Genomic DNA, 144,179 nt, shown 5'->3' with positions numbered 1-144,179 from the left:
AAATATTGTAATATATACAGGACTGTCTCAGAAAATTAGAATATTGTGATAAAGTTCTTTATTTTCTGTAATGCAATTAAAAAAACAAAAATGTCATACATTCTGGATTCATTACAAATCAACTGAAATATTGCAAGCCTTTTATTATTTTAATATTGCTGATTATGGCATACAGCTTAAGAAAACTCAAAAATCCTATCTCAAAAAATTAGAATAGTTCCTCAGACCAAGTAAAAAAAAAAGATTTATAACAGCAAAACACAATCAAACATTTGAAAATGTCCATTAATGCACTCAGTACTTGGTTGGGAATCCTTTTGCACGGATTACTGCATCAATGCGGCGTGGCATGGAGGCAATCAGCCTGTGGCATTGCTGAGGTGTTATGGATGCCCAGGATGCTTCAATAGCGGCCTTTAGCTCATTAGCATTGTTGGGTCTGGTGTCTTTCAGCTTCTTCTTCACAATACCCCACATATTCTCTATGGGGTTCAGGTCAGGGGAATTTGCAGGCCAATCGAGGACAGTAATGCCATGGTCAGTACACCAGTTACTGGTGGTTTTGGCACTGTGGGCAGGTGCCAGATCATGCTGGAAAATGAATTCCTCATCTCCATAGAGCTTTTCAGCAGACGGAAGCATGTAGTGCCCTAAAATCTCTTGGTACACAGCTGCATTTACTCTGGGCTTGATGAAACACAGTGGACCAACACCAGCAGCTGACATGGCTCCCCAAACCATCGCTGACTGTGGGAACTTCACACTGGATTTCAAGCAACTTGGATTTTGCTCCTCTCCAGCCTTTCTCCAGACTCTGGCGCCTTGACTTCCAAATGAAATACAAAACTTGCTTTCGTCTGAAAAGAGGACTTTGGACCACTGTGCAACTGTCCAGTGCTTCTTTTCCTTAGCCCAAGTCAGACGCCTCTTCCGTTGTCTTGAGTTCAGAAGTGGCTTGACCATGGGAATACGGCTATTGTAGCCCATTTCCCGGACACGTCTGTGAACAGTGACTTTTGATACCTGGACTCCAGCTTCAGTCCACTGTCTTTGAAGCTCCCCCAAATTCTGGAAGCGACTCTTCTTCACAATGCTGTTAAGGCTGCTGTCATCTCTCTTGGTTGTGCAGCGTTTCCTGCCACATTTCCCCCTTCCAACAGACTTTTTGTGGATGTGCTTTGAAACTGCACTCTGTGAACAGCTTGCTCTTTGAGAAATTTCTTTTTGTGTCTTACCCTCCTGATGGAGGGTGTCAATGACGGTCCTCTGGACAGCAGTCAGATCAGCAGTCTTCCCCATACTTGTGATTTAGTTTACTGAACCAAGCTGAGTGTTTTTCAAGGCTCAGGAAACCCTTGCAGGTGTTTCGAGTTAATTAGACGATTCAAGTGATTCGTTGAACACCCTACTAGTATACTTTTTCATGATATTCTAATATTTAGAGATAGGATATTTGAGTTTTCTTAAGCTGTATGCCATAATCAGCAATATTAAAATAATAAAAGGCTTGCAATATTTCAGTTGATTTGTAATGAATCCAGAATGTATGACATTTTTGTTTTTTTAATTGCATTACAGAAAATAAAGAACTTTATCACAACATTCTAATTTTCTGAGACAGTCCTGTACATGCCACATTTAAACATTTCCATCAACCTAGTGTAAAAAAGGGGATACAGAGAAAAACAAATGTAGGATATAAGTACAACTTATAAAAATGCATAAAGAAGGTCATTTGTTATGGGGCTTAAGTAACATTCTGAAAACTGCTATAAAAACCTTGGATTCTGTGTGCATTCCAGGACTGCACCATCCGGTCAAGTCCAATTTTGGCTACCTGACAGGTAAGAGTGGACACACAATATCGTGTGATGTTGTTTTCGAGGTTTAGTTCCTCCTGGTCAACTAAGTGGTTGAGTGCGCCTTTCAGAGGGTAGTTTACCCTGTTGTTTACCTCTGGCCACATCCTTTCTATAATATGATTCTGTAATTTAAAGTAAATAAAAATGAGAAGAGTCAAATGTAGAGAGCACATTGTAATTTCCCATTGTTCATTTCCCAATTTCTTTCCAAATTTCCGGCTTTGTATTTTATCCATTTCCTGTTGTATCCAGTTCAAAGGTACTGTGTATCTCTCCTATTTCATAGGAAAAAGCTAGCAGTCCCCTAGAGAAGTTTAGTGAACGCCATGGGTCTATTGACAGCTTTATCAGCTAGCAGTTGGGTGAATAATGGAATGAGATCAGAAATATTTTATTTGTCTCGCCACAGGGTAATTTACATGATTACAGCAGATAAAGTGAGGAATAAAAGACAAAAATGGCTATGTGGGGATTGTCCACAGTATTGAGTATGTCAGTCGCTTTGGATAAAAGCGTCTAACAAGTAACATGTAATGTAATGTATGAACACGTTGATCGCAATTCAGATAAAAAAACAACTCGCCTGTTTTGACTTTGTTTGCATGTATGGCTGTCTGCCTGTGTTATTCCGGTAGTCTGCCAATTTCTCCTGCATGAAAAAAGTCAAGTAGAATTATTTTCCATGGTCTACTCGGATTTGGTCCCACATTCCATATCGTAGGACAGCACTCCTGCAAAACAGCAATACAAAAGTCTTATGACATGTAACAGAATTTCATGTTTGTTGTTACAACCTAAGCATTGCTAAAGCGAATTTGTACGCAGTTAACATTTTGATCTCATCAATCAATTACCAAGTAACGTACAATATACAGTGGTTACCTGTCAGTAGTTTTCGATTTACAATATTTTTCCCAAATAAAACTGTTCAAATAAAGCTACATTTAGCCATTGTGTTTTTAGTTAGCTAAACGTTTACTAAATTATTTACTGTCTGCTGTTTGTAACCTTTTTATTATATTATTATAACAGAAACAGGGCACTGAAACTTACTGGTAAACCTCTTGATATATGGTCAGGTTGTTTTTCACTGGCATGGTGGAGTGGCTTACAATGTTGCTGGAGAATCCGTCCACGGCAAGGACGTGGGTCACCCCATACATCACCAGTTTCTCGTTTTGGTCAATGTGCAATTTGTGACCCATGTACTCTGCACTGTATGGCACTGGATTTAAATTCCTTAATCTCTGAGGAATTAAACACAATGTTATTGTTCTCACAATATGTTCACAGCAATGTACAATACAGGAACATCTAGATGTTTTTAATAATACCTACACGATACCGATCTGCATGATATGGCTGGTTAGTTTCTCTGAGGACACGGCCAACACGCCCCTCTGATGCTCAGATTCCTTTTGAGGCCAGGTAACCAGTCATCATTTTTCTTCCATATGTTGGTCCAGTCTGAATTTGTAAACACAAAACAAAAACTAAATAGGACCAAGGTACGTTTTAACTGTTTGTTTTTTAGTTCTAATTGAAACCAAAAAAAAACAGAATAGTTATCTCATTATTATTTACACAATTATGTCCAAAGTTATTAGTGAGTATTTCTGTCACATCATTGTTAAGCCTCAACTCAGCTCCTACGTCTCAAAGAAAACCCATAATTCAGGGCTCGTTACATTTGTTTGTATTGTGAGAATAATCAATATACATATTACACCGGAACTTTAGTCCACTGATGTATTGTTCCCCCACGGACAAATATCGGGGGTAGTAGCTTCCGGAACCGGAAGTTGCATTGTTTTTAGCATTCACAGTAGGATGTAGCATATCAAGCAGCATTAGTGAAGAGATGGATAAAAACGCGTGTAGTTACATACTAAACACACCGTCTCCAACTGCCACTCATCGATGCTAACATATCAACTGTTACTATATGGTTAACTATCATGTATATAGCTATTTAAATGCTTATGAATGGATGTTTAGCTACATCAATAGAGGGCAACGGAATATGACGCCGCCAACCAATGGGAGAAGACTGGAAGTACCAGAGTTTATAATCGGAGCTGAAACGTTTATACGGCCCCTCTCCCGTCGCAGCCTCAGAGGAACGTCATGTTTACTATAATTAAAACCCTGTCAATTTTACAAGAAGTTTCTTGGATTCTTTCTGGCCATTGACTCCTCCCAGCATTCCGAAGCCCAACAGTAGGCTATAGAGTCGTGCAGTGACACGTCCTAAAATCATAAATCTTTCGATTCGATTTATGATTATAAAATTATAAAAGTAGGGTAGACATGTGGAGATTATCCGACTGAACAAACCGTGATCCGTCTCTTAAATTTGTGTCAACCGCAGACATTATTTCGAGCTATTTTCCAAAATCCTATGGCGAAATTGCATAGCTTTTTTGTCGAGGGAACCAGAAGGAACTTACTTCCAGGTTTTAGGACGCTTCACTACACCACTCTATTACTATGAAGTAATAAGTACAGTACTTGAGTAAATTTACGTAATTACTTTACATCACTGAATTAAGCCATAGGCCTACCTCACCTCAACAGCTGCTTTAGCAACCTCTACTTCCAGTTGGGAATCGTGCACTCGCTCTCTGCCTATACCATTTTGGGTACAAAAGCGACGGATATTTGTTTGGGAGAACCCTTTTGTTAAGCCACATTCATACTGGAGATGATCGGATATATTTTGATCAGTATAACCATCTTTTATCATACTTTGTATAACTTCTCTGTAGGCTAACAAACTGGACTCCATTATTATTAATAAGGAGGGTGACTATATTTCCCGCGGTCAAACTTTCCTGTCATGCGCACAGCAGTCCTGGTGTAAATTGATGGTACATTTACGGCACCATGCCGTAAATGCACCCTGTGTAATGCACACATTACCGCCAAGAACGACTTGTCGGACACGGCGATAGCAATATATTGTTAACAATAAACACGGAGATGGAGTCATACTTTCTTTTCAGAGGCAGCCAGCGAGTTACTCTTAAAATAGACGACATGCGCGTCGACAGAATCAGCCGCATTTTTCAGGTATTTTTAAGAGATTCGTGATTAATTATTGATTGAACAGGCACATGGTGTGTTAAGGTGTAACAAGCTAACCTTGTTTCAATAGCAATAAAGCTACGAGTCGTCTGGACGAGAGTCAGTTAATCATTCAATTTAAAAACAAAACAATATTTAGATATCACATTGTAAATGGGGAAGGATATTATTAGGATGTTATCGGATGTTATCCTTAATTTGGTGCACAAAATAGACATGGCATGAAAAGATGTGAAAAGATTCAATGATCATTATTTTATATGAACTGTTTTGCACAAATAACTGCATAACTATAATTGAACTTTGCAGAAGCGAAGCAAGAAGAAACTTCAATAACTTAAAAACAGCATTTACTTGGTGACAGCCCTGAGACAATTTAGTCGTACAGTCCAGCAAGACATTTATTTATAAACTATATCAGTGCATTTAGATTGATACTGAGGTCTGATATAGGCATACAAATAATCTTGAGGATTAACTACTAACTGCATGTTTTTTTAATACAATTAATAAACCACTACCACCATTGAAGAAACGACACAAAGGAAGAAATTATGCAAGGAAACACATGGAAAGACAAAGAACAATGTAGTGATTGTTTAAAAGGAAATTGTGAAATATATATAACCTGTTATTTTCTTTTAGGTCAATGCAGGTAGCCTTTTCATCACTGATGCCGCCAACGTTGCAGTTTTTCCATTGGATAGTGGGTGTTTCTGCTCCCTGGACCTCTCTGATCACGGTCATTATGAGGTTCATAGGGAAAAACCTGGGGAGACTCAAAGGATCCAGACAGAGCCAGCTGAGTAACGGCCGTTTGCTTTTCGTCATAGTCAGCCAAATATCTACTGTAAACATGAGTCAGTTGACTAGATCAATTAGCACCCCTCGGTCATTTCAAAGGTAATGAGAGGCCCATTTCATACGTTGGCATGCTTTAGAATGTTACGTTTTAGTCCATGTTGCTAACTAAATGTGTGTCACTGTTCTTTTTGCATTACAGGTCAATACATGTGTCAGAAATAATGGATGGAAAGATTTTTTCCACAAGGGTGGTCATGATCAGATTTGTTGAATCAGAGGCAAGCGTTCCACTGATCACAGGAGAAGTGAATATGGCCATCGGAGACAGTGAGGAGTACATCCTTACAGACACCGTTGGGAATGAAATCGTTGAGTCTGAAGGGACAATTGGTAAATATAATTATTCTATATTTCATTTTCATTTGTGCAAAAGATAAGGGTCTGAAAGTGCTATCAGTACAACAATGTGCCCCTTTTAACATTTGATTTTCACGTGTCTTTACTCTTTATTTCTCTCATAAAGGGTCTTTGTACTGGAAGCCGAATGCAAGAAAGATCCATGCTGTTGAGAGCTCTGCTTTCAGGCAATGGCGTCGAAGAGGCTCAAGAAGCAGGTGTGGTTGAATAACAAAACTGATTTTGTCTGGAGAAGGTTTGAACTGATCTATCAATAGGGATAATAATGTAATGTGTAAAGAAGGGCTAGCACTCAAACTGAAGGGTCACGATATGCAGCATTTCACTTTATTTTACTCGCTAACAACAGACTGGCAAAACCCTCTCATTATTTGAAAAAGGCTGCTTTCTGGCCATTTAGCATTTTTGCAGCTCAAGGGCTATATACGTTTGCCATCTGGGGCAGACATGCATAAGCATGGGCTTCACTGTAGCACACCTCAGTACTCTGTGGGTCAGCACATGGTATGAAGAGTCACAGTCAACATCCGTTCTACAATCAGCATTTATAAACAATATCCTTTAAATGTAATTTCAAGAAATGAAATGTTTCCACATGCTCTTGTTTATTTAGCATCATCTAATTTGCCATGGAATACATAACTTTCTTTAATCTCTAATAAAATGAAGAAAAAATCTTAAATGACTGCTAATACTTAAACTATTTTCAAAATGTGACAAAAACAGAAATGAGCTATCTGAAGTCCACACACTGAGCAACAAGGTGGAGGAACTGCTGGATGCATCCCACGGCCTGGAAGAAGTCACCAGGAAGATTTCTGACATAGTGGCAGCCAGCCAGGACTTGGTAGTACCAAGGCCAGAAGTCAAACAGGCATTTAGCTGTTTGATCTGCAGAGGTATTGTTTTCATCTTCTCTTTGAATAATGCTCAGTGTAACAAACAGTATTTAAAAAATAAAACGTATAGGTGCCGGATTTTCATATTATTCTAAGTTAATCTTTTCAAATCTATTTCTGAACAGTATCTTTCTCAGTTTGAGTGCATGCTTCAGAAATACAGTCCATGACATCAATCAGTAACTATCAGCATATCTTTAAAAACCTCTCTTTTTTCTTTTTAAAGACACAATGACTGGACCCATGTTTTCCTCCTGCTGCCGAAGCATCGTGGGATGCAGGCTCTGTGTGGAGGAGTGGAGGATAACATCTCCCCAATGCCTTAAGTGCAGGGATCAGGAGCCAGTGTATACCCAGGATGATGGACTGTCTGCAGCACTGGATGCTTTAAGGGCCCTACCCTAAAGTGGACAGCAGTTCAGTCGTTTATTGTTAAGTTTATTGTTTATTGTTAAGTGGTGTGTGTTCAAATTCCAGGTTCCATGATATTATCACACAGAAAATTATTGTTGTAGTTTTCTTTAGCTGTATGACTAATTGTTCATCTGCAATGTTTAATAAATGGAAAATAGTTTGAATGTGTGTCCATGGTATGTTTAATTATGTTTCTAAACACAGGCAAATAGCTGCATACGTAAGGCAATACAATCAAACACTATTATTTTATCATCCACGCACCAACAGAACATTTGGAAATCAACCATTAATCAGAGGTTGTCGAAGTACTCAGGTCTTGTACTTGAGTAAAAGTAGAAGTACTCAGGTCTTGTACTTGAGTAAAAGTAGAAGTACTCAGATCTTGTACTAGAGTAAAATTAGAAGTACTCAGATCTTGTACTTGAGTAAAAGTAGAAGTACTGAGATCTTGTACTTGAGTAAAAGTAGAAGTACTCAGATCTTGTACTTCAGTAAAAGTAGAAGTACTCAGATCTTGTACTTGAGTAAAAGTAGAAGTACTCAGATCTTGTACTTGAGTAAAAGTAGAAGTACTCAGGTCTTGTACTTGAGTAGAAGTAATCAGATATTGTACTTGAGTAAAAGTAGAAGTACTCAGATCTTGTACTTGAGTAAAAGTAGAAGTACTCAGATCTTGTACTTCAGTAAAAGTAGAAGTACTCAGATCTTGTACTTGAGTAAAAGTAGAAGTACTCAGATGTTGTACTTGAGTGAAAGTAGAAGTACTCAGGTCTTGTACTTGAGTAAAAGTAGAAGTACTCAGATCTTGTACTTGAGTAAAAGTAAAGTACTCAGATCTTGTACTTGAGTAAAAGTAGAAGTACCAGAGTGTAGGAATACTCTGTTACAGTAAAAGTCCTGCATTCAAAATGTTCAGCTAGTTTGAATGACTTTGTATACTGCAGGGTAGCTTGTGAATTTACTCCAGGTGGAACTAAAGTCTGATTTAACACTTGATTATAATTCACTTAATTAATCAAAATCTGTAAAGTTACTAAAGGTTTTAAATACATGTAGTGGAGTAAAAGTGGCTACGCTTTAAACTCTAAAATATAGTTACAGAAAGACAGACAGACAGACATCGAGATAGAAAGACATCGAGACAGACATATACATAGAAAGACAGACATACGGACAGACTTGTATTTGTATGTATGAATATAATAATATACGTATATTTGTAACGCAGTCTAAAGGCAAAGACGTAGAACCTTTATTTTGAAGAGTACAACGCAAGCATAGGGCACCCTAGCCAATCAGAAGCAAGGAGGGGCTGGAGACACACCCACTTATGGAAACGAAACATTGAGTGGTATACTTGTTTTAACAGTAAGAACAGAAAAACGAAAAAACGAGCTGAATTTCCGTTTTTTCATTTTGGGGCAAAATTGAAAAACAAAAAAAAGACCCGTTTCTGCTTTTTTGTTGTTGTTTCAATTAGAACGAAAAAACAAACAGTTAAAACGTACCTTCGTCCAGAAGTGTGTTAGCAAAGATGATGAACCTACCTAAGTACAGCGCACACATGGGGCAAACTAGCCAATCAGAAGCAAGGGTGCCCTGGAGACGCACCCACCTATGGAAACGAAACATTGAGTGGTATACTAGTTTTAACAGTAAGAACTAAATTGGGGAAAAATTAAAAAACAAAAAAACTTTTGTCTTTTTCAATTATACAAAAAAAACAGGTTGTTAAAACGTACCTTCGTCGCCAGAGTACCATTAAATGTCTTCAATATGAAATATTGTATTTACACTGTGCATATCTTTGATATTCATCTTGTTCACACAGTGGATACATGTTACTTTATAGGGCTCCTTGTTGTTTCTGAGGTAACAGAGATTTTCTTCTTTGTTTTGTCTTTGAGCACACACTTATTTTCAATAAAATAATATGAACAATATAGATAAAACACTGTAGTCCTATGTGCCCAAATATAGTTAGATTCAGTTTTTCTCAATAAGTGTGTCGCTGAAGTCTAACAAATGTGATGAACATATTTACCTTCTCAGAGTTTCTTTATTTATTATTTAAGTCTTCAAATCATGTTTTATTTACATCGAGGTTTGCTGTGTACAGAACGTTGCATGTGCATCAAAAAGCTTTGCTCTATTTAACCCTTGGATGCACGAGTGACTGGACCTTACACTCTTCCATAAGTGGGTAAAAAAGGACCTGTATTAGAATAATACGTGTTTTTATGCCGTTTTTGTCATTTTGGTTAAGAAAAATCACTTGTATAATATTTAGTATTATATGTTGGTTCACACTAGAAATATTTTATATTTAATTTGTAACTCTTTATAAAAAAAAAATACATTTTGAAAAAAAACATAATTCCATAGAAAATGCAAGCGGGTCATTTTTGACCCACTTATGGAAGCTTGGGGTAGTAATACAAAAACTACAATTTCATAACATTTAAATTTAAAATTTGAATGGCATGGTATCCAAAACATGTTTTTTGAGGAATAGCTGGAATATGAAATGATAAAAAAAGGTAATTACAAAGATACTTCAAGAATATCACCTCGCCGGGTCAAAAAAGACCCACTTATGGAAGCTTGGGGTAGTAATACGAAAACTACAATTTCTTAAAATGTAAATTTGAATGGCATGATATCCAAAATATGTTTTTGGAGGAATAGTTGGAATATGAATTGATAAAAAAATGTAATTACAAAGATACTCTAAGAAAACCACCTCACCGGGACAAAAAAGACCCACTTATGCATCTAAGGGTTAACTACTATGCATGAACCTGTAAACTGTTGCATTTTCGAGTTTGATAATGCAATTACATTTATTTATTAGCATTAGCTAAATCAATGCAACATCAATACAAACATTCATCTTAAAATAAACACACACACACCAATCAGATGAGTCTCTGAAACAAACTGACGAGGTAGGGGGACAGTTCGCCTTTACCGCTCAATCTTCTCACTCTTCCAAGGCTGCTGCTCAGTATAGTCGGTTCTACACACACAAAGAAAAATAGTCAGATTGTGAAAAAGTCTATAGGAAAATAATCTTACTTCTCTCATGATTTATTACTTCAGGAAATATTTAAAGGTCCCATGACATGGCCATTTCTACTGATCATAATTCCATTGTTGAGGTCTACTAGAATAGATTTACATTGTTCAATGTTCCAAAATCACATTGGTTTCTCATACAGCATCTCTGTATAGTATGTGTATTCACTCTCTCAGAGAGTGAGCCCACTGTGTTCCTATTGGTCAGCTCGCCCACTCACCATCACCACCGTTACAGCGGAACATCAGTGATTATGTGTTACAATGGCGTTAGCAACCAGAAAATGACACCAGTAATGACAAACAGATGAGAATGCTGCTTGGGGTCTGGGTGCCGTGTTGGTGGGACGTTGCGGAGCTCGCTGTTGCGCCCTTTGAGCGGACATTGTGAGCTGGATTACTTGTGTCGTTTCCTGGTTGCTGCGTGGGGTCTGCGAGAGGTTGTTTGTGTGCTCAGGCTGAGTTCAGGCTGAGAAATACAGCGATAGACAATAGAATTGTAAGCTAAAAATGTAAATCGATCAAATAAAATCATATCCATTGTATTTAAGTGGGATAAGTCTGTTGGGACTAAATTAGATATAAATGAGGTAAAACACTATTATTACCCCAGATAGATGTTCTAATCCTACTATTGTTGCAGCGGGCCTTCACACAAACACACGTGAAATATTGGTTGATGGCAACGTTTACATTTTAAAAAGTGTTGTTTTAAGATCATCTTACCTGTCGTGATCGTCTTCTTGCTGTGAAGAAAACAAAGGATAATACTTTTTGAAGATATCAACAGTGGTGGAAAGAACATATTTTCATGAAGTATGAATAGCCCGTCCTGCATTCATGTTTAAGCAAGTACAACGGTATACAGAATGGTCCTTTTCAGAGTACATATCACATTGATGGAATACATTTATTGATGCGTTTATGTGCTTATCACCTCGCCGCTAATAAAGGTAAGGCGGAGCTAATTTCAATGACTTTGTCTGAGGGACCCCACACTCACCTAAGTGCAGGTAACACAGCAGCACACACAGGGTGAGCAGCAGCGAGATGACAATGTAAAGCATCCAGCCGGTTGGCTCTGAGTAGAGAATAGAAAACCATCATGACCTTTATATAAATGTCTATATACAGTCTAAAGCTGTCAGACTTTACAACCACCATGGCCCCTGGTAGATCCCACACACATATAACAACAAAGAATATAACACTCCTGTTGTCCAATACTACTATGTGCAATATATATACAGTATATCTACTGTAAAAAGCTGTGCAATTTATATTATCACCTTTTATACTTTCACCTGGCTGCTATATCGCTAAACTGTTATTAGGCGCGTTCACGTTCGCATACTTTTCCCACTTTAGTTCAGATATAGTTCCGAAATGTTGCGTTCACACCAAAACAATCCGGCACTAAAATTAGTGCATGAGAACCTTTTAAACCAGTTTTGGAGAAAAATGTTCCTATTTCTGATTGCCTGGGCAGATTACAAACCACAGCCCGTAAAACTCCCAAAAAGTTTTGTGAAGCAGCCATTTTATTATCCTCGCATTAGCATTATTAGCGTTAGCATAACGCAGAGAGACTAACTTATGGCAACAGAAAATAAAACATGGGAGCGGTGGAGATGAGGAGGAGTCGGCGTTCTGGCGATTTACTCGGAAGGCTTCTACTGAAGCCAGTCCCCAACTGCGGGGACTTCCGGCCGGGGACTTCGGGTGGCAGTATACGCCGTGAAGTTGTTTGCGGCCTGTCAGTAAACCCAAAGCAAAGGAGAAGAAGTGACATCAGTGGCTTCATTTGCCTAATCCTCCCCCAGGGACTTATTCCGGTGTGAACGCGATCTGTACTTAGTTCATGAGAACTCTTTAGTTCTCATGAACTAAGTTCTGATGAATCTTTGCGGGAAAAGTACTGCGGTGTGAATGCAGTACTTGGTACTGGATGTGTATTTTGTAAATTGTGTAATTTCTAGTTTTTTTAACCTCAAAAAAATGTTTTATGCATGCTTCTTAAGAAATATTAAACTGTCTTTGGCTTTTTGTTGTAACAATTGTACATTTCCCCTTTGTGGGACGAATAAAGGTATTCTGATTCTGATAAACATGACGTTAGGGTCAGATATGCTTCTCTGCTGCTATTCAGTGGTAGCTCACAAAACTGCAGTGTAATAGGTGTTGCTAGTGTGTTATGACCCAACGAGGGCTGCTACATTATGGCAAAAGTCAAACAAAATATTATTTTGGTCAATATTGACACATTGAAAAAATTGACCATATTGCTCATTGACTATAATGTGGATTTTCTTGAAATACATATACATATATACACATACATAATTTTTTGGATGCACTGGATTAATAACACAACAACAAATTGTGTGATTAAAACAGAATGTGGCACAATAATCGTTTTATCCGGATTGTCTTATTTCATAATCAATATCACATTACAAATAAACCTAATAAGCTTATTAACCCAGCCCTCCTCCACTCACCCTCCACAGTCAGGGTGAAGCTCTTTTTGATGGGCACCCTCAGGGACTTATGGGATACTCTGCATGTGAACTCCCTTCCTGAGTGCTTGAGTGCAGCCTGCAGGTAGAAGAAGGCCGTCAGCGAGTACGTCTTGTCGTTGTTGTGTTTGTGGCTGGACAGCAGAACGTTCTGGAGCTTCTCTGGGAGAGGAGCGCCCACTCTCTGTCCCGCCACCGCCGGGTCCTGCATGTACCACCCGATCTCCACATCCAGAGGGTAGTAACTGTCTGCCTCACATGTCACCCTCTGCTCCCCGCCCTCCACCAGCGTCAGAGTGGGTCCAACGTTGAGGGAGACCTTGGGAGCCTCTGAGGAGAGAATAAAGTCAGATCATTTCAGCAAAAGCGTTCCATTATGAGTTTGACTCCAGCTGCCAAACTGGTGTGCAAAAGCAAGTATGTTTTAGGTGATACAGTTACTTCAATAGAGTGGTGCAGGGATGACGTGATTTTATAGGCCTACTCGACGGTTAGTATCACAAGGGCTCCTTTGACAAAAAGCAATGGGATATCCCTATTGGATTTTGGTGTATTGCATAAAATAAGATCTGAGGCTAATGCACGTTTATGATAGTTAATACATTTTGTTTAGCAGAATAATCTCCATATATTAACACCACTTTGTGATTTTTGAAGCATAAAGCAATCGCCATCTATTGATTCGTGTTCACCAACATGATTTTCCCCTTTTTTTTGTGTCACGCAGAAAGATTTATTTTAAAAGCAATGTATTTCTATTGGTAGTATGTTTCGTGCCTGCAGCACGTCTTTTTGTCCATTCGGGTCTTGGAAGACCGGAAGCTGTGGGGTTTATAAAAACATGTTCTTACTCAATATCAAGCCACGATTATTGTTTTTATTTTAAATCGCATGATGTCAGACTTTTTTTGTCGTCTGTGAAGAAAAGAAATGGGGCTCAGACCCTTCCTTCTAATTTGTTATTATTTTCTAAATAACACACAGTTATTTACTCACCAATAACACACAATTATCCTTGTTTTTATTTATTTGTTTGATTCCATAATCTCTGGCTTTTTTGGTGTCTGTCAGGAACTGAATTTCAAAATAAAAATAACCGGAAACAGACGTAGGACATTTCGAGCATCATTGCGATAGACAGCTGTCACTGAACTGATTACCCAGGATCCTCAGCTATGGTTTAAGCTCGCTGATTGGATGTTTTAGCCGCAATGCATGTAGGAATATGGTGTTAATGCAATATGAAATCCGAAAAACTTGTTTTTTTAAAGAAAATAATACAGAGTGTTCTTGCTTGTCTCTTTGAAAGTCATCACATAACGGCATTGTAATACACGGTTCAGTTGCATTACATATTACAGATCTGACGTAGTTCTTTATTTATAGAGCCCTGATGAGAAGACTTCTAGACAAACTTGATCAACTGCCACCGAAACTGAATACTTGACGTGGATCATAAATATATCAACAATTAAACAACATCTTCAATTTCTCTTCACACAATACGTCTCCTTGCAGTATCAACACTAATTCGGCTGACTTTTACATTTGATCTAATTCATAGATAGCTTATATTTACACCAAAACGGTGCACAGCTGATATAAAAGGACTTGTAGTTTTTAAAGATATTACTGATTTTCTTTGAATATAAGAATGTAAATACTGAGTCTGAAATAGTATAGCAATATGCTATAACATTATGTGAAAACATGAATAAAACTACACATCTTCAGATGTTGTACATACATAAGTGTCCTACACTAATAATTCAAAGTTATTATGGCTGTGTGTTGTGTGCACCGCCTAGTGGTTAAAGCACATTATTGAATTATTGTTTTTATGTGTTATATTTGATGAAAAAAATATTAAGAGTACATACTTTCATAGGGGGAAAGTAGAAGGTCAATGATAGAAATATAGAATATAAAAAATCAAGAAGATACTGTAAGTGATTTCTACAATAAAACAGTTTAGTGCACGATGTACAAAGATATTAATATGAGGATGTGCAAAACAGAAAAACGAATTAAGCTTTATTAACACATTAAATAATACTTTAGATTAAGGTCTTCTTTTAAATAAGAAAAAAGCTTTGGGGGTATCTACAGATAAATATTAAGCCTGACAAAGTACTTAACGCCTAATATATTGCTTTCCTGCAATGTTAACTATGTTGAAGCACTTATTTTAACTGATATTATACACATTAATTATACTCTTATGTATGTAGATAGTATAAGAAATTTGCAGAATATGACAGTTTAATGGCGGAGGTATACACACATATTGATAGATGTCTTGTAATGCACTGTTGAGGAACCTCAGCTGCGACCCAAGTTTTTCATTCATTGCATAACTACACCATAGTTGTGTATATGATATGTCAATAAACCTTAGAAAATAGCCATTATATACAGTCTTTAATTAATTATTAGTTGAGAATAACGAATAATGAATGTACTTTATTACTCGTTTCCATTCATGTCATTCGCAGATAAATGTTTAGTCCTCTCAAGCACCAACTATCAAATATCTCTCCTGATTGTTGGCACTTGACAATCACCTTTCCTGAATTTTACTCAGGTGTGACTAAAGTCTGATTTAAGGTTTTTTTATATTTCACATCATTAATCAGAATCTGCAAAGTAACTAAAGTAAATGTAGTGGAGTAAAAATACCAGGTTAACCTCTGAATTGTAGTGGAGTAGAATTACAAAGTAACAATGAGCTGTCATGTGGGTATATATTAATGCTGTGCATTATGAACAAAAGCAATTTTAACCCATTTATTAATTATAGGTTTTACATTTGATAACACCAATGTGTTTAAATACTGGCAACTTCTAATTGTGGGAAAAACGAAAACGTTCAGTAGAGACGTCCCATAGAACATTTTGCGAAACACAATAGCCAGATTCCAGTTTTGGATAGTCTGGCGTGGTTTCGTTCCATTTCACACAGCCGTTTAACGCTCGGCGTAACCTTGGCGCACTGCCACTCCAACATCCAATCCCAGAGCTTGAAGATTAATCACGGGAACAGTAGTCCTAAACGATAGCTGGGGATTATGGGTAGTGTAGTGTCTTCGGCCATCCTAAACTCAGAAATGTTTTTCGGATTTCATATCGCATTAACACCATATCCCTACATGCATTGCGGCTAAAACATCCAATCAGCGAGCTTAAACCATAGCTGAGGATCTTGGGTAATCAGTTCAGTGGCTGCGTATCGCAATGATGCTCGCTGTTTCCGGTTATTTTTATTTTGAAATTCAGTTCCTGACGGACGCCAAAAAAGCCAGAGATTATGGAATCAAACAAATAAATAAAAACAAGGATAACTGGGTGTTATTGGTGAGTAAATAACAGTGTGTTATTTAGAAAATAATAACAAATTAGAAGGAAAAATATATTAATAAAAATACAGATTTCAGTATTCTGAGGCTCTGAGCCCCATTTCTTTTCCTCACAGACGACAAAAAAAGTCCAACATTATACGATTTAAAATAAAAACAATAATCGTAGCTTGATATTGAGTAAGAACCTGTTTTTATGAACCACACAGCTTCCGGTCTTCCAAGACCCGAACGGACAAAAAGACGTGCTGCAGGCACGAAACACACTAACAATAGAAATACATTGCTTAAAATCGTTCTGTGTGACACGAAAAAAAAGGGGGAAATCGTGTTGGTGAACACGAATCAATAGATTAAATGTCATGACTATAACACGAAATGCCGTGAGACTGGGTTGGCTATTCACAAACTAGTGTACATCAGGGTCGCATGGCTGCACATCACCACCGCTAAGCTAAAGGAGGACTCGGGTCAGCGTGATGATGTTTAGTAGTCTCTTTTAGTCACTGATTAGCAACCGCCGTTTTCAAGACACATAGCTTTCAATATTCATGAGTTGAGTATTTTATTTTCTGAAGTATTTTATGTTTTAGAACATAACTGGAAAATATTGCAAGCTAGCCTTATCAGACCCTCCAGAAAAACGCAGGCAAAAATCCTTGAATATGCGATAAAACATGCAGAGTTTTTATGTGATTTTATGCGGTGAAATTGCGGGAAGTTGCGAAATATGCGGAAAGTTGCGAAATATGCTAAATATGCGGGGGAAAAGAATAACAATTTTTTTAAATATTGGGCTGTCGTATTTCTTCTCTCTCACACACAACCTGCCACTAACGTTGAACCCCTTTACTATTCAATTAAACACATTCAATGTTTATTTATTGTAAAAGCAATTGGGCTATTTTAATCTCACACACACCCCCCCCCCACACACACACACACACACACACACTTCTCCGCCTCATTCTGTTTTCATTTACTCGTTCGTTATCTGACCAGCTTCAATCTTGTAGGCTACTCACTTCGTTTCTTGTAGCCCTCGAAAGGGTTTTGGAGGTTGATGCCTCGGTGAACGTGAGTTGATTGGCTTTCTTGTCCGCAGCAGCAGAAAGCATTTTCGAATGTTTGAATGAATCAAAGTGGGTCGCCAGCGTCAATTTTCTCTTATGCTCCAACACACAGTTGCACGGGGTGCAGAATAGTTTCCCCCCACTTTTTGCCCGGTCTTTAGTAGAAATGTTCGTCGGTAAATGGATTAGATTTTTTCATCTTGGTGTTTTCTATATCGTGTGAGCTCCACACGTTCACTCTATACAGTGTTGTTTACATTCTGTGATGCGCGAGCTGATGACGTCACGTCAAGACGAGTTAACTTTTTTTTCTTCTCAACTTTGTGTGGAAAAATGCGGGGATTATGCAGCCTTTTGATAAATATGCGGCCTTTTAAAAATCTGCGCCATTTTGCCGATTATGCGGTAAATTCTGCGATCGCAGAATCTCGTTTTTCTGGAGGGTCTACCTTATGTGATGTTTCTAACTACAAAGTAACACAATAAAAACGTTGACTTCGAGAGAATAAATCACACAAAAAAAGTGAAGCACTTGGTGGCCGCTACCAACGACATGGATTGGAATCATTGAATCATCATTGGAATCAATTTTAAAAGAATGCTGGCAAGTTGCAAGTTTTCTTATTTGTGAAATAGATACTCTTTAACTATGAAAGATTCTTCACATTTATCCTTTTTTGTCATACAGAAAAACAGACCTTCATTTTATAACTCACATTATTAATAGCCCAGAAATGGCAGTCTGGTCTGATCCTCTCTTTGACTCTTCCTTACCTTCGATTTGCAGAACAATATCCATACTGACGAACAGTAGAAGCACGGACACTGAACAGATGTACGTCCCTTCACTGCTCAACTTGGTGAAGGGTAGGGTATAGGAAGCGTCCCCGTCTGCCAGGCTCCTATGTAGGACCCCGGACCCCTTGCTCTGTGCTAAGCGGCTGCTGTGACTGAAGAGGCTGGTTCTCTCTCCACGCTGCTGCAGGAGCCACTCCACATCGAAGTTTGGTCCATGGTGGTCGACAGCAAACTGGCAGTGGAGCTTCTGTTTGGAGCCCAGGCTTGCTCTCACTGATGGAGTTAGTGTTTTCATTACCATGGCAGCTATGGACACGGAAGAGACAAGACACAGGCACACAGAGACACACTTAGTTCTTAAGCATGAAAACTGGCCAGCATTACATTTCAACATGGAATTGAACTGACGTTAAATTAGAAGTTAAAAGTCTTATTTCTTGCATATCTTAAAGGTGACGAAATAATCGAAAAACAAAGACAATTTTTTATGATTTTGAGTAAATGGGGTCAACGTTTCACAGCAACAAAACGTTATCAAACCATCCATTTACAAACCGTCAGAAACTCATGCAGTATCATCACAGTCTCATATGCTCAGTAGGCTACTACCCAAACACATGCGTTTTCACTGAAACCTTGCTATTCAAAACACAACAGTACTGATCTTGGAGTTCACTGCAAGAGTGTTTCAGAGTAATTATGATTTTGTTAATTTCGGCCCCCATTCACTTCCACTCACAGGACTTTTTCTCTGATTGTGGATTGTCTTTTACAGCGAAGACTTGCAATAAGAACAACATTTCCCTCAGGATTTGAAGGTAACAATAATAATTCATATCTGTGTTTTGTGCCTCTACTTTGACATGTTTACATGCTTTAATGTTCAGAAAGCTCTTGATTTTTCTCATTCTGCCTGTGCTGCAACACCTTTTTTCACCCTCTGTCTGAAACCAGAGCCCAGCATCCTCTGATTGGTTAGCTTGCATGCTCTGTTGCGATTGGTCAACCGCTTAACCCTCCTGTTGTCTGAGGATCAAATCTGACCGATTTACAAATTTCATCAATCATAACTTTTTTGTTTTACGTTTGATTGCATTAAGGCTTTATGATATCCTTCACAGAAGACATTTGAACATATACAATTGCTGATCACCACTTTCATTGAATTTTGGATGATTTAGTCAACTTTGTAACACCCATGGTGTTCCCGCTCAAAAATGACCGCCATAAAGAAAAGGAATTAGTAACCATCCGGATCAGATAAAACACACGCACACGCACACGCACACACGCACGCACGCACGCACGCACGCACGCACACACACACACACACACACACACACACACACACACACAAAGCGCACACACACAAAGCGCACACACAGACAAGATGTGCCCCCCCCCCCCTTATGTGCCCAATCCCCCCATGTGAATCACACATGGCAGGCACTCACAAACACACACAACAATTTGAAACATTTCCCGCTCTTATGTGCCCATCCCCCCACATGGATCACACCTGGCTCACGCAATACATGTTCTATTCTTTGTATATTTACTGCAGTTTTTCATACCAGTAGTCTGATACAATATTTACAGTTTGAAAGGATATTAAATGAAATTTGGTGATGATGAATGGTTTTTGTGTTAATGTAATTAACCCAAAGTAAAGGGGGGGAAGCGAAGACAATCGGAGGGTTAAAGAGGTCCCTTGCCTTAGCTTATCACGTACAATGTGTGAGTGCTAGCCAATATAAATGTTGCGGTAAAGTTTTTCTTTAACTGTGTGAAAACTTTTGAGTGGTTGCTAACATGACGTTTCGAGCAGATCTCATAAGATCAGTGGCGTTTTTATATGTACAAAAGTGGTGGGGCACAAAAAACTTAGATGTCTATAAGCTTCTGCAGTGAGGTTCATGGCTGGCACTGGCTCTGACTCTTCAGGTTTACAAATATTATATTTTGACCTAAATCAAAATATGATATTATTTTCAAAAGCTTTTTTAGTCTGATGCTTTGATTAATTTTAAACAGACAGTTCAACAAAAGGATACCCAAAAAATTGTATTTTATCATTTAAATATTTAATTGTTCTCTCTTAGTAAGATCCCATTTTCAATAAAATTGTGGTCTTACCTTGACTTGAAGATAAAGTCCATTTGCCTATCCTTCTGGACAAAAATCTCTATTACTTTTTTGTAAAAGTCCTCCTTATCTTCTTGTTTCAAAAGTCTATCATAAATCTAATCGATAGATTTAAAAGTAGGGTAGACATGTGGATATTATCCGGCTGAACAAAACGTGCATTTATCTAACAGGTACGTTTCCCACAGATCTTATTTTGAGCTATTTTCTAAAATCCTATGGAGAAATCTCATTGCTTTTTTGTGGAGGGAACCCATGTGCAGCTTACTTCTGGGTTTTAGGACGCGCCACTGCACCTCTCTCCTCTTCACACACTGCACTTTTCGCGGCACACGTACTTACAGCCAATCAGCTCTGAATGATGTGAGATGATGTATGGTGGGGATGGCAGCTCAGTGCCCCTATGGTCATTATTTTTTTGCCACAAACATTAAATAGGAAAATACTCTGAGCATGCGCAGTGTAGTTTTTACAGTCACCATCACTTTGTGAGAGGGAGGGGCATGATCGGGTTTTGTCCCACATGGCTCTAAACAGCTCAATAGCCACACACTCTAGTCTGTAGACACTAATTAGAAGAACACAGACTAAAACAGCAATGTACATACGAATCAGATGATTAAACATGATCTTAAAATATATGTTATATATTGTTTTATTTATTTTTTGCATTTTTTTGTAATCATTATTTGTAATACTTTCTGCTGACACTAGGTGGGGATGTGCCCCTAATGACCAGTCGCCACTGCATAAGATCCATGAGAGTGTCCTATAAACATCATTACCATGATGACGACCTTGATGAATAAAGTTGTACCAAAACTTTCACTTGTGAATTTTTAATACAATTTTGCATCCCAAAATTATTGAATAGAAAGACATGTGTTGAGTGTTACTTGTTGTGACGAGCATCTCTCTGTCCCCGATGGGAGTCCAGCTGTTGTAGTCCTGCTGTCCCGGGGCTGCTGTGTCCGATGGGTGTCTGAGGAAGCCTGTGATTCTGAATAGGCCGTTGATGTGTTTCAGGGTGAAGGTGAACCAGTGGTTGTACTCCCGGGCCCCCAGCGCCGGCCAGCGAACATGGATGCCCGCTGTGCTGTACCTACGCAGCTCACACTCCAACTGCTCCGCCTCCACTCCCTCCAAGTATCGCCGCAGGTCCAATTTAGAGACTACAACACAAAAGATTACATTAGAAAACAATAGATTTGAGTCTGTAACTCAATAGGCTAAAGGTCTTACCAGTAATCAGGAAAGTGATTCCATGTGGATTAACAGCAGCATCTCCTATTTGACCAAACTGCAGCAGGGCCTCTCTGTGGATGAGCTGAGTCTCCGTGTGACCCTCTTCATTCTTAAACACATGTTCATCAGTGAACTGACAGGGCAGCCATGACACCTGATGGACACACTGCACACCTGAGAGACACAGAGGGAGTCAGTGTAGTTTACAAAGATATAATACAGTATAATGTAGTGGTATAAGGCTTGGGGAGTAAGGAAGTTCATGTAACAGGATTTATGAATCAGGAAACGAAAAAAGGTCACTATTCCCTTAAAGTTACATAAGTAAAAGACGTAATCAGATTACTGTTACATTTAAAACAATTGGGGATTATTAGCAAGACTACAAGGTTACAATACATTTTTTAAATGAAGAAACAACATCTCATTTTTTAGACTTCACGAGAACAACACCAAGAGGCACACGTCTCGATAGAGCCTATTGTATTAAACAAAAACAAAGCATTTCCTATTTGCTAAGGTTTTTATTTATGCCTTTTAAACTGTAGTATGTGTTCATGTGTTTGATTGTTTGTCTATAGCCTGAATTTGTTGGAGGAAAGCTTTAAAGAATCGCTGTGCAGAGGGAAAAAAATGTAAACAAAGTATCTTGGTTTCTTCCTTTTTAAGTTGACATTGTTCTGTTGTCTTACATAATACATTTTTTTTCTTTTCTCATCTTTATTTGCATTGCATTAGATATTAAGGTAATCCAAAAATATGTTTTATTGTGATCTTTAGAATAGGGTAGGCTACAGATTCCTTTCCAGAATTTTGAGTAGTAGGCCTATATTGCAGAATAACAAAGTTAAATACAGCGTAGTATAATATAGGATTCTGAAAATGGTGCCTTTTGCATAGAATATTACAGTACACTTTAGTTAGTGTTTAAAATCGTATACACATTATTTAATTATAGTACATTATACAAAATAATAAACTATAATGAAGAGTAGTATAGTGTAGCACAGTAGTATAACACATTTAAGTATAGTACAGTGTTGAACAGTAGAGTGCAAAAAAGTACAATTTGTGCAATTAACCATTACGATACAAATTCAGAACAGACAAAAAGTATTATTCACTTGGGCTAAACAATTTGATATACGTCAACTCTTTTTTTTCTGGGGTCTAAAAGTCAGATATATCTAGAAGTTAAAATGCAAGCTGAGTAATTTTTCTACATTTAACTGAAATGTGCTCACCACCTCCCAGGATGCAAATTGCTCTCACCTGAAACAACGGCCTGTTAACAGGTTTAACCAGGGATTTTTTGTCTTTGCAGTCCAAAGCATCCAAACTAAAGTTCAATATTGAAAGCTTGAAATTAGGTTTAACCTTAGCAGAATTTATTTACAACAATTCGCAACAACAGAGTTCAACAGAAGAACGCTTTTAAAGCTATACTCGTTTTTTAGGCAGTGAAAAAGTCAGATTTATCCAGAAGTCCAAATATACTTGTTGTAGAGTACATCATAGGAGAGTATAGTAGAGTAGAAGAGTGTATAGCACAGTTTAGTTTACTGATAGTATTATATATATAGTATTGTGTAATATAGTCAAATACAATAGTAGGCTACAGTGCAGTACTTAGGAGTAGTAACTTCATTGATGATTTATGGGCTAATTCACAAGCCAAAATATGTACAAAAGCTAAAGAAAATAACTTACCTGCACCAAGATACAAGAAACTAAGTATTTTTAAGATGAAATACATGATCATCTATTGGTAGAACTATATACTTGCTGCTCGAGCCCAACAACGACTTCTCTACGGTTGAAAATTGACTTTCACTTTCATTTCACTGGGAATATTTCTTGTTTTGCCTGCCTCTTAGACGTCACGTGATTGAATGTCACTGAGAAGACATTTTCTGATGTTTAAGTGGGTGCATTTATGTTGAAGACACACATAAATCGCTAACGTCCATATTACAGCTAATTCTGCTATGACTTATTATTATTGATCAGGTTTCGTTTTTACACCGCGCCACACTTGCAGTACCGGCCTCCTCCTGCGATGTCGCTGTGAAGATGTCTGAACTCTGCGGGTCCCTCTTTATGTCATCACACGTTGATGTGACCAGCGGAAGCGCTTGATACAAAACAGTTGACATGCTTCAAAAATCGTGTGAAAAACGAATTATATTAGCAGACTTTATCTGTTTGTTATGCTCTACTCCGGTATAATGTGCAGAACTGGTGGTTTTGTGAAATAAATACTGACCGCCTGTTGTGGTACAGCTCATAAATAGGCATTGAAATACCGAACTAAATTAGCACAATAGCTAACCTGCTAACTAACTTCGGCAGTTATGGCATTGATGGACAAAGGTAATGTACACCTTTTGTACAATATAGACATACACAAATGTATTACATATTGTAAATGTGACACTGCAGTTTATTCAAAGTCTTTAAAGCTTCACTCATTATCATCATATGAAACGCAATGTGCAGAAAATAAAGGGAAATACAGTATGTTCTTTCAGAAAATTGTCTTACATTTTGCTATTAATAATGCGACATATGCAAAGCCTAATTGCAAATATTTTAAAAATAAATGGTTAATCATTTAATATAAACATCTTCCAACGCCTTCCAAAATATGTTAAGAAATATTTTATCATGTTCTATATTTTGATAGAAGTTATCTTTAACATGTATTGTTCTACATAAGAAATGCAATATTTGAATAATGGATTAGCCAAATTACAGATAATTAAGTAAGGGTTAATGTTATTGACCCTATCCCTTTTCTAGTATAATAATGCAGCTGCTTTAATTTGTCATTTGATATTAAACTGAATATCTTTGGATAATTAAGATCAAACGCTAAACAATAATAAAATCCATGCAGCTAGCTTGGGCTCTTATTTGTTGGTCAAACACTTAACTGAGACCAGATTATCTTCCTTCTGGGAGCTAACATCCAGTGTCAGAATTGGATGTGTACTGTTGAAAGATTGTATTTTTTAATTAGTATTGACGCTTGCTTTCTTGTGCTTTCAGATTCTGCGGTTCTTCAGGGTGCTTTCGTCCTGGCTGATAAACTGTCTCTCCCCTCTTCCCTGTCCTCCCTTCAGAAGGCTGACTGGAGCAGGGTGGGCCATCTGGTCCTGGAAGCAGTGAGGGAAATCTGTGGACAGGAAGAACTCGGTGTTCACCTCCCTGCAGCAGCTGTGAGCTGTATAAAGAAATTAGTTTGTGCTGTTTGGCTGAAGGTGTTCTGCAGGGAGGCTGTAACGGACGTAGAGCTGTCCTGGAGGGAGAACCCTTTCTTCCCCCTCCAGAACGGCCTCCCCGAAGTCAACTATGTTGTCCTGCTGGAAGTGGTGAGGGCGTTAGCAGCTGCTCCGATATTTTCCCGTTTCCTCTTGCATCTTCCCCAGTCTCAGATCGCTACTGAGCTTGAAAGGTTGGTGCAACACGTGAGGAGCGGCCCTACTAGAGAGGAAGATGTTCGATTTCTCCTGGAGGTATGGTGGGAACTGTGGAAAGAGCAACATGAGCAGAAAGAGGAAGGAGAGGATAGCATAGAGAAAATGTTTGCCGGACAGTTTGCTCGGCTCTCGTCTAAATCTTCCAGTCTTTCCCCTCAGGCTGCCAAGAGGCTCAAGCTAGACGCTTCAGATCTACCTGCATCACCGCCAACCGCTGATGTCGTAAACATCCTCCTTCATGCACTTAAAGACATAAAAGATAAGATATCTACAACAGATCTCTGCCTCCAGGCTCTTTCCATTGCTCTAGATACTCTTTACACGGCATTCCTAATAGACGGAGCGGTCGGACTTCCTGCGATAGAGAAGATGCATATCCTGTCAAAAGTGGTCCGCATCAGAGAACAGAATGGCGAGAAACTGACTCCTGAACTTTTAAAGGAGGCTCTGAGAGACCTACATGCGTCTCGCACACCATCTCAGTTTGAACCCACCGGGATAAAGCTTGGTGAAGCCTCGAAGATTATAACAGATCTGTCTCAGTTCTGGCAAAGCAATGGGCTCCTGGGCACCTCTGAATCTAGCGGCTCAGCATTTAAACTAGAACAAAGTGTCCAGAGAGTCCTGACGGCTCTACAGGAAGCCGAAGCGCCTGAAACTACGAATGAAATAGACCTTCAGAAGTCTGAGAAAAACAGTCTCAGAGGTTTCCTGGAGTCACTATCTTTCTCTGCCGCAGAGAGCACCCCTGAGCTGAACGCCCGGGTTACAGCAGTCATCATCAAACACCGTCTGGACGACTACCAGACCTTCGCAGAGTTATTTGCCAGTGAGAAGAGTTGGGCCGCCCAAGATGAGCTCTGGTTCGACTGCCTGGAGAAGAACCAGGCAGCCTTCCAGCGGCAGGAAACGCTGATCAATCTGACCTCCACCATCATGAGTAAACTCCACAGCGAGGGCTCCAACGTGAGCCAGTGCAGGAAGCTGATGAAAGTGGTCGTGGACATTTTCTCAGCACTTTCACTAGAAGACAAGAACAAAGCGTTGGCTGCCATGCTGAGACTGTCCAGCCGGGGCTTCTTTGGCGTCTCCGTCCCCTCCGCGGTGACCGTCGCGTTCGAACAGGAGCTTAACATGGCCTTCAACTGCATCATCCAAGGGAGGGGCGGAGCGTCAGCAGCAGCGTCGCAGGCCAATCTTAACACAGCAGTGTCTTTGGTAGCGAGAGTCGTGTTCCAGAACCCTGAAGCCGGTTTGAGGTCTTGTTGTCATTCCGCTGTGTTCAATAAAGGTGCTTTCACTCTGATGGCCAAGATCCTGCAGCAGCTGCCAGGACTCAGAGGACCGAGGGGAAGAGAAGATGAACTACAAAACGATGAAGACGCAAGCAAAAAGGCAGAAGAAGAAGAAGACAATCAGAGTGGTAGCGCTCTGCTCTGCAGGTGTCTACAGGAGATGACGAAGACCAAATCGTTGTCAGCCAATGAGAGAGAGCAGCTGCTCAAGTTTCTGGGTCTGCTGATGATGCCTGTCATGGCCGCTGAGGGAGAAGAAGAAAAGATGGAAAGCTTTTTGACACCTCAGGAGGTCGTGAATGTCTTCGTCCTGCCTAACCTCTCCACCACAGGTGAGAGTTTTGTCCTATTTATAATGCTTTTAAACAAATCTGTTTTCCAGGGTTAGGGTTAATCATAGTGTAAGAATCTTTAAAACAATATACTTTTTTGTACATGAATGAGCAAATTCAACAAATCCACTCCCAGCCCCGTCCCCTTTCTTAAACCTCAACATTGACACAAAAAACAACACTTAAGATTGTTGAGGTATACTAGAATAGATTTATATTGTGCAATTTTCCAAACTCAAATTGGTTTCTCATACAGCATCTCTGTATATTCACTCTCTGTCCTAAACGGTTTGTTGGATCCCCCCGCATAGACAGGTCTTTTCTGTGTTAGAGTTTTATTCGCTACAGGGTGTACTTTGAGGGTTTGTGACTCTGCAGACCGTTTACATGCAGAAAAACCTTCATAACACACAAGGGGACGGGTAATAACCAGAAAAGCATGACATGGGACCTTTAACACATGTAGTTGTTTGACCCATTGCTAATGTAATCTTTATCTTTCCTCCAGGTCACCGCTGCTTCGACATAGAGCTGAGTCTGCAGCTCCTGCACACGGCTCTGTCTGTGGACGCTCCCGTCTCTCCTCACTGGGTGTTGGGCTGCTCTCCCTTCCCCCTCCTCTATGTCCTCGCCCAGCTGCTAAACCAGACTCTCAGGTTTGTAAGATGCGTGCACTCATTTCAATGGGAGCGTTACAAGGTTTAATTCTTGGACCACTGTTGTTGAGCATATATATATTAATGATAATGGTCATATACATTCATATTAGCTCTCAGTAATGCTACACAAAGTGGCTCAATGATCTCAGTGACTGTGAAAACGATGGTATATTTCATAGGGTTGCGCCGATATATCAGTAAGGGACGCCGTATGCTGCAGGACTTTTGCCCTGTATAGCGAATGTTTTCAGGATCGGTTAATGAAGTCCAACATTCAATGTTCCTAGGTGGCCGTTGTTTATATTTGTGACTTTGTTATACTGCTGCTACTCCTGTTCACTTCCAGAAACACAATACGCTCACTCACTCACTCTCTCTCTCTCGCTCGCTCCACACATGCACGCGCGACACAAGTATCCCTATATAATCTTTTTTTTGATCTGAATGTTATGCATGGTTCTTGTTTAAAAGATACCTAATAACTTTCTATATAATATTTGATTTTGATATATCTCCATCCTCTGCTAGGTGCTGGGATCAGACAGCAGAGGGCGCTGTGCATCGCTGGTCCATGGACACCAAGGAGCTGCTGGAGGCTTTGCTGACCCGGCTGGGGCGGCTGGTGGGGGCAGAGGTGGCAGCGTCCCCCAGCAGCTGGTCCAGAGCTCTGTTCTGGCTCTACCACAAGATGGAGAGACTGGACTGGACCATTCGCTTCCACCTCAAGCCCGTCTGGAAGGATCACTTCAAAAACGAGGTTCCTGCCTCTCTGCTGACTGTGTGTGATCTGCCGGAGCAGGTAAGATGATCTGTCTCTATGTGCATGCTGCTTCACCCAATGACAGCTTGTCTCTATCTTTTCTTGGTCACTCTACGTTAAGGCTTCTGGGACTGGTTGACCATACAGTATATGACCTTCTGTGGATATTTCTGTATCCTATTGAGTGGTGCTGAAGCGAGTAGTAATAATAATCTAAATTAAATCGGCCTCAGTCCAGTCAGAATTTCAATTTTCTTTTATTATTAATGCTGTAAATGCCACAGTTTTCCTGATTAAAAAAAACTGAGATTTATTAATGATTAGCAAAAACATAATACAGCAGCAATAGTGGAAACCAGGAAAACGGCATGTATTGACCCCAAAGGGCAAAAACGTCTCAATCTGGTGAAAAACTTTACAAAACTGCAATCTAAAAGATAGGGCTCTGGAGTGAAACCAGATCAAATAGAATGGCCGCTTCAATTGGGACATTTGTATCTTCCACGGTCACTGTACTTTAGCTACAGTTTGTTTTTGAGTTATCCTTGGAGCCGATCGTCCATTAAAATGCATATGCATTGTAACATTGTTATGCTGCTGGTGATCCCCATTTTTTTTAAAAAGTAGAATATATAAAAAAATGTTTTAACTGTAAGGGAAAACAATAACTTTTTTTTGTATCCTCATTACGTAATCCTGTTCCATGTATCGGTTACTCCCCAAGCCATTGAGGCACAAGGGTTCACACCAATGAGGTTTTGCTTGAATCAAGATCTCCAGTAACATTTGTATTGCAAAAATCTTTACACGATAAACTGAGGAAACTTTGTTCTTGGAGACTCAGCAGACCAGCTAGCAGAGTCAATAATTAATGAAAGTAACTGCGGTGGCAGCTGAAATGTGAAATTTGTACTGCTAAAGGGGATAACATCATTTTTTCAGTTCTGCCATGCTTTATTCCTGCTGATAACATCTGACCCCCCCCCCCCCGTAGGAGTGGTCCGGGGTGGATCTGCCTCAGTACGGACAGGGCACCGGGCTGCTGGCCTGGATGGAGTGCTGCTGTGCGTCAGACTCCCTGAGGACCACCATGCTCTCCTGCCTCTCACTGGACCAGCGGCGGGCCGACCACGTGGGCATGTTCAGTAAAGGACTGCTGGTGGCCGTGACCCAGACGCTGCCCTGGTGCTCCGTCAGCCAGTGGGGACGGCTGCTGGGGGTCCTGAGGGAGCTCATCACCTCGGCCCGCCTCTACGTCCCCTTCTCGCTGGAGTACGTGGAGTACCTGCCCCTTCTGGACCTGAGGAGGTTCTCCTGCGAGCTGCGCCTGTCCGTCCTCCTGCTCCGGGTCCTGCAGCTGCTCTGTGGGTCCAGCTGCTCTGACTGGCTGTCTGCTGAGGGGTGGGGGCACGTCGGCAGGTTATACGCCCACGCCGTGAGGGAGGTGATGAACTCAGTCAGAGCCAAGCTGCCCCTTCCTGCCTCGGCTCCTCTGACCATCTCCACGCATCCTAAAATGTCCAAATCCCCGCTGAAGTCCAAAGAGTCCCACATGGAGGAGGAGGGGGAGACAGCTCCCTGCCAAGAGGTCCTCTTTGTCCTCAGCCAGCTCTTCTGCCATGTGCAGCACATCCAGGTAAGAGTTACACACAGCTGCCACGGAGAAGTCTGGATTCTGATTGGCTGGGAGGTTGAGCTAAAGATCAAAGAGCTAGGGTTTATGAGCGTTGCCCCCACCACAGATGTCTTTTTTTAGAAGGTTGAAAACCACAAATATCTAAATGTATAGCTGTTTGTCTACAACTTTTAGAGAGTTTAAATAACTGTTACTAAACAAATATTTGACGTTTGATGCAAGTAGATGATATTATAACTGTTAAAGTTACCAAAAGTAACAGTCAATATGTGACCCACTCTATCAAAAATAGTTGGATGTTAAAGCAGCTCATTCTGAGATGGATTTATGTTTCCAACCTAGTGGTTGATTTCAAACAAACCCATTTTTGGGTGTCAGAATATGATACTGTTATAGCCATATTCGGACCATATATTTTATATCCACAAAATACATGTTAGTGTTAAATTAAAGGTGACCTATCATGCAAAATGCACCTTTGTACGTCTTTTATACATGAATGTGTCCCCGGTGTTCCATGGAACTCACCAAGTGTCAGAAAACACAACCCTCTCTATTTTCCTCCATACCCAAATCTCTAAAAAAGGGGCTGCGACGGATCTGATCACTTCTGTGACGTCACGGCTATTGGGCCAACTCCACCAATCAGGAGGAGACAGCCACGGACATTGCCGTTCGAAAGCGCTGGATACGCTGTAGAACATATGCCAGGCCTGTAGATGGTGCTGTTCTCGCAGAACCAGCCCATGAAAAGACAGTGTTAAATTGAGCGAAATGAGGAATGGCTAAAATGCATGATCTGTTTGGTATTTTGAAAAATAAAAAGTATAAATATGCCTTATATAGGTATGGTCCTACACTATATTATTCAAATATAGCATGATAGGTCCACTTTAAATCAAGTAAAAGGTATGATATTAACCTCTGAAATGTAGTGGAGTACTATAAAGTAGCTTTAGATGGAAATACTGAAGTAGTACAAATATGTCAAAAACATTCTGAAGAACAATACCTAATATTTACCTAGTTACTTTCTAATTAACTAATTTATCTGAAGATCAGGATATAATTGGAAAGCTAAGAATCTCCTCTCTGTGTAGTAACATTCACTTAAAATGTGTTTCGTGTCGATGTGACTGACTTCTGTGACTCATGCCCCTTTCACACCAACGCGTTTTCAGCTCCGGCTCGGAGCTGGAGCCTGAAAAGTATCGGTTTTTCCTGTTCACACCACAGCGGCGCCGCCTCTTAGCTCCGGAATCCGGTTCACTCCAAAAAATTGTCGGTCTAGAGGCAAGAGCTTCGGAGCTAAGAGGCGGCGTCGCTTACGTCGAGGCGTGCAATAAAATAAACCCACCTGAACATGGGTCGACTGAAGAGTCTCGTCATGCCTGCCTACAAGCAGTAGTGCTGAGCAAAGTGACTAGAAGGCAACCACACACTTATAAAAAAAAAAACACACTTTATAAAGTCAGGCAACACTAACCAGGCTTCGTGGGATTCTGTTTATTTTCACCTTACTTTGACCATCCGTTTGCTGTTATTGATCATTGTGGAGAGAGGCAGAGGTTTTAGCAGCTATCGGATGGAATCAATACATGGGCTGCACAGGTTATCATGTCCGACTATCACAAGTAGAATCATAATGAAAAATACGCCGGTAAAAGGTGCCTGTAGAAAACAGTTTATGCCACAATAGGATAGCAATAGCGAGTAGTCAGTTTAGCTTCGGTTGCTATGCTAACATCACCCATTTTAACTTTCATAACAGCGCTGTGATGCCAAACAGCGTTAATTCAGACTGACACACACTCACTTAAGGGGAACTGGGGATATGTATCAGCTGCTTGTGTGACAGTCAGACAGTGAATACTTTAGAGCGGCCGCTGCAGTGTGAGCTAACCGGGAGCTAACGGGTGAATAAACTCCCGTGGAAGAGCAGCCAGCACTGCAGCGGTCGGTAAATGCCGCTGAAACAAATGAATAAACAATGAACAACGGCACTCTGGAGAAAAGCATAAGGTTGGAGAAGTCGTTATTTAACTTAATCTGGCTTCGTGTGATTAAAAGCAACACGATCATCGACCCGACGCAGTCCCCCATTGTTGTTGTGAGCGCCGTAACGCCGTTGGGGAGCAAATCAGCGACGTCATGACGCAGCAGCAGCAGCAGCACCAGTCAGGCTCTGGGCGGTGTGAACAAAGCGGGAGCAGAAAAGGGAAACCGGAGCTGAACCAGAAAAGCTCTAGCTCGGAGCTAGAAAGGGAAAAGCGCTGGTGTGAAAGCCGCATGAGAGGTAGTACTCCTGTAATGTTTCTAAATATGACTGAAAGTCTCATTGGCCCTCCTCTTCCAGGTGATGATGCCAGGAGGCAAGTGCGAGCCACTGTTTCTGTGCAGCCTGGAGATCCTCAGCCACTACGAGGCCATCATGGCGGCGTTCCCTCACAGCAGCAGCTCTCTGGAGAGCGACAACACCCGCCACTTCTTCTCCACCATCACTGACAACCTGCAGAGCCAGGAGATGAAGGCGGTGCTGCAGCAGAAGATCGCTCAGCTGGTGTCAGCGGCAGCTTGACAAACCGAGCTCCTGTGAAATAATGATGTCATACACTGCATTTATGAGGGTGATGGGAAAGGAGTTTGAGAGAATAAAAGATATTTCACAGCAAATGTCTCTTTGTGCTGCGCCTCTCTCAAACTGTAAAGGGTTCTTGAAGATGTTGAGGCTCCGATATTTACATTAAATGATGTAACTAATGTTAGATCAACTGTTCTACCTGGTGCTCCCTGTCTTTAGGACATGTATACGTTAGTACTCTCAACCACAGAATTAGCAAAACATATTTTATCAAGTAAAGACTTTGTTTTATTGGTACAAAAGTATTCTCTGCAAACAGTAAAGCTACAGTAATAACACATCATTTAAGGTCGTTTCTCAAGTACATACAGCAGTCAAATAAATCATTTCCAGTTATAAAGCTACCTTATGCTGTAGTGCATGATGATTGAACATTGGAGCCAGTCATTGAAAGTCATACATTTAAAGAAAAAAAAGTATAATTGAGAAAGTGATAATATTCCAGAATAATCTCGAAGAAAAGTTGGTGAGTGTTTAGAAACAGCATTTCAGAAATAGAAATATTATTCATACTATATAGAATTTAATGAAAAATAGTAATTAAGTATTACTAACTACCTAATAAGTTATTGCTAGGTATATTTCAAATTCTTCCATTTTAACTCAGATCAAATATTACCTTAAATATATTAGAAAAAAAAGGAAATTCTCAAAATATTATAACTTAAATCTCAAACTATTACTTTTTTCCGCATGATAGTAACACTTTCTCCAAGAAAGATCACATTCCTGAATATATTAGATTTTTATAATAGATCACTTTTCATTCCTCCTTAATGGCTTTGTCCTATCTTTAGCCTCAGTCCGTCTTCCGCCCGGTTCTGCCCGCCCCTTGGCTCAGTCTCAGGTACAGTCTCTTAGCTTTCCTCAGCAGCAGGATGAACCAGTAGACCTGAGGAGCCAGGATGGCCAGGTTACCCACGTTGCAGTGCAGCGGCAGATGGAAGGCCACTCTGTGCAGGGGAACCCCAAACTGCCGGCCGTACATCCAGTACATGAAGGGGAAGAGCAGGATCCGACAGGTGAAGAAGCTCCAGAGGATGATGACGCCGTTGATCCGGTGCAGCCTGGTGTCATCGAGGCCCAGCTGAAGATCAGGGGACAAGAATGAATTCCCTATGGAAGAGCTGAATAGCTTTTATCTAACACTCTTTACAATTAACATATCATTCACTACTAGGGGTGCACCGAATGGGAAATTCTTGGCCGAAACCGATACCGAAAATAGGAAACAGTTGGCCGAAAATGATTAATAGATATATATTATGTATACATTTTTTACCAATGTTGTTCCGCTACTTGATTATGGAAAAAGACATGATTATGACAAAACTTAACTTAAATAATAATCACTATTATGGGTTCATAAAACATTTATTCAGCACTTTTGAATGCATACAGTACATTAATTCCAAGTCAAGTGCATTTTCTCTGTAGGATAACTACAACAAAGTGCATTCAGAACAAAGCCAAGGTGCTTTAAAACTGCATAAACATCTAGGCCAGTAGGCCTACAACAAAATAGTGTAAATAAAGGCCAGGCCTTCAACAACAACAAATGCACCTATACGTTTGGTAACCTAACGTGTTGTTGTGATGACGTAATCAAAACGCGGCGACAAGCACGGCGCGCAACAATGCTCGCGGCTGGCTCACAGCCAACATGTCTGCCGCTTGGAGATATTTCAAAATATCAGAGAAAGAGGGGCGGATTGCGATATGTAAAACGTGTTCAGCTGACATTTCTCGAGGGGGTGTAACTTCAAAGACTTTCACCACTTCGGGATTACTCCACCACTTGAAATCAAAACACCCGGACAAATATGCGGAGTATGATCAACGTAACACTGTTCTCTGACATTCGGTGATAAAGGTTTTAATTCAATTCAAAACCTTTATTTATTCAGGTGAAAACCCATTGATATCATTGACCTCTTTTTCAATGGTGACCTGCTGCAAGTAGGTTCCAACATGAATACAAACATTACAGAAAAACAAAGAGGACATCATATGGCATATTTACATTGACTACAGTTTGTATAGCTAGTAGCATTTACAGATACCAACAGTTTCCGATTGGATAGCATCTATCCTTGCTTTAAAAACATGTAATGGAACCAAGCTGCTCAACTTCCATTCCTTTTGCAGACTGTTCCAAATTAGCGGAGCTGCGCATCTAAAAGCTGTATTCCCTAAGACAGTCCTAGCAGTTGGCACATTTAATACAACCACAGCATTCGATCTCAGGCAGTAGCCATTTACAATACGCCGTGAGATCAGGGAGCAGATGTAGGATGGAAGTTTCCCTAACATTGCTTTGTAAATAAAAAGATACCAGTGATTGAGCCGCCGTACAGTTAGTGAAAGCAAACCTGCCCTTGCATACAGGGTACAATGATGGGTTAATGCTTTACAGTTTGTCACAAATCTCAGTGCACTGTGATAGGCGGCATCTAACTTGATCAGGTAATTGGCCGGTGCATTCATATAAAACAGATCACCATAGTCCAGCACAGGTAAAAAGGTCACAGTGACTAGCCTTTTCCTGGCCTCAAGTGAGAAACAGGACTTGTTTCTGTAAAAGAAACCTAGCCTAACCCTCAGTTTTTTTTTAGCAGGTTATTGACATGCAATTTAAAAGAGAGACAGTCATCAAGCCAGATACCAAGGTATTTGTAACAGGTTACCACTTCAAGTTTTTTCCCTTGCGTAGTTACAATATCTAAAACAGGCTCTGGTGTCTTTTTAGCTTTTGAAAAGAGCATTATCTTGGTTTTATCCACATTTAAAAGAAGCTTTAGTTCAGAGAGCTGAGTCTGAACAGTGTTAAAAACAGCCTGTAATTTAACAACCGCCTCCTTAATAGAGGTACCTGCACAATACATCACGGTATCATCCGCATACAAATGTAAAGTAGCTTCATCCACATTATCACCTAAGCTATTGATATATATGGAGAATAAAAGTGGACCTAAAACAGAACCTTGTAGTACACCATTAGAAATGTTTAACCACTCAGAAGACAGCCCATCAAAATGAACACATTGGGACCTTTCAGAGAGGTAGTTCACAAACCACCCCACTGCATGGCTGGATATGCCAATACTGAGTAGCCTCTGCTTTAAGATGCGATGATCAACGGTGTCAAACGCTTTGGAAAGGTCAATAAACAGAGCTGCACAACTCTGCTTATTATCTAAAATACTAGTAACGTCATTCACCACTTTCATTGTCGCAATGATGGTGCTATGTTTCTTTCTGAAGCCTGACTGATGTTTAGACAGGATATCATTTTTACATAAAAACTCCTTTACTTGCTCACTCACTAGTCCTTCGAGCACTTTAGCCAGAACTGACAATTTAGAGATTGGCCTATAGTTATTTAAAATAGTTGCCTCCCCTCCTTTCAGTAAAGGCAAGACATAAGCAGACTTCCATACTTTTGGAATTGTATTTGTGCTGAGGGAGAGGTTAAAAAGAGAAGTAAGAGATGGAGCAATACAATCTGCAGCTATCTTTAAAAAGAAGGGTTCTACATTGTCTGGGCCAGTCGGTTTCCTAGGATCTAACTTGGATAATGCTTCATGAACAACACCAACAGTAAAAGGAGTAAAACTGAAAGGGTTTTCCAGACCACATTGTTCAGAGTCAGGGATTGGAGTGTTCACAGAAGCAGAAGCAAAGTCAGTGACAGAATCAAACAGAGAGCCACAAAACACAAAATGCTTATTAAGGCAATTTAGCATAGTAGCCCTGTCTGATATAATGCCAGATACTGTGGTGAGGCACGGAGGTAGCTCATTTGGGATATCATCAGAGGAAATCGATTTTATGGCTTTCCAAAATTTCCTAGGATTATTTAGGTTTTCGGTGGCAAAGAGGTACACAGGTTTTTAAAATCCTCTGACACAGAAGTTAACCAGTCCCAATTAAAATCACCACGCAGCACTATTTCCTTGTAGGCAAGTTGAGATAAAAGTTTTGCCAATAAAGATAAAGAGTCCTTGACAGCTGAGGGGGGTCTGTAGCAGCCCACCACCATGAGCTGTTGACCCTTTGTTACTTCGATATTCACGGCTAAAAATTCTAGTTGTTTACTAATAGATTTGGAAACCATTTTGGTTACACAAAACTTATTTTTCACATAAATGGCAACGCCACCACCTTTTTTAGGACGGTTGGAACGATATACACTATAACCATTTATGTAAATGTCAGAGGCCAAAATTGATTTATCTAGACACCTTTCTGATAAGACAATGACATCAGCATCAGTTGAGCTCGCCCAAATACGGACGAAATCTAATTTAGGTAACAGACTGCGCACATTTAAGTGAATTAATCCCAACCCAGACCTAGAAATAAAATCAGCAGGACTACTGCTACTACTGGGTGAACCAGGGTTTGGTTGCACATTCCCTGATAGTAACAATAATAAAAATACCAAGCACCTTTTTCTCTTAACCAAAACACATACATTGTCAACTGTTTTAGAGTCACCAGCAAACTCCGCGAAAGTGAGATTAGAGTTCAAAAAACTGTTCTGAAGAACCATCATAGCAGGCAAGTGAGAAAGACAAACATTTGTCGAAATGAATGTCCGCGACAAGGCAACCAGTAATTGTTTGTGTAACACATCCGAAACCGTACAGGGGATGTCCACTGCGGGCAGTAGAACAGACCTGAATCCAGTAGACTTCTCAGGATGACTAGCGATCTTCTCATTGTCCAACACAGTCAATAGGTACAGCAGAATCACGATATGGGCCATTTTTCCGGTCCAGCACACAGTATCCGCGATGTTCCTGGGGAAAAATCCACGTCAGGACAGCAGCAAGGAAAAGACGAGACAGCAGTGTGGCAGCGCTCCGGTTTCTCCACGGTATCCCCAGATCAGGCCTCCGCACCAGCAGAAACAGCCGTGGCAGATCCTCCCCCTTACAGCAGCGACAGGTTAACCATTTTCGGCCGATAATTTTCGGTGGCCGAATATTTGGTGCATCCCTAGTCACTACAGATGGTAGCAAGCCATCATGCAGGGTGTTGATCTGCGCGTTTGGAGCTATTTGGGGTTCAAGGTTTTGCCCACTTCAACAGGTGGATATATAAGACTATGAAAAATACGCAACTAGAAAGAATACAAATCCCAGAGTCGCGTAAGCGATGTCACAATTGTTTTCCTCCACTAAGAGATAGCTAAAATCAGCGCCATATAGATATCCTGTTAAGCCCCAAGGTCCCCCTCGGCGGGTCCTTTTTTTTTTTCTTCACGACACTGTGTCTCAGGGGATCTTAATATTTAAGAACCTATTAATGTGTTATACCAGATTAACAGGAATAATCTCAGCTAACTGACGATACAAACCATTTTTACCAAAACAAAACACAAGTCTCATAAGAAGCATCTAAATGACCCCTGAGCGAAAAATGCTAACATACTTTGGCACAGAACTCAAAAATAAAAGATACCCTTATTACTTATCGTAGCTGCACATACAAAATATCCGATTAAAGCTGAGGTTCCACAGATTATTTAGGTATATATATCATCACTGAGTGATCCGAACTCGCAACATGGGAAGCAAACAAAGACATCACAACACGTACCTCTACGGAGCTGTCAATCTAATCAAAAGACTTGTTCAATGGCATTAAAACGAGAAAAAACGCAGCTGAATCGGTTAATCCATAGGTTGATAATTTTTCTGTGTCATATTTTTTTCAATTTATAATCCATAATTCCATTTTTATGTAAAAATCGAAGAGTAAAAGTTAGCTGCTAATGGTAGCCACTAGAGTTATCGCAGCTTCCGGTCTTGGCTATAGAGTGACGAAGTCACGCCCATCTACTTCCGGTCCATGGGACCTTATTTCGGAAAAATTATGCATTGAAGTCAAGGACCCTTGTCAATTAACTACAGGGGTCCCTCAGGGCTCTGTTCTTGGTCCCCTCCTCTTCTCCTTGTACACAAACTCGCTCGGATCAGTCATTAGCCCACATGGTTTGTCATACCACTGCTACGCTGACGACACCCAATTAATTCTGTCCTTTCCCCGCTCAGAGACCCAGGTCGTCGCACGCATCTCTGCTTGTCTAGCTGACATCTCTCAGTGGATGTCTGCTCACCACCTCAAGCTCAACAAGACTGAACTGCTTTTCCTTCCGGGAAAAGATTGTCCCACTCTTGATCTAACAATCAACATCTACACCTCTATTGTTTCCCCGACTCAGACTGCAAGGAATCTAGGTGTGACCCTAGATAATAAACTGTCCTTCACTGCAAACATAGCTGCTACAACCCGCTGCTGCAGATACACTCTTTACAACATCAGGAGAATACGTCCCCAGCTGACCCATAAAGCGCCGCAGGTTCTGGTCCAGACTCTTGTCATCTCACGCCTAGACTACTGCAACTCCCTCCTGGCTGGTCTGCCTGCATGTGCCATCTGACCTCTGCAGCTCATCCAGAATGCAGCTGCTCGTCTGGTCTTCAACTTTCCTAAATTCTCCCACACCACGCCGCTCCTCCGCTCCCTTGAATGGCTTCCAGTAACTGCTAGAATCCACTTCAAGACAATGGTACTTGCGTACCATGCTGCGAATGGATCTGGCCCTTCCTACATCCAGGACATGGTTAAACCGTGCACCCCAGCACGTAAACTCCGCTCTGCATCAGCCAAACAGCTCGATGCACCCGCACTGCGAGGGGGACCCAAGTTCCCATCTACAAAAACACGTGGGTTTGCTATCCTGGCTCCAAAATGGTGGAATGAGCTCCCCATTGACATCAGGACAGCAGAAAGCTTACGCATCTTCCGGCGCAGACTGAAAACTCATCTCTTTCGACTCCACTTCGAGCGATAGAACTATTAACAAAGCACTTATATACTAATAAAGGACTGGCTTATCTAAAGCCAGTTGAGTAGCACTTGAAATGTTTTAGCTCTATGAAACCTAATGTACTTATATGATTCTGTTTTCTTCAAGTTTGTATTTTGTTGGTCGAACGCACTTATTGTAAGTCGCTTTGGATAAAAGCGTCAGCTAAATGCAATGTAATGTAAAATGAAGAGAGAAAACGTATCTTTCGATCCCGTTTGAATTGTGCCATGAATTACACATATGATGTTTGTAAATCTTAACAAATCATTTCCATGTCAAAAAAGTCACAGTTTGTCGTAAAACTGTTGAAATATAAGACTATGAAAAATACGCAACTAGAAAGACTACAAATCCCAGAGTCGCGTCAGTGATGTCATAACTGTTTTCCTCCACTAAGAGATAGCTAAGATCAGATAGAATATATCTATCTATATGGCGCTGGCTAAGATAAGATAACTTTAACAATATGCCTGTGTGCTTAGTACCAGGTTGTTATCATACCAGCAATGGGTCTTGCTCGTTCTTTCGCTGCCCGTCTGATGAAAGGACCAGGAGTGGCTGGATCAAGTTAGCTACCTAGCTAGTAGCTAGCACGTTAGTTAGCATTACAGCCTTGTCAATGTTGTCCCCCTCCTGCCATTTTGCCACAGAGTTTCTGCTGCTCCTGGACTGTCTCAATCTCACACAGCATGTTGATGTCCCCACACACGCCAAGGGCCATACGCTGGACCTGGTCATCACAAACTCCGCCCCCATCAGCAATCTGCTAGTGTATGACCTGGGGGTGTCTGACCACAAGACCATCTCTTTGGAGCTGTTTTTCCAGTCTCCACTCAGCAAGCCCAAACGCCAATTCCGCTTCAGGAACCTGAGGATCATCAACCCGGACATCATGACCCTGGACCTCCAGCATATTTCCTCCGCCAACTTCTCATCAGTAAATGAGTCAGTGGCATATTACAACCAGTCCCTTAACAGTCTTCTTGATCTACACGCCCCCCTCAAAACCAGGATGGTCACCTTCTCGCGCTCAGCCCCATGGTACACCGGCGAGCTGCGGAGAATGAAGACAGCTGGGCGTGTCCTTGAGCGGCGGCTCAAGGCCTCAGGACTCACTGTTCACCTGTTAGCCTATCGTGAACACCAGAAGGCCTACGCACAGTCCCTCAGAGATGCACGATCCCAGTACTACTCCATCATCATCAACAACAGTACTGGAAACTCCAAGCAACTCTTCTCCACAATAAACCACCTCCTCAAACCCCAAAGTCCTCTACACTCCGACTCCACTGAGAAGCAGTGTAGAAACTTCGCCGCCTTCTTCAAAAATAAAGTTGACACCATCCGCTCCATCCTCTCTAGCCCCTCCAGTTCCAACTGCTGACCCACAGCCTGGGACAACCCAGCCTCTTCGCTGTTTCACGGTCATCTCTCAGCAAGAGGTTGAGGGCATCGTTAGGAGGATGAAGCCCTCCACCTGTGTCCTGGACCCCCTTCCGTCAGCTCTGGTGAAATCGTACATCTGCACCCTGAGCCCCATGATCACTAAGATCTCAAACCTCTCTCTCCAGTCTGGCCATGTCCCCTCTGCCCTAAAAACCGCTGTCATCAAACCTAGTCTTAAAAAACCCTCCCTTGACGCGGGAGTCCTGGCCAACTATAGACCCATTTCCAACCTTCCATTTCTGTCAAAGGTGCTGGAAAAAATAGTTGCTGCTCAGCTCCAGGACCACCTAAACTCCAACAACCTATTTGAGAAGTTCCAGTCTGGTTTCCGCTCAGGCCACAGCACAGAAACTGCCCTGGTCAGAGTCACCAACGACCTGCTGATGACGGCTGATGCTGGCTCTCCCTCTCTCCTCATCCTCCTTGATCTCACTGCAGCTTTCGACACCGTCGATCACGGCATCCTCCTCCATCGTCTGCACTCCACCATCGGACTCTCTGACTCTCCCCTTGACTGGTTCACATCATACCTCACCGGGAGAACAGAGTACGTCTCCTTGGGTGAGGCAGAGTCGGGTACCCACAACGTCACCTGTGGTGTCCCTCAAGGATCAGTTCTCGGCCCCACCCTTTTCACACTCTATATGCTCCCCCTTGGCTCTATCATCAGCCGACATGGAGTATCATTCCATTGTTACGCTGATGACACCCAATTGTACCTCAGGATCAACCCTACCTCCTCTGCAGCCCTGCCTTCACCCACACTCACTACCTGCCTGGAGGAGATACAGGCGTGGATGAAGCTAAACTTCCTGAAACTCAACAGCTCCAAGACCGAAGCCATTATAGTTGGCACCCCACATCAGGTTCGGTCATCCACCATCACGACCATCACCTTCTCCGGCCAGGACATTACCCTCTCCTCAACAGTCACCAACTTGGGTGTGAAAATGGACGCCCATCTGACCTTTGAGGCCCACATTAAACAGCTGTGCAAAAACTCCTTCTATCACCTCAGGAACATCGCCAAACTCCGCCCCTCACTCACTCTGTTTGACGCGGAAAAGCTAGTCCACGCCTTTGTCTCCTCAAGGCTGGACTACTGCAATGCACTCCTCATCGGGATCCCGAAGAAATTTATCCAGAGGCTCCAGTACATCCAGAACAGCGCTGCTAGGATCCTGATGAGGGTGCGCAAATATGATCATATCACCCCCATCCTGAAATCACTACACTGGCTCCCCGTGGAATTGAGGATCGAATTCAAGGTCTCCGTCCTCACACACCAGTGTATCTATGGAACAGCCCCTCCATACCTCAAGGAACTCCTCACCCCCCTTACCTCCGTGCGGACCACCCGCTCCAGCAACTCAAACCTCCTCAAACCCCCGAGGACTAAGCTCCGTACCATGGGAGACCGGGCCTTCTGCTCGGCTGCCCCCAGTCTGTGGAACGCTCTCCCCGACCACATGAGAGCATCACAGACCGTAGAGGTTTTTAAAAAAGGCCTCAAAACCCACCTCTTCAATAGAGCCTTTCCCTAGACCTTTTATTTATTTACTATCACCCTTTTATCTTATTTTATTCTTTTTACTTATTTATTTTTATTTATTGCTTTTTATTATTTTTACGATGTTAGCACTTCGGGATTTGAATGCAAATATGAAGTGCTTTATAAATTAAAGCCATTATTATTATTATTATTATTAGCCTTAACATGAAGTAACATTAAGTAACCCAACATGTTAAACAGTAAGAGTAGTAGTCATATTTCGTGAACCCTTTGAAGAGTACTGTCACACCGGTGTGATCATTCTATAATACACAATTTAAGCCCTGGGGAGAAATGCTAACGCTAGCATCGGCGATCGCCGACCTTTTCTACTTCATGCTATCTGCACAAATGGTTGACATTAAACATTAAAAAGACCAGGCAGTTCAAAGAGAATCAAAGGAAGGCAGGCAGGCAGCTTTGCATGACATTCTTCTGGACGTGTTTCATTGTGGTGATAGTGAGGGTAGTCAATCGTTTTGTTGACAAGACAATAGTGACGGCCATCTTGGTGACGTGTGTTGTTGTGAGAGTCTGCGAGACCAGAGATGTAGTTCATTAAGCGTTTCACACAAACAAATGTGTTACTTCACAGTTTTTGGAAAAAAATATTTTTTTTGACTTGCAAAATTATCTTTTAAATTGACAAACATCATATGTGTAATTTGTGGCACAATTCAAACGGGATCGAAAGATAATCTTTCTCTCTCCATTGACTTCAATACATAATTTTTTCGAAATAAGGTCCCATGGAGCTTCCCCGGAAGGGCAGGGACTTCGCCACTCCATAGGAGAACAGCAGGGTGAGCGGAAACTCCACCTCCTCCTTTTCTACCTCACACAACTGCCAGTTTTGGCACTAAAGTCGATTCAGTAATGGGAAATGTGCAAACAGGAAATGACGCTTCAAAATGTGTGTGCAATACTTAGATGGGGCAAAATAATTGGTATGGAAGCCCAATTTCTTTATGATGGATAAAGAGAAAGAAATAAAAACAGCGGTTACTAACAAGTGAATAAATAAACGACTAAACATCATCGCGCCGAACATTAGCCGCCTTTAGCTTAGCGGTGCTGATGCACAAACATGAGACTATGATCTATAGCAGGGGTGCCCAACCTTTTTTGAACCGAGAGCTACTTTTAAAGTTGCCAGTCTGCCGAGATCTACCAGTCTAAATAGAGAGGCGTAGCCATTACTGACAGCCTACTACCAGGTAAATACACACTTCTACTTGTATAAAACTGACCTTTGTACGATGAATACTTCATAAAATACTGCATATCCTTTATCTTACCTCTTTCTAATCTACACACATTCAAGTATTTAACTGAAGTTAAACAACAGTGTTTTTGATACAGAGTTGGAGTTTATTCACAAGTCACATACTACAGTTGGTAATGTTTTCAAGAAACATTGAACAGTGCTGCCACATATGACACAGGAAAAAATAAAAGACTGAACCCTTTTTTTGCCATTATATTCAAATAGTGTTGCTACAAAAGTATAAATTAGGCTTACTAATAAGACAACTCAGATCTGAAGCTACACAGGAATCTGCTGCCATAGTGCAATAAAAAAGACAAAATTAATAGAATCAAACTCTTTTTTTGTTGCATTTTAGTAGATTATAAAAATAAATGCCTTTAAAATAGGATGCAAACAACACTAGTTTCTTAACCTGAATTGATAATAGACTATAATCAATTTAAACAGAACAGATCTTAATGCTTGCATTCTTATACCATTTTGTACAATAATTATAATGAATAAGTTTAAACAAACTAAAACTTACAGCTGATTAATAACGGTATCTAACTTGAGTTTTTATTATTGAAATGCTACTGTTATTTTTACTGTCCCCAAAAAGCGTGTCGGCAGCCTCCAGGAATGCTTCTTTCACAACTTCGCCGTCTTTGAAAGACTTCATGTGTTTCGCAAGAACGTGACTGGCACGATAAGATGCTATGGTAGCAGCCTTGCTCTTGTTGTTGGGCCTGGTGAAAATGGACTGCTGTGCATTTAGCTGCCCTTTCAGGTCCCTCCCCTTTTGGGAGCGTAGGGCAGAATTAGGAGGGAATTCCGTCTCGTAGCGTTTGTGCACTGTTTTGAAATGCCGCTACTAAATTACCCTTCTTCGATAAAGCCACGCTCACATTGCAGGTGAGATAGATGGACTTTGGAATAGTTAAAACAATAATCATCCTCCCACTCGGAGTGAAAATGATACATGTTGGGCTTTTTTGCTTCTGCCATTTTGCGGTCTTGTGTGTTGAGCAATGTTCAACTTTTGAAGCTTCTGAAGCTTTCGGTGGAAGCGTCAGCCAATCAAATCATATGCCAGTACGAGCTCTAGCCAATCAAACCGCTGCTTGTGTGTCAGGGGCGGGAGATTCATGTAATTGGTTGTTGGTCGAGCTTCAGACACGCCCGCCGGCAAGCTTTTTTTGAAGCTGTAGTGTGGACGGGCCGTCACTCCTGTTGCCGGACAACGTCAGCGCACTGCGCACCAGCCACGCCCCGACACATGGGGTCACGCCGGCCAATCACAAAGCTTTGATGCGTTCAAGCGCATTATTCTGGCACAGGAAGATTATGTTATAGGACATTAACGATAAAACAGAGTATTGTTGTTCTATTTTTAGACACATCTCGCGATCGACTGGAAATCTCCCCGCGATCTATAGTTTGATTGTAGAAATACTGCTAAATATGGCTAAAATGTTTGGAGGTCTAAATAGTTTACCTGGATGAGAATCTTTCCGACAGAGACGAAAGGTGTGCTGAACTCTGTGGTGAACAAGCAGCCGATGAAGAAATCCCCCAGTCCCCTCCTGAAGAACTGCAGATCAGATGAGACACAGGAATCAGTGTTTGTACCAAACTGGTCAAACACACTACGTCAGGGATTCCTCCTGCAGACTCACCAGAGTGATGGGCATAAAAATGAGTAGCAGCGCCAGGTGATGGAGGACCAACATCCTGTCCTTGCTGAGGAAGGCCTTCACCGTCTGAAGAGAGTGGCCGCTCAATGAGCTGGAATGACCTCTGAGCCTCTGAGTGTGGTAGTGGCTCAGATACATGGCGAAGATGTCACAGGCCATATAGGGAGCTCCAAACAAAACAAACCAGTTGACCAGCCAGTGACTGCATGGTGACACAGAGAGCATCTGCACTTAAATAACAGTGTTATGCAAACCTTAAATCTAACATAAAAAGACACAGACCAACTTGATTTTGTTTGGCGACAAAAACCCATACTGGTTAAATTATTTTAATTGCAGCAGTGTAAATGATATTAATGGTGATACAAACTGCATTTAAAAAATATATTGAAATCATATTAATTCAAACATGACTCTCCTACCTGTCAGTCATGACGTCATTGCAGGATGCCACCACTGTGACTCCAGCTGCAGTAGCCAGAGATGCATGGATGGCAGAAACCAGCCTGAAGAAACATTTAAAATAATAAATTCTACTTTTCTAGTCTTATGCAGAAAAAAAGAAACAGCAAACACATGGCTTGGGGACAATTACACTACACTCCATTGAAATACATGCGAATTTAATAGATTTCTTGCTTTTTGGCAAAATGCATACATAGGCCTAAGTAAAAATGTATTTAGTACTTATTCCTTTCTGAGGTTGAATGTGATATATTCGGCCAACATAATACACACATAAGACCGAATAATTGCGAAAATTCTAACTTGTCATACGGTTCATAACAACATGTGTAGCCTGTGTATTGTAAGAAAAGTATGATTATTTTAAATCCGTGCCGAATTCACAAGCTCTTTATATAAACTAATAACAAACAGTTAGTAAATCTCCATAACGCATTTTATATTGATAGATAAGCAAAAACTCATTAAATTGGCACATGTCTTAATGGAGTTCGGTGTGTGTGCTGACCTCTCACTGACGCAAACTACGTCGGCTTCACTCCAGTGTGTGAACGTGTCTCTCAGTCCTTTCCTGAAGCTAAAGAAAAGTCCTGGAAACACGACAGCTCCGCAAAGCAAGGCGATCAACATGATCTCAGCCGAGTTCTTCCTCTTCCTGTAGCCGCCGACTTCGAATGATTGGATTCAGGATGGCCCAATCCCAAACCACGCCATACACCCTACCCCTACACACTCGCAGCTCAACGAGGCTCCCCCTTGTCAGATGGAGAGAGTAAATACAGCGGCAAGCTTTGGGACAAACTCTCCCCCTCTCCGGCAGAAACAGGAAATGCCGTAACTGTATGTAACAACGGTTTCAAATCAGCATCTCTTTAGAAAAAACATTAAAAATGAATAACTAAAATAAAACTCCAAACATCTTTAATTGTGTTACTTTTCTGTAAAGCTATTTTGGTTTTAAACCTGATTTTTATAAGCTTCTTAGTTTTTGCAACAATCTGTAAATATACACAACTTTATAATAAAATGCACACATTTACCTTTTTCTAGACTAAATAGGTATACGATCCTAAGTAAAGAACAAATATAAGGTTATCATGAGGTTGTTAAACATCGCAATTTATCAGTGGATGTTTGCATGAACTACATGACGGACACACACAGCGTTGAGTCTGGTCAGGTAGGGCAGCACATATCTACAGTATGGGGCAGCAGGTGAAGTCAGCACCGACTGCCCGACGACTAACTGCGGTCAAGGTTTATATACAGTCTATGGGTCAAGCCAGCCTCCACTTCGGAAAACAGAGTCAAGCCAGCATCCGCGTTGTTTTGCGGTGCGCGAATATCCTATGCATTACGGTAGCAGCCTCGAAAAACTGCCTTCAAAATAAAAGTGCTTACTCGGTCAATAACAATTATACCAAACATATTAAAATATTTACTATATAGGCCTAATGTGATCAATAATAATGTAAGAAAAACTACGTATAACTACCACATTATAACTGAGTGAATGTAAATGTATGTTTTGAAACTAAAGAGTTTCAAAATAAAAGACCTTTGAAGTCTCATATATATCCCTCTGTTTTTAGATGAGAATAAAAAAAAAACTCTCCAGTATCAAAGACTCACCTCACTCCAGGGTGATAGCATGACACCCCATCTAGTCACTCAGAAAAAATCAGGACATTCTGATGTAGAGTTTCAAAATAAAAGACCTTTGACATCTCTTTTATGAGCTATCATCCCTCTGTTTTTAGATGAGAATAAAACAAAAACTGTCCAGTATCAAAGACTCATTTCACTTCAGGGTGATAGCAGGAAACCCCATCTAGTCACTCAGAAAAAATCAGGAAATTCTGATGTAGAGTTTCAAAATAAAAGACCTTTGACATCTCTTTTATGAGCTATCATCCCTCTGTTTTTATATGAGAATAAAACTAAAACTCTCCAGTATCAAAGACTCATTTCACTCCAGGGTGATAGCAGGACACCCCATCTAGTCACTCAGAAAAAATCAGGACATTCTGATGTAGAGTTTCAAAATAAAAGACCTTTGAAATCTCATATAGGAGCTATCATCCCTCTGTTTTTAGATAAGAATAAAACAAAAAATCTCCAGTATCAAAGACTCATTTCACTCCAGGGTGATAGCAGGACACCCCATCTAGTCACTCAGGGAGAATCAGGACAATCTGATGTAGAGTTTCAAAATAAAATACATTTGAAATCTCATATATGAGCTATCATCCCTCTGTTTTTAGATGAGAATGAAACAAAAACTGTCCAGTATCAAAGACTCATCTCACTCCAGGGTGATAGCAGGATACCCCATCTAGCCACTCAGGGAGAATCAGGACATTCTGATGTAGAGTTTCAAAATAAAAGACCTTTGAAGTGTCATATATAGAGCAACATATATTTTGTTGTGTCGAAGGCTTTATCTCCTCAATGCAGGTGTTAAAGGATGTTGATGGGAACGGTGATAATGATGGTGACAGTGAGGATGCATGTGAGATAGGGTCTGTCTTTATATATAGCTGCGTGTCATCAGTGTAGCAATTGAATGATATTCTATGCTGGCTGATGACACGGCCAAGGGGCAGAGTGTACAGGGTGAACAGAGTGGGCCCGAGGACCGACCCCTTGAGGGACACCACAGGTGACAGGGTGTGTCTGGGACCTCGCACCTCCCAAGGAGACGTACTCTGTTCTTCCAGACAGGTAGGACTGGAACCAGCTCAGGGCGGAGTCAGAGAGTCCGATGGTGTGTTCGAGGCTCTGAAGGAGGATGTTATGGCCGACAATGTCGAATCATGCAGTCAGATCCAGGAGGGTGAAGAGAGATGGGGAACCAGGTTCAGCTGCCATCGACAGGTCGTTTGTGACCCTGACCAGAGCTGTTTCAATGCTGTGGGTGGAACGGAAACCGGACTGGAATTTTTCGAAGAGGCCGTTTAATTGGAGATGGAAACGACATGTCTAACTGTCTACCAGCATGTCATGCACCCTTGTGGCACAACAAGTAGTTTGTACAGAATAGGAAAGACAACATCATTCACCAAACTCAAGACCCATCTCAGTGCGCTCAAAGATCTGGCCCATTTTGGACTCTCTGCTAGCTTGGAAGAGTCTTTGCCAGTCGCAAGAGAATTTGCGCTTCTGCTATATGGAAAAAAGGAAATTGGACTGATGTACACAAACTTGGATGAACTGAGGTTCATAATTGCATCAACAACAGATGCAGCCTCGGAAAATCTGCCGCCAACAGGGGATGCATTTCAACAACATGTAAAGAGCAATGTTTCAGACAGCGATATGGTGTCACAGCCCGAACCCAAACCCTTGTTATGGAGTCCTGTTGGCAGGGGGTGGATTGTCAGAGATGGGGCCATTCAACCAGTGCTATTTATAAAACCCCCAGCACCTACAGAACAGGGTTTCCGCTAGGATTTTTTCTCGCCAGTCAAACGTCCGGACAGAATTTATTTTACCGGACACATTTGAAACTTACCGGTCATGTTTCAATAATAAGAATAATAAGAATTGTGTAGCAGAGTTTCCGTTAGCAGGTAATTACCGGACTATGACCGGATATGCTGATTTTTAAAACTCAGTTAATGGGAGTCATTTGTATACACAAGTTATTGAGCCGTTTCCGCTCTACATCCTGAACTCCTCCCTTCGATGCAATGCACTTCCGTTTTGGCGGACTGGGTTTGTTTTGCTAGCTAGCTCCGTTGTGCCGACAAAGCACTGATATCGCAGAGACAAAGAGGATATAACAATTACAACATGAAGAAAAGTGGTTCGGGAACTACGTGTGCGGTAGTTGGTTGCAATCACTCGAGAAAGCACCTGAACGAGTGGTTAGATAGAGAGTGCTACGACCACAAACCAGCACCCAGCACCCAGCCATGTTGTTCATTAAATACAGATAAACACAACAAATACTGCATGCATTGTATTTTTTAATATTATATATGAATATTTTCATAGTGATGTAATTGTGTGGGCTGCTTTTATATTTTAATTTGTAATACCTGTTAGGATTAAACATGTGATCTTTCTTGTTGAAGCCATTTCTTTAGTTTCCTCTCAACAATTAATTAATTCAGTGTTATTTATGTACAGTATGAGCTTAATATGAATGATGAACTGTGTTAAAAGAAATTGTAGCACTCTAAGGAACATATGAAATGCAATAATGCAATAACAGTGCAATAATGAAATTAAATTACATCAAACTTTATTTTCACTCAAACAGTACAGGCACATATGATATATTGCACAGCATAAAGAGATCATGTAAATTGTGCATTATGTAAACAACAGACAACTGTTGGCTCCTGTGGGCATGACCTAAATAAGGCAGTTTATTTTGGTTTTAAAATGCTGAGATATTTACTGCAGAACTGTAACCTTCCCTCAACAAAATCGTCAACAATTTTCGGGAGCATGTGGGCAAAGTAGAATGTGCGCAGCCTTATGATATGCCTTCAGACTGTCCATTGCTTTTCCATCTATTGCCATGGATTGAACGAAGTAGGAGCAAATTTTGCTGTACGTTATGCTGGGCCACGTCGTCATGTTATCCTCCCAGTTTTGCACTGAATTCGGGTGGGGGAGAGTAACGCCATCTCCAGTCAAAGAAGTAGAATCGTGTTCCCAAGCTAGCATCACTGTTAGCATCGAAATCGCTGTGTTTACACCAGTGCCCGTCTGACTGTTTACACCGGTTTACACCGACAGACGCTGTGCAAAAGACTTCCGGCGGAAATGAAGTGCATTTGTGTAGGGTTATGGCGCTACCCGTGGTTTGGCGCGTAAACTTGTCTATATTGCTTCAGTTTATAATCGTAACAGATCGAAAAATTCAGATTCATTTTTCAATAAATGATTCCACAAACAACAAACAACATAATTATTACATTCAAATAAACTACTTGTAGTAGATGAAGTACATTATTCAAAAGTTTAAATTAACTTTGAATAATAACACGGGAGAAACGGATCCTCTCTTTTCCTCTCTCCCTCTCTCCTGACAGCCCGTCAGTTTATCATGCAGCGCGCTAAACAGTGGGCGGCGCTTCAGGTGATTATGCAGCAGCTGATCTGATCTATCTCTCGCGTCCGGTTACACTTCACTCGCGTTTATGTCCATATCGATCAGATCCAGCTCTCCTGATCGGCCTTTATAGAGAGCACAGATCAAACTATTAAGAGTGAACATTGGCCGATAATGATCGGCGGCCAATCGATCGGAGCATCGGACATTTTGACCGGCAGGTTTTGAATTTACCGGTTTTTATTAAATGTTACCAGCTAAAAACCGGTAATTACCGGCTAACGGAAACCCTGCTACAGAAGTGAGAGACATTACTCACTTGTATTGCAAAGTCTAGAGAGAGTGGAAAGTGCCAGTGCCTCTCAGTTGGCCTTCCCTTGACGGAGTTCTGCACCTGCTGTGCAGAATGTCAAAATGTGTCCCCTAACGTTTGTGAGGAACCTTACATTTAACATTATATTCTAGTATCTATATACTTGACCTCTCACAAAATTATTTGATGAATTATAGACTGTACTTTGAATTAAGGTTAAAGTTTCAATAAAACCTGTACTATTTACACCTATGTTTTAGAGGCTTGCAATTTAGAACTAATACATTTTATTGTATTGGGTTACTCTTATTCTGACTATTTGGTGATGTAGTTCAGCCACCTGGTATTTCCCTCTCCAAATATAATGACCATCAGAGTAAGCATTCTTAACTTATAGGCTATTGTGCCACTTATCCCCCATTCGGAATGTGACTGTATCAGAGAAGAGGTAGGCCTATGTCTAAAGAAATCTCATTTGCAATAGAACTGTACCAGATATGTCCATACAACTACCGGTTAGTGTTCAATAGCACCCTAGACAATTCAGTAATGGTATATATTTTTTAGGGATTTCTGCTTTTCTGATAAATGAGAGAAAAGTGATTGAGTCCTATGTTCCTCTCACCAAAAAGTACAATTTCCGTCTAAACTAAAGCTAAGTTTACAGGACTATAATTCAGTATTTCTTTAATTAAATAATTGTCTGACTATTTGTGGATGTAGGACAGCCACCTGGTTCATACCTCAGCAAATCTGTTATGGGCTTTTTTGTCACCTTTCCCATATTCGGCCTGGTCTAATTTGGCTCTTTTTCAGGGATTGGGGTAGTTCTAAAGAACAACCAACATTTTTTTATTTCCCCCAAAATAAAATTTGACAACAATCAATTTCATTAATGGGAGACCCTAAAGATAAGAACAATCATTGTTCTCATTTGTTCTACCTCGGGTAGGGGTATGTCAAAATCGGAGGGCCCTTCCCGCTAGACTATTAGCCTACATACGTGTGTTGTACCATTTTTCAACAACCAACAAAGTCAGGCTCTAAGAAAAGAAGAGAAAGGAGAGAAAGACAAGAGAGAGGGACTAAAGGGCGACAGTATGTCACCCAGTTTTTCACAAGAAAAGGTGGGTGTGGTCCATGAGTGGTGGAAATTAGTCTGTTAGCTAATGTTTTTTTGTTTACTAAGCTGACATTAAGTAGGCCTACTGTTAATATCTTTACAGAAAATTCAGAGGTTTTTCATTTCACTGCTCTTTTAGCTGACATTTAAAGGTATGGTAGGTAATTCACTTCAGAAACACTTTTTGTTATATTGGAATGCTCTTAACATCCCGATAGCAATGAATATATTAAATGCTTTGACAATAAATACATACAAAAATGTAATCTGTGGAAGCCGCGGCGCTGCAAAAAGCACGACCAATCATCTGAGTCGGCCCAGCTAAAATTACTGGATGGCCTACCTGCGTGTCAGCCTTCCATCTGTGCACAAACTTATCTCGTGCCCTCATTGGTCATGTGCACGTTTGTGTGTGTTGGAGGAGGGGCTCTGTAAGGAAGTCTGAAGGAAGGGGCAGATTTTTTTCGGTTGTGTATTTTCAAATTCTAGCGCACTCGAGCTGGTTTCTCCATTCTTACCTCCTTACCTTTAATAAATGCAGGCACATTTTTAGCGACTATTAATACTAAATCAGTTGTCCCTCCCCTCTGAAGGGAGACTGGAATACAAAATATACATATATAACAAAAAGCTAACATCTAATTTAAATTATACATTTCAAACACAGTATTTTCCCACATATGATATAAAACAAAAAACTGCTTTTAGTGTATTTAGGATGATGGACAGTTTGAAGCATTGAGTGATCAGTCTGTATTAGTTAAACAAAATGTTAATCACCAACATTTTGGTTATGATATTAATACTAATGTTATTATATTAAAGCAGGGGTGGGGAACCTCCGGCCCCCGGGCCGTATACGGACCGCTAGACCAGTGGTCACCAACCTTTTTAAGCCCAAGATCACCGACCTCGGCCTAGGTGAAAGGCGAGATCTACCTATTGCAGAATTGAGTGAAAAAGACGGCCCAGACAGTGCTTCCAATTTGAGGCCTTTTATATCGGCTAATGGCATCTGAATTACTGTTACAATGAAGGCTCCATATTCAGCTCACGGCACATAGGCAGGGGTAAAGTGCTATTGGGGGGCGGACCTCACCTTCTCAAGGGGGGTCCGGGGGATGCTCCCCCTGGAAGATTTTTTTTTAAATATTGAAGTTGAAAGCATCAATCTGGTGCACTTTGAGAGCAACATGAAGAGTTCTATGGATACCTCTCTCAACACCCAGATGAAACACAACTGTAAACAGATTTTCTTTTTCGTTATGGATATTTTACAAATCACATTAAACTGTATTCTTGTTTTACTGCCATATAGTAGGCTATTTCATACCTGTTTTTCATTTATTCTCTTATTGTTTGTATAACTATGATGATCATATGAAGGTGTGCCGCCGAAATAATCTTTTGAATAATTTGTGACAAAACCGTTCTAAACACTCAGAGTCCTTTAGCTCACCTGAGCCCCTCAGTCTGACAGGAGAGGACTCTCCTCCAGCTTGTTGTGGAAACAGCTCCTTATGTCCGTTAGTGCAGCTAGCTAACCAGATGCTAACATCACGGTCCCCGCTAGCACCGGTCCCTCTCTCTCCCTCACTCCCTCTTTCCCTAACTCCCTCTCTCCCTCTCTATCACACTAAATGCGCTATCGCCACACACACACAGAGCCGAGCTTGAATGACACAAGCACACGTGTATTTCCATGCAACTCTCTGATTGGTCTGGTGTCTTGCCTCTGTTGCGTTCACTGAACACGGGAAATTACAGTCCTGCCGTCGTCTCTTGTGTCATGATGAGGTTCACGCAAAGCACGGTTAATGTATTATATTATTGGGGTGTCTCAAATATACGTCAATCAAGTGGCACCTGCTAACGGGGTGGTGGATGATAGGTTTACATCTAAAAACGTATTTTTCAAACATTATTATTTTAATTTTCTTTTTCTTTCTTTTGTTACTTTTTTTTAAACGGTCCGCGATCTACCCGCACCACACTTGCGATCGACCGGTCGATCGCGATCGACTGGTTGGCGACCACTGCGCTAGACCATTTGGTACGGTCCTCGAGGTAATTTATAAACAAAGTGGCCTGTGGTGGTGGGGCCCAATGTGATATATTTCCATGGGGCCCAAAATCCCTGGCGGCGCCTCTGCTATCACCCTGGAGTGAGATGAGTCTTTGATACTGGACAGTTTTTTTTTTATTCTCATCTAAAAACAGAGGGATGATAGCTCATATATGAGATTTCAAAGGTCTTTTATTTTGAAACTCTACATCAGATTGTCCTGATTCTCCCTGAGTGACTAGATGGGGTGTCCTGCTATCACCCTGGAGTGAAATGAGTCTTTGATACTGGACAGTTTTTGTTTTATTCTCATCTAAAAACAGAGGGATGATAGCTCATATATGAGATTTCAAAGGGTCTTTTATTTTGAAACTCTACATCAGATTGTCCTGATTCTCCCTGAGTGACTAGATGGGGTGTCCTGCTATCACCCTGGAGTGAGATGAGTCTTTGATACTGGACAGTCTTTTTTTTATTCTCATCTAAAAACAGAGGGATGATAGCTCATATATGAGACTTCAAAGGTCTTTTATTTTGAAACTCTACATCAGATTGTCCTGATTCTCCCTGAGTGACTAGATGGGGTGTCCTGCTATCACCCTGGAGTGAAATGAGTCTTTGATACTGGACAGTTTTTTTTTAATTCTCATCTAAAAACAGAGGGATGATAGCTCATATATGAGATTTCAAAGGTCTTTTATTTTGAAACTCTACATCAGATTGTCCTGATTCTCCCTGAGTGACTAGATGGGGTGTCCTGCTATCACCCTGGAGTGAAATGAGTCTTTGATACTGGACAGTTTTTGTTTTATTCTCATCTAAAAACAGAGGGATGATAGCTCATATATGAGATTTCAAAGGGTCTTTTATTTTTGAAACTCTACATCAGATTGTCCTGATTCTCCCTGAGTGACTAGATGGGGTGTCCTGCTATCACCCTGGAGTGAGATGAGTCTTTGATACTGGACAGTCTTTTTTTTATTCTCATCTAAAAACAGAGGGATGATAGCTCATATATGAGACTTCAAAGGTCTTTTATTTTGAAACTCTACATCAGATTGTCCTGATTCTCCCTGAGTGGCTAGATGGGGTGTCCTGCTATCACCCTGGAGTGAAATTAGTCTTTGATACTGGACAGTTTTTTTTTAATTCTCATCTAAAAACAGAGGGATGATAGCTCATATATGAGATTTCAAAGGTCTTTTATTTTGAAACTCTACATCAGATTGTCCTGATTCTCCCTGAGTGACTAGATGGGGTGTCCTGCTATCACCCTGGAGTGAAATGAGTCTTTGATACTGGACAGTTTTTGTTTTATTCTCATCTAAAAACAGAGGGATGATAGCTCATATATGAGATTTCAAAGGGTCTTTTATTTTGAAACTCTACATCAGATTGTCCTGATTCTCCCTGAGTGACTAGATGGGGTGTCCTGCTATCACCCTGGAGTGAGATGAGTCTTTGATACTGGACAGTTTTTTTTTTATTCTCATCTAAAAACAGAGGGATGATAGCTCATATATGAGACTTCAAAGGTCTTTTATTTTGAAACTCTACATCAGATTGTCCTGATTCTCCCTGAGTGACTAGATGGGGTGTCCTGCTATCACCCTGGAGTGAAATGAGTCTTTGATACTGGACAGTTTTTTTTTTATTCTCATCTAAAAACAGAGGGATGATAGCTCATATATGAGATTTCAAAGGTCTTTTATTTTGAAACTCTACATCAGATTGTCCTGATTCTCCCTGAGTGACTAGATGGGGTGTCCTGCTATCACCCTGGAGTGAAATGAGTCTTTGATACTGGACAGTTTTTGTTTTATTCTTATCTAAAAACAGAGGGATGATAGCTCATATATGAGATTTCAAAGGGTCTTTTATTTTGAAACTCTACATCAGATTGTCCTGATTCTCCCTGAGTGACTAGATGGGGTGTCCTGCTATCACCCTGGAGTGAAATGAGTCTTTGATACTGGACAGTTTTTGTTTTATTCTCATCTAAAAACAGAGGGATGATAGCTCATATATGAGATTTCAAAGGGTCTTTTATTTTGAAACTCTACATCAGATTGTCCTGATTCTCCCTGAGTGACTAGATGGGGTGTCCTGCTATCACCCTGGAGTGAGATGAGTCTTTGATACTGGACAGTCTTTTTTTATTCTCATCTAAAAACAGAGGGATGATAGCTCATATATGAGACTTCAAAGGTCTTTTATTTTGAAACTCTACATCAGATTGTCCTGATTCTCCCTGAGTGACTAGATGGGGTGTCCTGCTATCACCCTGGAGTGAAATGAGTCTTTGATACTGGACAGTCTTTTTTTAATTCTCATCTAAAAACAGAGGGATGATAGCTCATATATGAGATTTCAAAGGTCTTTTATTTTGAAACTCTACATCAGATTGTCCTGATTCTCCCTGAGTGACTAGATGGGGTGTCCTGCTATCACCCTGGAGTGAAATGAGTCTTTGATACTGGACAGTTTTTGTTTTATTCTCATCTAAAAACAGAGGGATGATAGCTCATATATGAGATTTCAAAGGGTCTTTTATTTTGAAACTCTACATCAGATTGTCCTGATTCTCCCTGAGTGACTAGATGGGGTGTCCTGCTATCACCCTGGAGTGAGATGAGTCTTTGATACTGGACAGTTTTTTTTTTATTCTCATCTAAAAACAGAGGGATGATAGCTCATATATGAGACTTCAAAGGTCTTTTGTTTTGAAACTCTACATCAGATTGTCCTGATTCTCCCTGAGTGACTAGATGGGGTGTCCTGCTATCACCCTGGAGTGAGATGAGTCTTTGATACTGGACAGTCTTTTTTTTATTCTCATCTAAAAACAGAGGGATGATAGCTCATATATGAGACTTCAAAGGTCTTTTATTTTGAAACTCTACATCAGATTGTCCTGATTCTCCCTGAGTGACTAGATGGGGTGTCCTGCTATCACCCTGGAGTGAAATGAGTCTTTGATACTGGACAGTTTTTTTTTAATTCTCATCTAAAAACAGAGGGATGATAGCTCATATATGAGATTTCAAAGGTCTTTTATTTTGAAACTCTACATCAGATTGTCCTGATTCTCCCTGAGTGACTAGATGGGGTGTCCTGCTATCACCCTGGAGTGAAATGAGTCTTTGATACTGGACAGTTTTTGTTTTATTCTCATCTAAAAACAGAGGGATGATAGCTCATATATGAGATTTCAAAGGGTCTTTTATTTTTGAAACTCTACATCAGATTGTCCTGATTCTCCCTGAGTGACTAGATGGGGTGTCCTGCTATCACCCTGGAGTGAGATGAGTCTTTGATACTGGACAGTCTTTTTTTTATTCTCATCTAAAAACAGAGGGATGATAGCTCATATATGAGACTTCAAAGGTCTTTTATTTTGAAACTCTACATCAGATTGTCCTGATTCTCCCTGAGTGGCTAGATGGGGTGTCCTGCTATCACCCTGGAGTGAAATTAGTCTTTGATACTGGACAGTTTTTTTAAAATTCTCATCTAAAAACAGAGGGATGATAGCTCATATATGAGATTTCAAAGGTCTTTTATTTTGAAACTCTACATCAGATTGTCCTGATTCTCCCTGAGTGACTAGATGGGGTGTCCTGCTATCACCCTGGAGTGAAATGAGTCTTTGATACTGGACAGTTTTTGTTTTATTCTCATCTAAAAACAGAGGGATGATAGCTCATATATGAGATTTCAAAGGGTCTTTTATTTTGAAACTCTACATCAGATTGTCCTGATTCTCCCTGAGTGACTAGATGGGGTGTCCTGCTATCACCCTGGAGTGAGATGAGTCTTTGATACTGGACAGTTTTTTTTTTATTCTCATCTAAAAACAGAGGGATGATAGCTCATATATGAGACTTCAAAGGTCTTTTATTTTGAAACTCTACATCAGATTGTCCTGATTCTCCCTGAGTGACTAGATGGGGTGTCCTGCTATCACCCTGGAGTGAAATGAGTCTTTGATACTGGACAGTTTTTTTTTTATTCTCATCTAAAAACAGAGGGATGATAGCTCATATATGAGATTTCAAAGGTCTTTTATTTTGAAACTCTACATCAGATTGTCCTGATTCTCCCTGAGTGACTAGATGGGGTGTCCTGCTATCACCCTGGAGTGAAATGAGTCTTTGATACTGGACAGTTTTTGTTTTATTCTCATCTAAAAACAGAGGGATGATAGCTCATATATGAGATTTCAAAGGGTCTTTTATTTTGAAACTCTACATCAGATTGTCCTGATTCTCCCTGAGTGACTAGATGGGGTGTCCTGCTATCACCCTGGAGTGAGATGAGTCTTTGATACTGGACAGTCTTTTTTTATTCTCATCTAAAAACAGAGGGATGATAGCTCATATATGAGACTTCAAAGGTCTTTTATTTTGAAACTCTACATCAGATTGTCCTGATTCTCCCTGAGTGACTAGATGGGGTGTCCTGCTATCACCCTGGAGTGAAATGAGTCTTTGATACTGGACAGTCTTTTTTTAATTCTCATCTAAAAACAGAGGGATGATAGCTCATATATGAGATTTCAAAGGTCTTTTATTTTGAAACTCTACATCAGATTGTCCTGATTCTCCCTGAGTGACTAGATGGGGTGTCCTGCTATCACCCTGGAGTGAAATGAGTCTTTGATACTGGACAGTTTTTGTTTTATTCTCATCTAAAAACAGAGGGATGATAGCTCATATATGAGATTTCAAAGGGTCTTTTATTTTGAAACTCTACATCAGATTGTCCTGATTCTCCCTGAGTGACTAGATGGGGTGTCCTGCTATCACCCTGGAGTGAGATGAGTCTTTGATACTGGACAGTTTTTTTTTTATTCTCATCTAAAAACAGAGGGATGATAGCTCATATATGAGACTTCAAAGGTCTTTTATTTTGAAACTCTACATCAGATTGTCCTGATTCTCCCTGAGTGACTAGATGGGGTGTCCTGCTATCACCCTGGAGTGAAATGAGTCTTTGATACTGGACAGTTTTTTTTTTATTCTCATCTAAAAACAGAGGGATGATAGCTCATATATGAGATTTCAAAGGTCTTTTATTTTGAAACTCTACATCAGATTGTCCTGATTCTCCCTGAGTGACTAGATGGGGTGTCCTGCTATCACCCTGGAGTGAAATGAGTCTTTGATACTGGACAGTTTTTGTTTTATTCTTATCTAAAAACAGAGGGATGATAGCTCATATATGAGATTTCAAAGGTCTTTTATTTTGAAACTCTACATCAGATTGTCCTGATTCTCCCTGAGTGACTAGATGGGGTGTCCTGCTATCACCCTGGAGTGAGATGAGTCTTTGATACTGGACAGTTTTTTTTTTATTCTCATCTAAAAACAGAGGGATGATAGCTCATATATGAGACTTCAAAGGTCTTTTATTTTGAAACTCTACATCAGATTGTCCTGATTCTCCCTGAGTGACTAGATGGGGTGTCCTGTAGGGATGTGCATCTCCATCACTGAGGCCGATGCGATGCGCATCTCGATACGTTACCACGATACGATACATTAACGATACCTTTGAAACACCAGGCGATGCGATACGATACGATTCACCCCTGTTGCGATACAGTTCGATACGATTTGATTCAACATTATGCGATTCGGGGCGATACGATGCGATTCAACACGATGCAAAAATAATGATACTTCAATATGGTACGACAGAGGATTTTTGTTTTATTCCTTATATGCAGCAAATCATACATTAACAAAAAAGTGCTTTACATATTTGGTACTGCACATCCCATCATGCCGTTTATTTTTTTACCTTTAAAAGCTCTCCAGAGTACAATTGTATAACACCTCACAGTTAAACAATGTAAGGATGCATTGCTCATGATTAACAATGTGCAAATAACAGCTACCATAGAGCAATGCCCATACAGCTGCCAGCCTGATGTGCTTAACACTCAGAGGCTAACACACCAGTGAGCAGAAAGCATTGGTTTCTATCTGAACAATAAAGAAAACAAATAACCTTTCACAAACAGGTATTTCATAACTGCTTACAGTAAGGAAGACATTTAAATTATTATTGGCCGTCACAGGCTGCTGTAAGCTAAACACCTCTCTCTGACAGAACACCTCACTGAGTGATTTAACTCATATGTCTCACTTTCAGGTTTCTCTTTTCAGCCGCAGACCCCATGTCGCCTCTTTATGTGCGTCGCTAAGTTCCTCGTACTACTTGTGTACTTTAAAGCGGCTCGGCATCGTTAACAATTTGCGAGTGATTTTTCAAGTTGACCGTCTGTAGTAATAGTGCCGCGCACATATACCATCAGGACGTTACTGATGGGGTGCGGCTGCGGAGTGATACTGTGTGTATGCAAGTCCGCATCTAGGACGGATCTATGTATCATGGCTGTAGACCTGTTAAGTAATAAAGATACCTCATACAAAGGTCTACGGATACCTTATTACTCTCCATGACCTGCGGTCAACTATATAGCATAAATGACTATTACACCGTCTTTCTTGAACAATCCGAAGTGTTGCCAAACGTTTGATTTGTAGGTATTTTTCGCTGCGCTGTGTTTCTCTTTCTCCTCAACTTCCGTGTGTGTTGATAACTGAGACTCTCGTTCTCCGTAGTGGCGAAGCAAATATCAAAGATCGTCTCTGCTGAACGTTGACAAGATAAGGGGATTTTATATGAATGAATCGGTTTTTTACCGATGCAAAGACGCTACGTAATCGATGCATCGCGAGTTCAACCCAAACTGTAGCCGATGTGCACTCTTTCAACCGGTGCACTCGCATCTTGAACGTTTATGCCGGTGCACCGATGCGAATCGGTGAATCTTAACATCTCTAGTGTCCTGCTATCACCCTGGAGTGAAATGAGTCTTTGATACTGGAAAGTTTTTGTTTTATTCTCATCTAAAAACAGAGGGATGATAGCTCATACAATAGAGATTTCAAAGGTATTTTATTTTGAAACTCCTTAAGTTTTACATTCACTCATTTATAATGTGGTAGTAATACGTAGTTTGTTTTAAATATTTATTGATCACATGATATAGTAGACATTTCTTAATTTAATATGTTTGGTATGTTATTTTGGTGTGTTTGTTATTGACCGAGTAAGTGCTTTTATTTTGAAGGCAGTGTTTCCAGGACTCCGTAATGCATAGGATATTCGCGCACCGCAATATCACGTGAGGGCTGGCTTGACTAGGTTTTCCCGAGTGGAGGCTGGCTTGACCGCAGTGACGACTACCAAAGGTAACTCTGCATGAAGTTTAAATTGAGTTTGGATCATACCTTTATTCTGATATGCACACATGATGTACAGTATATACATGTAATATGAAAAAATAAAAGTATAAATTACATTAATATAAATAATATGATTCTGTGATTCTCCAATCAGACCTGTAGCCTATGTATTTATACAGGTTTAAACACTTCAAAATGACACATTAAATACAAATAAAAACTCTGGGCACTTTGCCTGTATGAAACTGAAATAAGCTGGGGAATATTATGGGATCTCATTTTCATCAATGTGATGGAGGAACAAAGGATTCTGTAATTCACTGAAATAAACTCTCTAAAATAATGACAAATATCTTATATGGATTCCCATTGGATTTCGTTATATTGCAGAAAATATGCTGTTTGGCTAACACATCTTTATAATATTTACAAAGTTTTGTTCAGCAGGATAATCTTTACATATTGTGCTTTTTAAAATGTAAATGCAGATGCCAGAAGTTTAAAGCTAACGCTAGGCTAACTGCATCACAATTGCACCCATGCTAAGCTTAAGACAGATTTGTGTCGGCGTTTAGTCGTTTATTTAGTCACTTGTTTGCAAATGTCATTTTTATCATACAAGACATTTTGGGAAATTCACGATTTGGGTATTTACCAACATATTTTATGTCGTAAAAACAAAGTATTAAAATATCTTCAGCTTGTGTTAACCACAGACCTTATTTCAGGCATTTAACGAAAAACCCATTCAAAAAAAGGTCTGATTCAAGACAAGGGAACTGGAAGTTGTAAAATGCTAACTAATTTCCAGGTTTTAGGACTCGTTCTTGCACCACTAACTATTTAGCTCTAGTTGCTCCACCATGTGCAGTAGCTGCTGTACTTGAGTCCGGTCTCCTGTATTTGTGCGAAACACTTGGTGCCTTTGTCCACATCTGCCCAGCAGCCACTGCAGAGGCTCTCCACTCTGCTCGATGTGATTCTCCACTGTCTTTCCTCTCAGCTCCTCTCCGTAGGTGAACAACACCACAGTGCTTCTCCACACATCCTGCCCCAAAAGGCTGAGGTGCATCTCCACCGCTCTCCTGTCTTTCTCTCTGAAGGAGCCCACCGGTACAGCCAGAATGAACATGACTTTGCTCCACACGGGGCAAAGGGAAAGGCTTCGACTGATCTCCGTCCTGACCTGCTTGGAATTGGCCAGACCGAACAGGCTCCACCCGGGGGAGTCCACCACGATCACAGGCCCCCCCGATACTTCCCCATGGCGTACAGAGCACCTGGTGGTCTTTGTGTCGGTCTGAAACTCCTCACTGTCCAGGATCACGTTGCCTGCTGAGCTCTTTCCTGACTTGCTCCTTCCCAGCAGGATGAGGGCAAGAGCAGGTTTGAAACCAGCTGACCCTGCTGGGAGTCCTGCAATGACATAGTGCAGCGATTTTTACATTTCAAATATTTGTTCCTTTCAGATCAAGGGCTGAATTAGAAATGTCTCAGATGAGACACATTCAGAAACAAGTATGCGAACACTGCAACTCTTTATATTTTTCTCGGTAGAGTTCACAAAAAGTTAGCGTTAGATAATGCATATCCATATTTTAAATTATATACAATTCCAGAAAACTTATTTTACGCCTCAATGTTATGATTTAGAGGGGTTTCATGGTGATATTTATTATCTAGAATGATTTCCCTCCCCTAGTCTGTTGCAAAAGGTATGACCTTACCTTAACACATCTGTAAATACAGTGTTTCTTACAAATTAGTTAGCCACTTTTGTAGCGCATACTGTATCCTATAATTATCATTAATAACCTGATTTATTTCACTATCATGTTCAAACAGGTGAATATTATTAACACACTTTTTGTCGTGATACAAAGAGATGATTTAAAAAGAAGATAACAAAATGTCAGTGTGAAAAAACATTTAACTCATATGTCAACAAATTTAAACGAAAACGCTGAGCCTGGCTTACCTCTGGGTATTAGTTGTAGTTGTTTGGAGGCCATCTGCTTTCTTTGCCATGGCCTCCCATCATGCATATCATGCATGACTCTCATTTCTATGTCTTCTTGTCTTCCTTGCGACCTCCTCACCTCCCTTAAGCTCACTTCTCGTCTGAGCTGGGTGTACATCCTGTCCTGGACTCCTCTGGGACGCTTGTTCGCCTCTATCATCTTCTGGATCTTCTGAAACAGCTCTGCCACCTGAGCCTCTGAGGCCCCAGGCTGGTTGCTCAGAACCTGGTACCTGTTCCCACATCGCTCCAGCAGCCAACGAAGAGTTTGACCTTGGCGCCTAACGTGCTCCTTGATAGGGAGGCCTCCTGCAGAAGAGATCACCTCATTGGTTGAGTCAAACATCAATGGACAGAGCCAAAGGACCATCACTTTAGTTATGAAGGAAAGTCTACAGCCTAATGCTAAAGTCAGCAAGACACAATGAAAATGATGTTTAGCAGGTATTATGGTAACCATCTTACTTTGTGTTGGTATGCTAACATTTGCTAATTAGCCCAAGCGCACAGAGTACAGCTTAGCCTGATGGCTAAGTTTTGCAGTATTTGGTTCAAAACGAGGACATTTTGACTGGATTATGGCATTTTTATTCATCCTGAGATGAATATCGCAAATATCTAAACCAAATGTATAGTCAATCTATCCAAAAATCAAGACATTTAAGGTTATTTTTAGCTAATAAAAAGACAATAGCTGTTGGGTTCCAACATTGTATTTTGGCCAATATGTTCCGCCTTTTTTACTTTCAACAAGGACCTTTAAATGCATGGACCAAAGCCTGATCAAACACGATTCGTTAATACTACTCAGATTACAAACAGAAACCAAAAAGCTTCCATTACCTAAACCTTGATCCGTTGCATTACATATTTTGCATTCATATGCAGAGATCTGTTTTAAAAGATTAGGGGCCACCAAAGTCAATAAACATCTGAATCCAGTTTCAATCCAATCAATGATATTGTTGCAATATTTCGATCTGAAATGTTCATAAAAGGTCAAAATGATTTATGTATACCCTCACCCCCTGGTTTCTGATCAACTCTTTTGACAGCAGAAACTCTGCATATCTTCGGTTGAAAACTGAAAACGCATCTAGTTCGATTGTACCTTGGCAATTCAATTATTGCTGGCGAAAGAAAAACCACAAAGTACTTGTTGAGTTTATTTAGGCTTGTAACTAATTCACCAGCACTTACTATGGTATGGTCTTGCATGAAGTGAATATATCTGCATTTTCCTTGTAGTTCAGAGTTTGCATCTTTACAGTTTTTGCCCTTATTGTAAGTCGCTTTGGATATAAGCATCAGCTAAATGAAATGCAATGTAATAAAATGGGATAGGATTAGGGTTGTTGTTCTTTCAAGTTTTATGAAAACCATGACAGTAATTTTTTGCTACTCTTGCTGACAAACAAACCTCCTTGGTAGAGGTGTTTAACTGGAAACTTTCTATCTGACTTTTATTCACTGGCGAGTTAAGTGTGCGTCAATTACGTCAATATAGCGGGTCCTCAGTGACTCTGTCACATGAACAGTGAGCATTATGTCATATAAAATGTTAATTAGTTTACCTAGCAGGTCTCCATGAGTGAAGAGGACCATAGCTTGCTGCCAGATGGGGGTTTGGAGCAGTCTGAGCTGGGCCTCCATGGCCCTCCACTCCTCCGGGCCAAAGGTGGAGGTGGTGGGCAGCACCAGCAGGATGACATGGGGCTCTGGCTGGCAGAGGGACACGCCTCTGCACAGATCCTGGGACACCCTGTCTTGAGTGGTGCAGCTGGTCAGCCACCCTGGGGTGTCCACTACTGTCACCTGATTGATCAAATGAAGTGAGTGAAGAGGAGATTTTGAGGTAAAATGAGTCAATCAAAGCTGTAAAATTGTATATTTACTTGTATTCCAAAGACGTTTCCAGTTTCTTTGGAGCTATGAGTTGTTTTTTTGCGAAAGGCAGGTTTCCCAAGGATGATGTTTCCTGCTGAGCTCTTCCCACTTTGTTTCTCACCCAGTAACAAAACCACCAGCTGGGACAGGCTTGACTCTGGGCCTGAAAAGTTAAGGATCCCCTGATCATACACATAATCTATCCCATCATCTTTCTTACATTTCTTTAGAGTGACTCACCCCAAGAGGCTGCCATGTCAAGTTTTCTGTTTTCTATAATCCACAGTCACAGTGTGTGTCAAGCTACAGTCTGAAATGTCTCTCCACAATCCTTTCTTCACAAGTGATTCCAGCTCTGCATTTACTTGTTGTTCTGTGGAAAAGCATTAGGGTTGGAGCAGCCAGCCCACACGATTACTTAATGTGTGTGAGTTTCAAAGTTCACCAAAGAGAAGTTCCTGAGAAGTGGCTTTGGTAATAAAATGACTCACACATAAACAGAGGCTTTACAACACTACACACACATGTAATCTCAAAGGTGAGACAGACACACTTAAACAAATGATATGACTTTAACAGTAATGTTATATTACGCCAAGAGAAGCTTTCATGTACTTGAGAGCTTGATTTCCTGGAGGCAAACACGTCCAATTCGATTGAAAAGTCTCGTGTTTCCTCAATGTTATGTGACCAAGTGACCCCAAATTAATGTGGCATTGTAACCTACTCTGAAGACAAAGACACACCTCTTTAATTTGATTTGTGTGTGTTTTATTCTTGAAATTATTATTTTTTATCAAGAATTCAAAAATGTTCAAATAGAAAAGTCAAATAGTTTCAATGAAATTTGACCTAGCATGGAATTCTATTCCTGACAAGCAGTACAAACCGTTTTGAATTGGATTTCAGTGTTTCTTTTTATGTTCTATGAATATTTATTGAACATTCCCAGCTTTTTTAAAATAGCTTCCATGTGCTATGACCAAGTCACTACACGTTTATGCAGCATTGTTATACTATGCTGCATGTGTAGGACACACCCTTTTTAATAGAATGTAAGTGTTTTTATCTTTTTGAAAATTCAGCCTTTTTTCTTTTGAAGTACATTTTTTCTCAATAGCTTCCATGTCATATGACCAAGTGACATCAAATCAATACATCATTGCAACACTCTGTTGTAAAGTTGCAATATCACTCCGGAAAAGCAGGACACACCTTTTTATTTTGCACTATATAATATATGGATTTTCTAAATGAATTTTAGTGTTTTACATTTTTTATATGAATATTTTATTGAGAATTCAGTTAAATTGTTTTGATTGAAGAGTCTTGTTTTTTCAAAAGCTTCCATTTGAGCAAAAGACTCCAAACTAATTCAGCATTGTAATACTATATGCTGGACAAGTAGGACACAACTCTTTTAATAGGATTATACTGTTTTTCACTTTTATTTGAATATTTTATTGAAAATTGAGCATTTCTCTTGAAGTGTTGCTTTTTCTATAGCTTCCATGTCATGTGAACAATTGACTCCAAATCAATGCAGCTGAGGAGGTAACATGTCTTTTAATAGCATTTTTCAAAAATATATTTTATATTTTATATGAATATTTGTTGAAAATTCAGCTTTTTTGTTAAGAAAATTCTTATTTCTTTCCAATAGCTTCATTAATTGATCAATGCTTATGACCGGTTCAAACTTGTGTCATGTCATCAAAACAGTCGATTGTCATTGATTGATTTGAACATTTTTATACATTTCAAAGAAGACCCCCCCTCATGACCCCTTAGATTTAGCTGACTCGTCAATTTGGGGGTTCTGCCCTAGGGTGGGATAACAGTCTTATTTTTTTGCAATCACAATTTTTTCTTTCTAGTCCTCGTTCCTGTGCAAGTGCTTATCTCTAACAGTCACCATGTGTGAGCTAAATCGGCTGAATCTCCATCATAGAAGCTAAAAAGAGACAAACACTCCAAGTAAAACCACTTCTTTTTTTTAAACTTTTATTCATTCATACATATATATGTGTATATATGAATATATATACATATATATATTACTGTTAAAAAGTGTGACTCATCACATTATCACCTGTAAGCATAAATAATCATTTTTTCTCTCTCTTGAAACCTGGGAAATAAACCAACTGAAACAGTTATGGGTCATTTTCAGCACCATTGAATAGTACATTCTCTATTTTGCATCAGGATATAAAAATATACAGATATAGTGTTTTTCTTCTTCTTCTTTAAAACATTCTTTCCGTGTTGTTCAATGGCATGAAACAAGAGAGGAAGAAAAGACCTCATGCTGACAATGAGGATTGTTAGCGTGGTTATCGTCTATATTACTAATCCTTAGCAGATCCGTACTCCACTGTCCTTTCATCCGCTCACAGCACTTTCAAAACATCAGTAGCAGCCACACGTGGGAGAAAAGAAAAGAAAACACACGTTTGGAGGGTCGTCCTCTGAAACATGTCACGCTCACAGTGCCATCGGCCTCCCAGCCACCGTAGGAGAAATAGCGAGAGGTGGATGTCGGGCGGAGACGGTGGGAGTGTGTTGGTGTCGGGGGAAGGGAAGGCCGTGAACATCGAGCGGGCCGGGGGGGCTGCAGGCGCCTGCAACCACCAGCAGTCCTGTTACTATCACTCTCCACAGTCCAAAGTGTGGGTGCTCCTGATGATGCTCCCCCCCAAAAAAAAACATTCAAAACAAAATTCAAAGCAAAAAGGTCAAAATTGCAACAAGTGAGTGTTAATGGTTCGAGGCAAACGAGAAGAGAGAGAAGCGAAGGCGCGGTCAGGATGCTCGCAGTGCATAGAGAGGGACAGCTTTACTGGAAGGTCGTCAGATGGGATTATTGCCCTTTGTCAACCTTGCACACGCACACACACACACACGCACACGCACACGCACACGCACACGCACACGCACACGCACCTCCACCCAGAACACGAGAGTGGAGACGGTGAGAGAGAAAGCAGGGCTGGTGGATCAGTGGTTTCCAGAGGGTTCCTCTCTCTGGCCTCCAGGCTGGTGGGGATGTGTGTGTGTGTGTGTGTGTGTGTGTGTGTGTGTGTGTGTGTGTGTGTGTGTGTGTGTGTGTGTGTGTGTGTGTGTGTGTGTGTGTGTGTGTGTGTGTGTGTGTGTGTGTGTGTGTGTGTGTGTGTGTGTGTGTGTGTGCGTGTGCGTGTGCGTGTGCGTGTGTGTGATATGTCCCAACACAAGTCCAAAATAGGCTCAGCTCCACCAGCTCTCTTTATTTTCCCCATCAGCCTGTCCGTCGGTCAGAGAGGTGTTGTGGCCCGTCGTCTTCCAGGAGGCTTCACATCCGCGAGGAGGAGGCCAGCTCGTAGAACAAGACGTAGGCGTCGCTGCTGCGCACTTGGCTGGAGGACATTGGCGTTACTCTGGGGAGGAAGAGAGGGGAAAAGGTTTAATGGTGAGAAAAAAGCACTTCATTAGATTTTTTAAAACCGGCTTCTCATTATCCTTTGGTTGATGTAAACAGTAACTGTATTGTATCCATGTCAGGGAACATAAAGATACATTTTGTGATCCGGCCGCCATGTTGAAAACCGTTTAGTCAAAATGAAGATTTGGTCACTAGGCAGAGCACAACCTTCTAGTTGTACAGCTCAAGCTGATAGCTGTAGAACAAGAGGGTCTTCCAAACCAATCTGATCCAACAAATGGGCTTTTTGGTCTTTGTTATGATAGTTTCCGTCCAAGAGACACGGACTAAAACTGCTTTTCTAAAAAGTTGAATATTTTCAACTTGAAATCACTCGGAGCAGTCACACAAAGCCAAAACGCTCAGAATCAAAGAGGCTGGGCGCTGCGCTCTTTGGTCGCATGAGATGTTATGTGCTCTGTTTTCATTGGAATCAATTACAAATGTGTACCTTAGGCAGGAAGAGAATCTTCATCTATATTTGGTTAGCGCTGACAGCCGGACAGTTTGGTGACAGCTCACCAGCAGTGACTGACGTTGCACTACCGACTCCTCCATTGGTTTTTCTTCAAGATTTAAAGTTTTAAGAAGCTCATTTTATATATGTTATTCAAGCATTTAAAGCTAGATGATTATTATTATTAAACAGTAACTTAGAGAGTTCAGTTGACAATATAAAAAAACAGAATTACCCTTTAGTTGTCATTTATGAGTAAGAATACATTTGAGCAGGTTTAGTTTATTTGTTTACATTATGGGTTTGTTGAGTCATGAAAAATGACCATAATAAACTATATATTAGTAAAAATGTAGCATGCTTTAATGCTTCAAAAACATAATGCCAGTTTGTGTACATTTCCATATTTTAAGTCACCTTTAAATGGTCATTAATGCCCTAAGGTGTTTCTCTGCACATACTTGGTGCATGTTTTTATCCTGATGAGAGCACATTAGTAGAACCTACCTGGAGTCATTAAAGGTGTACCATTCTCCCGAGTTGGGGTTGCGACAGTAGGCTGTGTAGTGGCCGCCCATAGTGGTGCCTGAGTGGTTGGAAACTGCGTACAGGTTGTACACTGCATTGACTGAAACGGGACAAAAACACACTTAAAGCCAGCACTTCTTTCATAAGGACACAATTGAAAGGGCACAGTTTCTCACCCCATTACTATTAGATATTATTTTAGATTGAATATCGGCTGGGATGCTAAACATAGATCAGATATCTGGAATGGTAGATGGGTACTTACGGCAGTTTTCCGAGGCAAACTCCCGCAGGTCGAGATCCTTCATGGGGAAGTTAACAAAGGTGGACAGTTTGCTGGTTCTGCGGGCCTCAGAGAAGCGTTTCAGGTCTGAGCGGGAGGGGAGTCAAGGAACAAACTGCTCTGTGTGAACCTTTCAGTACGCTCCGACAACACTTTGTACAACTGTGCAGAAGCTCTGTTACTGGATGGAGTCAAATATCTACACTCGTCATCAACATTTGGTTAGTGGATGTGAGTGCAGTCTACAGACGTTCTACCAAAACTTTAAAAACATGACCCGTCAGAGCTGTTTCAAACAACTGGTGTGCTTTTGCAATGTCAAGGCAGCAGGTTCAATAGATCGACGGCATATTAAGGTCATTGTAGGTTAAACAATTATGCAGCAAGATAGGCAATATTCAGAAAAAAACTGTTGTGATTTAGTTATGTGAATTTGCAAGAAAAATCTAACAAATATAAAAAAAAAGGTGTATTCTCTGAGATTAAAGTGGTCCAAAAAAAGTCAATTGCAATAGTTCTTTATTAAGTCATCCTTTGAAGATTTTCTTCTTCTTGTGAATTTGACACTTTTATCGCAAAGAATATCTATTTTTCTCTTGATGTTTTCTCGAAAAATGTTACCCCTCCCATATCAAGAAAATTGCCACAAATGTAGCAAATCACAGTCACATAGTATTTGATCTGATTGCTCATCCTGCTGACGGTGATTGCACTACACTCATCATCAGAATGTATAACTTTGTACTACAGTGTTGCCATAGATGACACACTAACACAGGGATGGGCAACTTGGATGGTGGTGGGGGCCACATAATGTATGTACTGGCCACCGGGGGGCCGCAGATTCACTTGGAACACACACACACAAATTCCATGTGTTGTATGTAATTATTAACAAATATACTAAGTCTGACATGTTCATTGACTTTTTACAATCTTTCAGGGAACATCCTCTAATAAGCTCACTAAACAAATATCAGTTCACAGAAATGTTATTTAATGTTTGTATTGAACAGGTTATTAAACAGTGGAATAAAACTATTTTAAACTATTGGAAAGCACGGAAAATGTGTGTGCATAGAGATTAACCATTAAGATGACATAAACATGAAGTCATGAACACTAACCCAGACATTAGTTGTCTAACTTGAACCGAAGACACTTGTAGCCTGTCTCTGCTGACGCACAATAAGGGGAGTGTCAACACAGACACCTGTCAACCCGCACTCTGCTGTTCCTCAGCGCCACTCCCCCTCCCTCCCGCTGAAATTATGAATGAAAAGCGTAGTAATCATAGATAACACGGCAGGGTCCGTGACAGTTTGTTTTCATCTGATTTCAAATAAACAAAGTCTTGGTTTTTAGAATATTAAACTTGTTTCGCCAAATTTAGATGATAAATACAACTTTGAAGCTTGTGAAGGCATAATTACAAGAGGCAACTTAACGTCACAGCAGACATAACAACAGCCGGTGTTTTTTGTGAGTGTTTGAAAAAAGATGAATTACGTTGTTTATAAATTAATCTGAGGGCCGCAAAAAGAGGAGGCGGGGGCTGCCATTTGCCCATCCCCGCACTAACATCCTGATACTTTCCCATCTATATGCTCACTGCAAACATCACATTACATCAGCATCTATGAGACATGTACCAGCCACTACTGAGGAAAGGATACGCAGCACTAAGATCTTGGGGAACTTCTGTATTGTGAACTTCTTAGTACATCTTCTCCTGGCTTTACACCTGTAGCACGTCTGTGGAGAGGAAATACAGTTTGATTTCAGGACATGGAGCAGACTTGGGGAGTAATGGATTACAGGTGACAGGATAAAAAAAGGTAACTCTATTCCCTTACAGTTACATTTCTATAATACTAGCATGATGACAATTCAAGATAAAGTGGCTATGTGGACACAGGCCCTACATATGCTGAGTCATGTTCTAGCACTGAGGAGTCATCACCGCTCCGATGGTTCTTACCGGCTTCTCGTCTCCGTCCAGGACGTCTTCTTTGGTGAAGAGCCGCATGCAGTCCATCAGGCTCACCTCACCGTAGCCCTTCTGAGCACAAACATAGATGCATTCACATTAGCATGCACACACACACACACACACACACACACACACACACACACACACACACACACACACACACACACACACACACACACACACACACACACACACACACACACACACACACACACACACACACACACACACACACACACACACACACACACACACACACACACACACACACACACAGCACAAACAGAGACAGGGGGAAAACCAAAAAGCTCATGTTTAGAGCTGTGGGAAGATATTTGTGATTGCTTTAAACCATCGTGCAATATCAATATTGTAATATAAGAATAGATATATTGTTACATTTAATATATCATAATTGTGTACCCTGGTTTTCAAGGCTGCATTATAGAGATATTATGTTATTTTCTGAATTTAACAGACTTTAGCTGTTCTATTATTTAGCTCAGACAACTTAGTCTTTATGACCACATTAATGCAGATTATAAATCTAATTCTTATTGTTTAAATATGTTGTAAAAGCATCAATGCTCAACCCTACTATAGAGTGGTGCAGTGATGACGTATTTTTGTCACCACCCGGAAAGTAAGCCTCGCAATGTTTCCCTCGACAAAAAGCAATGGGATTTCTCCACTGGATTTCGCTATATTGCAGAAAATAAGTTCCGTGGCAAACACACATTATGATATTCAACAACTTTTGTTCAGCAGGACAATCTCGACTAATAACCCAATTTATTGATTTTTCAAGCGTAAATGCAATCACCAAAATATAATACGCTAATGCTAGGCTATAAACAATCTACATCACATTCACATGGCTGCCCATTGCCTCCGCTAAGCTAAAGGCGGCTAATGTTTGGTTTGCTGACGTTTAGCAGGTTGTTTAGCCACTTGTTAGCAACCGCCGTTTTTATGACACATAAAAGCTTCGGACATTCATATAGGGAGTATCCACTGGCGTATTTAATGTCGTAGAATATCTCTTAAGCTTTTGTTAACCACATACCTAATTTCAAGCTTCTAACCACAAATATGTTGACTTTGAGAAGAGGGAATCGGCAGTGGTAAAATGCAAAGTGTTTTTCCTGGTTTAAGACTTGTTTCTGCACCACTAAATGATGGTGATTTGATTTTCTTCATAGTGCCCAGCTCTAACTAACAAGAAGTACAAAGAAAGGTCACCTCTGCGCTACCTATTGTGCTGACATGTGTCTGCTGACCTTCTGGGGCTTGTTATGTAAGGCTCACCAGTGTATGTGTATGTGTATGTGTGTGTGTGTTTCCTAACCTTGGCGATAGGTAGAGAGAGATCCCAGAAGGGGTCAAAGACGGTGGAGCAGAACCCGCAGTGGCTGCAGGTTAGAGAGCTCTTCAGCTGCCCCACGAACACGTCTGCAGAGATAAAAGCAAAAAACACGACGCTGATCACTGGCTGAACACATCTGGCATGAAAAACAGTGACAAAAGATGTATGTTTTATTTGGCTTTTCTGTTCTTCTTCATGCCGACACAAAACAAAAAACGAATATTACAAATATAGAAGAGATTGAATGTACACACTTATACATTAAAATGGATGCTGATGCTTTTCTACTTACCGACTATCTTACTGTCTTCTCTCTCCAGATATTTGCTCCACATCTTCTTCCCTTTCTCTTCGTCCCTGAACATGGAGCACAGGAGTCTGTTAGAGAACTGGATGAGTGCAGAGTCATTGAGAAGATGGCCAAGAGAGTCAGAAACACACTGATCAGCTGTTCTTATTCAGAAAAGGAGTTAATAAGGAAATGGGTCAGAGCAGAAAACAGACACTACTAAGGGACCTGACCTACTTTATCACAGCTTCCCCCTGGGACATGATTTCAAGCTGGAAATGGATCTGCATTTTGTTTGATAGTAAGGCACTGGGTTTTGTTCTGAGGGTAGTACACAGAGATGGACCCTTAAACATGGCGTTAGATAACTGATAATCACATCTAACAAGAGTCGGAGCGTTACTCTGACTTGGGAGCCACAGAGGAAACAACTCAACAACCCAGGAGGTGAAGTGTCCCATGAGTCCTCATTGAGAGCGTAAGGAAGAATCTTAATGATGCCTCTGTCTAATCCCTGTTTACAAACTGTATACTATCATGGGCGGTGATGATCCAATGGACCCCTTGGCAAAGACACGCAAGAGACCCCACCCCTTCTACTACAGAGGCTTTGATGTTGTTTAGCCTTTTTGTTGTCTTTTTGTGTCTCTTCGTAGTCGTTTCATGTCTTTACATTGTCGTTTTGAAGTCAGCTGGAGCTCCAAAAACTACAAGCAAGTCTGTTTTTGTTTGTCTTTTTTTTTTTTTAACGTGGAACAGGGTTGGCTTTAGAGATCCTAATTAACTTTAAAGTTCACTTGACACTGGGTTCAAATCAGCTGTTGTTACATTTTGTAGTAATTTCTCTTTGTGGACGTTACGCATATATCTGCACTACTTAATACTGTAAAATCAATGTTCTAAGATAACAACGTACTATATATACTTGTACTATTACTACCGCTATCTGGCAGCTACTTCATAACTTTCTACTTGTACCACTTACATTTTATAATGCTGTCACTTATCTTTTCTGCCGTGAATATGCACTTATTTCATTTGAATTTAATTACTTATTAATATTAACTGTCACTGTGATGTAACAATGTACATGTCCACTCTGTGGGATGATTAGAGGAGTTCTGATGTCATGTTGTGTATCTTTTTAGGAGTGAAAGATCTTTTTCTTGTTTTGTTGTACCTTTTGTTGGTGTAATTTTGTGTCTATTTGGTTGTTTGGCTCCTTTTCATAGTCATTGTGACTCTCCTTGTGTTTTCTTGCAGCTGTTTTACATCAGAAGAGTTTTGCCTTTTTTGTAGTGAATTTGTGTTTCTATGTAGTAATTTGTAAACGAAAAAGACATTCAGGTGAAGGCCAGGGGGACAGAGGACTTACGGCAGGTGGTCAAAGTCCTCCACCGAGCCTCTCGGCCTGACAGTGACCCTGTTGACCTCGTTGTGCAGACCGTCCAGGAGGAAACGCAGGAACTCCTGAGCATCCTGTTGGCTGCAGGACACAAACACTCAGTCAGAATTGTAAAGCTGATTTTACTGTCATATCTCTAGACTCTTGTAGTTATGTGATTATGAGACAGAGGGAGGTGCTTCTAAAAGATTTACAAAAACAAACATTGTTAAGAGTGAAGGGTGTAACAAAGCTTACTTGTATCCGACAAATCTGGGAGCATATCTCTGGATCTGCGTTTTGAATTCTGACGGGCTGACGGCCTCGCTGCTGGACGACGTCCACATTGTCTGTAACAGCTTGGCAAATTCTGCAACAACACAAACACTCATTTGAGAATCCGCCGAGCGTGTGAGTCATTTGACTCACACGCTCGGCGGATTCTACATAACAGTGTATTCATGTCAAGTTAACAGCTCCATTGTTTTATTTAGTAAAAGTTTAAAAAAGGTAACTAAACCAAAAATGTCCGGACTATTGAAATATTGATCATCACATCTACCTTTTTATTATAAATGCAATTGCAAGAATGAAAGAGTACATAACTCCTATAGTGTGTATGTATATTGTGTTTTACCAGCTGTTCATATTAGCTTTGTGTTAAATAGGCATTGTTGAAAGTGCATTCAAGCTTTTTCCAAACATTCAAGACAGTGCAAACCTTGCTAAAAGGCCAAGGAAAATATTGTCACAGCCTACAAATGATGACATAGAAGCAGATCTACTGCAGAGGTAAAGAGGTAATGAGTGTGAGGTCTGTGGGAGGTTCTGGTTCCAGCCTCTAGGGGGCCTATGTGACTTGTCTCTCACCTTCCATGAGGGCGGTGTTGGTGCGGCTGTTGTTGTTAAGGTCTCTGCGGTGCGAGTTGTGCAGGCAGTAGTCCCGCAGGCTGTGTGTGTTGCTGAGACACTGCAGGATACTGTTCATGAAACACTGCAAGGACAAACAGCGAACAGTGAGATTGCATGACTGATAACATCACGTTCTATTCAATAATGATACTTACACATTTATGTACAAAATGATGGCAAAAACCCACCAGTATTCTTACAATCTAGTTTCGAACAATAACATATATTTACTGATTTAAATGTTATCCATAGCTGAATCAAGCAAGTTAAAGAGGACATGCTAATTTTCAGGTTAAAATTTGTATTTTGTGCCTGTTTTGAGACATGTCTCTGTGCTTTAATTAGACCCTCTAGAAAAACGCGGGCTAAAATCCTTGATTATGCGGGCTAAAATCCTTGATTATGCGATTAAACATGCGGGGTTTTAATGTGATTTTATGCGGTGAAATTGCGGGAAGTTGCGAAATATGCGGAAAGTTGTGAAAAATAATAGATTTTTTTTAAAATATTGGGCTGTCTTATTTATTCTCTCTCACACAAAACCTTCCACTAATGTTAAACCCCTTTCCTATTCAATTAAACACATTCAATGTTTATTTATTGTAAAAGCAATGGGGCTATTTTAATCACACTCTCTCTCACTCACACACACACACACACACACACACACACACACACACACACACACACACACACACACACACACACACACACACACACACACACACACACACACACACACACACACACACACACACACACACACACACACACACACACACACACACACACACACACACACACACACTTCTCCGCCTCATTTTGTTTTCATTTACTCTTATCTGCAGCTTCAATCTTGTAGGCTACTCACTTCGTTTCTTGTAGCCCTCGAAAGGGTTTTGGAGGTTGATGCCTCGGTGAACGTGAGTTGTTTGGCTTTCTTGTCCGCAGCAGCAGAAAGCATTTTCAAATGTTTGAATGAATCAAAGTGGGTCATCACCGTTGACTTTCTCTAAGACGTATGCTCCAACACACAGTTGCACGGGGTGCAGAATAGTTTCCCCCGACTTTGGTGAAAGACATCAGGGTACTGCTTTGCCCGGTCTTTAGCAGAAATGTTCGTCGTGTGAGTTCCACACGTTCACTCTACGGTGTTGTTTACCTTCTGTGATGCGCAAGCTGATGACGTCACATCATCATCATCACTATTTCACGTCAAGACGAGTTAACTTTTTTTCCCCCTCAACTTTGTGTGGAAAAATACGGGGAATATTTTGAAAATCTGCGCCATTTTGCTGATTATGCGTTAAACTCTGCGATCGCAGGATCGCGTTTTTCTGGAGGGTCTAATTAATGTTCAGAAAGCTCTTTATTTTTCTCATACTGCCTGTGCTGCAGCACCTCTTTTCATCCTCTGTCTGAAACCAGAGCCCAGTCTGCTCTGATTGGTTAGCTGGCCGGCTCTGTTCTGATTGGTCAACCACCTAAAGTTTTCCCACCCCACACATAAAATGTGTTGGAGCTCTAGCCAATAGAAGCGTGAGTGTTACAAAGTGATGTCACTATATTACGGTAGTAAAAAGGACTCCAATGACAGCGTTTCAGTGTCAATGAGCGTTTCAGGGAGTGTGTGGGAGAGACACTCCCTCTGGAGGGAACACTGGGATTTTAGCCTTTGCAGACCCTTTACATGCAACAAGCCTATACACACTACAGGGAAGGGAAAACCCCAAAAAAACATAAATAGCCTAACCACTTTTTTACAGAAGGTAAGATGAGGAGATTGATACCACTCTAATATACCCTAAAAAGTAATGTACCCTAAGTATGAAGCTTTTAGCCACCCGGGATTAGCTTAGTTTAGCTTAGTAAAATGGGAAAACAATTGCAGACAATTTGCAGTCTTTAAAGTCGAAGAAATAGTCCTTTATAACACCAGAATAAAAATGGCTTTAAAAAAGGCGCTGCTTTTCCACCTTGGTTTATTCATAACAGAGAGAGTCCACCCATAAATCAAACCTACATCTTTTTCATCCTACCTGTAGCGACTGCTCGGTGATACAGTATAGTATATATAGTACAAATACAGGGATTACAGTGTATATTTCTACAGGCTTTATTTCCAACACTCCTACCAAAACTATTCAAATTGATAAATATCACTACAGGTAAGCGGATGTATTTTTTTGATGTTGGGGTACACTATCCCTTTAAGCTACGCTAACCATCTGTTGTCTCCCATATCATGTAAACAACACAGGGATTTCTTTAAAGACAAAGTGAAAGAAGGGTCAGCCCGGTGCAGTTTGAGCAGATCAAGAGACACAGAGTCCTCCCTGGTCCAGCGTTCAGAGTGCTCTGATTAGGTTACCACACACACACACACACACACACACACACACACACACACACACACACACACACACACACACACACACACACACACACACACACACACACACACACACACACACACACACACACACACACACACACACACACACACACACACACACACACACACACACACACACACACACACACACACACACACACACACACACACACACACACACACACACACACACACACACACACACACACACACACACACACACACACACATTTATTTTAAGAGCTGTCCTTCTGCCTGTTGCCTGGTAGATAGAAACTCTGGACCACCCCTCCTGTGTGGATTCAACAAACTGCACTCAGTGTAACACCATCCGGATGAGGAGGAGGAGGTGGTGTGTGAAGAATGAGCTGTTTGGCTCCACACACATTTTCAGACTTAGATGTGGTACGAGTGTACTTACTGTGTTTCCTAGGTTCTTTAATCCTACCAGGCCTTGGGCACTCTTTGAATTCTGAAAGACAAAAACACAGAATATACAGGTGAAAATCTATCTCATAATGTTACTACATGACAACTAGATTTATGTATTTAAATTCACACAAGAAGAAATAAAGGGTCGTCTACCCAAAACGCATTTTCTTGCCATTTTTAAACAGTGAACATTTTTAAATATGAGAGTCTGGTTTTCATTCCAGAAGACATGTGTACAGTAAGATTAAAGAGCCTAAAATATTTGATGTAGGATTGGTTTGAACTTGAATTTCCTGTCTTGTACTTATGTTTACGTCTGTGCCTTCACAGTTTTATCTTGAATTGATCAGTCACAAAAATCTCTGATAAATACTTTGAATACTTTTTATTCTCTTCTCCTTTGCTACAGTACGGTTTTAGCTCCAGGTTTAATACATTTTGGGAACTATTTCTATTGACCTGTGACTGGAGTGTCTACCTGACAAATGTATTAAGTAATAACTATATTTATGATTAGCCGAAGAGGAAGAATAAGTTAGAAACAACATTTAAACACTTAAAAAGTAGTAAAGAGTAAGCTAGTACAGTAAAGTACATTCCGTCATCAACAAGGCCTGAGTCCCCCACTGACACTGACCCCCTCAAAAGGCACTATGCATCACATTAATGCACATCATGGGAGCCAATCTGGTTCATTTAAATAATTTAAACCCTGCAAAGAAACACATTTCTGTCCTAGGCCCCCTCATTTTAAATAGGCAGGGCTCACCAATTCCAACAATGCACACATTTGTATTTTCCATGTATTTTATCATATTTTGCTCTACTTAGTTTTTTGTGCTTTTATTTTGAAGGCAGCTTTTAGCACAGAGTGATTTGGGCTCGGGCATTTAGGTATTTATTGACAGGTGGAAGTGGGATTGGTGCGCCAGAATGGGCAAGTGTTTTTTTTACCAGGGAAAGAAACTAGGAATGCCACAAGAAAAGGAACAAAGAGTAGGATTGGTTAAACACGTTATACTGTTGGATTATTGGATCATTGGAATAAACTGCACAAAAGGAACTTCTTGCTTGGACATTGGATCATTTCCCAGCGTTATCGCTATCTGGTGCCTCAGTGGAACTTATACTGTGAAGTTCATTTTCTGTTTGATTTCTTTATGATTTAGCCGCTACAGTCCTTTTCTTACAATTTCATTTCTTAATTTGTCTGTATGCACTATACACACTAAACCAAATTCCTTGTAAACTATCTTGGCAATAAACCGGTTTCTGATCAGCTGTTGTACTTTATACCCCCAGCAAGCCAGACATGTGACAAGGAGATGATCTGTATACCCTCCACAGTTGCATTTTGTGTTGGTCTGGGAGTAACAGTAGGAGGTTTTTAATGAGCATTATCTTGAAAAAGGAACTTGTTTTTGTTATCTCTTAGTCAGATTCTCTTATGGTAGATATCATGGAATCAGTGCACCTTAAGGATTTTCTACTCTGCAGCTTTCAAATTCTCAGCTTAAGACATCATGAAATCTAGACATTTAAACTCAGCCAAACACAACCGAGGCAAAGCTTATAATCATGATCTTAGAATGGTACCAGAGTGCTTTTCTGAACTTATGTCATCACTTGCTGCAGCTCGACTTCATGACATAAGTTGAGTAGTTATATAATTGCGTAGCTAGAGGAAGAACTAACAAAGAATGCGGGGGTGGAGAAGGAATAAACTTGTGACTCGACTGAGGAGCAGAAGCAGCTTACAATAACGCTTCAGAAAGCCAAATGGAATTCATTTCTCATGGCTGAATCATACCTCAGCAAAAGAAGTGTCACGTTTTTCTGCTATTGTGACATTTCATTAGCTGTTCAAGAGTTTTCATTGTGGCATGATACAGTACGTATGAGAAAACCAAAAGCTCATTTGACCAGCTTCTATTTTCTGTATGAAAACAATCTGACTGGAGGCCAAGCAGAGAAACTAACAGTGTGGTAACGTGAGCTTGTATTTTCTAGGCAGAGACCAACTGTGCAGGGCCGGCAGCCTAACACCAGTCACCTGATCTCACAGGCACTGGAAATCTATCTTACCCACAAGGCCCCTCCTCCCATTACCCTCACCTGCAGTGAAGCTCGAGCGCAATATCTGTAAGAACTATTTATCAAGACCAGCATGAGGTGACCAGAGGTGAGACCACAGAAAAGGCTAAAAGGGCTGTTCTGTAGTTTGAGGGTAAGAGAGTGAAAGCTTCAATGGTCAAAAGATCATTTCAATTGAGGCTTGAAATTTAAAAAGAAAAGACACTCAATAGAGCCCCTAAAGCAACAATGCTTTAACTGTTCGCTCAAATCAATCAGCGAGTGTAAATATGTATATATGTATAACAAGTGATAGTAGCTTGTTCCTTACCTTGAGACCAATTTTATATCTAACAAGAGAATCAGTTAAGAACTTTCAACTAAAGCTGCCTTCACATGATACATGGTTAAAGCGTTTCTGTGCTGACGTTGCTGTTGTGTTTCTATGGAGAAAGTGCTGCTCAAAATGTTCACAGAGCACAGCGATGAAAGTTCAAATTATTTCATCTTTGACCTCTGTTAGCGCTGACCTTTCAACGCGCAACCAAACAGATAGCCAGCACGGGAGGTTATAGAATTAAAACTTAACTATTTTCACCACAGGGCTCTGAAAACCCTGGATGTGACCTGACCTGACAACCTCACAGGAACGACCACTCTCTGTACAATGGATGACCTCGCTGACCCAGAAAAGTAGTCCTCCTTAACACCATAAAGAAAGGTATCGGCAGACTTGTAGTGTCAGAATGTGTTATATGAGCGTTCGAGAAATGACTGGAAGTGTCTCATAATCCTTAGATCGCTGCTGTGCATCAACATAAGAAGGACATAATGCTGCATACACACTATTACTTTTTCGCTTAAAATGCAACGCTTATTCTAGAGTCCAGCAACTTGCGTTTTCAAACCCCTAAAAGTCAAGCTTATGAAATCCCTTTTATTAAAAAACTCCATTATTGCGTTTCAGTACAGTACACGTCACTTGTTAGACGCTTTTATCCAAAGAGACTTACATACATTGAATACTGTGGGCGATCCGCACAAAAACTGAGACTTACTGAATAAAATGGCTCAAGCTAGTTGGGGATGTAAGATAAGATAAGAGGTACTTTGTTGATCCCAAATTAGGAAACTTAACTACCGGTAGTTGTTTCCAAAGAAAGGCTTTGCCCTAAACCCTGCAGTTAGCAAATGGCAAATATGTGTCATGTGAATGCAGCTTTAAGCCTATTTCATTTCTGTCATTTCAGATTATGGTTAACATATGCACAAGGGTTTAATAATACAGTATTAATGAAGAAGGTATTCATTTCTTTCTCTTACTTTTAGTTTTTTGAGACTTTTTGTGTATTGCACTGCTTTTGCAATGTGGTTTATAGAAAATGCCGCTTCAGCTCCAAAAGTCTGCATTTTAGCTCAATCAAATATGTGCAACTAGTACCAGGATGCTGCTGTGCATTTGCAACATTAGGGTGGCAATTCACCCTATATCGGAGCTTTAAGATGGCAGTTTGTCACTTTCCAGACCCAGAGGGAACCGCTTTGTTTAGAGAAAAAACACTTATTATGACAGCAGAAATCAGTCAGTAGTCCCGTCTTTAGCTATGCTTTTTGCCTTCTCGAGGTTCATGTGATCGGAAAAATGTCAGTCTGTTTATTAGTGACGTGAGCCTGGAGCTTATCAAGTTATGAGCACTGTTACAGGAAGGGCTTTTTACTATTACATAAATACCCTCTGCCATCTGTCTCTTATTCAGGAGGAAAGAGTCAGCATGTGGAGGGGGAACATCTACAGTTTAATTAACTGTGGCTTATCTAAATCCTCCGCTCTGTAAAGTCCACTGTAATGAAAAGAGCACTTTATAGCCACGACCGTATATCACTTGAACACACACTTCCTGAAGGAATCCGGTTCGACAGGAAGCAGGAAGGATTCTCTCTGGTCACCTCACTTTTTATTTCATTAGAGAGACACAACAGCTCGTTATCACTGTTCCACTGTTGGAATGTGACAGTCTGACTGTGCCGCACTCTGCTGAGTAATGCCACGGCCGGTTCCCAAAAATAGCAGCTTTGCTTTTATTAACGCCCGCTTGTCCCCTCGCCATTGGCTGATACTTCGGCTGGCCCTGGAGACGTCACGAGGATGAAACGACGTCCCGGCTCTGTCTCCGTAGCAACGCTATTCTTATTTTTTTTTACAGGAAAGGAAAGCTAGAGGACATGGTGACATCACGTTGACAAGACTAAGTGTGTGTGACTCAGTGTGTGAGGAACGACTTGGAGCAGATGTGACTGTTATACTGGAATCATGACATTACTTCTGCGGCTGAAGGGATTTGATTTTGAGGATACGGGTTATCGTACTACATAATCTAGCAATAGCTAGGGATAAGCATTGTTTATATTGTAAGGAAATGGCACTAAATTATTATCTGTCATGTAAAATTGGACTCATTTCTTTCTTATCCGATCCTACTACCATAATTAATTTGATAGACACTGCGTACAATGCACTTATAGTCGTCGTTTCTAAGCGGTGTGTCGAACCGGATTATTTAATGTGTGTGTGTGTGTGTGTGTGTGTGTGTGTGTGTGTGTGTGTGTGTGTGTGTGTGTGTGTGTGTGTGTGTGTGTGTGTGTGTGTGTAAGACAATCCATCCCGGCCTCCCGCTATGATCCCAGGCTGTAGCATGACTGTAATGACAGCTCATTGTGTTACGCACATACTGCCGTGATTCTTCAACATAAGCAGTTTAAACCAGCACATAGTGGGATTAAAGTCATGCTCTAACAGAAAAGCTGGGTAACATTTTTCAGGGTATTAGAGAAGAGGATAAAATGAAGCAACGCAATGTACAGAGGTTCACCATTGCAAAAATAAATTCAACACGTTTAAAATAAAAAAATGTAAAATATTTATTCGGATTGGATTTCGGTATATTGCCGAAAATAAGATCCGATGCCAACACACATTTATGATAACTTATCACGTTTGGCCACACGTCACCACCACTTGCCAAAGGTGGTCTCGTGTCGGCGTTTTGTAGTAAATGTACGTGTTAGCATAGCAACCAGAAGCTTGTGATATTCACGGTGTTATGTATTTACTGACTTACTTTATGTCGTTGGACAAAACGTAAAAAATCTTACAAGCCTGTGTTAACTACAGACCTTATTTCAGGTTTTATCCCAAAAAACGTTCAGAAAACCATTGATTCTGAGACGAGGGGGACCGCATATGGTAGTGTCTTTTCCGGGTTATAACACTCATTCCTGCACCCACAATGTGGACATGAATATTCAATGATATAGAGAAATATCAAAGATCTTTAGCCAGCTTTCTGAACGGCTCTTTCATTCATTTAATATATAACACTAAGAAATATAAATCGTGTATATCACATCATGCTATTGATACACCTTGGACAATACTGTAAAAATAATCCCGCGCCTCTTGAATAATTGTATATGTTCGGTTATGGTAACGGTTTCTCTCTCGACCTACACACTTTTATTTTATTATTTATTTAATCAAATACATATTTTATTATTATTGTCAGGATAGTATTGTTTTGGTTAATTATTTTAGCCACAATCCTTCTGTATGGAGAATCTGATATTGTAACAGCCGTATCATATAGCCATAATATGCAATTACTGTATAGTGTAAAAAATAAATGTCTGTGCATCTCTGTGGGGTATTTACCAACATAATAATGTATTACCTCACTCCCTTATATAACACACTCACCCAGTTCATCTGTCTCATTTTCTTTTGCAATAAATTAAATAAAGCAAAGTGAAGTACACAATTTATGTTTCAAAGTAAAAGACTATGGGAGAGACACATACAATTGTCACAAGAGGAAACATTCATACACTGTATATATTCCCAGTCCTTCCATGTGAGTGGACTGATACGTACTGTATACAAAAGAGGCAGCCCAGGGGGATAACTTTGCATAAATGCTCTATTCACAAATGTCAGAACAGAAGCGAGCTACTTCAGAAACCCTACTCCTCGAGCGCTAGGAAGCATGTGGTATGGCGAGGCCACTTTAAAAAGCATTCCCCTGGCCGGTTTGAGCTGCTTCCTATAAAGCCGGGGAATAAGAGACGGAGGAAATGTCCTTTCGGCATTTAACCAGCGTGGGGGGAGTCAAATCTGGCCATCCACTGTGCTCATTTAATTCCAAGATGTGAGACTGAGGGACTGAGGGGTGGAGGATGGTGGTGCTGCAGAAGAAATGGGTCAAAGCAAGGTGAGGATGAAGCAAGGAATGAGCTCTTACTACGGCTTTACTTTCCAGAAGACACTACAAACTACAATGAGAAAAAGAGAGATGCTGCTTTTTTGCTCCTTAGATAAACATCTTACCACTGCCAATGAGCTTTGGCACTGAGCAGGAAGAGGAAACTGCCCGGATTCAGTGCATGCACTACCAGAAAAGCCAGTGTTAAATGTTTCAGTCTATTAAACAGCTCAAAGAAATATGGCAATGCGCCAACAAAGGAAAGGAAGAAGAAAGCTGCACCTTACACGGATAGAGAAAACCTGCTTTGCGAATATTTCAAGAGTATATATAGAATATAAAAAGGGTTTTTCTTGGTTATAAGAAAACCCAACAATGTCCTTGATTGCAACTTAGCCAGAAATGTTTCAGCAGGTGTGTCTGAAAGACCAAATCCGATTACAAAAAACAACATTGTGAAGTATAAGTTAAAGGGGCCCTATTATGCACAGAGAAACACAGGGATGTTAGCCTTTGCCGACCATTTACATGCACAACATCTTATATACAGTAAGACACTAAAAGAAAGGGAAAACCCTAAGCATAATAGGGCCTCTTTAGAAAGGTCATGTGGACTAAACCTCCCTGTTTTTTCAAGAAGCATTTCCTAACACATGCACTGGAAATCTACACCTTCTGAAGAATGGAGATGGTGTGGGAAAATAACAAGCTCAGAGCACAAGTGATGATATAGCTTAATGGAATCCCAGAAGGGGTGCTTTCAACAACCTATAAATGAGTGCTCAGCATTCTGATGATCTCTGTACCACCTGCTATTGAGCTTACTCCTCATAGTGTATAAGAACAAACATGTACAGTCTTTTCTTTCAAACAGTCTGTTTGCTAGTCATTAATAGAGTTTGAGTCATGTATGCTAAGCAATACTGATGCATTTTGGTTTGAGACATAAATAAATAAATTGGTGTTGTTTGTTATTTTTTGAAACACCATTATTCATCATCTGTTTGGTTATTTTTTATGTTTCTTTTTTTTTTTTAAAGGTCCCATGTCATGGTTTTCCGGTTATTACCCGTCCCCTTGTGTGTTATGAAGGTTGTTATGCATGTAAACGGTCTGCAAAGTCACAAACCCTCAAAGTACACCCTGTAGCGAGTAAAACTCTAACATAGAAAAGATCTGTCTATGCTGCCCCAGAACGCCTCGTTGGAGATTTTTATTTTTCCATTTTTTTCTTCCGGGGCCTATTGACGTCACTACGTCCAAATGGACCAATTGGCACACAGCTATAGGACAATAGGCACAGCCTCTGCCAGGGTGGACTCCCGAGCAGCTCAGGAGTCCGCCCAACGAGGCTCCCGGATCGGACAGTGTGAGGTGGATTTCCCGCTGTGTTTCCCTGGATGCTGGATATAGACCAAGTGCCGTGCCGGTGAGAGAGACCCCACGGAGCTCAGGCTGAGCTCCGTGGTGTCTCGCAGACCCCACGACACCAGTAATCCCCCTCACACTGTCCGCTCCTCGAGCCCCATAGGGCGGGCCAGCGAGCCCCGCAACATCCTGCCAACAAGGCACCCAGACCCCACGCAGCATTCTCATCTGTTCGTCATTACTGGTGTCATTTTCTTGTTGCTAACACCATTGTAACAGTTAATCACTGATGATCTGCTGTAATGGTGGTGGACTCATCAGAACAGAGTGGGCGAGCTGACCAATCAGAGCACACTGGGCTCATAGAATGCTGTATGAGAAACCAATGTTAGTTTGGAACATTGAACTATGTACATCTATTCTAGTAGACCTCAACAATGGAATTATGTTCAGTAGAAATGGGATATTTAAGAAATGAAACTTTATAACATGCTGAAATACCCTTGATTATTCAATCCCCCAGTCAATGAATGAAAACAAATTATAAGAAATATTCATTTGTTTTCACTTTCATTTTTTAAGTGACATTAGAATATAGATCAAATCATCCATTATGATGTATATATGCCATTATATCTATGCATGTATAGTGTGAAATAGTGCAATTAAAGGAAAACTATTTAGAAACAGTTATAAAAAAGAATTGTCAAAAATATTGATAAGAAAACATAATATGCATGCATATCAACGACAGCTGAAAGAGCTCAATGGAAAACAATGCTAATATCTCATCACAGTATTAGCAATACTGCAATAATAAGCCTCTTACAACATAGCAATAACCATAACCCCCCCACTATTGCTGCTGTCCGTGTGTAACTGGGGCTGTAAAGTAAACCTAACACTACCGGCAGCAGGATTCCTGGGTCCACCTGGCAGCGCACGATGCCAACTGCTGATTGGATGCCATACCAGCGCGAGAGAGTGAACAGCAGAACAGCCTGTTCTGACCTGTCTCTCTATTTGGCAGACCATCATAAATAACCTCTCTCCTGCTCTCACCTCAGCTACTGGCGAGTTTCTCCCATGTGAGCTGGAGTGACACTACTTTGTGTGAGCATGCTGGCACACACACTCTGGCACTTGATAGGGAAAGAGAGATTTCTTTCTCCCTTCTACAGAGCACACAGAGGGAAAAAGTCAAGTCATCTGAGCTCGTTGAGACATCGTGCGGTGACGTGGAACCACAGCTCAACTCTCCGGAACATGCCAATACACACATACAAACAAGTAAACAGTGAGATCTTCTTACGAAAAGGAATGGTCTTTCTGAAAAACACGAATAAATGTAGCTTATGAACTGGGTCCTAGGTTGCATTTGATTGGCTCAAAGCCTGAATAGTGCAACTTCGTGGAGCAATATCCAAAAATTGCTAAGGTGACTCGAAGTGTATTTTAAATGTACACCTTTAAAAAGTTTATATTTGGGGTTTTGGAAGAGAATTTTGCCCAAATAATGAATATAATTATTCTGTTTGATATTTCTATTTTAAAGTGCAAACCTCTCACATGTATATTGTTTCTAAATCAGGGTTCCTGTAGGTTTCGCCAACTCAAATTTAAGACTTTTTAAGACCACTTTGAATAGAATTTAAGACCTATTTCACGGTAGGAAAGTATGAAGGAAAATTGCTATGAAAGAAGAAATACGTTCCATAATTACTTTCAAAGTAAATGTATTCACGTTCAACATAAGAACGATGACTGAACATAACAGCACAGGCACACAGAACTGTGTTAGCGTGTTTTAATAATAATATAATAATAATAATATAATCTGTGGCACGCTTACACTAATTGCGCCGCATAAGCGCATTATAGTGCCCCCTCATAACTGCATGAACCCGTATGGAATAATACAACTCAGACTGGCTTACCTGTACGTCAATCAAGTGGCAAATGCCATAGTAAGAATGGATGATTGGCTAACTTAAAAAAAATGCCAATGCCATGCGATCTACCCACACTACCTTTGCGATCGACCGGTCGAATTCCAAAAGGGATCCTAATAAATGTATTTTTGTCACACCATATTTTATTTTATTTATTATACATTTTTTGTAGTTTTTTGTGAGTCATGTTTGAAAAAAAAATAGCAGTAAGAAGAAGCTTTTCACACTTGTGTTAACCAATATCCAAAATGTTCTACCGTTTTATATTTATATTCTAAAGTATTTGCGAAACGTCAACATTCTAAAGATGTTCACCGCTATCACATGTATGTTTTTGTTTCTAAATGTACTGTCAACCTAAATATTCCTAAAGGGATCCTTTTAATATCATTATGTTTTTGTGTTCTGAATGAAAATTGTCCCCAAATAATAATGAAATGTATAAGTGTAAGTATTCACAAAAGTTGTGTATATATTAGTTTCTAAATATATCTGTACTGTACTGTGATTTGAATCCCTTAAAACATCCTATTAATGGACAGATATCCAAAATAAGCTAAAGTCTACTCGCATTAATTTAAAATGACTTTTAAACATTACATTAGCAGTTTTGGATGAACATTTTCCCCAAATAATAAATGTAATTATTCTGTTTCATATTCATATTTTTAAATACTTACTATGTTCAATTGTCACCTGTCATTTCCTTTTGTCATATGTTATTTTATTCTATTTATATATTTATTTTCCTTTATGTGAGTTTACACTGTCATTATATTGTTGTGTTTGTTATGTATGTATTATGCATTTTTTGTTGTTGCTTTTGTTAAAAGAAATGTGGCAGTGAGAAGAGGCTTTTCACACAGCGTCTATACCCAGCAGGTATCAACTTAAAGTCAAACATTGATTGGATAACATGCCACCGATGCATGTGGAAAAATAATGTATTGGCTTCTTACATAACCGGCCTGTTCCTGTTCACACATCTCCAATGGTAAGTGTTTCTCCAGCAGGAAAATAATTCCCCCTCAATGGTAGCAAAGTGAACTACTAGCTAACAGACAGCGTTTACATTCTGCTGCAGCCTGCATGGGCCTCTGTGTCTCACAGAGCACTGCACTGAAAGATCACACCATATGCCCAACAAGAACACAGACAATAACCAAATGTGTAACACAGAGCCAACCCATTATAGGTAACATTGTATATACTGTAAATACCACACATGATATCCTCATGTGAAATATCTACTGCCAAGTTACTCCCATTGAAGACAGTGCACATTTTGAATGAAATCTGTACACGAGCTAGAATTCAAAATAATATACATCATTCCAATGTTTAAACCTCAAAAACAGGTTTAAAAAAAATTGGGATATATGAACACTTCATCTTATTTAAAGTAATTAATTTGGTTTATACGGCATTGGCAGGATAGGCAATAAGAGTTTGTAACATTTAAGTTCAGGATTATTATCATTATAAACCAACTTGTCAGACGTTTATGATCTTTTTGCACACATGAATTTGCTTCACCTGTCATGGATATAGTTGTTTCTATATGTATTGGTACTGTGATTATTTGAATTCATGAAGGGAATCATATTAATTTGATTTTTGTCACACATTATTATTATTTAATTATTATATTGTTGTGTTTGTTATGTATGAGTGTTCTTTTCTTATTGTTATTTTGCTTATTATGTATAATTTCCAGTGTAATTTAACATATTCAACATCATAATGTTGAAAATAGGGGCAGAAATTATTAAGCTAATTATGAAATTGGACTCAAGCTGACTTTACCCAAAACACCAACCAGAAAAAGCAGAGATAACTAATATGTAATTGCAATAATCACTTGTTTATAACGAAATACCTATACTTGCTGTCCTTGTATTGATACACAATTGCATTTCCTTGCCATGCTTGCAGAGGTCTGCAGTGAGGTAGAAGTAAAGGACGTTTGATGAGCAACAGAAAAGGGAAGGACGGGATACGAGGAGCAGGTGGACGCTGACAACAACACGGAAAGCGTGCCAAGCTGCCAGCCCGGCACTAAAGTGTATTCTAATGTGATTTCTCCTTGCATAATATAAGCTGGAACACAGCAGCTCCACACCACGCTGTAACCTAGGTGCATACACACAAACACACACAATTGCACTAGCGAGGCTCTAATGTTCACGAAACTAAAAGCCTTTTCTTCTTCTCCTACTCATACTAGAACAGCTTGTAGCCTAGGCTATTTAATGAAACTTTACCAAACACTTCATTTTAACCTTGATAAATCCACACATGGTTTGGACAGTAACGGCAGCTGTAAGGCAAAGAATACATAATTTAGGAGAGTGAGTCTCATGCAAAGCACCAGACCCATTTTAGTACACATTTAAGGTGAGGATATCGGTTTATTGCCAGAATAATATATAGGCAAATAGCTTTTCATTACGTTAAACATTCCAGTGTTGCAGGATCTAATTCAGCGTAAAAATCCACATTAAAATCTGTGCTATCGGGCTACTAGTCTACCTGGTTTATTGGAGAAAATATAATGCCCTGTATGAATCAAAAATTATATTAAAAAGGGTTTTCTGATTTTAAAATAATAACTCAAGGAAATCATTTTATACCTACGACCCGTGGAGATATTAGAGATTGGAAATTCCAAAACCTACAAGCTTAGTGCAAAACTTCAATAACTACTTATAATTAAAAGTATTGCAATGCTAGCTTTTTTGTCTTGAGGCTGAACTGGCTTGCACAGAAATGCTTTTTGATACTTTTTTAGTGTACTCAGAATTGTCTATATATGTGGCTGTGTCCATATGGCAACCGCCAGAGGCAACATACAGATGCCCTACATATTCCAGTGCTTAAAGAAAGCCCCGTCAAAATGGGTTATTTCTTAATGTATTTCCATTAAAGAGTTGCAGTGAAATACATAAGAGCAGTATAGTAAGAGCAGCTGTAGGTTATGAGGGGGATTAAATGGTCGTTATGTAACCGTTGACCTGACAGTGCAGGCCTACTGATCCTGGTACAGCGGAATACAGCGGCTTAAAAGACCGGCTTACCCTCACAGATGACTCACTCAAACATTAAACCGAGACTCTCACTAGATATGTGACATCATAAGAGAAAAAACACCTGTGTTCTATTCAGAATTATTATCTCTGCCTGCGATACATTTTGAACTCTTCCACAGGATATGCAGTCAATTATTTTTCACATTTTGTCCAAGCAGACTTTCCAAGCATTTCCCTTTAAACTGTATAAAGCCATTGTTTAACAGTATGTTTAACGTGTTACCACCGACTGCGAGTATTTAAGTGACATACGATAGTTGGAATGGGACAACCGGTATACGTAGCCTATTATTGAATAAGTACTATTCTTTGTATATCATATATGCCTCATTTCATAGTTATTTTCCTGCCAATTCACATTTAGCTCTGCCCATTAAGACAACATGCGATAAACCTTATGTCCTGATTTTTGAATGGGGTTTGGTGAGACAGAGCCGGGATAACGGAGCGTAGCACAAACTCTTACCTTGGCTTGGTTAATGAGGAGCCCTACGAAAGTGGACACCAGCATCGAGCCGGACATGCTGCCTTTTCTCCGCATCTCCTGCTTCAGAAAGGGGAAAGCTGCAGCCGGCGGCTCTTCAGGTACGGTCACCGTGTATGACTGTAGCATGCTCGGCATGCTGGCGGAGGAAAGAAGCCAACGACCCGGTGCGAGTTATGCAGGCGGAGGAGAAGGTTTCCTGCTCCTCGGTTTGTGTTCAGCCCTTTTCTATAGCAATACGTTTCACTACGTTTCCCTTGGTCTCTGTCATTCATTCATTCATTCAGTCATGTAACAGCAGCAACCTCACAAATCACGCCGAATAGAGGACCTGTAGGTTTCCCTTTAAATTATACTACTACTATATAGAACGAAAACACCTAAAAAACACACGAATACTGACTGCAGTATTAGCCTACGCAGGTGTCAGCAAATAAGTAGCAATAATGCATATTGTGTGCCGATTCCGTTTTACAAGAATAAAGCTCCGCCCCTTTTGGCTCGCGGAAAAGTCAGCCTACAACAAACGTCAGCGGCGCCTCCAGCCGGGCTGCCTACGTCACAGTCCATCCTCCTCCACGCTGTTGGAACAACCTGAAGGTCTAATACTGTGTGGTCCAAGGAGACTACTCATCTCCGATAGGATCATGTCCGAAAACTAACCTCTATAGTCCTGGCCATGATCACTGTATATGCTATCAATGTGAAAGCATGGTAAACACAACACGTCACACAGCTGAAAACACAGGGCTGTGATTTACTACAATCTGATCCAGTGGTTCTAAAATTAGATTGTTCAGACCTAAAAAGGATCTTTAATGAGGTTCCGGTGATTCACCAGCAGCTCAGAGAACAAGGGGTTTAGTCGACACTGTCACAATAAGAGGTTGATGAAGGATGTCTGATGCAAATCTGCATTAAACCAGCAAACATAACCCAAGTATTGGCAGTCAAAAGTCAAAATAAACATCCTGCATGAGGATTTGTTGGCCATTTGTGTTGAAATGTGTACTAGTTTGCACCGAAAAGTGTGAATAATATTTAAAAATAATGTTAATATATATAACGTACACTAATTCACCATTGGCTTTAGGTCATATGGCATTCTTTAGGAGTTGGAGTGTTTTTATAATATGACCATTTTTTTAATATAAAATAACAATATAAAACTGTGTAAGGGCCTTAACGCAGAGATCCCTACAATTTTCAATGTTGCACTCAGAAATGACAAATTATGAATAATAATAAGATTTATGAAAATCTCAGGGCAACAAACTCATGTGTTTTTCACTTAATCGGGATATTGAGAAATAATACCTGTATTGAATCTTTATTTTTTAGGCCAAGTGACATGTTTAATTGTGTACACAATTATAAAGAAACAGTATTTATATCTGTTTTTAGTGAATTATTGTTATTGTGGCATTTTAAACGGTCCAATGTAGTAGTTAAGGAAACGTTAGGTGAAGCATGTTAGAGTACTGCTGGTGGTTACACAAGGCAATACAAGCACCTGATGACCTTTAAGAGTCTCTATGACAGATTCAAAACTGCTGGATGGTCGAGACATTTTTTACAGTTTCAGAAGTGATGGAGTAAGACTTAGTAAATAAGAAAGTCAACAGAATGTGCTGTGCCTCCCTTACCACTCATAAGCAGTCTAGTTCAGGGTCACCAACATTCCCAACAGAAATGATACTTTCTTTCATGAAAGTCAGCCCTCTGTTGCCTTTAAATACTAGATTAATCTCTGTACAGTCTGTAGCGAAAGGATTGAAATGCACAGTGTTTACAGGGTGGGCAATTTTAGCTGGAAGGCTGTGTGGAGTGAAGGGAGTGCAACTGCAGCAATCTCATGACCCAGGCTCGAGCGTGTGTACACAACAAACAGCCAAGGAGCACATTCCATCACCAGTGTGTGTGAGCGAGTGTGTGTCTTAATCCTTGAGGTGGAAAACTACAAAGTGAGCGACGGGGGCAGTGAGTTAATGTTTGTGTTGTGATATCTGATACAAAGAGCTAAGCGGTATTAAAACGGGACATAAGCAGTCTCTGGGCAATGTTGCGTAGGAGAAGTCAGACTGTAATTACCTAGGGATTGCTGCACTATTCCTTAAGCTACATTTGGAACATTAGAATGAAACTCTATTCAGTCATGTTTAACTGTAACCTGGTTGTAAATGTTTCTTAGCAGAGCAACTTAAACCGTTCACTGTTGTTTATAGCCATTCTAAGCCCCTATTCTACATTCCTACAAGGGGCATAGCATTCCTTAACCAACACTGAGGAGAATTGCTCACATTGCGTAATTTGCAGTAAATGGAACATTTCAGGAGAGCATGTAGGAGGGTTCCAGAACAGAACAAAGTCTTCAGTTCAGTGGCTGGATATCAGGTAGTACTAACAGTCCAGGGTGTTTCTTACACCTCATTAATATTACAAATACTGGAAACATTTGAAATAGATTTTCCTTGTGCGGTGCAAGATCAAAGGAAGGAGGGTTTTTATGCTGTGCAAGCTGTAAAGCCCCCTGAGACGCATGTTTTGGTGATATTGGGCTATATGAATAAAGTTTGATTCAATGATTGGTAGATATGCAGAATAAAGCAATTTCATTGAGGTATAACTACTTCAAGGTTAGATCATTATTTGTATTTAGTGTTTGTCACTCAAAATGTGTACTAGGAGATGTAAAAGTGTATTATAATTTCAAATGTCACAGTTTCTGGCTATGATAAATGGTGTAATCTTGGCAATTGTTTAGAGAAAACATAACTTTTCCATTCTACCTAGTGACAATCACTAGGCAGATGAAACCGCTGTTAGTGTTCAAAGTAACTTTTGAGTTTTCCCGAGCATCGGCACACACTTGTACTTTTCCCTCTTTAGTAATGCACCCATTGACTGTGGTGGTGAAGGGGGAAGCAGATCCACAAAGCAAAGCTCTTTAACCTTATGAGCTTTGGGAAGTGACCCAAAGCTCCCAACGTAGTCATAAGCTTTCGGCTAGACTCATCGTGCACGACTTGATGAGGGTTTCTGCCATTTGGAAAACTCAGTATACGTCAGGAGGTTTGGCCCTAATTATATGGTCCACTAATCTCCAAAAACTATATTAAATTATGTTTCCTAGCAAGCTTAGAATTATTTGGAGATCTCCAAGAATGGGGCACAAAGGACTGTTGGGCCGCTTCTAGAAAATTGATGTATAGATATAATTGGCTTCAAAGCATCATTGCTCTGTTTTTGAAAAATAATATTGTAATACTGAATTCTGTTCTGTTCTTCTTGCACTATTTGTTATTGTTTTATGTGTTCTATACATTTATGTTACATTGTTTAAGGAGGAGCCTGGGACTTTTCATTTGCCATAACTACACTGTGTGCAAATGACACAATAAAGCCTTTGAATCTTGAATAGTAATGTTAAAATCATTGCCCTGAAAGATATGCCACACACTGACCGTCAAACACAATCAAGTCAATTCATAATAACGTATGAATGAATAACGAAGTCACAAAAAAACCGGCCCCTATATTTGACAAAGAGCAACCATGACCTTTCCGACTAAGGTGGGGAACCAACAGTCGGACTAAATATTATTGACTCGACAATAAGATTGACGAAATGAAAGAAATGAATGAGATGCTCGAAGGTGGAACGAGAGGAAAACGTGATACTGAAATACTGCATACAAGGTAACAAGGCGTGCTAACAAAGGTATGCCAAAAACAGATACATATAATGATATGCTAAGTAAAGCCATAAACATGTGTTTGTTGTTTTGTATGTGTCCTGGTCTATTTGAATATCATGCATGAGAAACAGGCAGAACAAGAATAATAGTCATGTCAGACAGCTTGCCATCAGAAACATGGCACACCATAAACAGGAGGATGAGGCACCAGCAGCTGCTATTTGTGTTATATGTTCCTGTTGTTAGCTTCTGAAAATGGGTTAACCTTGTTTTGCAAAACCTATTTTAGGAGAGCATACGTGACTTTAAACATTACAAAACAACAACAACAACAACAACAACAACAACAACAACAACAACAACTGTAGTTGGGCTACAGTGCAACAGTTTTGGTTTGCCATTAGATGTAGTTAACTCATCGTCGTATTATTTAAATTGTTTTTTTTGCCTTTAACTTATTTCAACACCTGTAAAAAAAAGAAAAGAAAACAGAGCTGAAAATGAAACTTCACTGAGCCAGGAAGTGGTTCAGGGATATATATATATACATACATACAGCTTTAACGCGCCATATGGTGAAATGATGATATTTAATTTGGCATTAGTCTTTGATCTACACTCCTAGAAATATAAAACCCCAAAACATATATTTGTTTATAAGTGCATCTTCAATTGAGGATTTGCTTAATAATTGCTAATATCTGCAACAGTAAACAGTAAGAATGGATGGCAACTACGTCACTATACACACTCATTATTCAATAAATAATTAAATATATTGTACATCATATGTTTTATTTTGCACAAATAAATAATATTTCTTAAAGAAATGTGAACTCTACTGAGTGAAAAGCAATTTTTATGCAACTTTATTGTTAATTGATTAGTCTTTAAGTCTTTTTTAAGATAAAATTGAGAAGATTCCCTAGTTTAAGCCAATCAAAGTTGAGTATTCTTTAGTCTTTTATGATATCAAACATAAAATCCTCGTCACCATAGGTTTATTTTCTGAAATAGCAATCAATTACTGTAAATGTCAGTTGTGAGAATGTTTGATAGTTGCAGAACTAATGCTGGGCACCATTCCGCTGTGTTGCCTGAGGATGGCTGACCTACAATGACATGGTGCGAGGTCACTGAGTGGTCAAGTTGTCATTTCGACTCTCATCTGTCACAAAATCTTTCCTGACATTTTCCCCCAAAGTGTGTCACACATACCATACTCTTGCTTTGTATGCAAGATCTGCTGACTGCGAGCTTTGTAAATAGAGTGGATGTGTATGGGGGTTATTCCCTATCTTTATTCAAGAGCGTGGTATTTAAATTTGAGAGCATACTTTATTGATTTCTTTCCCTCAAACCCTGTCCTCGCACTCAAATAGTGCCTGCTTGCACTTAGATTTGCTCTGCTTCTGCTCAAACTGTACGCTTGCACTTAGATATATTGCTGGTTACATATTTTTTCTGCTCTCAGATTTATTCTGTGCGCGCTCGAAACTTTTGTGCAACAATCCTGTCAAAATCCCTCAACCAATAGGAGGCCAGGGGGGTACACTACGAAGCAGGATTTTCGCTTAGCTGGCTAACTTCAGGGAAAACTCCGGCTTTCTGTTCTTACGAAGCTGGTTCTCTTTTTAGCAGGCTAGATCTCCATGGTAACTTATGCTGAGCGGCTAACCTGCCCCGGAGCAGGTTAGGTTGCAGGCTAAGAGATCAACTCAGTGAAAGCACTGCCTAGTGACCAATCAGAGCTCCATGTGCGGAGTTTAAAGTGATCAAGTCACATTACAGGAGAAAGGAAATACAGAAAAACTGCCGTTGCAGGAAAGACGGCCGGCAAAAATCAACTGACTGTGAACATGAACATTAATAGAATATCACCTCCCATCTTCAGAGCAATCTGACTATTATAACATTAGCGTTAAGAAAGCTTACTTAAATATCTGCCACAACATTTAACCGGATCAAAGTAACAGTACAGTCCGCGGCATATCACATCATAATGTATCATATATTTCCTTATCAGAGTCAGCTGAGCCGTATCTGGCCACGCAACACACAATCACATACTGTATGTAGAAGTATTATTTTAAACAACACATTAAGTTGACGAAACACTCGAGTCAAATGTAATTAAAGTCAGATCGTGTCTTAGACGGGGCAGTGATATCATAAACCTGTTAATGTACGCATTCAAACAATTGTTCTTTTACCAGCTGTATTCACCTTGCAGGTGCAGCTATGTGGCTTTGATCCTGGATAAAGTGTTTAAGTCATGGATGTTTAAAGTTTAACGTCTTCATATTTGTTTAATTATATAGTTGACTTTTCATTCAGGAAGTATGACGCGCTGCGCTGTCAGTACGCTTGTCCATGTTTGTGATTGGTCGAATGCTCCGAACTAGATAGGGCACGGCTGGCTTGAGCGATCCACTTGATAACCCTTGTCGTAGTACCGTTTAGCGAGAGCGCGTATGTTTTGGATTAGGCCAACCGGCTAACTCAAACATATCCAGGTTAGGTTGAACCAGTTTCGTAGTACAGGCCCCAGGTGTCCTTGCGGGTGCGTTTGCTTTACTTATTACAGCGTCCCGTAAGGGCGGTTACTCTTTGGTTTATAAACTCCCGCCCTCCACGGCTTTATAACATAACATGTACTTCACTGTACAACTTTTTTTGGGGGGGAGGGTAAGCACAGTTAGTATATGTTTATAAAACGGACAAGTCAAATCAAGCAATCTGATGTTTCTTAGCCGTGATATAATGAGCGTATATCCAGGGAGTAATTGTAGTCAGTATCCCTCCGCGTCTGAAAACCGTTACAACTGTTACATTACGTCCGTCACGGAACTAACTAACTAACAAAGCTTAAGATGGAAACATTAACTTATTAACATGTCGTTAACTTCGACGTCCGGGGTGGCCTTACTATGGAGGAGTGGATTGAGAAGTGCCTATTTCTAGAGAAAAAAAGCACCTAAACGACGACATACGCTAGCTTTTATTGTTGTTGCATAGACGATTTTATTTTATTCCCGGGCTGATTTTTATACCCAGTCCGCCACTGAACGTAGCTATTATGTCATACATGCCAACCTTTCCAAATCCAAATGGGGACAATTCTGTTTTAATGTAGTTTGACCATTGTAACTGCTGGGCAGACATATAGGCTCCTGATAAAATAGGGGTTCTAACTAATTACCTCAAATAAACTCACTAATTAATGAAACCAGTTCAATACGCATTATTCTTATAATTCTTTATGAGTGCAGTAACGGTAAGGTATTTAATTCTTTATTTAGAATTCCATAACTTAATAACAGAGATGGTCAAACTGAAATGGAGACATGGCAGAAATCCTACAATGAAGCGGGGCAGTGAAGTGTTCTCCGTGAGAGGGCAATCAAGAAAAGAGAGTGAGCGGCCCCGTTGAGGGAGTTTACGGAGCAGATGAAAAGACACAGAAAGACAGAAGCACACTAACAGGTATATTTAGGTCCCCTGGTTTGTCCCCTATACTCTAACGCCAGACAGGCATTTAGTGTGATCACCATAGCCATATGAATCCGGACTCGGAGGGATTTCCTTTGCTTCCAGCTGTCAGATTGTAAACAAAGTCACGTGACTGGGGGCAGATGACAGCGCTGACAAGTTGTGTTTTTATCGCAGTGAGACGCTAGAATACTAATTGTGGGCTTATCATGTTGATTCGGCCACAATAGAAAACAAAAAAAACTCTCGCTCTCTCCAGGGGGGCAGGTCAGACAAAAATGGCAAATGGGCCGTTGCCCGGGCAACATTAGCCCGTACCTGTGCACGTCCCCGGTCGCCAACAAGTGTTTTCGAGACACTGATATTTACGGGGAAATCCTGTAGGACTCAAATGCCTCGTCGGGGGTAACGCTGCCTTTCCCGCAGCGTTACCCCGGTCTGCACGTTGTTTCTCTTTCAGAAACACAGAGGACTGTTTGTATGATGCGATCATAGACACGCTGCAAACGGTGTCCGCCAAAAGTCGAGTCCAGTGTCTATGGAGTGTCATTTTTATTTGTTATAGTTTGGGAAGATTGAAAATCGGTAGGGAAAGCCAGCTAAGTCGGTAGGCGGTAGAAACATGTCAAAAGCGGTAGACTACCGCCCAAATCGGTAGGGTTGGCAGGTATGTTATGTAAGGTATATACTAACTGTGCTCCCCCCACCCCCCCAAAAAGTTTTAAATCAAACAAGTGCAGTACATGCTATGTTATAAAGCCGTGGAGGGCGGGAGTTTATAAACCAAAGAGTAACCGCCCTTACGGGACACTGTAATAAGTAAAGCGAACGCACCCGCAAGGATACCTGTCCTCCTATTGGTTAAGGGATTTTGAAGGGATTGTTGCACAAAAGTTTCGAGCACGCTCAGAATAAATCTGAGAGCAGAAAAAATATGTAAGCAGCAATATATCTGAGTGCAAGCAGTTTGAGCAGAAGCAGAGCAAATCTAAGTGCAAGCAGGCACTATTTGAGTGCGAGGACAGGGTCTGAGGGAAATAAATCAATAATGTATGCTCTCAAATTTGAATACCACGCTCTTGAATAAAGATAGGGAATAACCCCTATAGATGTGCTCGGGCCGTCGTACCATTAGAGCTCCAACAATCAGTGAAGAAGCCCTGCACTGTGCGAAAGGGGGATTAAAGGGAGTGAGCTAACAGGGGACTGGGGTTAATTAACAGGACAAACAGCCCAGCTTGGGACATCCAGTTAAAGCTACTCAGTCTGTGCTCCATGGATAGGTGTTGATTACCTGATGAATTTCATAAGAATAGACATCTAGCTTAAACTTGTCCCCATTTGGATTTTGGTATATTGCAGAAAAAAAGCTTTGTGGCCAACACGTGTTAATGATACTTCACACGTTTGTAATAGAAGATTTAACCGTTAATTTAACCGTTTGTAAAATAAGTCAGGTAACATTACTTTTATATTGCATTTAGATTTACTGAAGCCTTCCGAGTAAATCGCCAGAACGCCGAAACCTCCTCATCACTCCACCGCTCCCATGTTTTTTTTGTGTTGCCATAAACTAGTCTCTGTTCGTTGCTAATGCTAATAATGCTAATGCCAGCAAATACAATGGCGGCTTCACAAAACTTGAGTTTTAATTCGCCCAGCCAATCGAAATTGGTACTTTTTTCTCCCCAGGATAGTACCACCTCTCTAGCAGGCACTAAAAATGGGGGTAAAAGTTCTCGGAACTAAGTACTCTTTTTGGTGCGAACGCAAAATTCCAGGCACTATCGGAACTAAATGGGAAAAGTACTGGTAAAAGTACTCCGGTGTGAACTCGCCTGTGTTTCACAGTTTATAGCTGCAGGCTCAAAAATGTGCTTTTTTTTGCATGCAACAATGCATGATTTCATTCAGCGTTTGTTTTAGAAGAAATCTATTTCTGAATGCAGACTAGTGGAATGGATGAGGAAATGTACGGCGGGGTTTATTTGGTCAAGTTTACCTCATAACAGCAGGACAAGTAAGTTAATATAGTTCCATATGCTCGAGTCATTCGAGTGCGTACAGCAGTTTGTGTAAGTCCTGAGAGTAACAACACACCACACGAGGCCAAAATCATCCAACGCTTTACTAACTAATTATGCAACATTTTCAGATGGTTGTTTCATTTAAAGCACACCAAAGGTAAACTTGCACAGGTGAATCTAATTAATTATGCTGATTAAATCGTTTCTCAGGAGTGGCTGTGTAAGGACATTTGAATTAGTGCATTTATTTCATTATTTCAATAAAGAGTTATCCGCAAATTCTCACTAAGGGGATGCTGGAACAACCTAACATTTTGCATTTTTCCTTGAAAAAGTACTCAAAAGAACTGATTATAAAAGGATTTGCTTGATTCAATGCCTCCTGATGCAATGCATGATTATTAACTACTTGTTTGTATTGCACTTTGTATTGTATTGAGTGCTTCTTTGATTGACAGAAATATAATTCTTTACTATTTTTGATAACCCAGTAATCTTTTAAATAATTGTTCATGCAGAATTGTCAGAAAATATGCAGCCTCTTAAATATCGAGATTATATTCTTTTCTCTGTTTCACATAATATTAAAGGGAATACATTTGGCTTTTAGACATTCAAAGGCATCACTTTGGACATTTTTCACTAGTTTTGGACTTAATAGGTAATAAATATGATCATGAGTTCGCCCCTTCTCACCCTCTGTCTGAAACCAGAGCCCAGTCTTCTCTGATTTGTTAGCTGGCCAGCTCTTTTGTAATCGAGCAACCACTTAAAGATGTTCTGCCCCTTAGCCTATCACGTACAATGTGTTGGAGCGCTAGCTAGCCAATAGAAGCGCAAATGTTACATAGTGATGTCATTTTTGCTTTATTCGATAACAGGAAGGACTCAGCTTTGATACATTGGGTCCATGATTAGCCAGGTAAACTAACGGGCCATACCAATTCAGTTCTTTGTTAAGATTATTTTATTTTAGCAACCAACCCTGAAATAAGGCTTGGTTAGCGGAAGCTTGGGCTCATCACTTCAATCTGCTACACATCAACATACTTAAGGAGAGGCAACCAATAACAACTGCACTACAGTATGAATAGTAAGTGCATCTGATCAATAAATGGTACTTAGAACAAACCCAAATTCTCTTCTCCACTCATTTTAGCTTCCACTCTCCCCTGCTCTATACCCCGCCCCGCCCCCCCCCCTCCTCCTCCTCCTCCTCCTCCTCATCCTCCTTCTCCACTCATGTAAGCGGTGATCTGGACTTATCCTGAGAGGAAGTGGGTCAGTTGTGCTTTCTGACCTGCCTAGAGGAATCTGGGTCATTAATACAAAGCTCAGATATGAGGCTAGTGGCCTACAGACCCAGCCAATCATAGCCTAGCAGCTCCATCTCACAGGTGTCATCTTTCTAGTTGCTGGGGATCAGATGCGTCTCATAAACGTGGAAACTACTACTGTAAAAACCTCTAAAAACTCAAACTAAAGCATTGTGATGAACTATAAATATACTTAAGCTAAAGGCAGATAAACAAACAATAGCAAACAAATTCTGAAAAAACTGAAATCTGAATAAAATGAAAAAGAAAATTCATTCAATATTTTATATTATTATAGCCTTGTAGAGAAAATGGAATCAGCAAGCTTCGGACGTATTGGTAACGGATTAAAGTTAACAGTGTTAGGTAATCTGTAACTGTATTCCCTAACAGTTACATTAAAAGAAGACATAATCAGATTACTTTTGCATTTCTATAAATTAGGGATTACTAGCAGGATTACAATGTGACGAAAAAACTCAAAAGAGCATATTGTTTCTTGTAAAAGGATCAGATTTGATTCCTTCTCTGTAAGCTGTACTGTTCTATAGCCTAATATTTTAAGTGTGAATCTATACGCCTGCTGCCTGAATCTGATTTATGGTTTTCACTTTCTTTGCTGAAAATGAACCAATGTGTGTGAGCTGTATGTGTGTATTAAACTAAAAAGAAGCATTTTCTGTAAGCTCGGATTTTATTTCTGTTTTTTTTAACTGTAGTTTGTGCTCATGTGTTTCATTGTTGGTGTATAGGCTACTGCCTTAATATGTTTAATGAAAGGCAGGTTTTCCTATCAATTATAGCATGTTTGATCTTGTGTTCTCCTTTTCTAAGGTCACGTTGTTCTTTTTTGTGTGTTTATTTGGTTAAATTGGATATTGAGGTAATCCAATAGTAACAGAAAGTAATCAGGTTACTTTTATATTATGATACTCAGATTACATTTAGGTTATTGTAACAGATTTCATTTGTAAAGTAACCCTCTAAACTTGGGCATTAGAGACATGTCAGGTTATTATATCAGGACTTCAAATGCTTTACATTTGAACAATAGTGCCCCCATTTGGTCAAATCCAGTACTCTCGGAAGCCTTAAACATTGATGGGCTTTACAAAGTGTGTTAAACTAAAGAAAAGGACCCAGAGTGCCCAGCTACGGCTACATTCGGCCTTACTCAACCCTTTGATACTGATCCAATCTGCAGCATTGAACCCCAATCAAATGAACAACCTTCAAGCCAGCATGAGCACCAAGAACATTCTCTCACCGTGGAGTCCCTGGTTGGGGAGTCGGACACCCTGTTGCTGCTCGGCTCCCATGATGAAGAGCTGTATGCTCTGCTGCTGCTGCTGCTGCTGCTGCTGAAGGCCTCCTGGGTGGAGCTCCGCGAGAGGGCCTCCTGAGTAGAGCTCCGCGACAGGCCTGAGTAGCCGATACGGGAGCTCGCACCATACGAGTTGGCCACATCGGTGGCCCGACTGCGGTAGCTCCGCAGGGCACTGCTGGAAGAAGACGGGCTGGAGGATGAGGAGGAGGCATCACTGAGGCCTAGAGAGGCCAGGTCCCTGCTCAAGTCAGTCTGGGAGACAGATTTCCGTCGATTGAGTGAGATGCTGGAGGCCGACGGTGAAGAGAGGTAGCTGGACTGGGCCGAGGAAGAAGAGTAAGAGTTGTAGCCGGTGTACGCTGACCCCCCGCTCAGACCCGACCCGCCGTAGCTCTTGATGGGGGTTCTGCTGAGGCTCTCGCTCCGGCGGCTGCTGAGGCTGCTGCTCCCAAGAATGTCAGTACGTGGGATGGTGCGACCCCGGTCAGGTTCTGAGGAGGTGCTGTAGTTGCGGCTGCGGGCGGCCGAGCTGCTCAGATAGCTGGAGGAGGAGGGGTAACCTGAGGAGGAGGTGGAGATGGGGGACTTGTAGGTGGAGGAAGAGGAGATGGGAGACTTGTAGGTGGAGGAAGAGGAGATGGGAGACTTGTAGGTGGAGGAAGAGGAGATAGGAGACTTGTAGGAGGACCGGTCGCTGTAGGAGCTAAGGCCTGGGGTCAGGGAGGAGCCGTAGGAGCTGTAGTGGCTGCTGTAGGAAGGGCCAGTGTAGCGCTTGGCGGTGGAGGAGACGCGGGACATGCTGCTGCTGCTGCTGGTTTCTCAGCCACAGGGAGGGAGAGCCTCTGGAAGACTGCATCGACTGCAGCCACAGCAAAGACACACAAGTATTAGTTCATCAGCAACAATCAGATCAATACTTACACTACAGCAACATTTATCCTTGCTTCACTAAGCATTAAACGGGCTTCAAAGATAGAATGACTCACGAGTGTGCATCACTGACTTTAACACTTCCAGCTTTTTGGCCTTTATTATGAAAACCGGAAATATATACTACGTTACTGTGGAACACATTACCAAACAGTGACACCACTTTAATCCATTATCTACTTTATATTACTATAACTCATTCAAAGCGCTCTAAAGTGTTTTATGTGTTGTTTTTCACTGTCTCTCAGGAGGACATATAGCTTCAATATAAACTTCCATTATTTCAAGAATCTTTCATAGTGAACATCATGAGCTCTTTAAGTGCTAACACTGTCAAGAGTTGATGTTATTTCTGCGTGGTACATAAAGTGGTAAGTGCAAATTGATTTGAGATGTCTTCATAGCATTAGCATACAGAGATCATGGAGTTTTTGACACATTTCAACAGAGGCGCGGGAAGGTATTTTGAGTGGGGGTGCTGAGGTGCTGGACTCCAGTGAACGAGCACGCACAAAAAAACTCCCCACACGCAAACACACAGTAAACCCGCGACTGTTACAATGAAGGCTCGATAATCAGCTCACGGCATATAGGCAGGGGTAAAGTGCTATTTTTTTACGAGTGGGGAGCGGACCTCACCTCCTCTAGGGGGGTCCGGGGGGATGCTCCCCCGGGAAGATTTCTTTTAAATATTGAAGTTAAAAGCATCAATCTGGTGCACTTTGAGAGCAACATTAAGAGATCTATGGATACATCTCTCAACACCCAGATGAAATACAACTGTAAGCAGATGTTCTTTTTCTTTATGGATATTTTACAAATCACTCCCCTTTCAAACTGTATTCTTGTTTTACTGCCATATAGTATTTCATAACTGTATTTCCTTTATTGTCTTATTTTTTTAATAACTATAATGATCATATGAAGGTGTGCCGCGGAAATAATCTTTTGAATAATTTTTGACCAAACCGTTTGAGACCCACTGAGATAACTTAGACTAAAGTTAACTATCTAAACACTCAGAGAGTCCTTTAGCTCACCTGAGCCTCTCAGTCTGAGAGGAGAGCTCTCCTCCAGCTTGTTGAGGAACAAACAGCTCCGTATGTCCGTTAGTGCAGCTAGCTAACCAGATGCTAACAACACGGTCCCTGCTGCGGGCACCGGTCCCTCTCTCTCCCCCTCTCTCACACACACTAAATGCGCTATTTCCGCACACACACAGAGCCGCGAGCTTGAATGACACAAGCACACTCCATTCCATGCAACTCTCTGATTGGTCTGGTGTCTTGCCTCTATTGCATTCACTGAACACGGGAAATTACAGTCCTGCCGTCCTTTCTAGTGTCTTGATGAGGTTCACATAAAGCACGGTTAATGTATTATATTATTGAGGTAGAATTGTCCGGGGCTACAGAAAAAACATTCGGGGCAGACCAAAATATTATTTTACCAACAATGTGGAATTTATTGGCTACATATTACACAGATTATGCACAGCGGGAGCAGCAATAACCGTCAAATAATAATTCAGACAGGGGAGCTACGCACCCCCTGCCTGCCGCTAGGGGGTGCTGCAGCGCCCTCAGCACCCCCCTTCCCGCGCCCATGCATTTCAAACCCCAGTGAGTAGAATTGGAGCATGTAACCAGAAATCAGTGCTCACGCTCCTCTGCAGGCTTCCTGTTATAAATATATACCGGTAGTTTGTTTGTGCAAGCTACTGTAATGTTGCTCCCAGCCCCTGACAGATGTTGCCGGGCCAACTACAAAATCCTTTCCTTCCATGTAGTAATTGAGCCTGAGTGTTACAGTTCAATTCAATCATAATTTCATGATTAGGCAAACGGAAAAGCAATGAAAGCTATGTTATAATCTAGTAAACCAGATCAGTATAACTAGTGCACTTCAGGATGAGTTTACAATAGCAATGCTACAGTGTATGCATCATAACAGCAAACACTTCCATGGAATAGCACCATTAAATATGTAACGCACCATCAAAATCGCAAAATGAACTAGTGCATTACTCCTTTGCAATATTTAGTAAAGACAAAATATGCGAAAATATCATTTTGCATGAAGTATTGTTGTGCTGAAGAGAAGTACCGGCCTACAAACAGTATTCAACAGACCTAATATAACAGTTAATTATTTAAATTGACTCTTGTGGATCAGAAACCATGGTTCTAAAAAATGTACTTAACATTTTAAATATTATTTGAGTCATAATTGGTTTAATATTTACCACTGCTATTCCTTTGTTTACTTCTGTAACAGAGTGACATCACTACGTAACACTTGCGCTTCTATTGGCTTGCTCTTCAACTCATTGTACGGTTGAGGGGTGGGACATCTCTAAGCGGTTGACCAATCACAACACAGCTGGCTAGCTAACCAATCAGAGTAGGCTGGGCTCTGGTTTGAGACAGAGGGTGAAAAGAGATGCTGCAGCACAGGCAGTATGAGGAAAATAAAGACCTTTTTAAACATGAAAGCATGGAGACATGTCCCAGTAGAGGCACAACATATTAACATGATAGGACATAGGATATGCATAATAGGGCCGCTTGGTGCCTATAAACAGGCATTGACAGCGCATGGCTTGTTATACATGCATCCTTTACCATAAGCCCACATCACGCAACTCAAAGAGCATGACATACAATCCAGTAGAGACAGATCTCACATAATTAGTACTATCTAGCATGTTTGCTGATAAACTATTAATGCTTGAGTTAATGCTCAACCAAGGCACGGCAAACATTTTTTTTAGCCTATTGGGACCCCCAACTCCAACCCTATTCTAAAATCAAGGAGATAAATATAAAAATGTAAAATAATCTCTCCTGACTATTATGACATCTCAAATAGCAAATCCACCCTCTCTGTCTCTCGGTGTAGTGTGTGTCTCCCCCGGCTATAATGGGACAGTCCGGCAGTCGGAGGTGAGCAGGCAGAGAGCACAGTGTGTTCCTGTCGCAGCTGAGGCTCTTGTTCACATGCTCAGCAGCCAGAGTCTGAATAAATAAAAGTATCTGGTGTTGCTGATCCGTGTTGAGTTCAGTGAGGGAGGCTCCTATTTCTATAATCTGTCTCTCTCCCCTCTTCTCTCTATAACTCCCTCTTCCTTCCTCCTCGGCACCCTGCCTTCTCTTCCGAATGCACCAACTTCCCTCAATGTAATTTCCCCTCCTTCTGGGTCTCGATCGCTTTCTCCCTCTGCATCTCTCTCTCTGTGACCACGGCTTAATCAATAATTCAGCATATGGATCTGGAGAAGGCAGACAGGCAGCGTGTTGGAGACAGGCCAACACGCTGGCCAAACACACACAGGCCAGGCAGGCGGTTGTGGCTGTTCACTTATTGCTAGGAGGCTAATAGCACAGAGGCCCTGCTCTAAGTCAGCTAGCTAAAGAAAGGATTGGTAGATGCACTTGGTTTTGTAATGTTGCAGCAGCAGAGGGTATTTTGTATGGTATGTTCAGAGGGTATGTTTGGCTGTGCAATGCCAAAGGAAACAGAATAATATCAACACTCTGGCATGAGCAAGGTTTTCGGATTAGCCATTATCCATTTTTGTATTTGTTGGTGATGAAAAAAATCGGACAAAAAGATGTAAGAGCCATGAATATCAGAGGTGGTGATTCACGTTGTCCAATTGTTTATATTTTAGTATTTATTTATAATATTGCTATTTTATGATCAATTATGGGTTGGATTGGTTGCTGGGCTGCACTGAATCACCTGTTCACCTGACCAATTAGCTTTCACTGTGTATAATGCATTATCCACACACTCATAAAGCACTACTTATAATACCTGCTTTTCATAGTGTATCATCTGAATTACAAGTACTCTTAAGTATTCACAATGCTTTGTATCAATCAGTATGACAAATAATAAAGCATTTTATAATGACTTGGAAGGTTAAAGGTTAGAATTGCTGCTAAGTCACTTAGGTTTTCTGCAAGTATCATAATGTATAACTCCCATAGTTAGCAATGCATTATAAAAACGTTCATAATGGATTATAAATGTGATTTGTGAACAAATGTGGAGTTACTCAACTGGTATTTGGATGCTTTTAATGAGTAATAATATACATTCACATACACTATGACCAGGTTATATAATAAGGTAGTTTAATATTTCATTTTAATAATAACTATAAAGAACTTTATCATGTTTTATGATTATATTTAAAGTGGATAACTGTATTTATACAGCGCCTTTAGATTAAATATTATATATTATAGTGGTTATATTGAATTATAATGTGTTAACACAAAATTATCTCAAATGGAGGTCTGTGTTTTCATTGGGGATCAGCGATATTTTGGAACTGGCGAATCCTGGAAAGCGTCTCTGAACCCGAGGCACCACCACCTTGGCCTTGGTTCAACCTCCGACCTTAGGCCAGCTGCTTCCAGCTACACCTCTCTGTAGCCCCACAGCTGAGGCGCAGCCAGCGACCCGGGGCAGCGCAGAGAAACAAGCTGGGACTAGCCTGGTGGGCGAGCTGAGTGAAGAGTGAAGTGTAAACAGCAAATCACGCCCGTGGGAGTAACACCACCACAGTAATAACCAGTAGTTACCATAGCTACTGTGGCAACATGCTGCATTTGTTTTCTTGCTACCGACGCACAAAGGACTTCGAAGTAGCAGCCGGCCAATACACACTACTATCAGAGCTGCAGACTGGTGGCTGCACATTATGCTCTGTAGTCCTTTGCTTTCTTTAGAAAACCCTCCAAGTCATGAGAAAAATGTACCTATGTGCTGCAAGAGAGTTATAGAACAGGATAAGATAGAAACACAAATGAGAAGTCAAGGGAAAGCGAATGTGAAAGTGTGAAAATACGACATTCCACTTATCTACTATTTTGAAATAGAAAACGGAGTTGAAAATGGTATCAGGCAAGTGAAAATGTCGACTTGGAACCCAAGTGTTGATAAACCAAAAGAAGAAATTGGGAATATTAATTTCGAACAGCAGTGTCAAGGATTTTCCGCATTAATTCAATCATTCAGCTTTATTGCTATGTGCCAATACTTTGAATTAACTTTAACTATTGCCCTAATTTCATTACTCTGTACAATATGTGTGTGCATGTACAGTATGTAAACATAGTTAGTGTAGCTAGAAATATATATATACTGTTTATACGTTTTAAATAAAATAGCAAACAAATGTAGGAGTATACAACAATAAGCTTTACTATACGTTAAATTAAAGTTGACCATTTATTTATTGAATTACCAAAACACATCGGTCATTTTAAAGATATACAATTGACAACTATCAGGGTAGGATTTTGGACATATTGCCCATTCTCATACGTGAAATTATAACATTTTACTACTATGAAAGCGCTGGTTGGTCTGCCAAGCTTCTACTAATTCTGAATAAAGAAAGCTGTCACCAGAAGTGGCTGCTGAGCGCGGTGGGAGAGAGGAGTTCAGCAGCTGACTGCTGGCAATCTTTGGCAAAGGGCTGGAGAGATGAGGTTTCACTTACTGGGCAGGTTTCAGAGAGCCAAGCTAAAAACTTTTCAGGAACCAAGCTTTCACTACCTGGAACTGAATTCAAGAGACATTTAAACACAAAGACAACAAATCTAAAAACAACAACAACAGAACACTAGCAAAAAAAGGGGAGGGAAATCAACAGTGACCAGGTGAGCTTTGACACTGGGAATGATGACAGCTGTAAGTAACGCCAAAAGCTAGCAGGGGATGTATCCACAGAAACTAAACTAACTAGCAGTTTTTTTAACACAAGACTCAACCTAACGTTGAGCAAATTGTGTATTATGTAAATGAAGCCCAGATTGACAAGTCACTACCATTGCAACTTATCAATATAAATAGAGACATCTCAATCATAGACAAACAAAAATACGGAAGTAATCCAGTGATGTCCCTAATAGGTTTGTGAAGTGCCATTAAGTCGATGGATCCAGCTAATAATAAGTAACTTTAGGCCCTACTATTAACAAAACGGGTAAGTTATCTAAAAAGTTGGCCTCCCTCCATTCTGACTGCTGGGAAGGAGAGTTATTGCCACTCACGCATGCCCAGTTCGTACATGCTACTTAGCCGTCGGCTGAAGTCTTTGCGGTGTGTTTCAGTGCGAATCATGGCCAAGACGCAGGAGACGTGAGGTGACGTTCCGTCGGGACGTGTTCTTTGGTGTCAGTTTAGTGTGTAAGAGGCTATACAGCTAGCAGATAGTAACACAACTTGACTAGCTGCTTTCACTGCAAGGCTCTGTGCCAAAACTAGTGGTGAACAAAGAGAATATTGCATATCATTTGAATGCAGCTTTACCTTAAAAAAAACATTCTATTGTTACCATCACCGCAATATAAAACAAAACAGCAGTAACAGCTTAAGCTAACACAGAAAACAATGCAACACAACATAGCCATAGTGTTCCCATAATGGACAATGTTAGACATCAACATGGTGGCTATTAGGGGGTCTCTGGGCAGTCCTGGGTTTGGCCGGGTCTTACAGGAGGCTATATATACCCTGAAATGTGAGCGGATAAGAGACTGCTGATGTCTGTGAGGGCCACACTGACGCCTCTGCCCTTCTTTTCTGCCCACTACCACCTCAGTGCCAAGTGTTTCGTATTAAAACAAGACTAACAAGGCCATAGTTGCACATTATCCAGCGTTCCCTAGCTACTGATACCCCTACAGCCAAGTTTAGTGAGTTTCAGTGCGTTACTGTATACCGTAAGATCATGAATTCACAGCTACATACAAAGACAAATATAAATGTACTAAACAGTGCTGGCACACACACATTTTAGAATTTCATATAAAACCACTAAATTAAAGTGGACATAAAATATCTGCCTAATAAACGTTCTGTAAAGATGATATGCTATTGCCCTTCAGTACTGCCCTTCAAAGCTCCATGTTCCGACTATATAGCTCTGTTACCTTTCATTTCCCATCCTTGGTCAGACTTTACAAAAAACAAATAAACTCCAAAACACAACATTTTCGTTTCCACTTAAATGTTTTGCCACAAGGAAGTTCTTACCTCTCACTACATGTCTTTGCTACACAACCACTTTTCTACAATATCAAAACCAGGATTGGAGCAGCCAATTAGCATTAATCATTACCACCATCTGTTGGTGACTCACATGAGAGCATATAAAAGCAAAAGTGACCTCAGAGATGACTCAATCCACACACTGATTCACGCTTTTGGTCTGTGCAGGTCACTGGCACACTTCTTTATTCATTCAACTAATCATTTGGTAAATGAAATGCTTTCAATATTTAAAACATCAATCAATCAAAGCAATTCCACTGAGAGAAAGGCATTAGAAACACACAAGTGGCTTAAAGCAATTAGTGGTTTAAACACAAGCACATTGTTCCGGTACTTGACTATGATTGGTCGAGCCGGCCAATGTGAAATTATTAGAGCTGTGACCACATTACAACAGTTTCAACGCACCAATTAGTCACTTGATGTGAGAAGAGATCAGAAAAGATTGACAGGATAGAGGAGGAAGACACTTACTTAAATGAAGTATAGCAGGATGTTAAGTAACACAGAGACAACATACCATACTAAATACTCTGGCACAGTAGAGGAGATGTGCAACCCACCATAAAACCCAAAGAAAAAGAAAAGGAAGATTGCCAAGGAAGGACATATGCTTAAATGAATGCACAATAAACAAAAAATGAATGAAGGATTATATGTACGTTGTGTGCCTAAAATGCCCCCTTAGCTCTTGTCAAATCACATAATCACGGTTTATAGCTTAAATTCATTTTTACTTTCTCAACACACCTCAATCTATTCAAAAGGGCAATATAGCGGACCTGGTTGTAAATGATTGTCAAGTGTCAATGCCACTCATTTTGTTTTTTATGACAAAAAATACTGTTTGTGGAATATTTCAAAGAGAAAACACCCCCCCCCCCCCCCCCCCCGGCTGGGTTTTGGTTGAAAATGTTGATGGTTAGATAGAAAAAATAGATCACCCTTTTTACTTTATCCAATATTTCTTACTTAGTCTTCGGGTAAAAGTGCAAACTTTTCCGCTGATAAATGTACATAAATGTCCCATGTAAAGAAATTCCATTTGTAATAATAAAGCAGGTCAAATTGCTATTCTAATACTTTGAAAACAATACAATGCTCAAACCATTACACAAAATCACATTTTCCCTATTCAGAAACTGCCTACGAGCCAGCAGGACTTCAGTAAAGTTGTGATATTACAACTATATCATTTTCATAGCTTTAAACATTGTAAATGCATTGCACATTTGCAGTGAATGGCATAAGAGGAGAGGAGGTAAACATGGATTGAAACTGTTAACTAACAACACCACAGAAAATCGAATTCTCAGTTGGACAAGTCTAGATATCTAAAACAGAACAAGGAGCCACAACTCCTGAGTTTTTAGAAAAGCACTATATAAGTCTCATGTATTATTATTATTATTATTATTATCGTTAATGTTGCTTTTTAATGTATCATAACATACTGTATGTGTTTTATGGAAAGAATTCTTCTGAAAAGTAAGTACTCAGGTGTTATTTTAATGTATTACAAAGTAAATGTTTTCCTCTGGATTGTACTGGAGTAGAAGTAAGTAAGGTAAATGTAGCTTTAGTGTTGCACATCAGCAAATACAGTCTGCTTGTTTCCACCACTGGCAATAAGCTAATTCCGGCTGAGGTATTGATTTATTATTTTTATTCCAATAGTGCTGTTACTTTTAAGCACAGCTATTCTTTGCCAATTGTATGGTGTTTTAACCTGCTTTACAAAAAAAAAGAAATATAGACGCCTTTTCTTCATTGGTTCCCAGTCACTTGATTGATTTTTAAAATGTGACTTCTGACATATTGGACACAACATGTCAGGCATTTCTGTATTTGAAGGGATTGTTGTGCCCTCTGACTTTGAGGAGGAGCTTCAGATCACCTAAGTAGCAATTTCTAACAGTTCAAGGCCGAAAACAGGGGATACTTGCTTTTGTTGCTTCTTAAGCTCCTAAACAGCCAACAATTCTATATTTGTATTTTGTATTATGTTTCCATGCTTTAATGTTCAAAAAGGTTGTTTTTTTTGTTCATACTGCTTCTGCTGCAGCACCTCTTTTCACCCTCTGTCTGAAACCAGAGCCCAGTCTACTCTGATTGGTTAGCCGGCCAGCTCTGTTGAGATTTGTCAACCGCTAAGAGATGTTCCGCCCCTCAGCCGTAAAATGTGTTTGAGCGCTAGCCAATTGAAGCACAAGTGTTACATAGCGGTGTCATTATGTCACAGAAGTAAACAAAGGTATACAATTTCAGGCGGGGGGGAGAAACTCCCTCTGGAGGGAACACAGGGATTTTAGCCTTTGCAGACCATTGACATGCACATAAACCTACATAACACACTAGAGAGGAAAGGGGAAACCCCAAAAATAATAGTTGGGTCCCTTTAAAAAAATCACAACATGAAACCCATTTGTTTTCTCTGGCCTTCTCTTGCTTGTGCAGACCAAACTGTTGGACAATGCTTTCCAGCATCACAAAAACCTTTTAAGGGTGTGAAAGCTGTAACGTCAATGCCTCATTAGTCACAGTCTAAATGTCTACATGCTGTAAATGGAGAACTGACACATAGCATCAACCTTTTGTTAGTAATTTCTCTGAGTCATTTATAAGCAAATAAAACACAACACACAACTAATGTGGCTAATGTTTTCTTACTTTCTGTGTGTGTAAAAGTGTTAAATGTGTGTCAAGTTAAATGACCTACCGTTTATGTTTCAGTGTGTGTCAGTCCCCGCGGGCTGTGACGGCTCTTGGGCAGCTCATCCTACTGTTGCTACCTCGCAGTGTACACACACGCACACACACTGGCTTTCTGACACTGATCACTCCTGTGGAAACACACAGACATGTTACATGACATGCCACTCAACCCAGAGGACACAAAAGTAAACAAACAACATTGAAATATGATTCATTTGTGTCTGTTTTACAAACGCATACAGTATCATTAGATCGTTAGCTGTCAAACATATCAAACTATCACACAAAACCATGATCTGTTTTGGGCTGTCTCTATCAGAAAATAGTTTGACTTTACAGAAAACACGTTCAGCTCGAAGTGACTCTACAGGCCGACGGTCAACACATTCTCCGGATTTCATATCACCATGAAAGATTGAGGATGTATCCTTTGGCACGTATTATCAAATCTGGAAAAGTTGCTCAATTATAAAGCATGAGAAAGAGAAAGTTGATAGTTTGACTCCATGTAGCACAGCTTAATTAGGCGGCAAGTGCATATTTCACAACCAGCTACATGTTTACTATTCAATGCAAACACCTATCATCTGTAGGCATGCTACACCCAAGGAGTTGATCACGGGTTCTTAACTCATGCTAGAAAAATCCGGAACTTTCCGAAACATTACCCCTGTCCTCCATTATTTTCTCCTCAGGAAGACATGGCCTACAGCTGAGCAAACAGCACACACAGCATGCATTCAACTGACAATCAGGTAGTTAAGCAGTTAAGTTGGTTAGTTGGAGCCTCACCCTTGTAGTTCTGAGTGGCCAGGCCGATACACAAAAAGCAAAGAGGTGCTACTTGGGAGGCTGTGGCCCCGGAGTGTGAGAGGATAGTATGAGCACAGCGATCCAGAATGCCACAGATCAAGTTACAGAGCCGGTAAATATAGCAGGCGCCTATGACCTCTACAGGTCACTTAACACTCAGTGGCATTCCAAATTGCTATATCACTAGGCATCAAGTCCAGTGCACTACTGTAGCCAGCAGATTGGCTTCTTTAACAGGAGCTAACATCTTAAATGAATGGCATGATTCAGTAGATGTAGTCACTTTGCATTCCTCAAGTAATAGTGCTACTTCATAACAATACTGTACCAAACTGCCACATTAGGTCATGTGTTGGCAGCAGAAGTGGAAGAAGTACCCAGATATTGTACTTGAGTAAAAGTAGAATTACCAGAGTATAGGAAAACTCTTTTACAAGTAAAAGTCCTGCATTCAAAATGTTACTCAAGTAAAAGTTCAATAATTAGCATAAAAATAAACTTAAAGTACCAAAAGTAAAAGTAATCTTTATGCAGATTGGCTCATTCAAGAATAATACATATTATATTTTTTGATTATAATTATTGATGCATTACAGTGTTATGAAAGCTGGTAAAGCTGCAGCTAGCTTTAATGACTTTGTATACATCAGGGTAGCTTGTGAATTTACTTTAGGTGTAACTAAAGTCTTATATAAGTGTTAATTATATTTCACATCATGAAACCAAATCTGTAAAGTAACTAAAGGTATTAAATACATGTAGTCTAGTAAAAGTACACGATTTACCTCTGAATTGTAGTGGAGGAGAAGTACCAAGTATCACAACATTGAAATACTCAGGTACAAGTCCCTCAAATGTGTACTTAAGTACAGCACTTGAATAAATGTAATTCGTTACTTGACGACACTGGTTGGCAGTGACAGTAGTTGAAAAACTGATGTATGAAAAAAAAATACATCACCAGTACCGAATCAAGAATGTTCTAGCAAAGCAAAGCAGTTGAGGTATGTGTGTATTAGACAATGGAAAAATACAGAGTGGTGAACGGTCTCTGTGCGCGGTATAGCATTACATGACGCTGGGAGGAGATGGGACGACACTGGCACAGAAGCCATACTCGCTGCACTGCAGTGTGTCCGTTTTACATGGGGCTGAACAGACTCGCTTGAGGCAAATATCTATGTATTTGAAGTATTCCGCATAAAGTATGGGGAAAACGTTATTCAGTATTAGATAACCACTTAGACACAAGCGCGTTGTCCGGTAATTGCAGGTTTGACAGAGGAGGCGAGAACTAACCTAGTTCCTTTAGACTGAGGTAGCAACGTGCAAAGTTAAGACAACGGTCAATACCTAAATAACAAGGTAACTTCGTCCATGTACCCTGGGTGGACGTCCCACATCGGCTAACTAGCTTATCTCGCTAGCCTCCTCAAATAACCACAGAGTAGATACTAGAGAGTCGCGGTGTGACGCCAGTGTTCACAGAGCACCGCGCCAAGTGTGTGAGAACTGTGGCACTGCACATTTAACGGTGAATAACGGTAGCTTGGCCCTTTAAACTTAAAGAGTTGATGTTATGGCCTCCCATTATACACAACTTTATGAAGTACGCTTACGTTGCGAGTCTTGAAACTGAAATGTTCCTGAAATAAAGAGCTGTTTCGCAGTCATGGTATGCCAAAACATCTGAGTGACTTATTGCGACTTCTATAATGTTTAAATAAAGGTGAGGTAATACGGAAATTTGATTATATAAATAGGAGAGCACAGCAGCACTCAGTATTATGCTTGTGTGTCCGAGGCACCAAACTGCATTCACTCACCTCACAGTTGGAGACCATCCCGATCCAAACAGGCAGCGAAACGCCCCCAAAAGTGTCGTTTTGGCTGGTTAGTGCTGCTTTTTATACCATTACTTAAGTTGCTGTGACGATAGTGTTGGATGGAGAACTACATCGCCATGGGTTTTGAATTAAAACCACCGCTGGTATTCAGCCATATCTTCTATCCCCTTGCAGTTGTAGAGTTTTTCTGCAACCAAGTAACGGTTCTGTTAGCTTTAACGGTGACGTCAGTCCGGTAACAGAGCTAATTTTCTGATTGGTTGATACTTCATGTGAGCGTCACAAGCCAGCGCAGCGACCTGCCTCCTACACCGTCACCATAGTGACGAACGTAAACATCAGAAATTGCTTTCATTGAAAATAAATGTTGCTTTCATGGTTATGGGAAATATGAGATCTTCATACCAATAATAATTCATACACACCTAAGATGTGTGGTTGTGGTTCAAAGAACCACAATATATACTGTTCAGGTATTTCCAGTGGTAAATACAACCACAAATAATGCTTACTCCGCCAAATTAGTCTACATGTGGCCATATTTGGTAGGAACTGAATTAAATCAATGTTGTTCGATGAAGTGCAATCACCTACAGTTATTTTAACCATAAGCAGTTTCAGATTTTGAATGCAACTGGAGCTGTAACCAAATACTTGAATATTGATGATCTGTTGTGTATGTTTTCAGTAGAATGCTTTATGACCATTGGGAAAGTATTGCTATTAATTTGTACAAGTAGTAAGAAGGCTAAATACAAATAAATCTTAATAATAATAATATATATAAATATGTAATATTTATTTTAAATATGCTTGAATGCAAAGAAGATCTTACACACAAACCCATTTTTGAAAGACATCAATACAAATAAATAAATTAAACATTTAATATCATTTTGTTCATTCACTTAGTTTTATATGCATCAATGCACTGCAGTTTTGTATCTGTGTTGTTTTAATTACATACATTAAACGAGATCCCCTATAAACCATGTCTCATTGCTTCTTTTAAGTATTCCAATTTCCAGTACTCAAGTAGTCATTCATGCTGGAGTGTGCTAGTGTCTGCATCAAATTGAATGAGTCATGAAATCCTACTGCAGTATAACCATCTGTAAAACGCATCTGGACCCCTGACATAGACCCAAGGCTGCTGCTGTAAATTAAACAAATTGTCACACACTGAGGAGGGAGACTGTCTTTTATTACCATTCAACTTTCTTTACATAAAGCTAATATTTAAAGATGACTCATTCTGTTATATATAATCCTTGATATAGGTTGCTACCAAAAAAAGAATGCTTTAATTGCCACAGATTGTGAACAGTTGTGTGTTACAGAGTGAGTGATTAGCTTAATACTGGTATATAAGGCTGAGCGGGGATAAAACCTGGTCACAATTTAGCCCAACCAAAATCTATAACACTGTAAGTGAAGACAAATAAAGGCTTCTGAGATTCACATGATGCAGTTCTTTACGAGGCAGACGATGACTCAAACAGTGCATTTACTGATACATCCCTAATATCAAGTGCTTTTTTATTTCCGCAGTTCTCCATTTAGACAGGATGTGCTGTGCTGAAGCTTCCAGATGTTTAGCATTATGTGTGATCCTTTATCTTAACAAATAGAGCTCGTCAATGCATGCTTCATTTTGGTTGGATTTCTTCTTAAAAAATGAACAACCTTGAGCAGTAGAGAGGGTGTTGGAATAAAAGCCAAATCGCCCCCTTAATTGTTCCTCAGGAAGTATTTCAATTGATTAATTCATACCATTTTTTAAGATTGCCTTTTCCCACAATTGATGACTCCTTTGATGAAACAGTTTAAATGCTTTTGGAAATATTCCTATTTCATGTTTGGCAGGGGGTAGGATGAGAAGATTGATACCACACTCTTGCGCATGTATACTTAATGTGTATGTACATAAAGCAGCTAATTAGCCCAGCTTTGTTAAGCTTAGCAGAAAAATGTAGTAAAGGGGAAAACAGCTATCCTTTCTCTGTCTAAAAGGTAAAAATAAACCAATAGGCGTTTTCACACCAAGTACTTTTCCCACAAAGGTTCCTGAGAACTCTTTAGTTCTCATGAACTAAGTACAGATTGTGTTCACACCAGAAATTAGTTCCTGGGGGTGGATTAGGCAAATGAAGCCGCTGACGTCAGTTCTTCTTCTTCTGCTTTGGGTTTACTGGCAGGCCCCAAACAACTTCACGGCGACTGCCGCCCAAAATCCCCGGCCGGAAGTCCCCGGAGTTAGGGACAGGCTTCAGTAGAAGCTGCTGGGACTCCCAGCAGCTTCTACTGAAGCCTTCCGAGTAAACGGCCAGAACGCTGACACCTCCTCATCTCCACCGCTCCCATGTTTTATTTTGTGTTGTCATAAGTTAGTCTCTCTGCGTTTCTGCGCTGGGCTAATGCTAATGCTAATAATGCAATGCGAGGATAATAAAATGGCGGCTTCATAAAAGTTTTTGGGAGTTTGACGGGGCGTGGTTTGCATTCCGCCCAGCCAATCAGACACAGGAACCTTTTTCTCCCACGAAAGTCCCTGCTCTCTAGCAGGGACTGAAAAGGGGGTAAAAAAGGTTCTCTAGAACTCATTTAGTTCCTGGGACTTTTTTGTGTGAACGCAACTAAATCGTAGTTCTCAGGAACCTTTGTGGGAAAAGTACTTGGTGTGAACGCGCCTATTATATACTTTTAAAGCTCACTCCTAAGTGTATTAATGTCAAGGTGAGCTTGTGTGTCAAACTATTTCAAAGCTGGAACTCAATTAAGTGCAATGGCTGTGAAAGTCACATCCCCCATGAACCACATTTTAAACTGGAACCTGTTGTTCTACCCTTGGAGGAAGTTTAATGTATACAACCAAGATATGTTTTATCTGGGCTGTTCAGCAGATCTTGTTACTTTTGGACAAAGCTAGATGAGCTGTTCCCGCCAATTTCCAGTCTTTATGCTAGGCTAAGCTAACCGTCCACTAGCTGTAGCTTCATGTTTAGCGTGCGAGAGTAGCACCGATCTTCTTACACAGCAAGTAAGCATGCTAGCCTTTAACCCAAAATGTGAAATGATATTGTTAATTAAAAGATCATATCAATCTCTGTAATGTGTTTTAAAGCCATGAAAGCAAGTAATATTTCTACTGACTGCAAACAGAGATAAACAAAAATTGAGTCATTTTTAAATTAAAACTACAACCATAACATGCAAAGTGGATGTACTGCTTTCAGCTGTATTGAGGTTACTGATGGTGGAATTATAATCTCGGTTTGAATGTCTTCTTATAACATTTTTAAGTGACAAATAAAAGGCAGTCAAAGAAAGCCTTACAGTATGATTTTGTGGGACTGATAACAGAAGTAGCCTACATTAAAAAACATGCATACCAAAAGAATTCCCCCACTCTACCAATTATTACATAATACATGTTCTCATTTCAACAAATTTCACACAGATAAGCACATACACTATTAATTAATTCAGATTTGGTGTTGGTGCCAGCACTGCAATGTTGCCTCTCTCTGTGCTGGATACTATATGGCTGTGATTCAAGCTATGCTATTTATTTAGCACTAGAATGGGAAAACAGGTCACAGTGCTGTTATTATTTTTCATATAACCTGCTATAAGTCATTGCTACACCACTACACCGTATCCTTAAGTCTATAATCACACCTTCTAATATTCAAGTATAGCAGAATTCTTCATAAATTAAACAAATTACAACAGTCAGAATAGTTATACATATTGGGTATATTGATAACATGTGGAGGGTAAAACCAAGCTAAATACATGTAACACTTACCTAAACATAAACAGTGGATGAACTGACAGTACAAAAACAATATTTAAATAAGTGGCTTGACATTAAACTAAGTAGTCATAACACTGTGCACTGACAGGAATTCCTTTCTCTGTTAAGATGCTTGCTATAGGAAAAATCAATAGCACCAAACATCACACGTCAATGCTCCTCTTACACTAGGTGCATGTTGTTTGATCAAATCAATACATACATGTACTGTATACATTCCACATTATGATAATAATACCCAATGAGCTTTGGTGAAATAGATTCTGTGTAGGATAGAGTGAAATGTGAACTCATGTGAAGCAGATGACACAATGATATTGAGGCACAAATATACGTCTTTCACTGAAGTGTGCAGTTTAAAGGTGCATATGCATGCACATCAGTGAGGACAATTAATACAGTATATTCTATTCTAGGACATTTTAAATACACTGAAAAGAAAGTGCATTGATTAAGCATTTTTAAGATACATAACACGAGATCTTGTGAAAGTATCTAAATGTAAAGTAAAAGGAAATCATATGATTTACATAAGCAAAATGGAGCTTTAAATAAGTATTGATTTAATCTTAAAAGCCTAAAGAAGAACATAAAAATAGATAAAAGCAAAACATAATTACATTCATAAAGCCAGCTATGTAAATCAGAGATGTTGCCATAACCATGAACATACAGTACAAAGTAATGTCAAAGTCTCATCCTCATCTTACTCCCTAGAATGTGCTCAAATAAAGTCTCATGATCTGGATAAGGACTTATAGCTAATGGAGGGACAGATGGATGAATAAATACAATCATATCTGTACTTGCATGATGTTATGGATAGAGAAGTTATGTCTTTATACTTCTCCAGTGCGGACTGTGCTTGGAAGATTGTCTTTTGGGTACCCTAATAGAGTGGTGCAGGTGTTCTGGGAGAGAAACCTGAAGTAAGGTCTGTGGTGTACCCAAACTGAAGAGATTTTCACATTTTGTTCTACCACATAAAATACATCAGTAATACCTCACTTGTGAATGTCCAAAACTCTTATGTAGTATAGAACAGCAGTTGCTGTGGTGGTGCGTATCCATGTGACTGTGATGTAGTTACACTGAACAAAAATCTAAACGCAACACTTTTGTTTTTGCTCCCATTTTTCATGAGATGAACTCAAAGATCTAAAACATTTTCTATATACACAAAATAACCATTTCTCTCAAATATTGTTGACAAATCTGAAAAAATCTGTGATAGTGAGCACTTCTCCTTTGCTGAGATAATCCATCCCACCTCACAGGTGTGGCATATCAAGATGCTGATTAGACAGCATGATTATTGCACAGGTGTGCCTTAGAATGGCCACAATAAAAGGCCACTCTGAAACGTGCATTTTTGCTTTATTGGGGGGGTCTGGGGGGGTCCGAAAACCAGTCAGTATCTGGTGTGAGGGTTAGGATTAGGGTTAGGGTTGGGGTTAGGGTTAGGGTAATGTTGTGAATCGAGTGGCCTGTGTTCGTCGTCCATAACATACGCCTGCCCATACCATAACCCCACCACCACCATGGGCCACTCGATTCACAACATTACCCTAACCCTTATCTCGGCAAAGGAGAAGTGCTCACTATCACAGATTTTTTCAGATTTGTGAACAATATTTGAGAAAAATTGTTATTTTGTGTATAAAGAAAATGTTTTAGATCTTTGAGTTCATCTCATGAAAAATGGGAGCAAAAATAAAAGTGTTGCGTTTATATTTTTGTTCAGTGTAGTTTGTAGCCTAACGTTAGCTTTTTGCTTCTGGTGATTCCTTAACATTTTTAAAAATGGTGTGATTATGTGGAGTTAATATGTTTTGCTAAACAAAATGTGTAAGTATCTTAAATGTTTGTTTGCCAAAGATCTTTTTTTCTACTGTTTTCAGAAGTCGAATTGAAAAATCCCATTGCTTTTTGTTGATAGAACCCTTGCGACACAAACTTCTGGGTAGGGTCTACAAAAATACGTCATCACTGCACCACTCTATTTGGGTTTTATGCGTCAATTCATTCCTTAAAATAAACAAAACTCATCTAGTGAGTTTACTGTAGTGGCAGAGCAACAATGAAACCTATATGGGCATCACATGACATTACACAACAGATAACCTGTGTGGGCAAGTGTGAGTGTACACCTCTGTGGATACAGATTTGGATTTGTGATAACAAACACAGATCTTGGTCAGTGATAAAGCAAATATCCATTCATCCATTTACTGCCATTAATCCCTTACGGCTCAGAATGGTAATTCAGAGGTCCCTCTTCCCATCAAAGTCTTCTAGCCCCTCCATAGGAATCTTTGGGCAATCCTGAGAATGTCTCTATCCCAGGAGGCATACTTATCAGAAAACCGAACCAACTGGCTCCTTTCGACGCAAAGGTTCAACGGCTCTAATCTGAGCTTCCGTTAAATGTATGAGCTCCTGAATCTCTCAACCTGATTCAGATGTTATCGGCCCGTTAGATTAGTGTTATCAGTAGTATCAGCTACATTGTTCGGTACCACTTTACAATAAGACTAGCCTTATAAAGGATTCATAAAGGGTTTATAATTAGGTTATTAATTAGGTTGTAAACACTTTATTAATCATTAAGAACCATTTATAAACCAGTTCTAACTTAGTTTTCATACATCGACAGAGGCTCACTATTTAGCAAGATGACTAAGCCTTATATTGGCTACCTAGCTTACTTCGTTTTCTTCATCAGCCAGCATCCTTGGTATCTGTTGTTCACTGAGTTGATTCCCCCTTCCATCTTGATGTTTCTTGGCATCTCTTTATGACCATTTATTTATGAGTAACTAACATTTATAACTGTCAAAAGGGAGCCTTGTAAAGTGTTAAACAAATCACCATTTATTAATGAGTTACTACCATTTATAATTAGTTTAAGTTATATTAAGCCTCAAAGTTATGCATACATTAGGGCGTGGTCACATTGAGTTACAGGTCTGTCCAGTGACTGCTGCTGTTAGCTTCCTGCTCTGCTAGCAGCTCCGTGAAGCTACAGGGGCTCTGCCTGCTCAGCTCATCCGAGGAACATAACTTGAACTCGGCCGTGTTTGTTGTGCTGGTGCCTTGTGGACTATTCTTCATGTTTATATTGTTCTATTGTGACTCGCTCCATGTTTAAAACAGACGGTGCATGAATGCAGTTTTACGGTAAGTGAAATTCACGTACTTTATTTATCCGTTGCTTATGTTTTTAGTCAGCTAACGTTAATGAATGTTAAGGCTTGGGTTAGATCTGTTACATCTGTGCTAAAGATGCTAATCGTAGCCTCCAAGTTAAAACGTAATAGAGAAGTGTTAAGCACTAAGTGGGATAATACTTAGACCCTCCAGAAAAACGCGGGCAAAAATCCTTGATTATGCGGGCTAAATTCCTTGATTATGCGGGCTAAAATCCTTGATTATGCGATTAAACATGCGGGGTTTTATGTGATTTTATGTGGTGAAACTGCGGGAAGTTGCGAAATATGCGGAAAGTTGCGAAATATGCTAAATATGCGGGAAAATGTTTTCGATTTTCTTTTAAATATTGGGCTGTCTTATTTATTCTCTCTCACACACAACCTGCCACTAACGTTAAACCCCTTTACTATTCAATTAAACACATTCAATGTTTATTTATTGTAAAAGCAATTGGGCTATTTTAATCTCACGCACACCCACACCCACACCCACACACACACACACACACACACACACACACACACACACACACACACACACACACACACACACACACACTTCTCCGCCTCATTCTGTTTTCATTTACTCGTTCGTTATCTGCAGCTTCAATCTTGTAGGCTACTCACCTCGTTTCTTGTAGCCCTCGAAAGGGTTTTGGAGGTTGATGCCTCGTGAACGTGAGTTGTTTGGCTTTCTTGTCCGCAGCAGCAGAAAGCATTTTCGAATGTTTGAATGAATCAAAGCGGGTCGTCACCGTCGATTTTCTCTTATGCTCCAACACACAGTTGCACGGGGTGCAGAATAGTGTCCCCCCACTTTTTGCCCGGTCTTTAGTAGAAATGTTCGTCGGTAAATGAGATGGATTAGATATTTTCATTTTTGTGTTTTCTCTATCGTGTGAGCTCCACACGTTCACTCTATACAGTGTTGTTTACATTCTGTGATGCGCGAGTTAACTTTTTTTTTTCTCAACTTTGTGTGGAAAAATGCGGGGATTATGCGGCCTTTTGATAAATATGCGGCCTTTTAGAAATCTGCGCCATTTTGCTGATTATGCGGTAAATTCTGCGATCCCAGAATCGCGTTTTTCTGGAGGGTCTAAATACTGTAGAACAAACAGCTTCTGTTTGAGGTTGGTAAAATAAGGTCATCTTTGTAAGTTAGAGAGATATTTTATTAGGTAGGTAACTTTATGCATTGATAAGGTTAATTTAAATTTGCTTTGATCGATTACGTAGACAAGCTAACATCAAAGTAGGTTTGAAGAGCGGCCTGTGTGTGTGAAATTAACCTCACAATAAGATGTGTGTATATTACAATTATTAATGTCATATTTCAAGATGATTACTTCGATATTACAATATAGTTGGTTGAGCTGGAGTTCATTATTGAGCTTACACGTTAACGTCACAGTCATATCTTAAGAATGAAGAGAATACTTTTTTTTTCTTTCTAAATCAATATGGACCATTACCATATAATTATCCTTAAATTATGTTATACAACGCACCTAATAAACAAGTATGGCATCTTGAAACACGATGTGCAACAGTTTTTACTGTGTTTTAGCAGTTATACATGTTAGTAACTCATTCATAAATGGTCATAAGAGATGCCAAGAAACATCAAGATGGAAGGGGGGGGAATCAACTCTGTGAACAACAGATACCAAGGATGCTGGCTGATGAAGAAGATTAAGGCCCCGGCCACACGAGGACGCATACGGCTAAACGCATAGGATTAACGCAAATGCAATCGCAAAAAAGCTTCCGTCCACACGCAATGTTCACCCGATAGTGTCTGTCCACACGAGACAGCTCCGTTTAGCTCCAACCGCTGGAGAAGCTGCAGTACATATGCAGGAGCCTATACGTGGCGCTGTAACTTCCTCCACAAAGCAGCGAAGAAGCATGGTTGTCATGGTTGCCCTTCTGTTAATTCTCCGCGGTGGGGGCCGAGGGAACCGGGCAGAGTTTTTCGCCAGTCAACGTGTGTTAAAGTTGAAATCTTCCGGTCAAAATTATAAAAGTGCCGGTGAAAGGTCTTCTTTGTTATTTATTGAGCTTTAAAACAAATGAATAACGAATCTATATAATATAATAATATAATACATGGAGCCTCTCTTTTTCCTCCCAAGCAGCAGCTGATCCAGTAATGAGTGACCCGGCCGAAAGTACAAATACAAATATTTATAACTAATTTAGGTAGTTTGAGAGGTAATTAAAATAGCTAAGGGAGATGATCTGACTTGAAGTGTGTGTTTGCTCCGTTCCCCGCTGCATCACAGCGGGAGGAGCTGCATGTGAGCAGAGCTGCGTGTCTCCGTCCTGTCAGATTAGACTTCACTCGCGTTTATGTCCATATCGAGAGAAAGATAAATAATCTGAATTCAGTGTGCAGTTTACTTTGACGCGGGGGTGAGCAGCAGAGGTGGGGAGGGGCGGGGCTATTGCCTCATCATTATCAGAAAATGATCGTATAGTATAGGGCGTACACACGGAGCCGTTGGACCCCCCAGAGCGTTGCGTATGCCGTTCTATCCACCTTGGGACCCGTTATCGTTTCCGCAGATGTTTACTATCATATTCGGTCGTCCTCGTGTGGCCGAACGGTCTATATGACACTAAACAGTAACGCAAACGACCGTTTTCGTCCTCATGTGGCCGGGGCCTAAGTAAGCTAAGTAGCCAACATAAGGCTTAGCAGTGCAGATAAATGTGGTTCACTATTTGGCAAGCAACTGGTCACAGTTGCCCTGTTTATCTCATGTCTTATAAAAGTGTGGAACGGTATATTCTCTTTTTCTTTGGTAAAGGTCGGTCCAATGTACCCTATGCTAAAGGACTTAAGAGCAGAAGCAACAAAGGACCTTCCCTTAGCATTTAGATAACTCAACCAGCTCTTATCAAGGCTTCGAGGTAAATACTTCCAGGTCATTACAATTAGTTAGCAACCTTCCTAAGCAAAAATAACTTGATGACAGGAAGGTACTCCTTCTCTTAAAGCAGTAACTCACACCCAACACAGTGGGAGAAATAAAGATTTGTCCGACTATGGCTTTTGGCTCTCAAGCCAAATACAAACTGCCCGAGGCTGTGCTGAAGGCTGCAGTCTGATGAGGCCAACAAAACATCATACACAACACAACTACATCTACTGCAAATAACAGAGAAGGAATTCTGAGGTCCTCAAATCCATAAAACTCACAAAACAATAGTGACAAGGGAGAACCGTGACTAAACAAACCAATGAAAGCATGCGTGACTTCCTGCCAATAGTTGGGACACAGCTCTACTTATATTGCTCGAAGGCAACAACCCTGGTAAACCATATCCCAAAAGGACTCCCCAGGGTACATGATCTTAAGCTAGTCCATAAAAATACTGCTTACTGTCTTTACACAATATATTCAATTTCACTCCTGAAGCCATTTTGTCATTAAGTGGTGTTATTTCCCTTTTTGTACTACCAATATTCTCCTTGGCCTGCCTTACCAATTTCAATTTTATTTAAAGTTCCCCTCCAGATTGACCTATTGTTGCTTTATTATCCACTGTGCAGGGTTTAACCGGAAGCTTTTTTTTGTGCTCTTCTTAAATCTCACTTTAGCACATGGTTTGTATGTACAGGCATAACGATAAGTTTGCAAGCCAATCCTGATGCAAAGTAAAATTACAAAACTATGATGTTGAAACTTGAAGCCAGGAGGGTACACAAACTCGGAATGGACAGGAAGATCTTGTGTCCAGTTATTACACTTATGTAGTTAATCACAATTTTAAATTTGTGCATTTTCTTATAACTTTTAAAGCATACTATTTTCATATGTCCCAAGTCATTGGGGATTCCTGGAGGATGTACAGTTGGTATATTCTACGACGAACAACTATCGATCGTCATAACAAATCTAGAAATAGTTAAATGCTTTTGATTCTGTTGGCATTTTGTCCAACAATCAATAATGTGATGTAGCATTTTCTAACTTTTGCAACTATTAATAAAAATACTGAAAAAAACACCACCAAAAACAAAATGGACCCAAATAAAAGAAAGTTTCATAACCACCATTTAACAAACAGGATTTTCCTTCAACAACTGCACATTTCTTGAAATGATGCCCAAATGAAAAAACTCTGCCTCACTGCTAATAATGGTAGTGTTTGCAAAAAGTGGGAAAGGTGGTGGCTTTGGATACTTGACTAGGAATTTGTTAGGTACAGTAATGGAGCTGCAGCAAGCTTTGACAATAAAGAAGCGCCCTCCTCTCTGCTTAAGCTGGTAGCGTTGTCTACACACTCCAGTGGGTAGCCTCAAATTAAGCTGAAAATAAATAAATAAATACGTAAAGGGCTTTAATTCCAGCCAGAGCCTCCGAGCAGCCCACTGCAGTCTCCATGATGGTGTTCCTAACGAGTGGCCGCTGATGCAGTTCCATATGCGTTTTCCATTTATTCCGTGATTCCAGTTAACGCATACTCAAATTAATCAATCATCACCCTATTTCGGCAGTTGGACACCAGCTTTTAACTTGGTCTTCGGGACCACCAGTATCTCATCACCGTCCTGAATGCTGTAGGAGTGCAGAGCCCGGGTTTTGTACTTCATTTCCTCCGGACCGAAGGCGCTGCACTTGTCGATGTAGTAGATCCTCATGCTGCTGGTGGACAGCTGGACCACTGTTGTCAGCTGCTTCTTCAGCTCAGCTACTGTCTGGTCCAAACGGATGCTCAGCTGAGACAAAGACAAACATTTTATGCAATTGGGACACTAATTTAATTTAGAATAAGTACAATTAACCAAAGTCTGGATATTTGTATTTCTCCGCTTCATTTGCTTTGCCCAGTGTGAAATAATATTTTCTTGATACCAGGATCACGATTAATGGGTTACAATATATCACTCGAAGCCTTTCCTCTTTAGACATTCTACATTATACAACATAACATTACAGCCTGTTTAACACACCTGTTCCACTTTTTCCTCACAGTGAACTTCCACCTCGGCACGGCAGCGAGGTCGAAGGTCGATCTCAGCGAGAGGTTCGAGCTTCCCATACTTGGTTACTAGGGAATGGTATCTGAGGAGGAACAGAGCAGGTTGTGGTGTCAGTATTAAGAGTACACTCGTACCTATAATGCATGACACTAACACTCACACTCTTGTAGTTGGAGTACAGAAAATAAGTGCAGCGTACCTGTAGGGCAGCTCCTCCTCAGGGTAGTCTAGGTGGTAACGGATGAAGAACCTCTCTGCGTCTTCTCTCTCACTGTCAGTCACAACACTGCCATTAAGCAGTGATATTGAAGGAAGCCTTTGAGGAAGCACACAATATTATTGACAATGTGTGAATCAGAAATTTAAGTTGACTTAAGTCAGATTACTTTGGAAATGTTATATGTCATCCTTTTAAACACAAACAAACAAGCAGTTTATGGACAAAGGGATTTCCATTGTGGAGACTCACTGTGCTACCATGAGGCTGCGCTGCTCCGTGTTGGTGTAGGTCTGCAGTAAGGGAATGCCCTGCAGCCGCACCTCCTCCAGCCTGGGGAAGAAGTTGAGCTTCTCAATGTCCTCCCATCGGTTAAGTCCTGAAAACACACATCGAAAATTCACTTTTTAAACAGTGATCAGGATAAATAAATAGCAACAGTTCACATGTATTAGAATGAAGTGCGCTGTGTCTCTCGCAGATAACCCTTTTTAAAAAAAAAAACATTTATGCATTTACTTTGTTTTTCCACAGATGATTCTCGTGATGCATTTGTTACATACTGTAAAGTCAAAGAAAAAAACAAAGAAAAAGGCCAAAACATATGCCTTTAATCCAAAAGCAAAAATAAAAAAGACAGGAATTAAAAAAAGAAAGAGAGAGAATTGTAATAATGATAATTGAAATTATTGATATTATCATATCTAAGGTTAATTTAACTCTGTCCAACCCATGTGCTAACATTTCTCTGTGCGATATGTTAAACCTGGTGTCTCATTTGAATAACAAGTACAATAAAGCTACAGCCTTTCAGCATAGTTTGTTTTTGATTTAAGATAGATCTTAAAGACATAATCTGAAACAACAAGACTAATGTTCTGCTCTCAACAGAACTCCAAAAATAGATCGACCAGCAATACTCCCCAAAATAGAAACAATTCCTGAAAAAGTGACGTGGAGAGGGATCTGTTCCAATACTCTACAGATAAAACAAAGCTTTTAAGATACAATGACATGTTTGCCTTTGCTATTTTTGTCAGCCATAAAGTCTTTGCAAACAGATGCTGACTCTGCCCTTCTGTACTGAGCTGAAAATCTGCAGCATATCAGTGTTTTACTACCAGAATGAAACTATAAATGGTTAAAGGACTGCATTTATATGGCGCTATATCCAGTCTTTAATACTCCTCAAAGTGTTTTACATATACAAGTCATTCACCCATTCAAACCATGTATGTACAGTATAAAGAGAACGATCACGGACTGAAAATTAAAATTGTAGTACCCAGTGGCGGCTGGTGGAAAATATTTTTGGTGGGGCTATGGAAATGGTGACCAAACCATACTAGGGCGGTCCGGGGGATTGGCCCCCCGGAAGACATTAATCTTCCAAAAACTGTGCAACAGTACAGTATGCCCACACAAACTGCAGAAGACTGGTGATTTGGGAACACTCAAATTATTGAATTCCCATTTAAAATCAGGAGACTAAATACGAACATTATGTGTGTGTGTGTGTGTGTGTGTGTGTGTGTGTGTGTGTGTGTCTGTGTGTCTGTGTGTGTGTGTGTGTGAGTGTGTGTGTGTGTGTGTGTGTGTGTGTGTGTGTGTGTGTGATACTTGCCAACCCTCCCGATTTTCGCGGGAAACTCCCGCATTTCTCCCGATTTCTGACAAAATCAGATTTACTCACGACTGTTTCCACTCGGACTTTAATACAGCTACACCATTGTTTGGTTTCCATGGTAGCGTGTCTCTTTAGCAGCGCGCGCAACTCAAAGTCTGAGAGGGTGAGGAAGATGAAAACTGAACAAGAATCGACAACTCGACCCTCTGATCACTCCTTTCCTGTAAAATACAGGTCCAGCCCACACATATGCTCCATGGTGCCACAGGCATTGCCCTTACAACTACAATAAGCATGTAAATGTTAATCTACAGCTCCGGCGATCCACTAGCACCGGAGTCTCCACCTGCAGACAACTACTGTAGCGTCACCTTGGATACGAGTCTAAACAACACACAGACACACAGACCAGGGCGCTGACAGGGCGCCCTTTGAGCATCAGATCTGACGACGCTGATTGGCTGAAATTATGTTTCGGCGGCATAGTTTACAGATAGCAACAGTCAGCTTGTTGGCTGCTGCTGCTCTGGCTGAGGGCTCCTTTCTACCGCCCGGACGAGAGAGGGTAATGATACACGCTGCGGCCAGGCAGGAAACATGTGACTTATCAGTAACTTTAGACATCGTAAAACAATTTTAAACAAGATTTTATTGTCGATTATACATTTTACTGATACCAACTATATAATATTTACCTTGTTCATTAACAAAATATATATATACAGTGTAAATATATATATATATTTTTTTTAAATATATATTTTTATTTATTTTTAATTTTTAATGACAATCAAACATGTGGGAAGAGGGGGGGCGGCGCCCCTAGCGCCCCTATGGGCCGGCCGCCACTGGTAATATTTGGCCATGACGAAAATATGCATCGACACGGCACACTGGCGCATTTCCACTACAGCGCGGAGCAGTTTGTTTAAGCAGTTACGCGGGTAGGCTGAGTATGCTAAACTAGAGAGAGAATCGCTGGCAAGGGGGCTAAAACTACAACAAAATGAACACATTTGACCGTGATTTAATTGTAAAAAGTAACAACATACTGATACCGGTTAGTAAAAACCATGAATTAATCCTTTGACAAGTCAGCAGACAAGACGGCAGGCGAAAAACCTTTTAAAATGCGTTTTTTCTGAATGGAGATCGGCTAAGCTAACGCAGTATATGCTCCGGCCGTCCACACTCACAACAACGGCCTATGCAGACATAGATAAACCAGCGACTGTATTTGCCATGACACAGACAGTCTGGGGTTTGTACTTGTTTAACTTTTGTCTAGTTTCTGAACAGAAATGAGGAGCTGTGAGCTTGAGTGCTAACAGCTAACGTCTGATGTTGTTTTTCTGTGGTTCGCATTGAAAATGACGTCATGGCTCAGCCTACACTGCGTTACTATAGTTACGGCCCCTACACACGGCGGCGTGCGTTGCCGCTTCAACGCTTCTGCCAATTCACTTTGAATGGGGTGACGTCACGATTCGCCGAACTGCATTGTGGGACCAAAGCCTAGCTTCTCTCGTGGTGCTCGCTGCAAAAGTAGAGCAATGTTCTACTTTTGACGCCTCGATGGAGGCGTCAGCCAATCGAATCATATGCCAGTACAAGCTCTAGCCAATCAAACCGCGTGCTTGTGTGTCTGTGGCGGGAGATTCATGTGATTGGTTGTTGGTCGAGTTTCAGCCCCCCCCCGCCGGCAAGCGACAACGCACGCCGCCGTGTGTAGGGGCCGTTACGGCCCGTCCACACGGCGGCGTGCGTTGAAGCTTCAACGCTTCTGCCCATTCACTTTTAATGGGGTGACGTCACACTTTGCCGAACTGCATTGCGGGAGCGTCGCTTCGCTTTGCTCGTGTTGCTCGTTTCAAGTTGAGCAATGTTCAACTTTTGAAGCTTCGACGGAAGCGTCAGCAAATCAAATCATATGCCAGTACAAGCTCTAGCCAATCAAACCGCATGCTTGTGTGTCCGGGGCGGGAGATTCAGGTGATTGGTTGTTGGTTGAGCTTCAGACACGCCCGCTGGCAAGCTTCAATGCATGCCGCCTTGTGGACGCTGCGTTATTGCCCCAGCTACTAAACAGTAATGGAAACGCAGCATAAAGTGAGCCTGGCCTAACAAGGCCTAACTATACCGTAGTAAGCCGAGCGAGGCCCTGCAATGGAAATGCACAATTAGTGGGGTCTTGATTCAAACCAATTCATTGAGAGGCTGGGGATGCCATGCAAAGGGCCGCCTGCTCAGTCGTGGAATGTTACTAAGTACATTTACTCAATTGCTGTGCTTAAGTACACATTTGAGGTACTAGAACCCAAGTATTTTCCTTTTATTTTCATTTTCTACTACTTTATACTTCTACTCTACTACATTTAATGAAGCAGATGTTGTACTTTTTACCCCACTGCATTAATGTTTCAGATGTATTCACTAGTTACTTACATTCTAAACTATAAAGAAAAAACATTTAAAATATTATTATTTGGTATAGATTAAACCATTCCAAAATGGTCGTTAAGTAACTCAAAGTAACTTAAAAGTGGGCAATTTTGCTAAAAGTATTTCATAGTTCCAGCTTCTTAAAGGTGAAGATTTACTGAGTACTTTTACTCCTGATGCTAAGTATATTTCTTAATCGTACTTACAGTAAATACTTTTTCTTAAGTATCATTCTTGATGCAGTACTTTTACTTGAGTATTTTTACAGTGTGGTAGGCCTATCAGTATTTTTACTCAAGTAAAGAATCTCAATACTTTTTCTACCACTGCTCCTGCTCATGGAAGCTAACATTCACACACATTCACACAACCACATATAACCCAGAACCTTCCAGTTGTTAGATGCCCGCAAAACCTTACCTCCACAGAAGCCAATAAGGGACAATAAGGAACATTAAAATGTTTACATTGTTTAACATGTCCCAAACCAAAACACACATACAAATCAACTCTCGTAACTGACCTGAGTTGTGCAGGTTGATGCTGCGTAGTTTGGGGAAGAGCTTCAGCAGGATATCTTTGCTGTCTTCAATGGAGGCCAAGTTGTTGTTTGCCATAATGAGCGTGTCCAGACTGGGGAACATGGAGCCAAACTTGCGGACCTCGGCCCAGTCCTTGAGGCTGTTGTCGGTGATATGAAGGAGGCGCAGGCTGGGGCAGGCCATACTGGAGGCACTCACACTACTATACTCATTAAGGCACAGGAACAACTCCTCCAGCCTGCAGAAGTGAACAGGGTGTGGGAAAAGGTGATACTCTGCCTGGTCACATAGAATTAAGTTTGTCCATTACACAAAATATTTTCTTAGAGAGGACATATGTTGCTTATTTTCAGAAACTCCCTCTGAAGGGAACACAGGGATTTTAGCCTTTGCAGGCCATTTACATGCACTAAACCTATATAAACACACTACAGGAAAGAGAAACCCCCAAAAAGCATGTTCCCCTGTCAAATTTAAATCTTGTATTATGAACAATTTGAAAATATGATTGTCTAGGCAGTCAGTGCAAAGCTTACAAATATACGGCATCCCTGCAGCACTCAATTATTCATTTTCTCTCATCTTATAACTGTAATCCAGTTCGTGGAGGAACGTAAAAGCAGTGATCTCCTTACTCAGTTGTTTCCCTGGTGAGCAGCAGCAAGGTGTCCCAGGACACCTGGGTGTTGTTGAAGACGAGGCGTCTGACCCGGGAGAAGCATTCAGCCCATCGCGGCTCCAGGGTCACTCCTCCCAGGGGGTTCGAGCTCAGGTTCAGGAACTCCAGGTTGGGGATGTTAGACACGATTTTATTGATCTGAGAAACGAGCGATGATGTGTTTTCACTTTAGAAAGTATAAATGTAAACAGAAAACTACAAAATTGATTTTACTTTTTGGACGGCAACAGATTTTTATTGGACATTAGAATTTGTCAACGGTGAGCATCATTATGTGTTTTTAATTGTTATCCATACACATGTATCGCTAATATTAGTAAGGTTACATTAGATAGTGAAACTAATATTTTTTAAATCATTATCATCTATTCTCTCAATCCATTTTCATTGTCGCATCTAGTTTTTATCAACACACTGAAATATACTTTATCATCTCGGACAGGAGAATGAAGATTTTCACTATACTTTTTTACAAAAACTTCAGGCACTTTTTCCACTCAGATTCTTTTTAAAGAAATGGATGGAAATGCATCTTATGACAGAGAGGAATATTCCTTGGTTAAGTCCTAAGTCTTCCATTGTTGTAACTCTTGTAACTCTTTAAAACATTGTACATGGGTACAATGACAATGAAGGAATTATATTCTGTTCTACTCTATTCTAATGTGTTGTATTTACTATAAATGTTGCGTTTTGCGGGTTTGTTACAACAATCAACTACATTATCTTGGAATGGAAATGAACTACTGTAATAAACTGAGAGACGGCACCTCTTGCCAGTCCTGCAGCTTGTTGTGAGACAGGTCCAGCTCTATGACATGTGCGCAGAAAGCAGCGATCTCAGCCTGGTCTCCGGCCCTGTTGATCCCACAGCCGGTCAGCACCAGAATGCTGGGCAGGTTCAGACGGTCTGGAGGGGAGGTGGGGGAGGACGGAAGAAAATAAAAAGTAAGGGTTGGTCCGACAGAGGGGAAAGTTCTCACAGGAACAAGGATATTTGTTTTGTTATGATCAAAGTGGCTTTGAGATGAAACGTAACGAGTCACAGGAAGCTTTGATATGTTACAACAAAGAATTTTCACTGAACACAATGGGAACGCGTGAGGTGTTAAAGTTCCAAAGTTTTAAACTGTTTATGAATGTACCACTGTTATACCGATGGCTGTTTGTGGCCTCAATAAACAACGATATAAGCTGCATTCACATGATACGTGCCTAAACGGCTGTAAATTATCGCGGAGTGCTGCTTCACATTATTTCAACGTTTTTGTTTATCGCTGACTTGTATGTATTAAACTAAAACAGAGCATTTTCTGTGAGCTCAGATTTTATTTCAGCTTTTTAAACTGTGGTATGTGCTCATGTGTTTCATTGTTGGTGTATACAGTAAGCTACTGCCTGAATATTCTTAACTAAAGGCAGGCTTTCCTATTCATAAAATCTCTGAGCAGAGGAAATATTTTTGATCATGAAGTATCTTGTATTTTCTTGATTTCATCGCATTTGATATTGAGGTAATCTAAAAGTAACAGAAAGTAATCAGGTTGCATTACTTTTATATTGGGATACTCAGATTTGGTTACTGATTAAATATTTGTACAGGAAACTCGTAATTGTAACAGTATACATTTTTTTCTGTATATTTTATAATGTTCAGATACTCCTATTCCGTATATTTTATAATGTTTAGATTATCCTATTCTGTATATTTTATAATGTTGAGATACTCCTCTGAATAGAGATATTTTTTATTCAGAATATGTAAAGTATAGATTGTTTTTACATTTTCATTCTTAATTTCTATCTTTGATTTATTTGTATTCTATTCAATTTTTTTAAAATAATGTTGTCATTTCTGAAGATCTACTGTCGACATGCTGCTGTGACAAAATAATGTCCATCCATATCCATCCATATCCGTCCATCCATCCATATCCATCCATCCATATTAACCCTGAAGTAAGCCTCCAAACCCTGCATTTAAATCAGCCAATTATATTAAGTAAATAAAGCCTTGGCCCCTTCTTAGGAAGCTGTGGTGGGATAAGGAAAAAGTGATATGCCCATGCAGCTCACCTTTCATAGGGGAGCCTTGAGGACATGTGATGGGCACCACCACCACTCCTATACCGGGCCCTCTGCGGACAGGAAAGTTCTCTGGGCTGTACTTTTCACTCATGACCTCGACAAAGGTACGGCCAAACACGTCCTGTAGAGGCTCCATGGCTTGGTCCTGCTGAACAGCCCCCTCTCACCTGATGTGGAAAGGAGACACAAATCCACATTGATCCGCTGTCCACTCATGCATGGGCCCTGTTTAACCAACCCAGGCATATTTGCTGCTAAATACATTACACATTACAGCACAACAGTTTATAAGGGCTGCAATTAGGCATATATGTTCCTTCAACTGATCAACATTTGACCTTGTTGTTGCGATATCTTGTTTCAACAGTTACAGTTTATTATCCTTATGTGAACTCTTATCTGTACTGTCCTGTATTTCACTCTTACTCTGTTGCTGCTTTAACTACTGAATTTCCCTGCGGGTTTCAATAAAGGTCCATCTTATCTTATGTTAACTAATGATTATTTGATAACACTTTCTATGAAAAATATACGGTGGCCGACTGTTTGTTACTCTTCAGCTGATAATTCAAGTTATATTAATATAACATAGATCCATCTGATGTGTTTGAACCACTGTCCTGTCAAATATGTCTAATCTGTTTCTATTTCGAAAATATATAACAGAAAGTGTCTTACCTGAAAAGACCTTTCCTTTGACTTGACCAGTATCACAGCTCACTGTCTTGTTAAGTTTGTAATGATGGCCTGTTAAAAAACACAAGAGTAGCTTAACTCCTTACACTGACAGATATATTTTATAACTGCAAGTGAAACAGAATGTCATTGACTATATTTTTGAAAAGGGCCTTTTCAGTAGTATCTTACTCCAGTGCTGTGTCTGGAAGATGTCTGCAGAAGAATTGCTGGTCCCTTTTTGGTCAGTTGCTCAAGGCAGACCAGGACAGAGAGGACCGCTCACCACATGACACTTGAAAACAAACAAAGTCAAAGATCACCGCCCTTTCTGCCTTGTTATTTATTTGCCAATATCAATCCAATTTAAGCCATTAAATATGTTTAACTTCTGTAATACTTTACAACACTGGTGCTGTGACTATAATATTAATGAATAATTTCCCCATGAGGGATACATAAAGTATCTATTTATTTATCTAAAATTCGTTCCCAGTAGGCTAAAAACCAGACAGCAATTTCATCCAGAGGTTTAAACAAAATAAGGACAATTGTCTGTCAGGGTTATGTGTAAGTATGCAGTAAGTAAGCCATTTACAGAACAACATTAGTTTAAAAACAATTACATTGGTTCTGACTTGTTTTGTTACGTGTTAAATCCGCTAAGCCGAACAGCCTTGATAAATCTATCAATTTTAAGTATCTTTGTTCATCAGTAAATCTGTACACATCTTGTAAAACATGGTAGCAATCGATGAATCCCGAATAACTCGTTGAATCGGCATATATTTTTGTTAATAAAGCAATGAGAAATGTAACAAAATGTCAAGTTTACTGGCTAGATCCTCTTACGGAGTAACATCTATTGGTTGAAACATGATAGCTGCATCAGCAGACAAACCTTATATATACAGTCTATGAGACAAACCGACTGTAAAGCTTGACATTTTATTTCACAATGTGCTACGTAATCTATTAGATTTAAACCGATTTACAATGTAACTATTGTGGATTTTTATAAAATTCTCCCTGGTGTTATGCAACGGCCTATAAAGCGCAGGCATCTATAAATCGACTGTTTTGTTAATTGAATTTGGCAGGGTCTGTTTTGTAGGGAGTCCGCTGTGACAAATGTCGTTATTTTATTATTCTTTGCTTATCAGTTTACAGTTTATCAGTTTAAACCTGACAACCATCGATTCAACACACTATTGTTGTCAATTCGGCATTTACCGTTTTGACAAAGCAATAGTTATTAAGACCACATTTTTACTTTTAAACGTGCCTGCCTAGCTATAGCCCCTTACCAAGTTGAATCAGATTAGGAAGAAGTGGTCCTGGCAACAACATGCAGATCGATTATAAAAGATGATATTTCATTGTTTCAAGTGACACTTTTTCTATAAAATTAACGCCGAACTAATGTATACATGTTGCTGTTTTGTAATAGGTCTTATAATGGGGGATTTATTTGATAAATATGTCAATAATATTAAGACAATTATAAATTCGCATATATTTGAAAGGAGTTTCCTTTTTTTTTTTTTACTAAAAAGCTTGTAGCTAACCCTGTGCAAAAAATTACAACCCGGTTCCCCGTCATTTTCCCGGCTAAAGGAAACAACATAACTGATGAATAACAAGTACAAACTGCTGCTGTTGTTGCTTCTGAGACCGGTAGCAGACAATACAGTCTGACCCCCAGCAGCAGCTCGATGGAGCCCGAGATGGATAACAGATGGCAACGATATAAAATACTTCCAATAATAACTACCTTATGAAAGTATGTCAATAATACGTCTCAAAAACGGATACAATAGAAGGTCTTCGTTCCACATACCTTTGATGTCTACTTAGATTTTTCCTTGTTATTAAAAACAAACCAGCTGTCATTTTGCTCGCCGATACATCCCGGAAGTGACATAGCTTGATAGCTGAAAATGAGTTGTTGTTTTTTTCCTTTTCTTTTATTGATTTCTTTTCAGATTACCAGTTTAAAGTGGATATTTTATGAGCATCTTTTTGTCTCTATCCCACAAAATAAGAAAACAGATGCCCCTGAGACAAGGATGTCATTGTCAGTGGTGTCATGTAGTCAAAATACTCAAGTATTTTTTGAGATTTTGGAGTACTACAATACAGTAACTTATTTGAAACTCTGCTGCCAGTAATTTACTTTAAAATCCCCTGTAATTTTGTTTACAGTGTGTGTTAGCCTGCTGCTGCTGAAGCACATGATTTTTCTTGTTTAATAAAAAAACTCATCCTATCCTACACTGAAAAAACTGAAACGTTGACTTTAATTAAATGTATTATGTCAACAGATTTCACATAATTGTATTAGATTAGTCGGAAGCAATAGTATTAAGTTATACCTTCACATTTTGTTTAAACTTAATAGTATTGCTTTAAACTAACCTAATACAATTATGTAATTTTGTTCAGTGTATGGTAACAGGTGCATAATCAGATAAAAAACAAACAAGTAACTACTGTACAACAATTTAAATAACATTCAAAGAAATTGTTGACACGTTAATAGATCTTAAAAAATCGGCAACTTTAAAGTCACAAACCTTGTTTTCATGATGAACAATGCCTATAAACCAATTTAAATGGATTGAAATATGTTTTAAAAAAAAAAGAAATTGCCAAATGTTTGTAGCAGGGCCCTTTTTCGGGAGGAGTTGTGATATATAAGAGCTTTGAATTTAACCCATAAATATTTAGATTACATTTATTTTGTTGTAATCCAATATAATACTTTATATATGATAAAAACTGTCATGTAGTTTATACTCCTAAGTATTGCATTCAAATGTATCTGACCCAGCCCAGATTATGCTGATAGAGCTTTGTCATGGCAGATATTTCAACATGTTATGGTAGAGAATGCAGACTTGAAACTAATGACAACAAATATGGCAAATTTCACTTTGATTTATGAGGTTAAAGGCCTTGGTTTTGTGTATTCTGGCTCACTTTAACGGCTTAATGAACACTTTACAGCGCATAGACACGTAAAACAGTTGAAAACAGACATAAACAACAACCAAGACACTCAAAATGAATAGAAAGAGGTACAAACATGGCCACAAAGACAAAACTCAACAGAAGAATATAACAAATTAGAAAGTCTGTGTGTCTTTATTCTATATTTGGGAGAGCTGGTGGGGCATCTTGAATGTCAAGGTCCCATCAGTGAGTGGTGTCTTTTAATGTTTCAGGTGAAGAGAGCAAACCAAGTCAAACATTGCCACCTACAGGACAATACACTTCATGAACAGTTAATACATTTGGAAAAACATAAATGGTAAAATAATTTAAGTTAAAGATTAGAATCTAAGCATTCTCAAGAATACACTTATCAATGCTCTCATTAAATTCAAGTTGGCATAATACATTTATGTCTAGAGTCTGAATCCCAAAGCTGCATCAGTCAGTTGATTACTTTACTTTTTGTTGCAACACTAGTTTGTACATTCTGGTTTGGCCCGAGGCTTTCAGGTGACCGCTCCTAAATTTTTAACGTCCTGTCAATTAAAGATCAGAACCAAATCCCCTTTTTGGTATCCAATGTATGAACCATCATCTTGTAGGGAAAAGTAAAATAGCTTTGCCTACTGTATGTAGCCTATTTGACTTACCTCTTTAAACACTGGATGATAGATACAGGATCACAATCAGATCAGAAATACTTTAATAATCAAAGAGGGAAATTGGTTTTTGTGACAGTTGTTTGATTTAGATTGAACAGAATAGAATACAATAAAACATAATATAAATATAAGAAGTACAAATGCAAGACAAAATAAGATATATAAATATGAAACATGTAAGTAATATAATCCAGTGATATAATAAATATTATTTTGAAAATGGTCACTTTGGATATTAAATGAAGCTCAGCGCAAGTTCAAGTAGGAAGACTGGGTATACCTGCATATAATCAGCCATCATGGGTGTTCTCTTTTAAACAATTATTTCACCTCAATCTCCAGCAGCCCATCATCGTGCTGCAGTCAAACTTTGAAATCATTCTCCTCTCTCCTGCAGTCAGCTGTGATTTCAGGTGTCATGCTCCACCCCAACTACCTCCTTTCATCATGTCCAGTGCCCAGGAGAACTAATCTAAAGACCTCATCACACATCCTCTTCATCCCATCTCCTCATCAGATCCAGATCTTCAACATCACCACCAAATTCTAGACCCGGGGATCTCATCAGATCCAGATCTCTTTCTCCACTTTAAGATATACAATATCAGGATCGAGGTTTAATCGCCAAAGACTAATAGCATTTATATCACATGGCGCGTGTGTCAATAAATGTTCTTTTAAGCAAAAATAATTTAAGTACTTTTAGATTGAGTAGTCAAGTATATTCTGCCGATAATACTCTTTTACTTTGTTTATGGATGGATGTTTACTTTAAACAGAATATGTCTACACCGTGGATTATTACTTTTACTTAAGTATAAGATCTCAGTACTTTTTCCACTCCTCATTACGCTATTACACGCTAGTTGTTTTTTGAATGATTGAAGACAGAATGTGTTCATCTCTTTGCCTCTTAATGTGTGCATACTGTATGTATATACCGTATGTGTCTATGTTGATTATGTTTGTGTATATATATATATATATATATATCTTTATGTGGGTGTACAGGTGTGTATGTATGTATATATATACATAAATGTATGTATATTTATATTTTTTAATATGTATATATTTGTATTTTTTAATCCTCAGGATTGTGGGAAACAGTATTTCTATCTCTCTGTCTGTAGACACTAACTGAAAGATTGACAATAAAGTTGACTTTGACTTATATATTGTTGTGAAAATTGAAGGTCTAAATATTTTTTCTGTAATCGCACATATGAAGTAAAATGTACGGCTGATTGGAATGGCAGCGTGTGAATTAATATTATAATTAAATATTGTTACATTTTGTTTCTTTTTTATAACATTTCAACATTATATAAGTGATTGCTAAATTTAATTTTATTTAGATTTTACATGGACGTCATTCTAATTGTATTTTTAAAAATCATCTGTCCAAGGAATTCTAAAATTCAATTTAATCTTTGTAGTCAATTGACTAAATACAGGAATAGATTTAAAAAAGCAAATTCCATGGGATATTACATGCGTAGGACACTATGGATATGGGGATTTGTTGTTTTTGCTGAGAACACTTAAAGCAGATTGAAATTTGTCAAATCTCTTCAGTAAACCAAGTATTTAACCATATCCAACAAACACAATCATACACATTTTTTTATTATTTATAAACAAAGCAATATTGGATAGAATGGGAGAGAGTGTGTGCCAGGATGTGAATGAAGCTGATTTCATGTATTTCATTCCATGGTTTGGTGACCCTACAGGGCCGGTTCTAGGGGGAGCCAGGGGGGGCCAGTGCCCCCCTAACACTGACCTCTGACCCCCCTGTGGCCCCCCTAAAAATGAAAAGTGAAAAAAGTGAAAAAAATGAAAAATGTATGATTTATTACACGATTTATTGAATGACGGAATAGGCGGAACTAACGTTATTCGTCATTCTAGTAGGACCCATTAGAGTGGTGCACTCACTTTCACTGTCCGGCTGAAGCGCGCAAAAAACAAACACTTTTCATCTCGGATCATCAGATGCTGTTGCATCCAAGAAAGACTGATTGAAACCTACGTTTCGAGAGACTACCACGATAATTGAAGGTGAGTTAAACTATTGTATCCGTGTAATTGTAGATGTAAAGTAGAGATGTAACTGTTCATTGCCTTTATTTTTATATAAATATGATATGGTGTTAGTGCAAAAATGGTACTATAACTTAAGCTGAAGCTAACAGTAACAACTATAAGATATATCTGAAATAAATAAGTTTACTGAAACAAATACCAATAACTGTATTGCATTGTTTTCTTATGCGCAATTACTTCAGACTGTCTAGTTCTCTTTTTCGTCCTGCATTTATTGTGCCCCCCTCAGAAAATAACTGGCCCCCCAGTGGCCCCCCCCAAGTCAAATTGGTCTAGAACCGCCACTGCCTATATAGCCTTGTTGTGGAAGAGCTGTGGGATTGATGGTAGTGTTGCACTACAGTGTGTAGTTTTTATTGCAAAGCTCTATTAAATCATGCATCTTTGTGTACACCAACAGAGCAGGTGGAATAGAGTAATATTAAGAAAAAAGGCAACAAGCGAAAGAAAACTAGAATGTTTTTGCTCCCTGCTGATCCTTTGGCTGAATGAATCTGTTTCAAATATGTCTATTTGAAACAGATTAATATTTCACCACGGATGTGCTTCCATTGGTCAGCAGTATCATGGCAAAGTTTCATACAGTCTGTGTGTCTTCCAAAATATACATATTTCTAGATG

At 40.1% G+C, this 144,179-nt stretch overlaps 7 protein-coding genes and 1 pseudogene across 17 annotated transcripts in view; 2 read left to right on the top strand and 6 right to left on the bottom strand.

Moving 5' to 3' along the window:
• The window catches only part of LOC307034883, a 4,851-nt pseudogene extending 783 nt beyond the window's left edge, over window positions 1–4,068 (bottom strand). The window contains exons 1-5 of the transcript XR_013810644.1: window positions 4,024–4,068; window positions 3,201–3,329; window positions 2,916–3,109; window positions 2,446–2,593; window positions 1,780–1,984 (exon numbers count right to left, since the gene is read on the bottom strand). The product of XR_013810644.1 is annotated as an uncharacterized misc_RNA (transcript). The remainder of the gene's footprint in view (window positions 1–1,779; window positions 1,985–2,445; window positions 2,594–2,915; window positions 3,110–3,200; window positions 3,330–4,023) is intronic.
• LOC307035821 (uncharacterized protein) overlaps window positions 1–7,647 on the top strand; it is a 14,546-nt gene extending 6,899 nt beyond the window's left edge. For 2 of the 5 annotated variants that reach the window (XM_079675560.1, XM_079675564.1), the window contains exons 2-6: window positions 5,595–5,852; window positions 5,953–6,143; window positions 6,277–6,367; window positions 6,897–7,069; window positions 7,296–7,647. In XM_079675560.1, the coding sequence (XP_079531686.1) occupies window positions 5,599–5,852; window positions 5,953–6,143; window positions 6,277–6,367; window positions 6,897–7,069; window positions 7,296–7,474 (888 nt within the window). In that variant the 5' untranslated portion in view covers window positions 5,595–5,598 and the 3' untranslated portion in view covers window positions 7,475–7,647. The other 3 variants (XM_079675563.1, XM_079675562.1, XM_079675561.1) reach the window with 3 other exon arrangements.
• A 116-nt stretch (window positions 7,648–7,763) lies between these two features.
• LOC307035819 (tapasin-related protein-like) lies at window positions 7,764–23,673 on the bottom strand. Of its 2 annotated transcripts, XR_013807222.1 has the most exons (9): window positions 23,411–23,673; window positions 21,698–21,874; window positions 21,352–21,627; window positions 18,287–18,616; window positions 13,066–13,413; window positions 11,568–11,645; window positions 11,291–11,310; window positions 10,402–10,505; window positions 7,764–9,101 (listed from the first exon to the last, which is right to left on the bottom strand). XR_013807222.1 is itself a non-coding variant. In XM_079675558.1 (8 exons), exons 1-8 carry the CDS (start codon window positions 23,460–23,462, stop codon window positions 10,491–10,493), a joined length of 1,296 nt encoding a protein of 431 aa, XP_079531684.1. In that variant the 5' UTR covers window positions 23,463–23,673; the 3' UTR covers window positions 9,526–10,490. The 2 variants fall into 2 exon arrangements, 1 of the variants encoding a protein (XP_079531684.1); XM_079675558.1 differs by lacking the exon at window positions 7,764–9,101 and having other exon boundaries at window positions 9,526–10,505.
• Window positions 23,674–23,852: 179 nt separating this feature from the next.
• gemin4 (gem (nuclear organelle) associated protein 4) lies at window positions 23,853–32,537 on the top strand. The gene is made up of 6 exons (XM_079675557.1): window positions 23,853–24,073; window positions 24,752–26,809; window positions 27,318–27,465; window positions 27,997–28,267; window positions 29,223–29,864; window positions 32,221–32,537. Exons 1-6 carry the CDS (start codon window positions 24,055–24,057, stop codon window positions 32,440–32,442), a joined length of 3,360 nt encoding a protein of 1,119 aa, XP_079531683.1. The 5' UTR covers window positions 23,853–24,054; the 3' UTR covers window positions 32,443–32,537.
• Window positions 32,538–32,716: 179 nt separating this feature from the next.
• LOC307037431 (TLC domain-containing protein 3A-like) lies at window positions 32,717–46,687 on the bottom strand. The gene is made up of 5 exons (XM_079678299.1): window positions 46,306–46,687; window positions 45,755–45,838; window positions 45,315–45,534; window positions 45,134–45,229; window positions 32,717–33,592 (listed from the first exon to the last, which is right to left on the bottom strand). Exons 1-5 carry the CDS (start codon window positions 46,425–46,427, stop codon window positions 33,305–33,307), a joined length of 810 nt encoding a protein of 269 aa, XP_079534425.1. The 5' UTR covers window positions 46,428–46,687; the 3' UTR covers window positions 32,717–33,304.
• A 14,966-nt stretch (window positions 46,688–61,653) lies between these two features.
• Window positions 61,654–67,241, bottom strand: LOC307034882 (GTPase IMAP family member 8-like; the record flags this gene model as incomplete). Its single annotated transcript, XM_079673809.1, has 5 exons — window positions 61,654–63,041; window positions 63,604–63,954; window positions 65,220–65,460; window positions 65,541–65,756; window positions 67,233–67,241. 5 exons carry the CDS (start codon window positions 67,239–67,241, stop codon window positions 62,461–62,463), a joined length of 1,398 nt encoding a protein of 465 aa, XP_079529935.1. The 3' UTR covers window positions 61,654–62,460.
• Window positions 67,242–67,519: 278 nt separating this feature from the next.
• Window positions 67,520–117,686, bottom strand: usp2a (ubiquitin specific peptidase 2a). Of its 5 annotated transcripts, none has more exons than XM_079676555.1 (14): window positions 117,472–117,686; window positions 114,837–114,960; window positions 104,054–104,972; window positions 79,021–79,071; window positions 76,163–76,286; window positions 75,551–75,662; window positions 75,284–75,394; window positions 73,912–73,976; window positions 73,602–73,705; window positions 72,242–72,322; window positions 71,937–72,015; window positions 70,243–70,347; window positions 69,957–70,077; window positions 67,520–68,948 (listed from the first exon to the last, which is right to left on the bottom strand). In XM_079676555.1, exons 3-14 carry the CDS (start codon window positions 104,909–104,911, stop codon window positions 68,864–68,866), a joined length of 1,896 nt encoding a protein of 631 aa, XP_079532681.1. In that variant the 5' UTR covers window positions 104,912–104,972; window positions 114,837–114,960; window positions 117,472–117,686; the 3' UTR covers window positions 67,520–68,863. The 5 variants fall into 5 exon arrangements, with proteins under 5 accessions (XP_079532681.1, XP_079532680.1, XP_079532682.1 ...); XM_079676554.1 differs by lacking the exon at window positions 117,472–117,686 and adding an exon at window positions 115,625–115,730; XM_079676556.1 differs by lacking the exon at window positions 117,472–117,686 and adding an exon at window positions 115,625–115,730 and having other exon boundaries at window positions 72,242–72,319.
• A 989-nt stretch (window positions 117,687–118,675) lies between these two features.
• Window positions 118,676–139,705, bottom strand: tbcela (tubulin folding cofactor E-like a). The gene is made up of 11 exons (XM_079675892.1): window positions 139,631–139,705; window positions 137,983–138,085; window positions 137,794–137,862; window positions 137,104–137,282; window positions 135,798–135,937; window positions 134,984–135,165; window positions 134,330–134,586; window positions 129,990–130,116; window positions 129,720–129,836; window positions 129,491–129,602; window positions 118,676–129,256 (listed from the first exon to the last, which is right to left on the bottom strand). The coding sequence occupies exons 4-11, from the start codon at window positions 137,249–137,251 to the stop codon at window positions 129,023–129,025; spliced, it is 1,317 nt and encodes a 438-aa protein (XP_079532018.1). The 5' UTR covers window positions 137,252–137,282; window positions 137,794–137,862; window positions 137,983–138,085; window positions 139,631–139,705; the 3' UTR covers window positions 118,676–129,022.
• Window positions 139,706–144,179: the final 4,474 nt, after the last annotated feature.

Source organism: Notothenia rossii (genome assembly GCF_949606895.1).
Source record: "Notothenia rossii genome assembly, chromosome: 4".
In the NCBI taxonomy this organism is placed as follows: Eukaryota; Metazoa; Chordata; class Actinopteri; order Perciformes; family Nototheniidae; genus Notothenia; species Notothenia rossii.
Note: the sequence above shows the minus strand (reverse complement) of the source record. Positions and strands in the feature narration are given on the sequence as shown.

Coding starts and splice junctions, on each gene's coding strand:
- tbcela (XM_079675892.1), bottom strand. CDS start 137,251: ATGGAGCCTCTACAGGACGTGTTTGGCCGTACCTTTGTCGAGGTCATG. Junction 135,938..137,103: donor TCAAGGCTCCCCTATGAAAG/GTGAGCTGCATG, acceptor CCTCCCCTCCAG/ACCGTCTGAACCTGCCCAGC. Junction 130,117..134,329: donor CATCAACCTGCACAACTCAG/GTCAGTTACGAG, acceptor GTGTGTTTTCAG/GACTTAACCGATGGGAGGAC.
- LOC307037431 (XM_079678299.1), bottom strand. CDS start 46,427: ATGTTGATCGCCTTGCTTTGCGGAGCTGTCGTGTTTCCAGGACTTTTC. Junction 45,839..46,305: donor GTAGTTTGCGTCAGTGAGAG/GTCAGCACACAC, acceptor ATGTTTCTTCAG/GCTGGTTTCTGCCATCCATG. Junction 45,535..45,754: donor AATGACGTCATGACTGACAG/GTAGGAGAGTCA, acceptor GTCACCATGCAG/TCACTGGCTGGTCAACTGGT.
- LOC307035819 (XM_079675558.1), bottom strand. CDS start 23,462: ATGATCATGTATTTCATCTTAAAAATACTTAGTTTCTTGTATCTTGGT. Junction 21,628..21,697: donor AATCACTTTCCTGATTACTG/GTAAGACCTTTA, acceptor TTTGTGTTGTAG/TCTCTAAATTGGACCTGCGG. Junction 13,414..18,286: donor TATTGTTCTGCAAATCGAAG/GTAAGGAAGAGT, acceptor TTCTCTCCTCAG/AGGCTCCCAAGGTCTCCCTC.
- gemin4 (XM_079675557.1), top strand. Junction 26,810..27,317: donor GCCTAACCTCTCCACCACAG/GTGAGAGTTTTG, acceptor TCTTTCCTCCAG/GTCACCGCTGCTTCGACATA. Junction 27,466..27,996: donor CTGCTAAACCAGACTCTCAG/GTTTGTAAGATG, acceptor ATCCTCTGCTAG/GTGCTGGGATCAGACAGCAG.
- usp2a (XM_079676555.1), bottom strand. CDS start 104,911: ATGTCCCGCGTCTCCTCCACCGCCAAGCGCTACACTGGCCCTTCCTAC. Junction 70,348..71,936: donor CCCCAAGATCTTAGTGCTGC/GTATCCTTTCCT, acceptor CCTCCCGCTCAG/ACCTGAAACGCTTCTCTGAG. Junction 68,949..69,956: donor TACACCTTTAATGACTCCAG/GTAGGTTCTACT, acceptor CTTCCTCCCCAG/AGTAACGCCAATGTCCTCCA.